Source organism: Zosterops lateralis, assembly GCF_965231275.1.
Source record: "Zosterops lateralis genome assembly, chromosome: 1".
Taxonomy (NCBI): Eukaryota; Metazoa; Chordata; class Aves; order Passeriformes; family Zosteropidae; genus Zosterops; species Zosterops lateralis.
This window is the reverse complement of record NC_139762.1, coordinates 112,372,433-112,516,611: the sequence shown is the minus strand read 5'-3', so window position 1 is coordinate 112,516,611 and position 144,179 is coordinate 112,372,433. Positions and strand designations below refer to the sequence as shown.

Below are 144,179 nucleotides of genomic sequence, written 5' to 3'. Positions count from 1 at the left end.
AAGATCTACTGTGAAACCTGTGAAACCCCCACATGGCATACATTCTGTGAAAGCATTCTAAGAGAATACTGAGCTATAAAAATTCATAGAGATTCAATGACATTATTTGCTGTGAAAGTTAATATAATGACTTGGACTTAATAGTTTCTTATCCTTCAGGGCCTTGTTAGGTACTTTTTTAGGGTTCTGAAAGATTTTCCTTGGTGATATAATTTAATTTCCAGAAAAAAAAAATATATATAAAACATTGAGTCCTTTTAGGTGTAGTGGTTATAAGTCATAGATAAAGAAGGACATCATGTATCAGTGGATCATTACTCTTATATAGTCAGTCCCACATATCTCGTGTTATTTTCAACTTCCAAGAGCAAATGATTCTGCAAACAATTGCATAAACCCTGCAAAATAATTTCTTGTAAAATACCTTAGAATGCAAATTCTCTAGAGATTTCTAACATATATTTTATTATGGCTTCATTTCTAGTACAATTTTGGCGTTTAATGCAAATAGATTTTAATGGTTAGAATTTTTATGTCTTTTAAAATTAATGCCAACTCAAAAAAACCCTTCAAAAATCACGTTTAAAGTAGTTACTGACTTATTAAAAATCGATGTACCACATTTTACAACATACATTTAAAAAGTCATCTAACAGCAGGCAACAGGTTATCTTACACTTTTGGTGTATAAAAGATGGTTCACTGTGTAGGTTGAGCTTCTCTAAAGAAGAAGCTACCTACAGGCAGGATGAACAAGACATGTATGTGTAATCATGTTTCCTTCTTCTAAACCAGCAGAATGATTAATTTCCCCTTAAAAAAAAAAGACAAGGGATTAAAGGCAGTATTTGTTCAAAATAATTCAAAAGCTTTCTAACCACTTAAGTGATTTCATCAATCTTTCAGGGTTGGGTTTGGTTTGTTTGTATGTTTTTCAAAGAAGCCTGTCTTTAATAAATATGTATTTTGCCTTCTGATGAGCAAAACTGAAATTTTTACTTTTAAAGAAATCAAAGTAGCTCTAATCAAAGTGACTGCTTTTATTATTTTTTACTTACTCACAAATTAAAAATCTAGGAAAATCACGAATTAAAATGTAAAACCCCCACAAGCTGTGTGTCTAAGTGATTAAAAATGTGGATGTGAATTCTTCAAGGATTTTCCTTCAAACCCTTCCAGTCTTATTATGCTACATTTTGGCCAGCCACCTAATGAAACTAGGATTGTGAAGTCCAAGGCTCTTCTAACTTCCTGATTCATGTGGCAGATGTTAGATTGTGTCTTTAGAACAGGGGAAGAGCAAATAGTGTACTCTGCACCATATGTTTTCCCACTAGCCTACACCTTGTTCCGCCTAGAGGTGTTTACCTCTAAGTACATAGGTCTGTGATTGCATTCTCTTCTGTATGGCAGAATTGACCAAAATTGTACAGCAACAGGCCTTACAAATTGCAAGCTGTTTTTTCCCCCATAGATGCATAGCTGGAAAGGGAATTGACTCCTTTGAGTTAAACCTGCTTTCTGGTACAGTTTCTCACATCCAAACTTGCCTTAAGTGATCTCACATTCGAAGATTCATAGAAGAAATGTTCTTAAAGACACCTATTAATGCAGGAAAGCAAGTGGCATCTACTATTTTTATTTTATTCTGGCAAACCCTCTCACTCAAATGAAATTCACATTTGAATTGAGATTCCAGGTATCTGCTTTGAGAACAAAGAAAATTGCTAAGATCAACTTGAAGCATAGTGAAAAGAAAAACTTGTATGAAAATCCTGAACTACTTTAATCTACTATGACACATATAACATTGGAATAATTGTGTGTGTGAACAAACTGAATGCAACAGTACTGTTGATTTGCTTTCACTAACAGAGATGGCATTAAATACCTCAGCAGCTTTACACATTTCATCTCTGTTACTAATACTAATGATACCTAGATGGCAACCCAGAAGCATAATTACTTTGCCATCACCACTCCCATTATACTATATATGAAAGAAAAATGAGACCCTAGCTTTTCTACATTCCAAGCATCACAATACCATGAACATGAAGCATAACTGTGGAACTGAGAAAACATATTGAACAGAATACAAATCAAGAGCTCAATGACATAAGCACAGCTCCTTCATGTGCTGATGAGGTTGTCCTCTGTGATGACTTGCACATGAGCTGAACAAAAGGCACTTTTATTTCCAAATGCACTTTGCCCAGAGACACAGATGTGAATGAAACTGACTGTGATAATTTTCAGGTATTTGGTATTTAGTGATACTGCCCATCTAGCTCAGAAAAAAAATTAACATTTTTAAAACATCTACATGTTATTATATTAACTGTGTGTCTTATTACTCTGAAAGTATGTTATTATGTATTACTAAAGCCCTGACACACCTAGTAACAAACATCCCAAGTCACACAGCAAGGCTCCCTAGATGTTATAATGCCAGGGCACGCACTTTGTTGTTTACAATCAAATGTGCAATTTCTCTTGACCTCACTGGGCGTTCTGTATGCATGACACTTGATGTATCTTTTCCTGCCAAAAGATCATAGTTGCTGTTCAGTAATAATATTTTGCACTTTGTTTTTGTGTCTGTGAGCATGACACACAATCTGCCTCAAGAGTTCAATTGAGAGTTTTCATTTCTGCCCAGTAGATAATGTATGTTCAATACAACATAGTACAGCATATAGCATAGCATGCTATTCATAGCAGAATTTACTATCAGCCATGTTAGAGAAGTCATTTTATTCCTCCATACTTCTTTTATTTTTTTAAGGAAAGAATAAATGATATTTCTGGTCCAACTAACACAGTGGCAAGGACTGTCGAGCTACATTTCTTCAGTTATCACAAGGCCAGGTGTTAAACATGGCACATGACACCAGTACTCACCATGCAGTGAGGCAGGGGCACTGTATGCTGACAGAGAGTCAATAATGAAGTGGAAAAGACAGTGACACTCTGTGGCATTGTCTCTCTTCCTGACAGATCTGTTCAGCCCCAAAAGTATTAATTCAATTGCTTCAGCAGCATCAGACTCTGATTTCATTCAGAAATCAGCACTCATGAGGAGACTGAGAGCGGCATCGATCATGCACAAATATATTTCATGGTCCTTTCTTTTTAAATACTTAGTTATATAAATTACTGTTACTACTGATGAAGCTATAGTATGTTGCAATCTTTTCTACTGGATGATAACCTTTTCTGTAGCAGAAATCGAATTTTAAGTTGGAGCTACCCTTGACTTGACTCCATATTTGAGTATTTTAGGGAGAATCTAGTGACAAATTCAGTTAAAAGTTAATTAATTCAGTTTAAATAACAGAGCTATGTTACTAGTAGCTATGTAGCAACAAAGTAACTTGCATTTGTTCATTTTTCTCTCTACTCTCTATTCACTCTAATGACTACTGGGAATGTACAATGCTTTCTACTTTTGTTCACAATACAGACACACTCAATTAGTTTATGTCCCTGTTTCCCCCAAAATGATGGCATCTATATATTGAGAAGTCTTAATCATCAAATCCAAAACTGGGGAGGTCTGAGTAATATGTTTGTAAAACACATCTGAAACATATAGCCTGGAAAAGCTTAGGCAGTTTCTAAACAATATTTATCTATTTTTCTAAAACAATATCTATCTGCTGTACAGATAAATAGACAAATTGATTATATTCTGTTTTAGCTCGCACAGTTTTCACAAATCATTGTTACTTAAATTTGAGATCAAAGTACCGAAATTACATTTGATTTTCATTCATTAAATTTTTGTAAGTTTTAATGAACATTGCATGCTTTCAGATTTTTTTTCTTTTTTCAAATTAAGCTTTTCACACAGGTTACTTAATCTTTATTTTGTTGTCTGGCATTTAAGGTTCATTCTAAGTTTCTAATAGATACTTAGGCCTCTATTTTTATGGGGGTTTGGACAGAGAAATCAGAATGGTGAATTTAGACTACTTTCGTATCATCAGATCTGGTAGTACTTGTGTAATCACAGTGTGGGCTTCTGCTCTACCATTTGTCCTCATGGTTCAGTTTCTATAGGAGGCCATACCAGAGTCAGATAGTGTCATTCCTACACTAGAGATAAAAAAAATATCAGTACTGGAATTGCGTCTTTGGATCTGTACTCACACAAACACTTCAAGAAATAATCTGGAATGCAAATGCAATTTGTCGTAGTGAATCACATGGGACATTCATATTCTTTACCTGAGGTTTTGTTTTACATTTATCTAAATTTAAATTTATCCAAAGTTGATGAAAAGGTGTACAAAATCAGCATACAGCTATCAGTACAAAATAAATCAGAAAAATGTTCTTGAATCAAGATCTGCTGAAAAATCCAGCAAGGGAATGTGAGTTTTAAAAAGTCATAGAAACTTTAAACAAAGCTAGCATACTGGGATTCTGAAGCCGAGTTAAGATCCTGTCTAATTACTATTTTAATTTTAGTTGAGTATACTTATTTTCTGTACTGAAAATATATTTTAATATGAAAAGTAAATGTCCACTGAGTGACGTGTTTGGAAATAGTATTTCTATTAAACTGGTTATTAGATTTTTTTTCTCCGAGTGAACTGCCTTAATGAAGCCTTATTCTGTAGGAATTCAGAGCCTTTAAAACCTGTAATTCTTCGTCACACTAAACCAGGAACCCTGCAAGATGTGCCAAAGTAAAATACCATTTTGAAACAGGATTATGAGAAGTGGATGTTTTCATGATTGTGTGAACATGACTCTATTTAATGGAGGAAAACCAGATAATTTTTCACATCAGTAACTCCTTTTTAAAAAATTATTTTGCCTTTATTTACTTTAAAAAAAGCAGCATGGTCCACTGGTAGGAAGAATTAAGATCACACTGGACATAGGAAAAGAGAGAGAAGAAATGTGAGCTGCTATCATTTTCCTCTTGAATAGGTAGTTCTTTTTGCAATCTGTATTTATATCTGTAATGTGTAAACGACTGAAAATGTGAAGCCACCTTAGGAGCATTCACATGCAATCTTGATGTTTGTATTAGAGAAATAAATATTGCTTACAGCATCCAAAGGCTGGTTGTGCTGTGTAGAGCCTCATGTTACTCTGACAAGGGTTCCATGTCAAACTGGGGAAATTACATTGTCCCAAATTTTCTCCAACAAGACATCACAGTAGATTATCTGGCTGCCACCACTCATCAGGCTGCAGCTGTTACCCTGCTCTGTTTGCCTGAACCAGCTCCCTGCATCTCTGCTGAAGTCAGATGGGATGCAGACCGTGCTTGAAAACAGGTTGGATTAGCCATAATAAGGAGGCAGACTGTGCAGCCAGTAAAGAGTCAAACATGACTGGTGGTGTGAATCCAGGCTCACCCAGTTTGTTTGGTGCTTTGGTACAAGGGTTAGTGGGGTTTATCCATCACAGCGTTAAAAATAAAAGAGTACATTGATGGTCTTGACCTTAACGTTATCCCTTTGATTTAACATTGACCTCATAATTTTGCACCAAAAGGATGAGGTACTGCTGAAATACATCAAGAATTGAGAATATAGGGAGTACTAACAGGAATTTTGTGGCCATGTGTAGAAGCAGTGCACTGCTGAAGACTCTCTCTCTCTCTACTTCAAAAGGTTTCATATTCCTGCAGCTGTATACAAATGATCCATTTTGTTAATCTGAATTCCTAGGGTCATTAAAATTTTTTTCTCTCCTCTCCGAAGTAGTTTATTACTTTGAGAGAAAAAAATCAGTTTAAAGCCAGGTAAGGGAGGAAAGCTGACAAAAACATAAATTAGAAGAAGAACTTAATTTAAAAAGTGTCAAAAAGGATAGATAGTCTCAGTTCAATAATAAAGCCTGGTTCAAGAGCCTTCTATCTTAAAATAAAGCGTTCGAGCACTCTATTACCTGTATACAACCAATCTTTGATTTTCAATCTAAGCCTATTTTTGCTTCTTATGTGATTAGCATACAAATGTAAAAAAAAAATGTGGCCACTCTGATGACACCTAGGATGGGTTTTTGACTTTCATGTCTGTTAGTGAGAAATTCTGTATGATTTTGAAGGTAAGTCTTTAATTAAAACTTCTTGTTTTTCTTGAATAAATATCATCACAATTGAGTCAAGCTATGTCTACACTTCCTGGAATATTTCATGCTGTGCCTTGTGATGCTTTATGGAGATGCTAAAGAATTTTTAGGGATTTGACCTTTTCTGGGCTACTATACTGTGTTTCTGAATGTGAATACCTATTGAAGTCACATGTATGCAAGAAAAGGAACTGTAGCTGGAGGATAGAAACACTATCCAGAGATAAGCAACTCTAGTCTTCCCTCAGATTTAATGCTTGCTGGAGTTCTCCCTGATAGGATATCCCTCAGGGTAGCCCCTGTGAGCTACAGTCATTATGGTACTCTTATTTCAAGATATCATATTCAAGTATAATCAAAGCAACATGCCAAACTTGAGGAGGGAGCTGAATTTTGCATTATTTTCTTACAAATATTTTGCTACTTCTGATATTATAGACTAAGCTTAAATTTACCTCCCAAGCCAAAGATCAGCAGCCACTTCTACAGTCACTTATCATAACTTTTATGTCAATACGAATCTTGGGTAACGGTTGGAGCCAGTTGATTTTCTTTGAATATATATTGATTTCCAATGGTGTTATGCAGTGAAGTCATGATATTCAAAATAAGAAATGTAATCTTATTTATAATTCCACAACTTGCTGTAGAGGAACCACTAACAAATAAACAAAACCAGTCAATGCAAATAGTCAGAACTGTAAATTCCTTCTTACCGATCCATGCCATCCACTTGCTTTTTCAGTAGCATCAATTTTAAGAGGAAATGTGCATAATTATACCTCTGTAGTTTCCTTTGGCTTCTTGCTGAGATTGGAAACAAAGATGCTTGTTATGATGTTGAGATCTGTGAGGTCTGTCATACTTTGTTTGCACTGGCCTAAGACAATAAATATATTTCACACAGTTCATGCATTGAGATTATTTCTTTCTCAGTGCTGAGAGCAGTAGGGTCTGAGGAGTTTGCAAATAACTCTAATCTTCAAATCTCTCTCAAAAAAACACCCCAAAAACCAAACCTAAAATTAAAGTTGTTGTCTATTTGGTTATTTAATTATCTTTATAGCAACAGCTGCATCATTTGCAAACACTCAAATCTGATTAAAATTAAAGATACTGAATTTACTAGCCAAATATTTCAGTATAATGATCACTGACATGGCAGTTAGCCAAAATATTTAACAATTTAATTTCTGGTAGTGCATAATGTTTGAGTTCCTTAACACCCACTGTGCCATTAATATTTCATTTGTGATGAATTTCAGAAGTTCTTTGTAGCTAAGTTGGTTACACCAACTTGAAGCTAGTTACGCTTTTTTTCTCATAAAGGAAATTGTCTCCTGGGGAATGATAATTGGCTGCTTGGGTTGGTCTCCGAGGATGTTAAAAGTATTCTAGGTTCTTCCTAAGTGCCATTTGTGTCTGTAATTTTTAGTCTTCTAAGACAAGCTGAGTGTCCAAATGGACCTGTGCTCTCATGATGCTCAGCTGCACTGAGGTGACAGGTCTCCTGAGGGAATGCTGAAACCCACTCTTCTGAAACACAACTTTTGGTAGGGAGGGTACTTTCTCTCTTTGTCTCTAGACCTTCTCATTAGGAAATATAACTGAGAATGTGGTTGCCTTCTACAAATACCAGGTCAAAATTGCTTGCAAAAGTTCCGCCTAAATTTTATTTAGGTGGCTGGGTTGCTACTGTCTGCCTTTGGCATTCATCATCATTTTCTTTGCCATAGTTTTTGTTCTTTCTCTTGCTTTGACTCTCTCTTATTTACTCAGACCAAGAAATTTGATATTTTTCTCTGTGTTATACACAGATTCACTGACATTATAGATGTTCTCAGAAAGAGGCAAATAGGTGTTAGGAATAGAGAAGTCTAAATAATGAATAATGACCTACCTGATTTCTCTCTTCAATCCTGTTTTTTGTTATGTCATACAATATTTAATTTCTCACATAGTTGCATTGATATTGTGACTTTTAACACCGTTACTTTCATTTGAACCATAGTGCATCGTGGTAATTGTTCGGAGGAGCTGATGCTGACAGGTACACAAACATAAGAAAAGGTTCTGTACTTGCAATGACAGTATAGCAAATATATATGTGGTTTCCAATATGTGGCTGAGATGTGCTTGTACCTTGGAAGCACTTCATTGTATGTACTGAAAGTGAGATCCTGCAGGAGTATCAGATTCTGGCATGATATTTATTGTCTGGCTGCAGGATACTTACCTGGATTTTCCCTTATGTATGTCCAATGCTCTTTAATTAATTCTTGTATTTTAAAACTCTGTGTAACTTGTTTATTTGAGGAGGAAGAAAGAGAACTGGAAAGAAGAAAAGTAAAGGGCACAAGGGCACATATAAAGCCAGGAGGAGAAAGAAATTTTTCAGTGTGGAGGTTTTTTCTGCTTTATTTCTTAATTGCCTTTTTTTTTTTTTTTTTTTTTTTTTTTTTTTTTTTTTTTTTTACCAAGATTTTGATTATGGTGATAAATTTACCACTTACCAAGCAAATTGTTTGAAATGCATGGAAAATAGTTGATTTACATTGTATTTGGGTCATAACAATACTTTTGCTCTACTCTAATCTTAGCCAGTTTACAGTGAGATTTATGCTTAATCTTTGCAATTGCACTAATTGTTGTTTGGGGCTGGGAAGAAATGTTTCCCTGACTGATGAACCCGTAGATGAGTCTCCACTTGTCTGTAAGGCTTAGCTGGGTAAATGTGAAAGTTAGGTTCCGAATATTGAGTGACAATGACTAACAGAGATGCTTGATCCTCTTTCTATTGCTCTATTAAAACAAACAAACAAACAAACAAACAAACAAACAAACAAACAAACAAAAAAACCAAAAACCAAAAAAAAAACCCCACCAAAGTAATGAAAAAAACACACAAAAAGCCATAGCAAACCTTCCCTGTAGCACCAGCTCACTGGGCATTATGTGGTAACTATGTAGCTGTGCACTTCATGCCTTCATGCACCCGGTCTTATCAACCTGCACCTAACTCAGAAATTCCTCTCTCTCCATTATTTTATAAGCCAAGTCCTTAAGCCAAATGTACTCTGAGAAAAATGGTTAAAGAAATAAAGTCTTGGAGGGTACAGATGACATCTAGGTGGCTTTCACAGGCACTTCACTAAATTTATGGCTTCAGTAAGCCACATTCCTGGCATCTAAAGGTGCTGCAAGTTGCTCCTACTTTGTTCCTGTGTTGTTTATGGAAACACCACCACTTTTAACTGCACAGTAGCTTCAAATTTATACTAATTCAAAATCAAAAATAAACATGTCCAGGTTCTTGGCAATGAAATATTTTAAGGAGAATAAGATCCTACTTTAAGTCTGAATAGTTAAATTTTGTACTGAATGCATAGTTAATTATAGCAATTTCTACAATTGCAGTAAATAAGGAAGTTTGTAAATGTAATAACCCACTGGATGCATGCAATACTGGATGCATGCAATGAATGGAAGGTAGAACAGAAAAGAGGGTTAATAAGGCAGACATTATAATAAGTATATTTTTATGTGTAAATCAAAATATCTAAAATGTAAAATATTACCATGCACGAGAATTGGCAGTAGAAACAACAGGGCTTTAATCTAAAGTGCACTAATGCAACTTAAGTATAATCAGGGTTGAATAAATATTCATCACCTGTATTATACTGAACTCTGAAGAGGAAGATACAGAAAAAAGTACAGGTCCGTATTAAAATTCAGTTTTTGGCTTTGCAAGCTTGTTCGAGTCATTAATTTATATGCAGCTTTATATCTAAGGGCTGACCAGTGTTGCTGCTCAGAGAATGTATAGTTCTGTCAAAGTCAAAATGTGTCACTGAAGTGGCCAGTTTTGCATGAATTCTGGTTGAAAAGGGAAGGTGTGGGGATATCCAATTCCATCAGAACAAAAAAGGTTAAAACATTAACTTCAAGCTGATTTTTCTTGTTGACATTTGGTATTATGCCTTAATACAAAATAACACAGTTGCTACTGAATTCGGAATGATGAAAAAAATAATTTGAGGGTTTTTTTGTTGTATTAGCCTTTGCTTTGGTTTGGAAAAGAGCTATGCTTAGAGTCTTAAGTTTGTTTACATATTTTGCAGTCCTTTTCAGATTAAAATAAACAGACATCTGACCCTCCAAGGATGAAACTATACTCTTTCTCGAGTTCTGAGAAACAATTTCTTTTAATTTAATATTTTACAACAACTTTGCCTTTTTCTTTATTCTGGTTTCCTGCTGTGGTTCTAGTATCTTGTTTCTGCTAAGAGGAGATATCTCAACCTTTTGAGTTTGCTTTCTGCTCAGGAACAGAGAGCACAGACAATAAGTTGAAATGGATGAAGAGAATCAGGCAAAGACCCTTTGTAAAATTATCCAGTACTGTGCCCTGGAAAGTCTTTCTTGTTCACAGTCTGGCTAATGATAATTAGAAACAAAGCTCAGAGAGAAGATCTGAATTCTGCTCATCCAGGGTGAAGTTACTCACAACTTTCCAAGCCCCTGCCAACGCTGTACAGAGAGCACACTGCATCTTCCAAGGACTGGTGTTTTCTCATAGATAAAGACATTGGGAACTTGACACCTTCCATACACTGAGATTCCTGATGAAAAGGATTTATTCTCACCCTGCACTGGTTAAGTGAACTTGAAGATTGCGTTAATCACCAGTTGCAGATGGTTTCCACAGTTTTACATTTGTACTTCCAACCACTCTTGTTTCATGCCTTTCAGGCAGATTATTTTTTAAGGTGTCAAGTAACATCAACAACTGCTGAAGTTATTCACACTTAATCATTGATTTCCCTCACTGGTGAAAGATCCCCTCACAGGAACCCTTGAGGCAGCTGAAGTGAAATACCTTGTAAGAATATTGTTTCTTTCAAGTATTCCATTCTTCTGAGCCTCAGTTAATTATACCTGTGTTACTGCAGTTGCCCTAACTCAAAGGTAGTTAAGGGTACTTCGTTATTCACTCGACTGTGAATAAAGTCATAGCTTCACCTTAAGTAATTAGCTCAGAAACAAGTAATTTCCAGTTAGGGAAGCAAAAATCCTGTGAAAATAATTGATGATAGGACTAGGAGAAGAAAACAGGTCATCTAGTTCTTGGTCCTGCACCTAAAATATGAGATTATTCTTCTTCTGTGCTTTGAAATGTCATTCCATTCATCAAGTTAAATATACAGTGGATTAATGATACCAGTGTGTTCTAGCCAACAATAACAAAAATTTTGGACAATATTACAGATATTCATCAGATCCTTTTAATGTAGGTCTGATTTGCAAATTGTTTGCTTCCTTTCTTCTGTACTAGATGAATATGTTACTGGTGAATAAATGTTTCCATTATTCAATTAGTTGTATAGATAGTGAAATAATGTTTAATTTTGTGACCTATTCACATTTTTCCCATCAATTGATACTAAAATACTCACAAGTAATTATTTTCATTATTCAACCAGCTTTTTAAATGATCAAATAATATTATTCAGTTAAATTCAATTATTATCACCAAATGAAGAACTGAGTATTAGAGTATTGTTTTCTATTATTTGTTTGAATGCACTTGCATTTGCCATGAACCTGCTTTGAGATGTTTCCTGTAAAACTAGAATCTTTTGTACACTCTCATGATCCACCAATATAAGCTCAGACTGAGGAATAAACCTAATGGACTGAAGGAGAAGTACTGCAGATCTCACTTCTCCACTGTTGGTACAGAGGTTGACCACTTCCTTTCAACCATGCTTCTGTTAGTAGTTTAGCACGTGCTTTTTTTTTTCCTCCCATGAGGAACTATAGGCTACTATTTCGATAAATGCAACATTTGTATTTTAGTGATGTTAATTGGAATTCAGTGTTCATCCTGAAGGTGGATTTGTTTTCAAGTTATAGACTTCTTTCTTTCCAAGCCAGTTTTGGATTTTTACACCACTTATTTTTATTTGGTATATTTTGAAATCAGTCCAATAAGGTACTCGAAAACCACTGGTATAAGTATGAAAGAATATTACTGTAGGCTCAAGAACACTGCAGTGAACTTGACAGATGGAAAAAGTATACGGTGACTGTATCATTGCCCTATGGTGGAGAACAACACTGTTCATGGATTAATGTTCATTTCATTATAGTCATATCTTACCGTCAATCTGTGTGTAGAACTCTGTGAAACCATTGTGATCTGTGTGCATCAATAAAGGGTAGTACATGACACTTAGGACTGTATTTTCAAATGTCAGCTCTTGGCATCTGGAAACCCTCTATAAGTCCAAAATATTTATTTATATGTGCAAGTTTTGATGGTTACGTAATGCTTTTGTGAGTGAGATAGTGAACCTGAAGTGTTTGAAAAATTTAGTGATTTTGATTTACCTGTTTGAGTTAAATTGATCCATAGGCTTGAGTGGGTGGACTCATTTAAACCAGTTCCACAATGTTCATTCGCAATGGTATTAATGTAATTTCCACCTGCCTGTATGCCAGTTTAATCCCCTTGCTATGTAGTTCAGGATAATATCTATTAATTTACTTATTAAATCTAGTAAACGTCTATAAATCTGTATAAACCCAGATAGTAATACCACTGTTCTGAACAAAGACTTTGGTCCTTGTGAAAGCCTATGTTAACAATTATTTCAAAAGAGTTTTGCATGATTTGAGAACCTGACAATTTGCATTGCTTAGATGTAAGCAACTTCTGTGTATCACCATTTCTGATATCTCAGACCTCAGATAACAGAAGGAAAAAAGTGGTCCTTGAAACAAGTCTGGGATAATCTCTATTTTTTTAGCATACAGTCAAATGAAGAAACAGTTTTGTCCACACTTGCTCAGTATGACCTCTACACTTTGTGCAACCAGCAATGACACAGGATTGTATTCTTCTAAATTGATATTATTAGAAAAGTCCTCTAACTGTTGAGATTTGAGAGGAATAATTTACCGTCAATATAATTTCCTGTGTCTCCCTTTGTGATGCTCTAATGAAGTTATTATAGTTTGGCCCTTCAGCCTATGACAGATTGAATTTTCCATGACTTGATGATGTGACAAAGTCATTGCTCAAAGGCAAATATACTTTGTAACTGATAAACTAATGCAAATTAATTTACACTTCAAGTAAAGTTTTTTAAAAAGGCATCCTGCTTTATTTTTAAACTAAAATTAAAACCCAACCACTATCATAATTTAGTGGTCTCAAGAAAGCAATAAGTACAATCTGTGATGTGAAAAGAAGTATTACTACAGGATTAGTGAAGTCTCAGAACTATAATCTTTTATTTTCCATACTGTTCAACTATGATGATGGCCAATGTCCTTTTAAAAATATTTAGCTGTATCATAGGCTGATATAGGACAGAAGGAATGGATGTAAAACTGGATGTAAAAGTAATTTTCACTTGTCATGGTCATGCAAAGAATATGTGAATTATTACTCTCAACAACAAAAGCTTTACCCAGATTGTCAATTCACTTATTTCATTGCCTTTAGGCCAGAACTCTGGACAAGGGTTTGGTGCTGTCACATATCCTTTTCCATCTCATTTAAGTGATCTGGCCTCTGTTTTGGGAATGCATTTTTATTGTGCTGTTAAGCCCTGTGTCCCACACATGAATATTTCATATCTCTACTAAGTGCTTTCACTGAATATATTAGACCCTGGTTTTATTTTTTTTTCATGCCTGTTGCCACAAATAAGGTGGTAAGCACGGCCTAAATATACACGGATAATCCTTTATGGGATGGGAATTTTCAGATGCCAATAATAGCTACTTTGTCAGGTTTTGGCTAGGCTATTGAAAACGTTTAAGCATAATCTGTCCATCATATGACGTAAGCATTTGCCTATTTATATCTGCTTTACCAGTCCACAACAAACATAATGAGCAATAAATGAAGCAGTGGCCAAAAGACACGTTTATGACTCATGCAGATGCCAAGGGACCATCCTAATATGGACACTGCTTGGCATTTCTGCTAGCAACAGATCAGAGTGTAACTCTTATTTGACAGTAGTTTTTAAGTTTACAGTCAAAGCCCCCAGACCTTACTCGTGTTCATGTAAATAAATGTTAAAGTTACAGTTGACTTATTCTCCTTAATATGAGAGACATCAAGTGCAGGAAACACTAGCAGTTAAAACCAATATTTTACATCCAAAGCACAGTACAAACAAGAACAAAATTGGTCCTGTACTGTCGTAAAATTACAACATGCAAGTGTGCCCATTTCATACACTTCAGAGAGATCTAAGAGAAATTAACACTGGAATTTAGCTTCACCCATTTTCTAAGAAATCAGCTTGGCTGTGGCAGTGGCAAAGATTCATAACTTTATTTCAGCTATTCTCGTGACGACTAGAATATTTCCCAACAATGAATCTCCTGATAGTTTATGCAGATTGCATCTATAGAGCTGAAAAATATACGTGCACTTCCCATGAATGATTTCAAGACGAAGATGGAAATGGTGCAAAGAATGAGTCAATAAAAGGGCAAGGAGGATACCTTACATCATGTTAGAGAGCTATGATCTATGTTTTGGGCCAATATAGAAACCTCCTTCCATGGTATTCTAACTAAGGTTTAAAAAGATTGTGCTAGGAGACTTTCAACTCCTGTTTCTCCCATTCACACACTGGAGTTACGACCTAAAAGTACCCATCCTCCTGGAGATGTTTTTGGGACTATCTGGCTGTGGAGCACATGACAGATGATTTTTTTTTCTATACATAAACCTTCTGTCCAGTTAAACATTTCTTATTTACTAAGCATAGCTATGTGTCCTTTTGCTGTGGAAACAGGGCCCCTCTTCATCTTTAGAAGGTGCTGCAGGAACCACTTCACTGTAGTTTATAGTCATGGTAGCTTTTTCCTGCAAAATGCAAGTTGTACATATAAGGCTTAGAAGTGCTACAATGATCTTACCAATGTGCAGCTCTTAAAGAGCCTCTTTCTTGACTATGCAGAAGAAACCTGTGCTACCCTTCTGAGTCCTTCTCTATTGGTGCAGAACAACTTCAGAAGTCAGCTATATTTCAATACTTCTGTCTGACAGATAAAGTGCTTTTCATAAAGTCCACTTCTGCTAATACAAACTGCTCAGTTGATTCTCTGTACTTCCAGTGAGACCAATCTCTTTTATTCCACGTGAAAAACCCCATTATCAAGAAGTTTATGTGAAGTTGTACAGTAGTATTCAACATTTGTTAGAGAGGGAGTCAAAGAAGCAGTGTTATTACCCAAAAAAGAGGAGCCCACACATTTTACCACCATGCAGGTTTGGAATTATTGACATCTCTGCTTCAGACTGGAGTCTTGCCACCAGTTTGCACTAAAAGCTTGAAGCATGCTGAGTTCAATGGAAGCTTTTTGCATTAAAACCTGAGTGCTGCATCTCAAGCTCTAGGTGCCTAATTTGTTGACTTTTCAGAAACAAACATGTTAAAAAACCTTCTTAAGGATTATAAGAGGCTCCATATCACCAAATGAAGTTTTTATCTATATGTTTTATTTCGTATTTATTTTTCAATCATCTACATATTAACATCTGATTAGCAACCGCTTGTTTAAGAGAGCAAATCAGGTTATCTGGCTGAAGATAACAAAGCATGTTTTCCATAGAGGCTTCCAGACTAGAGGCTACACAGATGTGCCTGAGTTAAAAGGATCTCACTGTGTACTTTGAGAAGTGTAGATGGCTTCTCTATTTAGAGAAAACTCATCTGAAGCACCATAAAATAAAATGTACGGAAAATATAATATTCCATAATTAAGATTTCTAATGAATTGCCTTGTTAATCCATACAGTGTATGCATGTTGCAAAATTTTCCTGGCTTAATTAGTGCACTTGCTGATTATGTTTATTTCCTGATGTACACACTGATTAAGCATTGTCCATACACTGAGGCTTGAAGCGGGATCAGTCTACAAAATAGTACCTAGTCATTTAACTGGAGACTCAGAATGCAAATAGATCAACTTATGTAAAATTAAATTAGTTCTAATAGAACCCATTTTGACTGAGCAGCTGGTGACACATTATAAACAGAATTCTCTTGTTATGTGAAATAAAGAGCTTCTGCTAACAGATGCTTATATACTTTTAAGCCACACAAAAATATTTTATTATGTTTAAGGTCTAAAGTTAATGAAAGAAGATAAATTCTGAGCTTGTTAGGTCACATCTCTGCCCTGGATCTCAGCATTCCTATCTGAATACTGTATAAGGTCAGGTAGCCCTTTGCAATGCTCCATGTAGGAATCTAAAGGTGACTAATCACTAAAGCATAAGTCTCACAGTTAACACATCAAACCTGCTCTCTTTAACAAGCAGTGCCTCTCAGCTTATTTTTGAAATACGATATTAAGATTTGGTACTGTCCCTTAAATCTTAATTATTTTAATAGAAATGACTATTTTTTGTTTGTTATGCTTTTGGAACATAATTTCAGGCTTGTTATAACACTCAATCTAGCCATTATAAAGCAGTTGTGTGCCATTTCTAATCAACATTTCACAATGAACTGCAATTTTTTCCTAGGAATGTTGTCAGACATCCTGAAATGTGTAAAGTCCCTGTGACAGGCATTTTTCTTGGTGACAGAACATTTAGTGTTCTGTATGAATGAGTCTGGTGTGTTTAAACTCCTCCATGTACTGTTTATTTGTGGCAAATTTCAGGCTTCAAGAAACAGAATAAAATAACTTCAAAAGAAATAAGTAATTAAGCAAGTGAGTAACACATTAAAGGTCTAAATTTTATGTATTTTATGACTGTAATGGATTTAACTCTGATCATGGATTTATTTAAGATAGCTTTTTGTGAGGAAGACGTTATACTTACAGACTCCTTCATTATTGTTCTGTGTTTGACAGTGCTTACCCTAGAAAAATTTCTCTCCTTAAGTAACTTTGTATACATATGGAAGCATGCAAATTAAGGCATTTGGATTCTTTAAAATATGATAAAATTAGTCATATATTTGGTAACAATCAAATGCTTCTTTTTTAATTCCATTCCTGGTGAATTTGTGCTTGTATTTTGTTTTTTAATCAATGGCACCTACTAAGCTGAATTAAAAATATTGGTTGATCCATTCACAGTCTAGTAGCTTTTCTGGCTTTACTCAGTTTTAATTCAATATCAATGTATTCTATGGAGTTAGAGGTTACAGAGTTTGTACCACAGTATTTTAATCAGCTCTTGCAGAACCTAGATGAGTTAACACAGATGAAAGTCACAGCAATTTAAATATCTAGTTCTTACAATCATTTGAATAAATGAGCGATAAAGCTTAACTCAAAGAATTATATTTGTACTTATTTTCTTAATGCAAGGGTGAACTATGAAGAAATGAATTTTCAATTGGCAAGAAACTTGTACTACATTTGCTACTTCTTTTTGACACCCTGGAAGATACACTAGCTTCACATTTGAATAAAATCATCAGAATGTACATTTCTTCAATTACTTATTTTGTATATTTTGTTTGAAAAGCTAAAATTACTTTTTTTTATTTATCATGTGGCTCACTGTTTCTGTGGGGAAATGGGAATCCAGTGTGGTACATACACAATCAAACATTGATATTATAATTAATACAGAAAGTCATGGTTTAGATACATTTTAAAAAGTACTTAAAACTTCTACACTTAGAACTGATTTGTAAAACAAAAAATGTTATAATGTTTTCCACGTATGGTTTGATGTTTTATGACTAGTCTTTCCCATGCTTATTCACATGCTTATTCATACATAGACCTGAAGAGGAAAAAAATGTTACTGATTCTTCAAGACCTGATAAATAATTTATTTTTTTTTTTTGCACTTTGAGTACCTAAACCAGAAAGGAAGTATTTTTCCTGGACAGCCAAAAAGGCATAGTTCCAGTTTTCTCTGGTAGTGATTGAGTAACACTCTTTTCAAGTGTGAAATGCCACACTCCTGTTTTCTAAGTAAGACTTTTGAAAAACAATACTACTGTTTTCATTAATATTTGGAAAGGATAATTTTAACATGAAAGTCTACTCTTTAGAGTATTCTAGAGAAAGAATACACAAAAAAATACACATTATATACTTAGGCAGTAATTTTAGGAGACATTTTGTAAATGTGAAATGTAAATTTTGTCTTTAAATACAGACATTTATTCCATCATTTCAATTAATAAATGTGTGTGAGAATTAAATTTTTAAACTAATTTCCTCTATAGTCACTTAAGATTTTAATACTGCAGAAAGAATTAAAATGCATGAATCTTTCAGCATTCCTCACTGGTACATTAGAGTTCTGCTCCAGTTTCCAGTTTATGAGGAAAAAAAATTGTCTTTTGTGCAAGTAAAGTTTTTTCCCTGCTGTCTCCAAAAAGGCAAGAGCCTTTATACCCAGAAGTTATGCTTTTGAGTGTGGTAGGCTCTTAATTTGCATGCCTCAATGCAAAGATTTTTAAGTTGGAAGGATATTCTTGCCTTGTCATTGTTAGGAAAACATTTAAATTTTAGGTTCACTAATCATCGACATAACACAAGATCTAGCTCAATGGCTTTTTGCAGAGATTAGAAGCAATGGAGCAATAGATATGAATGGATTTAAATCTACACCAAAGTTTTAGAGGCCAGACTTTATCAGAATATCAGAATTTATATGCAATTAAATCATTCCTCCAAGGATGTCCATTTTACCACATCTCATCTCCTCTGTATTCCCTTGAAGACAATGAAAAAACCTCACATTAATATGACTTATAATTATTTGAAAACAATCTCAATTTAAATTTGCATAATCACATTCTTTTACTTCTTTGTTGTTTGTCAGCAGCCTTTAATGGTGGTAAAACATCCAGACGACTGAAAAACATTTACTGCTAGTCAAACCTTTGTGCAATAGAAGCTGAGCCTAATAATATCATACCTGGGCACTGGTTATTGTGGTCACAGTTTACATTCCTGACATTTTCTCTGGTCTCACCCATTTTATGCCCAGAAAAAGGAAAAACAGCCAACACACATTCCAGACTGAAATTTAAACAGCCAAAAAATCATTCTACCATTAAGCATGAAGACAATACAGAGCAAGTAAACTAAATCCAAACATGTTTAAATTGCTGCTTTAGCCTGCATGCCCTTTTCATAAGATTCATGAAAAAAAATTTTAAAAAAACCCAAAAAAACCCCAAAACAAAAGAAACAAAAAAATCCTCCCCCAAAACCACTAACCCCAAACTAAATTGGGATCACAGCTCTGAAAAAGTGCAAATCTTCATAATTTTCCCTATTTCTAAAACGTATCAGCTGCAAAATCCCAGTGTGCTAGGATCAGAATTAAAACCACATGAAGTGAAATATCAAACTTTATGCTCAAAAGAACTAAGAAAGTTCCCGAGACACAACCTTAATTTAAAGAAGCAAAATTACAAGAAGTCATGCAGAGCAGTATTCTCCTTCCCCTCCTTGGAAATGTGCAGCTCTTTATTATGGAATGGCAGTAGCCCCTCTATAGTTAGGGTTGCAATCAACTTCCATTATGAAGCCCTATTTTAGCCCCCTGTAACTTTGGCTTGAAAAAATTGGAATACAAATTGCCATATTTTCTCCAAAAGCAAAGAAGAATAGCTGAGGATTTTTTTTTGTTTATTTAGTGGGGTGTGATGATTAGCACTTTTTTTTTTTTTTTAAGACAAGTTGTTTAACTGTTACAAAGTTTAAATGAGTAAGGAAAATATAACACGTTGGAATTTTTAGGTTTTTGGAGTTTTTTACACTTCCTGCCATATCTGCTTTTATTAGTTGAAATAATTTTCCAATAATTTAATAAAAAAAAAAAAATTGCCTTTTCTCTAGTAGGAGGGATGGGCCTAATTTTTCTGCTGCTGTTAACAGTAAGAATGTTTTGCTGGTGACTTGTATGGACATAGGATTAGGCAATCTGATCAATACTTTCAAAACAAGTCATGTTTGGGAGTGTGGTGTATATCTCAAAGCAGAGCACAATTCATGTGTTGATCTACCTGGAGTTTTTGAGCGAGTGATTAGTTTTTGGGGCTGTCTGCATATTCTTGGTTGACATTTCTAACACAGAGGGAATGACTGAGGTTTAAATTAAAAGACTGCTTTTAGACATGCCAGAAGAAAACATATACTTAGTTACTGAGGGCTAGTGACTAATGACACAGTGGTTTACACTGGCCACTCCCAGCATTCAGCCTTATTTATCACGCTTGGCTCATTTCCTAGGATTAGGTCCAGAATAGCCTCTGGCTATGTAGGCTGTTCAACAAAGTGTGGAAGAAAAGAAAGCAAGTCTAGTCCATAGAAACATAGTTCTCCCTTTTTTCAGATGGTTGTTATCCCTTTCTGGATTTAAGCTTTTAAAATACCTTATGATTAAAGAACCAGGCAGTCTTGTAGATCTCATTGATTCGCCGAGGGAAAAAAAACAAACCCCAAAACCCAAAAACCCCTCTTACAGCTCTCCTTTACTTCTGCGCAAACCGTTTAGAAAAAGTTTATAGTACTATGTCTGTTCTATCAAAATTATCTCTTCAGTGTTAGAAAGAAGCTTTTTCTGCCTTGAAGGCTTGATTAAATTATGCCTAAAATTTGCATATATATATATATATATATACACACACACATTTATATGAAATACATATTTGTATACAGATACTTGAAAACAGAGATTAATTTGCATATGCCTATTTATAGCGGTTTGGACAGTAAAAGTTTACATGCACTGTGTTAGAACATTAAGTATTTTAATTGTTTATATGTTATATGTACATATTATATATATATAGTAATTGTATTATATATTGTAATATATTATATATATATAGTAATATGTTTATGTATGGTATTTTAAAATCCTAACAAGATGCATAAAATGTAAGTTTAAATCCAATTGTGGTTATATACTCAAGATATTGCATACACAGACTTTGGATCCTTTTCATGCAATGTTTAAGATCTCCTTGTGAGATTAGTGTGTCTTATGGCATAACGCTCTGAACACATTCCAGTAAAGTTATTCAAAGTTCAGAAACATTAATTTGATGTTGTTTAAAAAAAACCCAACAATATAAATTTAGAATTTTTAACAGGGAAATCTGACAAGGTTTTAAAATAGAATAGAAATCTCTAGAAAGATGTTTCTACTGAACAAGTCAGACTGGTTATAGTAGGATATATCTATATAATAGATCCTAAAAATTTCAAAGCAGAAAGAAAATCCTGTGCCAAAATCCTGGCCAGTTAAAGAAGGCAGAAGATGCCAATAATTTCTGGTTTTATATCCACAAAAGAAATGTGGATATTTTAAAATACTTCTTTCAACTGGCTCTTTCATCATGATAATTAGTCTTGAGACCCCTTTGAATTTTGGTTCATCATGTAGATTTTTTAAAGAAACATTAAGATCACTGTTTCTACAGTGTCATTAGGGTTTTCTTTGGAGAATAAGTATGTTCTTTGCACAAGCAGAAAGCAGAAAGGAAAATTATGTGGAGGATTTCCCTGGAAGAAACAGCTGTCAGGGATCAGGTAAAACATTTCTGGCAATAGATGTTGGAGTTTTGTGTATGTAGCTGAGAGAGCAGCAGAAAAGGTTACCTTGGCACTTTCTCAAGGCATAGCTATCAACTACAAAACTCTGAAGAACCACAGCTGGAAGCCTAGGGAGATACAAGGACAGGAACTTGGCCTCCAAGACAGATGGGTGTTTACCTGTTGAATTCTCTAATCTGGAAAACTGTGGAATGTGAGCAACAGAAACAGAGCAAGCAGACACACTTGCCTGCAGACAAGTCCAAATCAGAGAAAAAATGTTTCCCAAACAGAAACTGGAATGCTTCTAGTTGCCATAGGTAGGCTTTAATAAAAAATACTTAGTGAAAAATATGAACGGAATTGAGGGAAAAATGCAGTAGTCAGAGATCAGGATATTTACACAACTATGCTGAGCTTTGTACTTCTCAGGACTGTTTAGATTAGGTGAGCTTTGTATTAACATTTTCAGGGCTCATTTCCTCTGTTAGAAATAATTATATTACCAGAGTCTGATACTGCAGATACCCATGAGGAAGTCTTTCAAGGTTAACAGTAGAAGTTAAAGGTGTCACCCCCACTTCTTAAAAATTTTATGATGGTGTGAGAAAGGTACGAATGGCACATACAGTCACAAACCCTTAAAACAGGCAGCAAATGGATCAATAATTTAGAAGTCAAAAGTTCTCTAAAATAAAGTTTACATAAACAGAATAATTTTGCTTTCTGTGTCAAGAGTTAAAAATTACTAATTTATGACAAGATCCAACACTGACTCAAAAGAATTTTCCAGCTGATCAGCTGTCTAAAATGCAAATGAAAATCTGGTAGTAACTAGGATAGAAAGTTACCACAATAGCAAAATGATTATTGGTTTTTTATTTATGCATTTAATAATACAATGATTAGGGGAAAGATGTGTTTGAGACCTTTTTTTAATTAGCAGAAAGAGCTGAGAAAAATTGTTATTATTTAGCTGTATTACGGGAGTTTTTGAAAGGCTTAATCCATATTTGACATCACCTACACCTAATTTTCAGGGAATATTAAATAACTGCTTTCAGTTACTTATTAAGGCTATATATTAAAGTAAATAAGACTGCAAAAAGACAAATTTCCCCCCTCGGTTTTAGATCTACCTGAATTTCATAAAGCTGCAACTCTAATCATCAGTATTCTAATCTTGTTTCAGTGAGGGACAATCCCAGGAATAAGCCCCATTAAGATTACTTTTTTACATACTTTGCTTGGAGAATTTTCCATAGTCCTTTGAGCATTTTTATAGAAAGCCTAAGAGAATTGGGTGCATGCCTGCATTAAGAGACTTCGAGAAAACTCACCTGAAATGTCTGTTTTCAGATTTCTGTGGTATAATTTATTGGCAGGAAAGGAGTTCTTCAAAATTTGCTGGCTTTCTCTAGGGTAATGTTGAGCAAACATTTAAGAAAGAAATTGGCTCGAGAGAAGATGAAATCTTTCTGTTATTTCAGTGAATAGAGTATTTCATAGAGAATATGCTGAAAACTTTTACATTCCCATGAGCCAAAATATAATTTTAATTGGATATTTTTTCCCCTTGTTAATATTAGTTCAGGTATCTTTTCTTCTTCCTCCTTTCTATTCTTCTAAACTGACACTTCTGAAGTAATATGTTGTACAAACATGGTTAGTACATTTTCTAAATGTCATTTCAAAGTTGAATGCTTAATGATTTGTAGTTTTTATGCTATGTATATATCTGCCAGCTTTCCTCAGCATAAGCCTGCTAAAATAACTCACTCCAAGCTGATTTATTATTTTTATTCAACCAGGTGCTTCATGAGTTTGGCAACTTTGGCAATGTTATTGTCTATAATGACTCTGCACTTGGTGCTTGATGATGTCAACACATGCCATGAATTTACTGGCACCAGCAGAGAATATTTCATTCCCTTATCTCTTTGTGAACAAGCAAGCTTCATCTCCCATATTGCTTGCTTTTCAATACGTTTCATGTAATCTCTCTGATTTCTTTGATACGTCTCCCTTTCAAGAAGGTTTAGTTATGATTCTGCTGAGCCAATAGCTGCTCACAGAAGTAGAAATATATTTGCTATGTTCAAGTTTCTTTATAATTATTGTCACTCTCAATTTTTTGTCTCATGATGTCTCTGTTTTGTTTGGGAGGTAGTATCATAAACAAGATTTTCTCTTTTAAGTTTATCTGGAATATAATTTCGTAAGATGTGGGGATACAGAGATGCATCTATTTCTGCAGAGGAAATAAAACTACCTTTTTTCACTGTATTAGTCTCTCCTTCAAAACTGGAAGGTAAACTAAATTCGGGTGAAAACATTGAAATTTTTAGTACTATTTAATGCAATATTCACGGTACTTATTTAAAGTTCTGCACAGTTTGCAGTCAGGTAACTGCTCTACACTCTACAAAGAAATTTTCTTTGTCACTCTGGTTTATCTGACATATTACCACCATTAATTTACAATTTTATCTATGGTCTTTGAGGAATATTTTATTTATCTGCTGAAGGTTATGAGGTCTTGTACCTAACCATGAATGTACAATTTCTTATCACAAGTCTGAATAGTAACTACTGTATATTGCAATGTACATTTGTTTCATTTGTGTTTCTGCAACAAGCCATCACTCTCTCCTATTATATTTCACTTCACCTAAATAGCAGTTTGAGGGACAATTTAGCTTTTTTTAATCTTTTCCTCATTAGTCTTGCAAGTTTAGAACCTCCTATTGCTTAGAGAATTAAAACAGGATGACTGTTTTAGCAAAATCTAAAGTTTTGCTACGTTTTAAGCACTTACATCCTAAGTAATAAGATATGGAACACAGTCCAATCTGCCAATTTTCCATTACTTATGGGACTGCAAACCATGCAAAAGTTGTGTTAAATCTGATTTTTAACTAGTATTCATTTAATGACAAATACTTTTTCTTTCTTACTTGTCTCAGTGGAATGTAACAAATATCTTTCAAATCCTGTTTTAGGCAGTAGTCCTAAAAAGTATATTTTTCAATATGCATGATGCTACCACTGCAACTGTATAGATAGCTATCATGTAGGGGAAAGTAATCTGTATGTACAAATTTTCCTCATCCTCCCAGTCCCATGCTCCTCTCATGTTCAAGAGGATCTGAATATCTCTGCTAAGTGAGCTGTATCTTTAAAGTAAATGAGGTGCTTATACTTGACCCTGGAAAAAATAAAGACAGTGACCTAAATGCCAATCTCTATGATCAATTAAGGCCATGCACAGCAGATCACAAAAAAAAAAAAAAAAAAAAAAAAAAAAAAAAAAAAGACTAGGAAAAAAGCTCCATCTGGTTCAGAAGAGAGTGGCCAGTTCCATAAATAACACAAGCTGTCAGGAAAACATCATTCCTGAAGTACTCTCTGTATTGGCTTTCTGTCCAACTACTCTTCCACTACAAGGAGCTTCAGAGCTTTGCATAGGCTTGGACCAAACCTATCTTTTCATCTCACTATAAGTGCCTCCTTCATGAGTTGTTTCAAATTAGCAAGAGGGAGAATGAAATGTGCAGAAGTAAAAAACACAGACATATACAATTCTAGAATCCTATTGCACATGCAAACATACACGGACACACACGCAAACACAAAAAGCCCATGTACACTTGAAAAAAAGTCTAGGTTTTCATTTCAGCTGAGATTTTCTGAAACAGGGAAACAAAACCCAAATATTATGTTTGGAAAATGCAATTGCAAACTCCATACCAAAATGTGAGATAAAGATTAACGATAAGATTTACATTAAATCTATTTTTTTTTTTTTTGAATCATTGTCTCCGGACCTGATACCATTTGTACTGCAGTAGTAACTATTTCTAGGTCTGAAGGTGAGAGTGCTGGGTGATGTATAATCGTAAAGTAAATAAGTAAATAAATGTTCTGGAAGTTTATGACATTGGTGCACAATAGAAGTATGCCCATCTTGGTTGTTTTCTAGTTGGAAGGCAGGTTTCATAAAAAAGGGAAATGCTAACAGATAACATGAGCACTGCTGAGATGGTGTTGAGCCCTGACACAATAGAAGAATCCACAGGCCCAGTACTGCCTCTCTAGTTTTCTACCACTCACTTCAAGAAAGCATCTGGCATCTCAATTTTCCTCCAGATACCACTCTGTGTCTCCTCTCTGTTGTTAAATTTAGAGCTTAAGGTATATGGGTCACTAGGAAAGCATTGAAAATTGCTTTCAACAATCTTACCAATTTTGAGGAATTATCAAGGTAGCAAGCTTCCTTGATTCAATTTGGCACATGATACAGCCATCCCTTTCACAGAATGTTTCATCAGTTTTACTTTAACATCCTTCCCCCTACTCCAGAAAGAGATGAAGGATTCCCCATTTTTCTAAGGTCCTCCCGGGGGAAAAGAACAAAAGACAAATAGTTTCTTTAAGTATATTTTCTTAGGAAATCAAATTTCCTGAGGAAATTTCCTGAGGAGTCAAATGATTAGTCCCACCAATATCCTAAGTATTAAAGGATGGGAAAGTTGTGGCATGAACAGGGTGAAGAGACACTGTGGAGATTTTGCTTGCTCAGGGGTAAAATGGAGATGGGTACTCTGACCTGTTAATCTGTTGAAGATAAATAGCAAACTACTCTGAATTTACTTCTTCTTTCTGGCTTACATTCAGAAGACAATATGCAAAAAATTCACTTTGAAACATTTCCTCAAAGGTGCATGATCAATCCCTAGGGAGAAATTTGCTGCCCTGGAGAGAGCCTTGTGCAGGGGTTTGATAGTGACTGATAGCAATGGAATACAGTACTCAGTGCTCCGAACTGAGAGACCATTATGTGTGCAACTCACAGGGAGACCATGGCAGAATAAAGCTTCCCCCAGCCCCACCCAGAAGTGTGGCTGCCTTTGTAATTTTAATTGGTCTGTGTTTGTGGAGTGGGGCCTCTATTTACTTATGGCTTGGGGCTTGTGTTTACCAAGCCTGGTGGAGGCCAAGTGTCATATCACTGAAGCTTAGTTCCTGCAAGCTCTCCTGCTATATCTTGAGGCACTTTTCTTTTCAGTATCTGTGCCTGTCTAATTCACGAGCTTCTGTGAAACAAGCACAGGAGGGTACAAGGCCTACAGGGAGGAATTACACCTAATTACTCAAATAATTGCTAGGCTGTTGCCTTCTTAGTCACTGAAAATAATTTCCAGGTCCCTGGCTTTTATAGATAGTCTTCTAGAGGCAGGAGGACACAGCCCCCTTTTTAACTCAGCCCATTCACTCACAAAATCAGAACACTCGAGCCTGCAAAATTAATAAGCACCACTTCCATTACATATATTTTAGGTTGTTGTTGCCGTGGCGATAAAGTCAGGGACATTGAATCTCCTCTGTTGAGCCATTGTTATCATCCCTGGCCATCTGCTGCAGAGGAGTGATATTCCATCTCATTTGCATGATGACTGATATATGGGAGGTTTGGAAGGACATATGCCACAGCAATCATGTGATGAAAATTAAAGTGAAAGTTTTGGGCCCAGAGCCGAAAAAAATCTGTGTATGCGCATGAGGCTGTTGATGTGCAAATGTGAATCATATTGAGAAGGTTTGAATAGGGAGGTGTGACGTAAAGAGGGGACACAAACGCAGGTGCTTATCTCTAGGCAGTCAAAGGCGCTGGATGTCATATCATGGGAACTACCTTTCAAAGACACAGCTTTAGTGCACAGTTCAGCACACAAGGGAGGAGAAACATTTAAGTTTTGGAAACAAAAATAAAGTAAGTTTAACAACTTTTTCACACTATGAACCCATTGATGTTTAAGCAACTTGTACTGTTAGTCACTTTCTGTCTTTTTTTGTTGTTGTTCTTTGTGCTCTAAGCTTGAAAAAAGCAAAAAATCCTGTCCATATATTAATATTAAAATCTTGAGAGATTGCTGCTAGGAAGTTTGAGGGGGTTTAATCCATGTTTAAAATGCTCTCTGCAAACTTTTCTTTTTTCTTCTTCTTCTTTTTTTTTTTTTTTTTTTTTTTTTTTTTTTTTTTTTTCTTTTTTTTTTTTTTTTTTTTTTTCTTTTTTTTAAATGACACTAATGCTGTTTCTTCCACAATATATGCTTGGTCATTGTCTTAAATGCTATTTTGGGCCTCAATTAAAAAACAGCTACTTGTAACTGCTTTGAGACAGCTTTTGAATAAAATGTCATGGTGTAATTGCATTTATACTGCCTCAGTAAAGCCTTTGTTCATATACATTTTACAATTGTGCAAATTTGCAGTTCTGGCTATTTGATTTGAGGAAATGGTCACAAGGACACTTTTTCTCTCATCTTTAAAAGTTATTGAACTTAAATACTGGCTTTTTAAAAAAGAGAGAGAAAAAAATGAGGTGGGAGAGGTAGAGTGGGACCAGTGTATTTGTAGGAACTGTTCGATAGATGCAGGTTCATTTGCAGTTCTGTATTACAGACCAGAGAGCTTTCTCAGAATGTTTTAGAAGGCTTTAAAATTATGTGTAATGCTTTTGAAATGAAAATTGTTGATCAATATGCTTATTAACTTTACTCTGAGGGAAAAAGGGTGTTTCAAAGCATGGCATTCCTGTCCTTTAAATTATTTGGGATTGAGAGAGTGAATCGAGAGCTTCTGATTAAAAAAGAGAATACTGTACTTCAGAATGAATGTATGTGTCAGGAAAATCTTTAGAAAGTTAAATGACAGTAATATCAGGCAAGGTTGAAGAATGAAATGGACCTTCTGGGACAACATTTTGCAGGAGGATAATTTTTATGAAATAGCATTTGATGCTAGAGAAAGTCTGTTTAACACTCTGATCAGCAATAGCTCTCTCTCTCTCTCTCTCTGACTTTCTTTTGTCTTTAACAAAGCACTTAGTTCAGATGTTTGTCTTCCTTCATATGTAAATAACAAGACAATCTTGTGCAAGGTGCTGTGAATTTTTCATTTAAGAGATTATAAAAACACAAATCCCAGATTTTATCCTTAAACTGTAAAACTGTATGGGGTGAACTTTGTTAGTTAGGGATCTTTGTGGGATTCAAAACGACCATTTGCTACCTCTTTTGTCAATTAAATTAATGAAGTTAATTGCATAGATGTGTCTTTTTTGGTTTGGCTGTGCAGTGGTTTTGTAATTCTTGAGGAAAATTACAGCACTTGTGATGAAAGCTTTCTCTAAGACAATAATATATTTCTGCTCTAAGGTGGCTAACAAATAACACAAATTTGGAGTGATGAATTTCTAAATATAGGCTTTGACTCTTAACTTCCCAGTTTGGAGCATTTTATTTTTACTTGTAAATATAATCTTTGTGTTATAGAACTTTCATGCCTGCAGGCTAAGATTACCAGTCTTCCTTTTTTTTTTTTCCTTCTCCTTCTAAATATTCAATTACTCAATGGTAATTATTATTATGTGGCCTTCTTGGCTTACTGCATTATTAGATTAATATAGATTTCTTGTGCCAAATTAGCGGAAATCACTGTTATACACAACAGCGAATCACTTTTTTTTCCTTTTTTTTCTTCTGTATAGTTTTATTTACTTTGTTGAATAACAGGAAGACTTTGACATCACAATGTTTTACTCTTAAGACTTTTAATGTAATATGTCTTTGAAAGCTGAGCGGGAGAGGGTGTCTTTTTGTTTTGCTTTTTCTCTTGTATGTTTCCAATAAAAACTTTGGTTAAATTATAACTGAATTTTTTCAGAAATCTATGAGTAGGGATTCTTGTGAACGAAATTACTGTTCAAGCCCCCTGATCTCTGATTCTCGCGACAGAGGTGTGTGGCAAAGGTGAGAAAACCGAAAACGAAAGAAGAGGAGCTGTCCAGGGTACTGCAGGGTACTGACTAATATTTCCTGGTACTGCACCGAAAAACACCTTTACTGAAGTATTCACAAAACTGCCACCATTTGTTACTTTTTGTTTTCACCATCAGAAATAGAAAAAAACACCCCCCTTACAACAAAGTCAACTATAAAAATGATGTGCATGAAAAACTTAATTCAGGAGCATGTCATCTTTCTGTGAATAACAAATACACCCTCAGTTGACAGTAACTTTCAAAAATTGCTTAGTAAGATTAAATTTTTACACAAAGGTTTTTGCCAAAGTTACAGACAATAAACTTTACTAAATTAATCTATGCATACAACACAAATGGTTTCTATGGTAGTGCTGTAATGTAAACAAAACAAAGAAAAAAAAAAAAAAACAAACGCAGATCCCAATCTTGCATTACTTGATTGCTTTTGAAATGAATTCTTGTCCTTATGTGACCTGAAATGTGTGGTTATAAAGCTATAGAAATCCAAACGATCATATTTGTTTGATATGAAATGAAAAAAAAATAGTTAAATTGAAAGTTTAACATCATGAAATTCAAAATCCCAAGCGGTATATAAACATTAAAAGAAACTTTGGACTGCTAATCCTAGGAAATGAGTTTTATGGATTGAATTCAACAAGGCTTCAGAAATGGTTCCATCTGCTGCCTAGCAGCTGGTGAAAGGATAAATTTAATTCATTAATTCATTTGGAAAAAAGGATCCAAATAGTAAAGACTTCATTGCTCATAATGCACATAGGTGAAAATCAAAACTGAAATTAGGTCCAGTTGATCATCTTTGATAGTGAGAAACATTTTCTTTGTAATTGTTATAATTATCTTGAACAGTCAATTGACAGTATATTGACTATATGCAGTTAACTGGAATTTTTATATCTTAAAATGTTGAGAAGAGTTCTGAAAGCATAATTCTTCTTCCAGAAGGAATATCCCTACTTTGGGAGTTACAGATTTTGTAGGTTTTAAAATTAAGGTTGTTTCAGTGAAACAATATTGGTGCCTTTCCATAAATATTTACAACTTGTCTCTTATTAAGTCAGTTTAAGAATACAAAATAAGGGACAACTGAAATTAAAAAATAAACTTATGCATAGTTAAGTCATCATAATAATCCAAACCCAGAACATCAAATGCAGAGTTTATTACTTTACTTTTCTGTTAGAGTCACAAGTTTTTATTAGAGTCACAGGATTAATCTTTCCTTTCTTGTCTTCACCCATTTAATTTCATTTAAGTGCTACAAACTTAGAGTATGAATGAAAAATATAAGTTAACAACTGAGAAAGGGTGATATTTAAAAATACAGAGTATTAAAGGCAAAATTAATTGGATGAATGCTTCAATAATAAATTGACATTCAAGTTCTAGCTATAAAGTTTTCCAAATTACCACAATCTCCAGATAAAAATTTTTTTTTAAAGTAGTTGTCTCTAATTTATTCTCAATCACAAGCAGTGAGTGCAAAGTTAGCTAAGGCTTTTGAACAGTAAGATGGTTAAGTGGAAAAATCTCTTGTTCATCTTATACCAGGCACACAGGTGAACCTGTGCCTCATTACTTGCTGAGGAATACACAGGACTGATGAACCTGTTATCCTGGAACCAGATAAATATCTTCCAATGTCTATTTTCCATGTTTCGGCTTGAGATGGTGATTTCATGAATGATATTTGGCTTTTCCCATTTCCTCTGTAGCCCATAGCTCACTGTGGTGGGTTTGTTGGATTTACTATAAAGGTTCTGTTCGCACCCTGTGGGTTGGGTTAAGAATTAGGATTTATGCATTTACTTCTACTGTTGCTTTGTTTATACAGCTTTGGTTTAGTTTTGATCCCTTTTTTTTTGCCTTTGAGGCTCTTCCACAGTGTCAGCTGCTGACTGATAGTAGGAGAACGGCCTCGTGGTGTGAATGAAAGGGACCTAGCGGTTGGTAAACAGAGATAAGGAATAAATAGAGCACAGGCAAAAGGAGATAGTTCTGTGGGAGCCCAGATTGCCGCCAGTCTGTTCAAGTGAGATGCAGTGCCTGTCCTTTTCCCAGATTAAATTAGTGTGCGAAATCTCCAGTGACCTCCTCCCCTTCTCCCCATACTCTTTAGCCAAGCTGAACAGCCTCTGCTGTAAAGTATTCATTTTATCCAGGGACAAGTTGGACAATAGAACTCTCCCTGTTACTTATGGACAGCTGTCGTGATTCATGGGGCTTTTCAGCATTTCATTTTTCATAAGAGTTAAAAGGGTTTTACCTTGTAACTGACGAGAGGTTAGAAATGCAAAGATGCCAGCCCTGAGGTTGCCTGTGGTAAGGAAGTTAATAAATAAATATCACACACACACACACACACACAAACACATCCCCTCCCCAATGTGTGAAAGGCTGTGTTTTTTGTTAGGGCTGCTCTTCTTATTTAAAGGGGTTTAATTGTGATAACATGATTACACTGAAGCATGAACTGCATAGAGAAATTAACAAGCAGAGACACAGTGATATGCAGGGCCCCCAAGGTTCCCTAAATTAAAGGTGACCAATGCAAACCCAGTGAGTGCCCTTTTCCCTTCTTTGCCCTTGCTTTTGCCTACAACTCCTATCAGTTTATTACCTGCAAATAACTCCCAGGAAAGAGTAAACACTCATGAGATACCTCTGTAGTCCTTTTTTTTTTTTTTTTTTTTTTTTTTTTTTTTTTTTTTTTTTTGTGATTTACTGCAAATATATTCAGCATTTTGACTGATTAAATAGACCTTCGGCAACCTTGAGGGTCACTGTGTAGAGTATGTACATAGAAAATGCATCAGCCCATTGTACCCTGGCAGCTAATGAGATTGGTCGTTAAGTAAATGACACAAAGCCTACAAAAAAAGCTTAGCAGCTCACTAGAGTATCACAGAGTGTCCCTGCACACCACACAACGACACAAACAGTGGACTAACCTAGCCCACCCCTGCTTTATTCTACATCACTGCTTCCCTGATGTCAGCGTGAGAGGCAGAACAAAGGCTAAAAGGCACACGGTAAGTCAGTCTGACAATTATGCCCTAGGGAGAAAGTAGAGCAAATCTTAGCCTAACCATGGGGTTGAAAGTCCGTTTCTAGACAAGTAGGTCATAATGAAGGGATTTTTTTGCCCCCCCTGTCACTTCATGAAGGGGAGAAAAAATATCTCTGGAATCAAGGTTGGGTTTGTTTCTTGTTTGTTTGTTTCCTTTTCTTTCTGTCTGATTTGCCAGCTTACAAAAGTTTCTGGAATTCCAAAAGTAACGTGAAACAGTATGTTTTGTGAACTGGATATTTCAATTATAGTCTAATGAATTAAATATTCTTTGTAGGAACTGTCACACAGTAATCATTGCCTCAGATGTACATTGCATCTGACGAACTTTACAGACAGAAAGTTTCTTTTTGCTTCTCTGTAAAAATCTGCTGAAAATGTGTTATATATATGAATGCAAATTTCAATCCACTAGACAGCTACTTACACCCCTGAATCCCTGGTATAGTTTTTACAAGGATGCAGATATAAATGAACTTGGTACTATAATTTTGAGATTTTTAAAAAAGACTTTTACATGATGTCTTTCTCTGTGTTGTCTTTTACATGAGCTGAAATTAAAGAGTTGAAGATTACTGTTTAACAGTTGCACAGTCATTACTTATTTTCTTTGCACAGCAGCAAAATATTCAGCTGATATCTTATGATAGCAGGTGCCTGCCTGTGTAACCAGTGATAAAATCTTTTCTAGTAGTGTTTCAGTGTAGTACCTCAGGACCCTTTATTTTGCTGAAAAATGGCAACAGGAAGTTGCTGGAAAGTCTTGTTTGCATTACTAAAATGTTTCTGTCTGCTTTGCACTTTGGGGGCTCAGGGGATCTTAGCTTCAAAACAACATGATATTATTGCAAGATGCCTGTGTGCCTTAAGTAATGCTTCTTCTCTCTTCCCTGCAAAACCACTGCAAACGATTTGTTTTAAGAATGCTTTATCGAATACAGACAGTTAGAGAAGTGGGGTTTAGATATCAGTCTGCATTGAAATTGATCTGTTGTTGGGTTTTTGGGGTTTAGTTTTTTGTTTTGTTTGGGTTTTGCTTTGCTTTGTGACTTATTTAATTTAGGAAAAAAAACCCTGTCAATATATGTGTATTTAGACATATCAGGATAACTTGTTCACTTAATTAAAACTGTTCACAGGTCACAGAAGTTAGTTCGTTACATGTCCCTTACCCAGGAACATGGGCAATATAATCATCACCACAGGTTACAGACACTAAGATAAAATGTGACATTCTAACACATACATTTGATGATTCCTTGCAAAGGGGTATGAGTATATGCATATATACAAATTCGTGTGCGCATATTCATAGAAAAAGTTCACACATGCAAAACACTATATTCACCTATATAGCGTCCCAGTTACCTGACACTCAGTATATATTAGGTATATCTGCAGTTACATCTGAATTTGTGTTTCCTAGTAATTCCAGTGAAGGAAATATAATGAGAAAGTAACCAAACTTAAATGAAATAGTGAATTTTTTTTTTTAAATTTTTCATATTTTTAAGTCATGTATATTTTAGCAATGTTTTCCCTGTGTACCTCAGCAAGTATGAGATATTCAAGCATCAGAAAACAAGCTTTCTTTCTAAGTCCTATAATTCAAATCTAGATTTACAGAGATTTATGAAGCTTCAGTCTTGCAACATGGTTTACTTTAAAATATGCTAACTGATACTAAGTTTTCAGTTTAACTGAAAATATTCCAAGATATTTGATGTTCAAGTGCTTTTAAAAATTTGCATATCCCTGTGACACAGTCATGTATCCTTTTTATGTACCTGCACCAACAAGAGTAAAGGGTATCAATATTTTAGCATTCACCTCAATAATTAGTTCAGCTATTTATACTGTTAAAAGCAAAGAATGGTTTCACAGGGGTAATGCACATGCAGCACTGTTACAGAAATCATACTGCTGTAATCTGACAGTTACATTCTGTAATCCAACAGGTTGAGCCTCAGTAAGTTTTTTTTTCAGTTTTTCTCAGCTTCGCTTTTTTTCCTCTTGTCATTTCTTTACTGCACCTAAGAGAAAAGACAAAGAAAACTTGATTTCTGATTATTAATGTCATTCATCTGATCTCCCTGATAAACTATGAAACACTCCGGATTTTTAGAAACCACTCTTCACTCGATTTTTTGGACTTTATAATCCAATATGAGGCCTCTACGTTTATCTTAGTGCACAGTTCTAGGGCACAACAGTTTGAGCTGTGCATGTGGATGTGAAAAACTTTATGGTATTATACAGTTGTATCGAATAATTCTAATTCGGGTTTTTTTCATGTTTATAGTTTTTCAAGCCAGTAATTCCAAAATATCTGATATTCCTGACAAGCAAGTATCTCACTGATGATCCTCATAAAGGCCTAATGCTGTCACTCCAAAATAAAATATAGCAGATGACATGCAGAATAAATTTTATTTTCTACTATATCCACAAATATATAGAGGATCTAGACCAAAGTCTTTTACAGAACTTGGTTGATTTTGGTTAATTTTGGAAGTGTACATAGCTGGGATCGGGGCACTTTGTAGTCTTTATGCGCATGGTTGCGGATTATCAAAAACTACACAAGCAAAATCAGTGTTTCTGGATTTTTATTATCTTGAAGTACTTAAGATTACAGATACTGTTTAATTAATAAGAAATAGATTTTCTCCCTCTAAACTTTTTGTAGTATTTACATCAAATTTCTTTGGATGAGAATTGCTCTCTTTTATGTTCATGGAAGATTTGAATAGCACCTCTTGCCTTTCTAAGTAACAGATTTCTGATTCAAGAAAAGGTGATAACCTGACAGAAAAAGTTACTTTAGGATGAATAAGCTTTTACCTTCTTGGGTAGGTGAACACTGACAAAAAAAATTTTAAACATGAGTGATTCCAGTGAGGTGAGGTCGATGGCTCACTTTAATAGAGTAAAGCAGGAGTGTAAATGTTTTGAAGACTAAGGTTTTATTGATTTGCTTAAGAGATTCAAATAACATTTGCTAGCACATATTTCAGGTTTGGTTTCATATGTGAACTTTTCCCTTCATTAAGGAACTTTGGTGAAAAAGATCTAGATTTTCATTTAAAGGCGTGTATTTGAACTCTGCTCCATTGGGCATTAGATTTAAGAAAAAATGCTTTAGAACTTTTCCAAAACATTGGTTCAAATGAGGAGCGGAGATCCCTATTTCTTCTAAACAGTGCTTTTCTTTTTCCAGCAGTAGCATCACTAGGTCAGCTCCCTAAATCTCAAGAGAAATTTTGACACTTTCGCTGCCCCTCTTGCCCCAAGTTGAAGCACATGTGCAGCATCTGGATTGGCACAGCAAAGTAGTAATGGCTCCAAAGGCACCGTTATGGACTATCAGGTCAATAATCCTTACGTTAAGAAGGATTTACATGATACAGAGTAATGGCTTTGTCATTTCTGAAGTAAAAATCCACTTTTTAATCAGCATAAAAATATTGTTTTGCACTCTTCACATCAGAGATACAAGGGGAGCTAAAAAGACAAAAAAACATAACTTTCTGAAATAGAAGTTTTCATTTAAATGTTTGAATAAAATAAATGTCAAATTACTGTAGGTAGAAATCTACAGTGTGCCAAATAGGGACTTTTTTGAAAATGTACTTATCGTTCTTAAATTTTTTTTCCTTACTGCATTGGAAGAATTATAGGATGTGTATATCATGTCTTCAAATGGCATTTTTATGTGGTAGTCCAGAAATAAATTTGGCTTAGGGTTTTGGGGTGGTTTTTTTGTTTTGTTATGTTAATTTTTCTACTGTGTGATTTTCTCCTACTTCAAGCAGAGGTTTGACACAATTTAACATGCATGGTCTTGTTACAAAAGTAAATTTGAAAGTAAGATCAGTGGTCATTGAAAACCACAGTTATGATTTTTTTCTATTAATATGTTCTCTTTTCTCTAATTGAAAAAAATATTTTCTCTGATTGAAAAAAATAAAAAAAAAAATAAACCACACACAGACAAAAAACACATTTGGGGAAAAAGTATTTTCTTCACTAATAATGTGGTTAACTCAGACTCCATAAGAGGCACGGAAAGTCACCAAATCCTAAAGAGAAAGAACGAGCACTGCAACGAAAATAAAGAGAATGAGAACACATGATATTTTCATTGTATTTCTAACATTTTATAAAATTAAAGACCATTTTGAAGTATGTGTCTGATGGGAATCATCCTATATATAAGCATTCAACATTCAGTGAACAGAGTGCAACTGAACACATAAATCACACTAAGTAGCATTGACACTTGGTCAAAAGAAACATATATTTATGGCTGAAGTGTATGTCCAAGATAATCTATGGAGAACCTTGCCATTATTTTTGTGATAAACAGTACTGTCCACAAAAAGGGTTAAAGAAAATGCATTCTGTTGCATCTGCTTACTAAATCCCTTACTTTAGTAGAAATTCAAATTTTGTAAAGATTATTCGTTTTATTGATGCATATAATTATAATCACAAGCCATCTGCTGATTTGGCAGGCATGGTTAAAATTCTCTAACTCTCATAACCTTTCAAGTACAGTGCCCTTGGGACTCTATTTCACTTTTATATTTTGGAAAACATGTAGGGACAAACAAGAGAGGTCATCTGCCGAAAGTCAGACCTGTAAAACATTAAAAGAATAAAGATCATATTGACTGCTCTTGTTTTAATAGGGAAAAAAATATTTTCTATTTTTTTTTCTCACTTCAGGAAGGATTATATTGGTTTTCATCACACACTTTGGGAATTTGAATTTTTTTGCTAGGGATTAAAGCTCTCTCCTAGCACCTCTGGGATCTGGGTTCCAAGTTTAAACTAAAAGAACAAATATTGTTCAGTGTGGTTGCCACAGGTGAATTAAATGTATTTAACCTTGGCCTTAATTTTTCTTTTTACACAATTCTCACTGCATTTCCATGTGAAATGTTTTAACAAACACCATTCCATTTTTTTTTTTTAATTTGTTTACTGAGTTTCACAGGGAGGCACCTATCATGTATTTAGCTTTTTGCTGTGAAGCTCAAAAGAGCATTTTGATTTAGAGGGCTACATCCAATAAGGCATAAAATGAATGACTAACATTCTTTGCCATAGCACTTTAGGAACAAATTACTTCATTTATATTAGCATACCATTGACTGGTGGTTAGCCACAGTTACAAATGTTTGGGCTTTTGGTCTGTGAGAAGGCTTTTGTGTCCATCACCATGTGCAGCCAAACTATTTTATGCTTGACAATTCTCTCTTTTTTAAAACATCTTTGTAGTTGTCATTGTGTTAAATGTTGTGTAACTCTGCTCCTTGTAGCAAAAAACAACCACAAGGGGAAAAAATCCCAACCTCTAAGATACTCTGTCAAAAATAATAAAAAAAAATCCCATTTCAACTGGTTGTAGTATATTGTCAATGCTGTGATTTAGGAGAAAGAGTGTTTTTGAGAGAAAATAGAGGAAGGTGGAAAAAGCTATGTGCAGAATGGGATAGTCCAGAGATTTCCTGATATTAGCAGAAGTCAAAGGCAGTAACCCTTCAACAGAGTTGTCTTGGCTCGTTCTGTATTGATGTGTAGCTCACAGGGACAAAAGATGCAACTCTCATTTCTGTTTAATTAATGTATCTGAAGGCCTGTATGCAACATGCATGCTGCTTTACTCCTTTTGGAGGTTTGATTCTCACCCCACACCCTCATTATGAGAAGCAGGAGGGAAATGCACATGTTTAAAAGTGTCTTCACAGCTGAAACTAGGGAAACAGGCCGAGAGTAGCTCTGGTTTATTTCACAACCAATTAAGTATGACATCTGTTGAAACTCAGGAAATAAGTCTCCCTTCCCCCTGTTCATATACTTAAGCTGCCAGTCTTTTGTTTAGACATGATGAATTTCACCAACAAGAGTTTTTTCTTTGGAGTAAATACAAGAAATAATAATAGTAATAATAATATTAATATTAATAATAATAATGTAAAACCTTTCTTCACTTTTTTTTTTTTTACACTGCATTTCACCAAGTGCATATGATTCAGATCTCTTTGACACTCACAAATCAAGCAATGAATTGTGCTAATAATTCTTTGCCTAAACACTCACCTTATATCCTAAAAAAGGGCATGTTTGTGGCGAGCAATGCAGGCATGATGACATTTTAATTTTTGAAAATCTAGCTCTTATTAGCTCCCAAAGGCCAGAAAAAGTCACAAGAAGGAATTTGGGGTTTAATTTATTCACTTACATGGTTGAAAACTTGGCTCAGAACAGAAGACACCAAATAAAACAGGTATGGTTAAAACAGAGCAGTACAAAAGAATTAAATGCTGCTCCACTGTCACTGGTAACATCAGGTTTCTCCAGTGTGCAAAAGCTCATAGTAAACCAAGTAAGAAAGTCAGACAAGCTCTAATAGCAACTTCTATTCATATCAGACCCTTTCCACTTATTAGACATTAATCCATGTGATGAATTTACTTACTTTTATTCCTTCCTAAAATATTGCCCCATGAAAATACTAAAAGGATGGTATTTCATCACATACCAACTCTCAGAGTTCATTTTCCCTCTGTTCTGCTTGGAGCTTGATTGTCTTCTTTCTGCTATATCTAGATAAGAAATTTAAGAAATATTTACCATATCATGCTGACCTTTTCCTTTGCCTCTTGGCACTGGGTTCTCCTGTGTCTCCGAACCCACACTGCTCATGTCAAAGCTATGGCTAACTCTCCTTTTCTGTGAGTTACACCATCTACTAGTGCTCCCTTTTATTTGTTCATCAGCTTCACTTTGGTTGCCAGTTCTTTCCACAAGGACTGGCACTGCCTTCGTTCCTGGAGGATGCTTTCCTACTCTTTTTCCTTTGCCTTTCCAGCCCTATCTTACAACACAGCTCACATGGCATGTGTGTTATTTAAGCTTTAAGATGCTGTTCAGTGATTGCCATAGGCTCCTTGGTTAGGAGTCATCATTTGGTGAAATGTCAGTGTGCACAGCAGAAGTGGCTAGACCTGAGCCAGTCATCCAGATTCCCTTTAGAGTCAGTGGAAAGAGACATTACTTGTGGGCAATTCATCTCACCCTGAAGCAGGGTATGAAATGAGTAAGATGTATCACACATCCACACAGCCTCAGAGATGCCTGCAGGTTGCCTACAGGCTACTCAGAGACCATGGCTAGCCTGTAGTCGCTGCCAGAAGTCGCTGCCTCAGAAATACATTTGTACTTCAGGCATGTAAAACTATGAAGATGAATCCTGTCTTTCCTATCCAGCCTACAAACTACACTTGATTTTTTCTTAAATTGTCTCTACACCCAAACATTTCTCACATATTCATACAAGACAGTGGTATGGATAATACAATATACCTTAGATCGAAAATCTCCTCTTGCTCTTCTCCTCACATGACATTGATGAAAATCTTTGTCTGCTTAGCTATTAATGGAGAGCAGAATAACAGAAGTGAATACTGCTGTGCAGCTCAGAGGACTAAAGTTTGGTCCTGAAATGCAATTTTTACAAAAGGGAAGGTGTCCCTTCCTTATTTTCTTCTTAAAACCTATTATATTTCCTTTAAAACAAAGGTTTTTTTCTCAAAACTACTTCTTAAAAAAAATAAAGAGAAGCAAACCATAAAGGTTTAACAATATCTATTTATTCAAATATACCTTGAATCTGTTGGATTTTTTAAACATTGCTGATAGAAGGATTTCCAGACATTTTCTTTTTCCTGTTGGTCACCACTTAGCGTCCAGAGACACACTTTCAGGGGTGGTTTCTCTGTCTCCTCAGGCTTTTAAGACTGTTTCTCAAGCTTCAAAGTAATAGAAAGATTGATTTGATTATGGTTTTGCACTGTTTCAGTGGGTGATTATAGTGATTCAATATTCCCCATGCTTTCATAAAAACTATAAACAAGCTTTCAGATTAAAATTTCAGATGCTGTGCATACTTTGCATAGATTTCAACTATTTTCTTTCATCTTTCAAGAGATTTGATGACACTAATTTAGATTTTTAAAGATTTATTTATCATCCCATGATTTTAGCACGTGGGCGTGTGATTTTTGAACAAATAATCTTTTGAACTTCTAGGGACAGCTTCTCACAGTTCCTTCAGATCAAGATGAAGTTCTTAAATTCTCCAAGTGGGCAGTTCAGGGTTCAAAGTTGCATGCAACTCCACAGATCTGCACTAACCCTTATGTAGTGGGTGGTCCCTGTGGGACAGTATTTGGCTGTGCACTTCCCTAATCCATGCCACAGAAGGCACAGGTGGGCCTTGGAAGCAGGGAGCGATAGCTGTGTCTCTGATGCTGTTTTGGCTTTTCAGACTCTTTCCCTGAGGGTAAGATAGACTCAGAAGTGATTTCTGCTGTAAGATAGTGCTCAGCTTGATCTTATTTTGAAATGACGAGTTTTACAAAGGGTGAGTGACTCTGCATCTCCAGTAGCATCTCCACAGACTCAAAGTCATTGAAAATCATTCACAAGATTGTGGGCATGCAAAGTTTATTATGGTATTAATTGGCACCAGTTCAATAAACATAAACCTTTATAATGTTATAACACTTCTCCTAAAAAGCTTAAACATAATATTCTCATATGTTCCTTGCCCAAAATCAACTCTTTAGTGTCTATCATTGAAAAGTGTCTTCTTATGTATTCCTAAGTCATTCTGAATAGCATCAGAGAATAAACAGCTTTAGCCCTCAGTGCTTTGGGCCCAGTGTTATTTATAGCAACAACATTAGCAATACCAGTTGTTTTTATTGTTATTAATGTGACTTACATGCCTCTATACTGTGATCATGGGGAATACTGCTGTTAATATTGAAGTCGTGCAAGCTGCTTTCAATCAATGATTGCCAGCCTACAAACAGCAAGTTCAGCATTGCAGACATGCTCCAGGTCACAAGGCTTACCTCTCTGTTTATTTGGGGCTTGGTATCCATTTGTTAGTTGTATGATGATCCCTGTGTTTTAAATTTACATGAAACTTTAGGAGTAAAGAAGTCAAGTTTATAAGAGAAAACAGTATGGAAGACATCATGTTTTTTGGCACCAATTTTTTTTTCTCTCTTCCTGAATCTCCGATAGAGATCCCCACAATAGGAATATCATCAGCTCAATAGACTCTTCAGAGAAGGTGCCTTCTAGCGTCCCAAATCTTTCAGTGTACAGCATGAAGTCTACTTCTAGTAGAGAGATATTTAGCCTGGGTACTGACAGAATTCAAATTAAATAGACCAGATTTCAGGAAAGATGATACTCGTGCCACAGGTGAAGTTTTGCTATTCACCAAGTGGAGAGGACTTTTTCCCCATTTCCTGCCTATAGATGAAGGAGTAATTATGTTCTTGAGAACTCAGGAAACCTAAGAGAAGCTAATAACATGAGAAAACTTTGACTATGTGGAGAATAGTCATGCTATCTCCAGGATTTTTTTTTTTTTTTTTTTTTTTTTTTTTTTTTTTTTTTTTTTTTTTTTTTTTTCATGAACAGTGAGTGAGATACAGTGTGTTGGAAAAAGGAATAATCTGGTCAGGGGAAGAATCTGAGACAAAATGAGCATTACATAATTTCCCCTGGCCTGACCTGAGTGATCAGGGGTTTCTGTGAATCATTAAGCCCAATTAATGCACCTTCAGGAAATTCGCTTTCACTTAATCCAAAATCAAGCAGGAGAATTGCTTCTAATGGTGCAATAAATAAATATCTGCCTTTTAAAAGAGCATAACCACATAGCTCACATTTTCTCTCCGCTCAGAGTTCAAGCTGTCAATACAACTTGCACAACCTAGGGTTCATGTCAGAAAGAGGTGGTTTGTTACAGTAATGCTCTAAGGAAAGCGCACTACTCATTTCCTACATGACTGTTGTAGTGATCTCTTAGAATTCTAAGGTGCTTTTACTTTGCCGTTCTCAAAAGGAAATTTTTCATATTTTGAGCTGTCAGTCCTGCAAGGTTTACCTAGAGCTGAAGCTTGTTTCTTCCTCCATCATCATATTAAGATGTCTATGTTCCTACCATAAATTTGTCAGTTTTCATTATCTCGTGTGACAGCTAGTAAGGAATTCAGCTTCAAATAATAACTTGATGAACATGCCTGTTGCAGATAGAACTGCAGGTAGCTGAGCTCATTCTCACACGACGTGTACTCACATGACATGTATGTGTATGTTGTCCCTTTAGCATCTGGTGAAAATTTGCTTTCTCTGCCAAAATTTGCAGATCTTACCTGGAGGAAATCTCCTCATATCAGGGAGATATAACCTCTATACAGATATTTTCAGCATAAAATCCTGTTATAAAGACAGCACCAGTTTAGAGTCCTGCCCTCAGTTATATGAAAAACATTTTCAGCTTGAATTTTTGGAAGAGCTATCATTATGCCTGACTTTAGCCAGTCTTTGTAGTCTCCCACAAGAAAGCTGAAATAACCAGTAGTGAGTACTACTCTTGATCTTATATGGCTATTAAAAATACATCCTGTTCAACCTAGCAATAAAATGATATGTTCTATTTACTTGCTATTGAATTACCTGTTGGAATTACGTAAACACATGAACAGTTTACTGAAAGTCTTAAATCATTGTCTCGTTAAAGTCTGCCATATAAAATAATACAAACTCTTTCCCTAACTGCATTAATTCTTGTTCTATTATTGCTTATACTACTTAAACCAATATTTTATAAAGAAGTTTTCTAGTTCCTAGATCATCAAGCTATAAATAAATATCCTCACTCAACAATCAGGTAAGACAAGCTAGATGGCTGCAGGGATCTAATCTTCCTTATAAAAATTATTATGCGATATTACAAAAAAAAACCCCTTCCATTAGTTTTTATGTTTTCATATTCCTACTCCTGTTGATGCATTTAGTAACCTGGAGAACACGTTGTTTGCCCAAAAAATAATGTTTTTTTCATGAAAAAAAAAAATGGGAATAGAAGGAGTTTTAAGTTTCTTTTTTTTCTTAAACTGCTTTGCAAATTCTTTGCACAACAAACCTTGCCAATATGTAAACAGGGCTCTAGCTACTGTGTTTGTCCACAGCTAGAGCTACAGATGAACACAGTGTAGTTGTGTGATGACAGGAACAGCTGACTCATTAGTAGAGAGCAGTGAAAGGTAATTAACCCTGGGAAAAGTACAGCTGCCATGCGAGCTGTTCCTTTCTGTAGGATCTGATTAGAAATTAGTGTTAAACCACTGATTCTTTAAAAAAATGTCATTGATAATTCACTTTCTCTCTCAGGTGTAGCCCCTGAAAGGGGCCTAGGATAGAACTAGTGTATAAAGGGTCTTCTATCTAAAAAGGCCTTTTCTGAAAGAAGTGCCCACCTGTTTGGCTGCTTCTGGACTTTTCTTAACCATGAATATTGTCCCAGCTTTCAATGTTTTGAGGACAGCCTCCAAGTACACCATGGGCAGTGCAGAGAATGCACTGTCAAAATGATTTAAGGTTGTTGGTTGCCATAATGGACTCTTTAGTGAGGCTGATTATTTAAAAGTCACAGCTACTACTCCTTGTATCAGGAGAGAGTTTTGATGCAAAATGATCAGACCTCTTCAAAAGAAAGCAAAAATCTGTCTTCTGAATAGGTAAGCACAGCATATGAAAATAAAAAGAGAAAAAAAAGGATTATGCCCTGAGCACAAAAACCACCCCTTAGCCCATCCTTTCTCCTGCACACACTTTGGTGTTTGAGGTACCGACATAAGACACAGAGCCGGTGATTTAATCAGGGCCCAAACAACAAGCCAGACTATTACACAGATATGCAGATAAGGGCCTACTTGTCAAGAATGAAATAACTATTACCTAAAATAACAAAATTTCATTTAGTGTGCTTTTGGAATTTCTAAACTGCTGTTTGTTATTTACAATTGTCACATGCAAAATAGTTTTGAGCACCTCACTTTCTCAGACTTTCTGATGAGGGCTGTGTATTTGTACACTTGTGTGATTAACATCGAGTCTATGTGAGTGCTTTCACATGCACATAGCTTGGATTATTGAGGTCCACCAGAGTGTCCTGCTTGTTTTTAATGTAGCCAAGCTTACACTAGGCAATCTGAAGGGCAACTGAGCTTCAAGTGACAAAGTTTGCAAGACATCTCTCCATAGGATGATTTTTTTCATCTTTCTGTAGTCCAGTTTGCTACAACAGAATTATTACTAATATTTTTCCACTATGAATTAGTTCTGCAAAGGTATGTTCCTGTGGCATTATTTTTAACTCAATATTGTTTAGTGGTACCACAGGTCACTTTCTTACCACATATCAAAGAGGTTCACATTGAAAGAACCTTTACTCTTTCAATTTCTTTTAAATTAAACACAGTGTTTGTTGTGTGACATTTGAACTTAATATTATCACAAACATGTAAATAAATTTATGTACACAGAAATATATGTATTTATACACACACATATATATTAATATATACTCATAAGTATATATGTGTATATATATGTATATAGACACACCTTATTGACTTTTTCAGCAGTGAGAGTAAAAATATTCAAAGGAAAACAGTTCAAGACATTTTCTCAGAGAATGTTTCTATGTATAGGAAAATAAACAGATTTTTAAGATAAGGGTCTGAAGTGTAAAGATTACAGCTATATCCAGATGGCCTAAGATATTAGGAGAGAAGAGAATGGAAATGTGTTTTGAATAATTTTGTTGTCCATCATATGTTTTTTAGTACCCATCCTTCTCAGTATTGTCCTTTCTTATTTCTTCAATTTTTTTTAAAACCCTGCAGTGAAAGAGGAAATATTTAAAGTTGAATTTCAGAGAAAATGAAATGAGCAGGCTACTAAGCTGATGACTGCATGATGATAAAAATAATAGTTGCTACGTTAAAGTATGTTTAGAAATGCACAAAAGCACTTTACAGCACTCTACGTTGTTATCCTCATTTAGCTGAAAGGTGAAAAGACTTGCTGAGGGGCATAGAACAGATCAGTGGCAGAGGCAGGAAGAGAATTCCAGAATCCCTTTTTTCCAGTTATTTGCTCAATCGTGCTGCCTTCTATTTATGTCTACAACAGAAGACAGGTGTCATTTTAGGAAATAATTTTTGTCTCACTTTAAAATCACAAAAGGCTCTGAAAAGAGAATTTGAACCACCATTCCTGGTGACGCTGACCTTTTATCATAAGTTTGAATAAACTGAACATGCTTTTCCTTGCTCCATTTACTTGATGCAAACATATGATGAGCAAAACCTTTTGCATGACAAGTCTGTCCCAAGGAGCATTTGACATGTGCATTTTTGCATCTGACAAGTATTAGTCGATTTTTTGGGTATCCTTTACTGCTTTGATTTACAAGGTGGTATTTTTATTCTTGGAGATTTTTTTTTCCTGTGCTCTTCAATATGTTCCTAAGATCTTCAGGGCAGTGCAGCAGTGTAAGAAAGCGCCCATTATCTTTAGCAGTTAGGGTCATTACAAGTCTTTGAAATGGTGGCAGACTGTACTTCACATGGCACTCTTGAAGTTAATGAACATATGTGATTTGCATGTTGAGGGAAGGCACACTTCTTCCCTTTGTGTGACTTTCCCTTTCCTGGGACATGCCTGTCATGCTTAATGAAGAGAACTTGTTCAGAAAGAGCAAGATGAATGCATAGGATAGCAGAATAGTAGTTTTATTTATTTTAGTGAAAGTAGTTTTTATTTTTAGGTTTACTGTTCCTTTTGGCTCCACATTAGAAAATGTCCAGTCAGCTATTTAGCCATGCATTTTGTCCAGCATAAGAATTAAGATGTCCTAATTCTGACTATTAAAATATTCTTAAAAAATATGGCTGGAACAGTCAGAAATCACAGGCGAGGAATAGAGGAACCTAGATGAAGCCTGTAAGTGTTTGAGGAGTGACCACTTTAACTGAAACTAACCAGCTTCAGAACTTCTACAGAAATTCAATGCAACCATAGCAACACCCTACAGAATTGCCCTTGAAACCCACCAATTCCTAACCAATGTGCTGGAAATCAAGTCCAGTAGAAAGACTGTAACAGTGGTGGCTAAACAGCAGGTGTGTAGCAAACATCAGAAGCAGACCAGGATCTTCCTGCTCCCAAAGAAGGCAGTAACAGAGTCACTAAACCCACACAATTTCTCTGTTCTTGGCTGTGCTCATCTCTGTGCTCAGGCATCTCCTGCTGGCCTCAATCCTGCCACTACTGGGCAGCCCTTCCATGATCATCTCTTGCCGAAGGCAGCAGTGGTCCCCCCACACGGCGCCTCACAACAGGGATGACTCCGTGCAGGGAAAGTCATCCTGGCTGGAAAAGAGTAAACACGCTTTAAAACAAAACAAACCCTGTGTTCCAGAGTCAATGACGCATGCTCTTTGAACTTTCTTGTAAAATTGCTCTGAAATCATAAGGTTGTTACGGTGTGGTTTTACTCAAAATAATGCATATCATTGTAACACAAGCCTTGAAGTTAAGTGGCTACTATAATGAAACATAGTTGCCATAGTTACCGCCGGCGAGCAGAGAATAACTTTTAGTTCTTTTGAAGCTATAAATTAGTTTAAAAAGAGGAAAAGGAATAAACAAGCATGCAAAAGTTTATTATTCAGTGTTTCATGCCTGATCAACTCTTAAAAAGGAAAACTCTCCCTAGACTAGGGCATTAACTTTTTCTAGCTGAAATCTATAATTGCCCATCAACAAACAAAAAATTACTTTTCAACTCTCCACTATGTCTGTTTTCATGTTTTCCCCTATTTTGTTCCACCTGAAGAAACAGTTTTTCAAAGTTCTTCTTGCAGAATTTTGTTAATAATTGTCATTTTACAGCATCTAAATTTCTATAAAAATAATGTTCAAAAGGCAATACTGTATTGCTTAACACAACTCGTGAAATCTATGGTCTAGTTCTATTATTCATTTTAAACACTGTCTTAAAGCTGATGAGAGGGAAATGAGAATTTATCATAGTGAAGATGTCTTCTAGACCAGCTTCATTGTTTTTCAGTTTAGCATCGAGATGTGCTCTCTCCCTGAAGTGTTAATGGAGGTCACTGCTGTTGCTCTCCTTTACTGTGTCAAAGCAAAAGAGTTCCTACATAGTTGACTATTGAGAAACAAAATGATGTTCTTTCCAGTGTATCACCTTCAGCTTATGAGCCTCTAGAGCAGTCGTGATTAACAGGACTTTTACAAAGTTTCTGTGTAGTTACAAGGACAGCTTCAATCTTCTGTCATTTTTTTGCATTAGCTATGATTATGCTTTTACCACCAAAATGCATTTATTCTAAAGGTAACAATACTGACTCAGAGAATAGCTTATGTTTCATCTATATTTATCAGCACTCACTGTACATTTGTGTCTTCATTACCAGGAAATATTAAGGGACATTGTGCCATCTATTCCTGTTTACAGTTTATTATGCAGAGATAGGAAACACTTAGCATGTAAAATGAATGTAGAAATTATTCCTGGATAGAAACACGGACATTTCCCACTCGTTGGCTCTTTCTCCTCCATCACCGGATCAGAGTGTAATTGTCAGTAATCAGGCCTGCTTGCTGCTGATAAAACCACTCTGAATGCTAGCAGCCTTCTTTGTGTGATGACTCAATTATTCCAGAAGTGCCTCATCAAATCTGCCCCATCAGCTGGGCTAATAAATAAGGAGAAGAAACTGGCCCCCCAAAGCAAATTATAAATCCATTTGCATTAACCATTTCACTGGTCCATGATCTAGGCAGAAATAAGCATGGCAGATTGCGTTAAGCTTATTTGAATATGTTTATAATGTTTACAGCTTGCAACCTTTTTTTTTTTTTTTTTTTTTTTTTTTCTTTTTCACAAGGTGTTGGAATTATCGGTCATGAATAGCATCTAAATGCAGTTATGTTAATTACAGCAAAGCCTCCGGCATCTTTGAGGGGTAGTTTGTTGCTTAAATCAGGTGAAAGTTAAACTCCTCTGCTAGGTGAAATATGATCTTGGCTTTGGAGTTACTGCTCTGTTTGAAAGGGAGGGTGAGTGAAAGTGAAGTTTTTTACAGATACTAGAAGGGCAACTGCCTGTGTTACCAGCCTGTCTTACACTGCTAATGTGACCTTCTGTTCTTCTCATGGTAGAACAAAATGAGATAAAGTTTAGCATTGGAGTTGAGAAAGAAAATGGCATAACTGAAGCAGCAATAATTCTGTACTGAATGAAACAAGTACAAAGACAAGAACTCTGCCCGATGAAAACTCCTTTCTGAAGCTCAAATTATACACATAAAAAAAGATATTTCCAAGTAGAGTCCTGCAGATTTCTTGCAGAAAGTGTGTAGGGCAATTGAATTCAGTCACTCATGAGCTGAACATTTTACATGTACTTAGGATCTCCCTGAGGCTTATGCAGAACTTAATGTGTAAAGTCACAGTCTTCAGACTGTGTGGGATAAAGATCTGACTGAAGTACAGAGTTATCTTTATTTATTTGTAATGGCATCTTTCATTCACATATTGTTTCTCAAATACTAAATATGTTGCATTATTTTGTCTTGAGAAAGAGAAGTCTCTGTCACTGTAGAAACACAAGAAGTGTTTAAGGATCATAATGGTGCACTTTGGATTTTGTTTCCTTAGATACTACTTTTATTCTGAGTTAACAAGTCACAAACTTAAGACATTATTCATTCCCACATTTGCAATATATCAACCAGTGATCTGGTAAATGAGAGAAAATCAAATTAATCTGTTGGAAATGGAATGTATTATGCTTAAAAAAACTTTTGGGATCTTTCACAAATATAGTACAGCTTTGGATATTGAAATTCTGATAGAGAAAATAAACTTCAGACTTCTACTGAGATAATTTTGTGGTTGTACAATATGTCTTTTCTCATTTTAAAATCATCAGGAGCTCTGGTCATCTGACCTGAATGAGTGGACTTTTACCCACAGATGATGGGTCAACAAAAATAGTTGTTTGAAGGGATTTATCAGACACATCTGATGTAGAGGATCAGGACCGAAACTGTCATTCACCTCAGTATCCCGGTATGACTCATGATCTCAGTAGGATGGCACTTCAGAGTCAGTACAAAATCACATTGCACTGGAAATGGCCATAAACCAAGAAATGAATTGCAAAGGCTCCAGGTGACTTCACTGAGCAATTGCACTGACAAATCAAGCAACTCATATATTCCATCTTTGTGAGTTTATAAAGTTTATTATTCTAGTTGGATTGAGATGATGGTTGAAAAGGGTGAAGGATTTCTTTATAGGCAGGCAGGCTTCACCTTCTAGAATAAAAAATACTGTTCAGACACACAGGCAGTTGAAGTGCAAGCATAATTTACTGTCTGTAAATTGTTTTGAATTCTTGATTGAAAAAGAGAAATAAGTTAATGCAAGCTATGAATAGATTGGGCCAAATGAAGATACATATGGACCCGAGGGGAGTGACCCCACCAAAGAACCTTGATTGACAAATAAGTAAGTTAGGTCTGCCTCATTTCCATCAACAATGATCTTATCATCCAAGCCACCAACAACCTAGTTAGACGTTCTTTGTGGGCTCTTGAGGCTGAGATCTTATTTTCTCCAGTTGGTATTGCAGATTTCTGCACTTTTTGCAATACCTCAAAATTTGACCCATGATCAATTTTATAACTCTCAAAACTTACTAAATAAATTCATTATAAAGCCTTGATATTTCTGTGAAATTAGCACCAAGGCTTTTTTGATACCTGAACCATCAGATCATTTATATTTGAAATCTAACTTACTTCTTCGAGTGAGGACAGAGGTGACACATAGTTTATGTTACATTAAGGGTATGTCACATCCCATGACACAGCATAATCCTGCAGACCCTGTTTATAGCATGACAGATGCATGACATTGTATTTGACCTTTCAAGAAACACCTTATCTTCAAATGTGGGTACTCACCCACAAATTAGCTGAATGGCAGCCAGCACCCTGTTGTGTGAAAGAAATCAAACCCAGCACATTTAAACTTTTCTAACCAGCAACTTCTGTTGTGCCTAAACACAGCAGAAGGGTACAGGGTTTTTGTGTTTTGACACTGCTGAATGTAGTTTTTTCAACAAAATTTTAAAACCTGGCCCCCAGACCCATCCCAGTCCAAACTCCTTTTCTTATAAGGAGGATTTTCAATACACTAGCTTATTATGTGAAGCTAAATATGGAAAGTTTTGTATATTTTTCCTTGTCCTTTGTGCACTTTTCCAAGTGGATCTCAGCTGCGCTGTCTTAACTCTCGGTCCCTTAGGATGAGAGAGACAGCAGATGGGGTTAGGGCAGAGGGCTGATGCTTCTGACAGCAAACGGCCTGGTTGTTGAGTGGAAGCTGTGAGCGTCAGGAAGCTCCTTTTCCCCAGAGAACCAACTAACCACTGAAGAAAGTTGAAAATGAGCCCTTTGAGAAGCGCTATTAAAAGTAGTAAAAAATTACAATTGTGCAGATGATGTGCTGCTGTGTGGTTATTCGGATGCTAATGAGTTTGACATTAGGGAACTCAAAGGGTTTGCAGCTACTCCCTCATGTGATTCAGTTCTTTATTGGCAGTCTTTGAGAAAATAAAGGAAAAATATATTGTTAATAAATACTTAAGTTGCTAGAATTTTAGATAAAAATCTACTAAGTTTAGATCTTTAGAAAGAGCTTTGCTCACCATTGAAGTTATTCTCAGAAGTCTTTTGTTTTAGTTTGGTGTGTTTTGAACAAAGAGGAAGGTACAAGGCTTTGAGACTCCTTTTGTGGTTTCGTTTTTATATATACATTTTTTTAATGAATGTTGAAATAGAATAACAGGAAATTAGGGCAAACAACATCTCTTTCTAATAACATGTTGGTTAAAAAAAAGCTCAAAAATCATTTTGGTATTGGGACGGTTTGCTCTGGATTTTCTCCCTTCTTTATCATCTTGCATCTGTTGCTTGTTTCGTTATTCGATAAAAGTGTACTGATTATAATTAAAAGTTCTTGATGGGACGAAACTAGCATCTTGTCTATTGCAACACAAGCAGAAATTAGTCACTCAAGATGCTCTAGCTTCCCTGAGAATCTATTTAGAATGAGCCTTTGAAATTTCAGATATGTAACATTCAAAATTTTGTTGGGAAAAAACCCCATCAGATATCATTCAAGGAATAATTAAAGTTCTGAAAGTTTATTTGCAAACTTTGTCATAACTGGAATATCTTTAATGAATGTATCTATTTTACTAAATACACTGGGTGATACGTGAAACAGACCTCTGAATTTACAACTGGTAGCAAAATTTTAGCGTTTTGGTCACTAGTGTTAGGAGCAATGCCTAAATAAAACTTGCCCTTAATAACTGCTCTTTGTCAGATCCTTCCAGGTTGCAAATGCCTAGAACTTCAAGTGTTAGAAGGGTTTGGGTATTTAATATTTCTGAAAACAGGGATCTCAGTGTTGTACATACAGATGGAAACTTATGTAGCTCTACTTCCCTCACTGTCACTGTTGATCTAGCAAAAAGCCCCTCACAGAAAGGAATAAAAATTGAGCATGGAGAAATGTCAAAGATTTCCTTAATTTGGCTTATGCTGAGAATACTCTCAGCCTGCCAAACTTTAAATTTTAATATTTGAAGTCAGAAAAAATAAAACAGAGGGGTTTTCTTCTGTTCTTAAAATATTTCAGAATTCTTCTCATTTATTTTACATCATGAACTGAACCATCCCACTCAGTCAAAGGGGTTCTGATGCAATTAAAACATTTGTCTAAGGATTTATACATATAGAAATTGTAGATTTTTTTGTCCATATGATATGAAAATCTTTTCTTAGAGCAGGTCTATTTCATAAGCTAGCAAAAGGTAATTAATGATGCAAAGAAACTACTATGAGAAAAGAAAAAACTATTCTTCATGCCTTTTAGAAGCATTGTTGATGCCTCTACACCTTATCTTTGTAAAACCACTGAATAAAATATTGCACCTGGATTATTTACCCATTTGATTTAAATAAGTGTCTTGTTTCATCTATATTTTATTTAGTATAGCTGCTTTTTTTGTTTTCTTTTGTAGTTTTTGCTTTTGTTTGTCTGTTTTTTCCAGAGAATGAATTTGAGGATTATCTGTTAAATCAGGCAAGGCATCTTGGGCTGTGTGACAAATTTGGTCCTTTGGAATCTGCACGTATTTTCACCTGGAAACACGTAAAGGTGGGATAATTTATTTACAAAAAATAATTTGAGTCAAAATATGACTATATTATTAGTAGAATACTTTGTGGTTTCATGTGTCATGCCTCATGTGCTAGGACTGCTTTTCTTTCATAGTATCTACTGTTTTAAGAAAAGTCTTCAACAGTCAGGTGTAGCAGTATTAAACAGTTAAAGAGATGAAAATTTTTGTAAATGTGTAGAAATTCTAGTTCTTAAGTTTGTGAATTACACTCTTTTAGCCATACATACTGTCAGTACCACAAGTGTCTTTGAATATATATGTCTCCAGGAATGAGAATATATTTCACAATGCACTGCTAAAATTTCATATTTGAATAATAACTTATTATTGATCTTTTTAATATGTAGGCATATGTATAAGGTTTGTTGCTTTGGGATTTTTTTAACTGTATAGCTGTTGGGTAGGCTAAAACTTTAGTGTACTTAAAAAGATCTCAAAGCACCAAAGCTTTTTTTTTTTAAATATTGAATCTTTCTTCTAAACAGTTATGTTTAATATATACTAACACAGGAACTAGTGACAAAACCTTGAACTACATAAAAAATAAAAATCTAAGAAGAAAAAACCTACAGAAAGTATCCTGGGTTGAGCGGCATTTCAGCATAGTCTACTATATTATTTTTTTCTGAATTAAAAAAATTTGCAGTTGCCCCTTTATTTTATGAAGCTGTGACTCTACCCTCTAAAGCCTTGATAAAGAAGACTAATAGAAATACTTGGCACATGTTGGTTACCTAAGGGAATAATAGAACTATTTGCTGTAGTCGTTTGGCAAAAGGACATAAACATATGGCTTTGGTTTATATTCAGCACTGCCAGTTGTGCAAAGTTGCATGGATGAAGTATACAACAGCAGTGACAACTCAGGAGTCAGAAGTGAGAATCAAAATAAATCATCCTCATTACAAAGCTATTCAAGCTTGCCTCTGATTCTAAGGCTTATTTTGTCTCTGCATATTTCAAGTAGTGAATTCAATACAAAAAAAATCTACTTCTCAAAATCAGGTACACCATTCAATCACACTACAAAATGTCAAATTGTTGATGATTTATATGTGTCATAAACACGCTTTAAAGTTTGCATTTAGTAAATGTACTTATTTTAATTCCCAAGAAATTCATAGAGCTGAACCAATTATTTCCATGTCATTCAACTTTTTCCTAGAGAAATCAAGCAAAGTGTTGAGCAAACTAAAGAAAAATTTTCAAAAATAAAGATGCAACAGCTCCTTGATTAAGAATAACCAAAATCTCTAAACGAGGCATATTTTTAGTGATAATCTTAAGGACCATATTTCTAAATATTTTTGCTTTCTGCTCATCAACATATTATTTAAAAAAGAAAAAAAAAAAAGAAAAAAAAAGAGAAGAACAATAAACTTCAACCACATTACAAGCAATGTTCCTAATAAAATTGTATTTGGATTCTGGATAACTTTTGCCGCCAGCAATGAAGATACATAACTATATCTAGAAGCTGTTGTATGTGGTCTCGGCATTTCTTTCTCTCACTATACTTCTCTCCATCAGTGCGAAATCACTATTTCATATTAAAAATGTTATCACAGACTAAGAGAAATATTCAGTCAGCACACATATACATATACAGACAAATAATGCTCTACTCTTCTGGACGGGCTATAGGAAATCTTGCTTTCAGATTTATTAAATATTTTTGTTTCTCTATGACTTTATTCTCTTTTTATGTGGTAGAATCCTACATGACTTAGTGAAAAGAAATATCAAAATATGAGTATCAAAACCAATGAAAATCTTGCTCTGGGGATGTTATTTACCATAGGGAAAAGTACTCAGAGTGTCGTGTCACCTTGGGACACAGTATAGCACAGTCCTGTGCATTGTCCTTAATAGAATCTGATATCGGCTTTGAAATTTGTGGCTTATGTTGGAGACTTAAAATTTGTGTGCTTTAAAAATCAGTGAGGCTTTTTCTTCTTAGTTCACTAAGCTTGTGACAGATGTAGCTGCTGTCTCAATACTAACTTAACTAATTCACAAAATAAAAAGTAGAGAAAAGTTATTCTTTTTCCAGACCTCTCAAAATCAGGTAAAGTTTGTCCTAGTGAAATGATTCTCCAAATTTAATTTTGAAAATCAAGTATAACTTTAAGTCAGAAACTCGTAGTGGAGTGATAAACTTATATCTCTAGATAAACTGGGAGTTTCTATTCCTCTAGCTATACAAAAGAAAACAGACTGACACTCCAGCAGTGTGAAACTCACTCCTGGAAAGTCATGCTCGTATAAAGACTAGAGTGGAAATTACTAAGTGCATAGCTCTTACTTACATGAGCTCTTTCCAGGAGGTGCATTTCACGTTTACTATGTCAGCAGCATTGGCTTCCCTAAGTCATAGTTTATTTCACAGTAATGTGCTGTGAAACTATCCTACCCAGATAGTAGTTTGAGTTTAGTTTCTGAAATTCAAATTTTGAAATGTGCAAGTAAACTGAAATAGTTGCTATTATTATTATTGTTATTATTATAATTTATTGCACATGCCCTATTTTCAGCTGTTACTCATATTCTTGGATCCTATTATAACATCAGTACATGCACATGTGCACAGACAGATTCCAGGCACACAAAAAACCAAACTCAGAGCCAAATCCTGATTCTCTCACTCAGGGAAGTATTTCCAGGTGCTGCTCTCGAGTCTGTTAACTGCAGTGGGATGGTACAAACAAAAGAAGTACCATTTGGTTCCTGCAGCCAGGAACTCTGAAATAGTTTGTTCAGAAAGTATGATTGATGCTATTGCAGCAGTAAATTTATCTGGAGAAACATGAATACCCTGTAGCAGTTAAATAGCAAATTATTACATTTTCAGCCAAGCAGAATTTGGGGTATTGTCAGTGACTCCAGTCAGTTTTCTATGATGCAGTTGTTGACTTACACTTAAATCTCAATCAACATTGAAGGAAAAGTAGAGGAAGGACCAGAACAAAATTCACAAAGTCAGACAGAGGGCATTCATAAACCTCAGGGGATTTATGGGAACATGTTTTCAGAAAAGAATTCGACATCAATATCTTCAGTAAATTTTGAGATCACAGAAATGGAGTATAACTGAAGCAGAAAGCATTTATTTCTTAGCCCACTTGCTTAATGATTTGGGACTGCAGAGCTGCTGTGCCTCTGTCCTTGTGTTTCTGACTGTGTATTTCCCACTAATTCCTTTAGAGTCCATTAGCTAGCTTCAACTAATTTTGAAAAGAAAATGTTTAGGTGAGTTTAAAATCCATCAAATCAGAGAACCTAGCTATAAAACACAAAGATTAAGCGGACTTAGTTCCACTGTTCACATGCCATTATTTTTGTAAAGCTTGCCCTTAAAATTATGGGACTATAACCCCCAATAAAATTTTCCTGGCAAACATTTTATTATCCCCGTGGTCCTGATGGCTAAAAAAAATTAGCAGTGAGGTATTGTGTGAGGATTTTGTTCAGACATGACCATTCTATTTACCCCTTATGGATTCTTGACTCGAGACAACATATGTAGTGGGAGGGAGGATGACCACCCCCCAGCTTTGACAGCATGAAGCACCTTCCAGAATCCACCCAACCCTTACAGTCACAACAGTAATAATATATGTCTCAAATTAACACCTTCAGAACAATTACTTCTAAAATGTTGGCTAGAATTTCTCAGAATTTAATCCTTTTGATGTTCCATGGGTGATTTGAAAGTCTGAATGCTTCTTGCTGATCACCCTTTGATGTAATTTCATGTAAAAATATCACTATGTAGACTAAAATCAGAAGTGAGACACTTAGTTCACTTTGTATCAGTATCAGGCAGTCTCTAAAAGAGACCAAATTCCAAAGATACCACATTTAAATTTTGAGCAAGAGAGGGTTTTTTTGCTGACACAGTTAAGAAATCTCAGTTTTATTCTTACTTTTGTATTTCAAGTTAATGCGTAGGACTATTTTGTAAGTTAAAGTTTCTTTTATGCAACACAGACATGATGATTATTCTGATACGTATATGCACCAGGCTAAACTGTCCTATAAATTTTAGTTTTGAGTTGATAAAAAGATATCTCAAAGTTTGAAACTTTTACAAGGAAAGAAAATCAATTGAAAAATCACCTACATTGATTTTATCATTGGTTTTCACTCTTTGTTCAGTTTTTAAATATTCATCACAATGCAACCTGCTGTTTAGACCAAAGTAACTGCTGTTCAGTAGAAGCAGTGGGCACTTTTTGTTTCATAATTAAAAGAGCAGCACTGTGATTGGTGTGGTATTTATTATGAAATGATGACAAAGGAGTACCAGTGGTTTTAATAGTTTTAGCTTACAGGAGCTGTTGTTAATTTTGTCTGTAGAGTTGCAGGTGAAATAATGCACAGTGGATAAATAGTCTATATTGGTTTAACTGAACATAATATATAGTGTGTTCTGGAGTTGTTTGTCTCAATAGACTATAGTAATCAAAAGTAATGAACCTATTATGTGCAGGACCTTGGAGAGCATAGAATGGCAGTAAAAGTGTGGCACATAAAAGGTTTATTAAAGGAAATTAAAGTCCATCATTGCCACACCTGCTCCCCTATTATAAGTCTATGGCAGGTCAGTGCCTTCAATCACAACTCAGCATCAGAGAACAGAGCCATGTTTCCCATTACCATTGCAGTCACATTGCAAAAACTCATTCTCCAGCTTTTAAGGATAGTAACAAGTAAAGGCTGCCATCAACCCCACTACATAAACAGAAGCCCCTTATGTTTTTCCGTGCTAATAATCAATATCAGATGTAAATTTAAACAGAAAGGTATCATTGTCTGCCTTTGATGTGCATTTCCATCAATTTATATTTTCATTTCAGACATCACTAACCTGTGTTTTAGAATAACACTTCTTTCAAGTCTGTGGAAGTCTATACCCATTTCAAATGTTTGTGTTCTCTCCTTCAAACAGGTATTTTGATTCCAATAGCTGCTTATAATGTTCAAACATATATAAAAACAAATAAACCCCAGGAAATTAGAGAAAGGCTTTTTATCCCCTAGAAAGGCCGACTTTACTCTTTTTATTTCTCAGGTCAATTTTGTCATATTCTGCAATGTTCTTTCAGATAAGACCTTCAAAACATCTCAGTAATCTGAGTCATATAGAGCTAAAAATAAAGCATACTCTGATCTTCAAACTCTATAAATGGAAAAAGGCACAAACAGGACTTCTTGAATCTTTCCTCAGTTCAGTGCAGTTCAGCTAATACTCAGAAAAATACAGTGAAATAATAGACAGGATCTTCTGTTGACAACCATGTTTATCTTGTGACATTTTGCAGGGAGAGATGCCTGGCAAGTTCTGGTCTCCATATTTACCTATCACCCAGCAGAGTTTTATAAATCAGACACTGGTGTCTGCAAACTGATCTGCAGAAGCCCATGGGAGTTGTTTTGTCTACAGTATATTTGATCATCACCATTTCACAAACAGAGAAACTGAGATTCAAAACACAGATAGCAAGGTTCTCTCAGAGACTGAAGAAAAGTTCCATAGTTCCCAACATTTTTCTTAGTTCCCAAAATTCCTGCTGATAGAGTCTTCCTTATGTAAAAAGGAAGTGTTACTTTTAGAAAGGAGTTTGCCTCCCTGGACATGATGAAAATTGCACCATTGTACAATCTGCTATATGTCACTGCAGTTCTCCACACCACAACATGAATTCTTAATCCCTTTGAATTTTCAGGGGTTTGCAATAAAATCCATGGATTGAAAGCCTGCCCCTATAATTATGTGTCTGGGCCACATCCAAGACCAGAAGGTGCATCTTTCTAGTTTGGGTTTAGATGTAGCCAAAAGGGTAGTGAGAACAGCTGATCTTGAAAGGACTCTCCTACTTCAGTTAGAAAACTTAGGACAGTATATGACTTCTGGGGGGAAACTGGGATTTTTAATTGTTTGGTTTTGTTTGTTTGTTTGTTTGTTTTTAAATGTAAAACACAAATCTGGACACCACTATCTCCCCCCCCCCCCCAAAAGTCCTATTAATCCGAAATTCATGGTCTCTTTAAGCAAAACTTCTTAAAGAAATAGTTGATAAAGCGTAGAAGAATTTCAAAACTATGTGTATGTAGTTATGCATTGTCAAGCAAGGTTTCATGTTTTGAGGATAAAGTTGTCAGAAACACAGGTTCCAATACAGATATAGAGCTATGCCTCAGTTACTATAAAAATGAAGAGTTCCTGTAGCCACAGCAGCATTCTGGGATCTTTTATTTCAGGAGGTGGATGCTGAAAGCAGCACTCATGCAGCATTACTCTTTCTAACCTTATGCCTTCAGATAACACCTGTAGACCTCGTCATTAAACCTTACAGAGTCACTCATAACCATCACTTTATTAAACAAATCTGCATCATTAAAGGTATCTCCTAGGTATTTACTAGATATTCACAGATGGCTTTTTATCTCTTTGACAAGATTAATAAGGCATGATTATTCTTTTTTTTTCTATTACTGTCTAGCCTTTGGAAATGTGAAAAAAAATCAAACCATTGGAGTATTTTTTTTTTTTTCCTCAATGGCAAAAGGTATGAATTAAAGACCTTGTGTTAATGTTACAGATGGATGCAGATGGGGAAAATAAAAAGCTGCGCACACGCTCCAAAGGAACCAAGGGTGAGTTATCAAGTACACTCCATGACCCTGTGCCCAGACCACCATGAAATACCATAGTTCCCTGTCCTTAATGGGCAGGGAGAGACTCTGGAGCTTCCTTAAGGCTGCTTTCTTTAATCAAAGCAGGACACATACTGCTGGCATTAAGAGGCATGATGTTATTAGCTATGGTATAAAGAAAAGCCAAAAAAAAATCTACTGATGCTATTGTCTTTGAGTTATTTTTCAAAGAAAATAAAGGCTAAGCTTTTTATTATTTAAAATACCAACCAACCAACCAAAAATAAAACAACTAAAAAGCAAAAAAAAAAAAAAAAAAAAAAAAACCAAACAAAGAAACAAAAAAAACCCCACCCCAAATTATTTTCCACAGCTGACAACGTTGAATGGATGCTTTAAGAATAGTATATCAAAACTTTCTCAGCCACCTGAATGTTTTTATGTCTACTACCATTAATTATCTACAAAAAATTGTGTGAGTGGTCCAGAAGTAAATTTTCTTTAATCAAAAGCTGCAGGTGTATGTGACAGAAGAGAACCTTGTGGGGTTTTTTTTGAGTATTGGTGCTCATGTTTCACTGGCAAAGTTATGACATACTTGTATTTCCCAGATATTACTCTCTTTTTGTAAGGAACAGATGGAAATGCAGTACTGAGAGATAAACAGGCCCTTAATGATCTCAACATCTGGAAAACATGATTGACTAGCAGTACAGCCCTTCCAGGAAAATAACTTTTTATTTTAATTCATAACACTTTTTGTGACTCTTGATAACAAGTGAAAAATGATATACTTAAAAATAAATGTCAAAGTTTTGCCTACCCTGTGAATATTTTTGCTCATGACTATTTTCAGAGGCACAAAGCACCCATCCTTCACTCTGATTGTAATGAGAATTGTGCATTTTCAGGATTGGACAAAACAGACTACTTCTATTCTTTGTCACAACTCACTAATTTGAATTGTTAATATTGCACCATCAGGTTCAGGTCATGGTCAGAATGAAAAATTAGAATGGCTTGGCATTACTTCTATAATTTCAAATGATCAAAGGGGTAAAAAGTGATAGACTTCACTCAGAGAAAGACAGAGGAAGAGCACTGAAGTACAACAGACTGACTGCAGATAAGGGGATAAATAGGGACAAACCTTGCCAAAAATCATAATCATTGCCATATCAAAACTTTGGTGCAACTTTTAGTGGTAATCACTGAAAATAACATAAATTCATATATATTTCAAAAGTACTAAACAGAGAACATGGAAAGTCTCTGAATGGGGAAATTGTTCACACCTCAGCATTAGGGCATGTCTCCTCAGTTGGTCAGGACTGAGTTAAAATAATTTGGCCAGCATAGCAAACTTTAGTTGCAGTTAATAGGGGTTTCATACCGTTTCACTCAAAAGGCTAATAACACAATTTTAAAACTTAAGGATTTTTTTTTCTCCATGTTTTTATGCATGTGCATACACTCTATAGCAATTAATATATCAAGAACATTTTCCTCAGAAGTGGAAACAATGAAATTTGTCTCTGCAACATAAGTAATCCTTACAGACACCTGTTGGCCTATGCTGTATACTCTTGTATGGGTAGGAATTTGTAAACACCAGTCTTTGAAATTCCCAAACTGATTTTAAATTCTGAAAAATATAAAATTTCCAGCATCTCTATTTTCAGCAAAAACAAGGTACTTTGCTTTTAATTCATTTTTAAAAAAATTCCTTATTGTTCCACTGAACCTCATACTCCAGGTTTCATGCATCCTAAAATAACTGTGAGAATTATATGTTCATTTAGCATTTGTCACTAGTAGCTACAATCCTGTGGTTAGCATGAAATAACCACCTGTGTTTTGATAGCCACTCCTCTGTCATTACAGATAGGCAGGTGCAAGGCTGCAGAAAGCACAAGTCTGGAAGTGTAAACTAATTAATTCTTTCCTGCTTTTATTAACAGTTCAAGTGGACTCTATAGCTCAAGAGCTCAGGTAAGAACTTACATTGTTTATTTTTTTCAGTTTTATTTTCTTATTATATTGACAAATTTATATCACTGCTACTGTTATAAAATAAAGAATCAAGCAAATGTATTTTGTAAAGCTTTAGCACAGATCTGAAAAAGGATAATTTATGCAGATTCACCTTTTAGATATACAAAAAAATTAAAGCAAAATGTTAGCAATAATTATGCTAGCATAATCAAAAGTAACGTGAAGTGGGAAGGATTCTGGTATGTTGCCTTTATCTTCATCCTGAGTCAGGGCACACAACAAAATAGTATCTGGTGAATCTTCAGATCTTCAATCTTCTTTTTCCTGTAATATGTATTATGGTATTTCAATATCTGAAGATTATAAAAGATATTATATTTTACTAGATGACTTTTATAAAACTGATCTGCATACTCCTGTAAATTCTAACTGCACTAATGGCTCATTCTTTCTTAAATATTTGTTGAGATTTCATAGTTTATGGAAGGACCAGGGAGTATTTCTCAAACTTGCACAAAGAACATCAATCCACTCAAAACGACAAACTACACAAGGATATTTCAGTTTCAAAATATTTTAGTAAAATTTCAACATAAATACCTATGCGTGCACCAAACCATAATAGCTGATCCAAAAGCTTAGATTAAACTCTGGAAAGACTGGAACATCATTCTGTACCAAATTTTTAAGAAAAAAAATATTTAGAGGTACCTGCAAATTCCTAGAGTTTTTAATCAGAATTACAATTCGCTACAGCTTCAGTGTAAATACTGAAAAAATTTTTGCAGAAAGATCTTTAGAGTTTTTTATAAATTAACTTATTTTCCCTATAATCATTTTTCATCACGTGTTAGTGAGCTGCTTGCTTAATCACAGCAGGCATCCAAAATATGTGCTTGTGTGTTCATCCATCTAGGGAACAGAAGCATCCTCATGTGATTTATTTGATCAACCAAAAATGCCCAATATATTTAAAATAGGACATGAAATATTTACAGGAAGTTATTTGCAGTGAAGACATACAATATTTTAAGATTTTATTTTATAATAAAACTGAGGAAATTATAAGCTTCTTATAGCTACTCCATGAACAGAAGTGTAGGCTAACTTTTTGGATAAATTATTCATGGTGAGTCACTCATTCAGCTCTACTGTGAATCTCATTTTTTTTTGTATGGTATCAGTTTCCTGAGATTTAGTGCTTCTCCTTTTTTCCTCTGTGCATCAGTAATTTGTGCACCAGAAGGATGCATTAATCCGAAGAGGCAGCCATCCAAAAAAAGGATGTCCATGTGTTCCTAAGAGAAAAATGTTTGAAAAATAGAGGATGTGCAAGTTTCTGCAACATCAGGGAAGCTGTGATTTATGTATTATCTACCAATTGCTATAGTTTTTCCCAAGCAACTTTATTTTTCCCTGTGAAATACGTGCTGTCTTAGGAACTACTGCGTAGCAGACCACTCTGCCAGAGGTGTGGACTACCTCCATAAGGAAATATACATTGGTTTAAAACAGTGAGCTAAACATTATCCAGTTCTTAACTTGGTATTTCTAATTTCTGCTGTACCAAATTCCATATTGGGTATCTCCACAGTCGAGTGACTGGCATACAAGTCAGGTGATCAAGTTTTAGGAATCTACTTGTCCATGAAAAAGTAGAGGGAGAGAGGCAGGGATTGCTTTTTGGAAATGCTGGTCTGCATTCCTGTTAGCCATACACATATTATTGTGGGAAAACTATTGAAGATTCCTCAAGAATTAAAGACTGAAATAGTCTATTGTGTTCCCTGGATACAGATATTGGAACCACTGTCTTTTCTGACCAAGGTTCTAAATGCTGTGTTGGCTGAGAAATTTAAATCCATGCTTAATTAATTTCCCCTTTTCCCCTGGCTTATCCTATCTGACAAAGCACTTTTGCACTCCTGATTGAGTTTCTGTTACGAAGTGCCTTGGGATACTTCTACATGAAAGACACTACATAAGCTTACATGCTCATTTTGTATTATTATTAATTTCATAACATTGATTGGTTCTAGAGCATTTGTTAGCCTTCTTATTCTGTAACTCATGTTTCACAAAAGTAGAGAATAAAATAAATGAAAAGCAAAACAAAGAGTTTAAATCACCAATTAGATTCAATAAAGCATGAAAAATTCTCTCTTCTAAATTTCAGGCATTAAAATATTGCTTAATAGAATTCAATGCCAAAAAAACTCTTGATTTCAAGAAAGCCAAGATTTCACAAAGAAAACTGGCTAATGTTTTTATCATCCATCTTCTCCTGCAAAATAGGACCACCTTTCTGCATAAAAAGTATATTTTTAGGAAAATATTATCCTAATAGACAAGCTAGGTTTTAGACTTTTTTTTCTTAGTGAAATAACTATAAGTTCTCTTACACTGCCCTAACTTTTCAGAGAAGACTTTTCTTCCAGGTATACATGATTTATTTGTAAAACCTGTACTTGTTTCATATAACTATATGCCATAAGGAATCTGAAATTTCAGTAAAATATAAATAATATTCTTTATACGTGAACACTATTAACATTTCTGTGTTATTAATTCAAATTTATTAGGCTTATTTTAACAATATCTACTATATGTGCTGTAGTGCTGGAGCATAGTATGCTAAACTTAATGAGACTTTCAAAACAGAACTGTTTCTCCTTGAAGTCTTGATCATCTATTTATTAACAACATGATTTAATCTTTTATTTAGGAATGTGCTGCTGACTGCTGTGGTGTTTTCACTGGTAGCTAAGCTACCTTAAGAAAAGATGAATCTTTTTATCACAAATTAAACATAGCAAACGAGTGGTAGAAATGAGTGCTGAAGCCGGGAGATCTCTGTTCCATATATTCAAGTTTGAATTTGACACTTTTTGGGCATGGAAGTTCTGTTGTATCCATCTTCTGCAAGAAGCAGAATGAAGAGGTCTTCTCTTAGACGATTTTGTCATGGACCACTGAAAGGACCAGGACCTTCAGCTGTGCTCAGGATTAGAATGGAAACCAAAGTAAAGTGAGGAATATTGGAGTGATGTATTCTCATTACTGTGTTTTATTTAACAGATGGGATACAGTACAATGAACCATCTGTAGGTTATGGAGTGGCATCTGGGTCAGACCAAGGAAGAGCAAATTGGATTGATCCAAGTACAGGATTGCAAAAGAATAGATCAGTTTGGTTAAATCCATGTGTGAATAGAAGGGGTACCTTTTTTGAGTTATATACAGGTGAAACCAAGTGTTTTGGGCTTCTGTCACTGATGATTGATGTAGAGCCCACAAGGTGTTTCAAATCATGGAGAACAGCATTGCCGTTTGGTGGGGACAGTTACATTTCCCCTTACTTCCTGCACTGTTGCATCACTTCTCCAAAACTAAAGAAAATAACGTTTTGTATCTGGAACTCTTGTTCCAGATGTTGCTAGACATTTTAGATATTCAGAGAAGTTGAACTGTTTATTGTGAATGTACAGAGTTATGAGTATCTTGAAGATTTTAGTAGAGAGAGGACTGACAAGGCAGAGCTATCTGGATGTCTCCTTGTTAGAAGTAGCAACAGGGCAATTCACCCTTTTGCTGCTGTCTATTGATTAGGAGAGTGATAAACCAGCAAAGCAACCCTACAAGCAATGGAACTGAAGTATTTCAGAGAAGTCTGTGCTACTAAAATGTATTCCTTAACTTTACCTGTAATGTTTTAAGAGGTACATTCATATGCTGTTGTGTACAAGTATGTGACAACATGTTAAAAGGCACTTAACTAACTGAAGTAGTTATTCCTTATTCTACATTACTGAATATTTTCCTGGTTTCCTTTAAGAACTATTAAATTATATGTATGGAATTATAACTGAGCTCTGTTCCATGTAATAGAATGAAGGTGGAGAGTTTGGTAGATAGAAGGGAATTTGGCCAGCCGGGAAAAGCTCATGGCATGAAAGAAAATGCCTGTTTGTGCCTAGCTGCATTTAGAAAGGAATGATTGGCAACCCTTTTTCTGAACTTCATAAAGTAAGCAGATCTTTAAGAAGTATTTGTGTGAAAAGAAAGCAGTGGTATGGCAGATGAATGGGGAAGGAGGCGAAAGTGAGATGATGGAAGCAGTGAGCACATGAAGAAAAATCACACAAAAAGGCTCCAAGGTGTTCCTCAGTAAGAATTCAGATTATGGTTGATTTGTGTAGCTATCACCTTCACAGTGGTGTTATCCCATAGCACTGCTTAAAAATGAGACTGAGACTGAGAAATCTGTTTGTTCCTAGCTGGCATCTGAAAAAAACTGTCAGGTTTGTCCTTTGGGCTTGGCTTCTGTTTCCACAGGAGTTGGTCAGAGACTGATTTTCTGGAAACTGCTGTGGAAAAGCACATTTGACATAATCCTGAATAAGCACATTTGGAACAGAAACTGAGGTGGACTCTTGCATTTCCTGGTGTCTCATCTGTCTCCCACTGGCAGAGAGTGTGAGACCCTCACAGTCCTTAATGAGCTTTCCTGAAACAAATTGTATCTCTGAATTCAAACAGACTTAGTAGTAAATGTTAAATGAAGATGGTCAATAGTTATAGCTACTGCCAGACATGTCTGAGCTTCACAGAAAATCTCTTTTTTTTCAATTCAAGATGGGATGTTGACAGCATACACTTCCAGCTCTCCTTCTCAGTGCTCCCCATGATGGTAACTGGCTGGGGCAGAGCTTTGCCACCTTGAAATTTAAACATTTCTCCATGACATATTGGATTAAGCATTTCACCTGAGTCAAAGATGTGTATCATGCTGTTTCTATTGATAACTGATCTTCAATTAAACAATGGACATTAATCTTAAGAGTAGCTATTCCCAAGATGTGTTAACAGAATGAGTTAGAGTATCTGCTGCTTGCTCTTTAGCTTGGAAAAGGAACTTCTCCCTGCCCTAGCCATTGTAGAAATTGAAATGGTTATGGGGTGCTGAAAATATTAACCTCTGTCTCTTACTCCATGATTACTGGTACAAGCAAGTCTGTCATGTTATTATGAATCATGCTTTCTTAAATCCCCATAAAATCTTGTTCATTTACTATTCTTTTCTGACAACATTGTTAGGTTCCTAAAGAACCTTATCCGGCGTGCTAGACCTTACTCTCCTCAAAGAATCTGTTGAAATCTATGTTTTACACTAAGGAAAAATGGTTTTGTAGTTGATATTTGATAGAAAGCATTGAACAGTCAAACATAAACACTGAACAATCACTATGAGGTACCATTTGCTGCAAAGCAAAGGTAAGTATATAGTCACAGTATATTGTCACAGTCAGAGTAGTGACAAAGAATAGTGTTAGAACTCACCTATCCTTTTTATTATATCCTGTATGTCAATATAGTCATCATCTCTAAAAAACCAAGCATTAATGAAAAATGTAATGGCTATCAAGTTTATAGTCGGTCATGTCTAAGTTCCTCCCTTGTTTCCTCCTTCATCTCCCAGTTGCCCTCTAATTAGCAAATTGTGAAATCTACAGAGCTGTCATCCCTCCTCTCCCGTCACTCTGCCTCTCCATCTCCTTCCTTTTCCTCCTTTCCTTCTCCTAGAGTTTGAATGAGTTGATGTTCCTCAGGCTTTTTTGACTTTTTTGTAGTATCAGGTGCTTCCATAGTTCAGAACCAAGTTATTCTCTCAGTACTATTAAACCAATAATCAAGACAATTGTTAACAAAAAACAAACATAGAAAGAAAATCAAAATTCAAACATTTCCACTTTAAGTTTTCTTTTTTCAACATTCATGAGAGAGGGTTAAGGCTTACATAAAATGTTTGCAGCTTGTGTATAGAGAGGATCAGATAATTATTTTCGCTCTTATAAAAATGTCTTTGAATGTAAAGTAATAAGGTAATAAGGTAATAAGAACCACCATTCTGTTTCAGTAAATGATAACAGGGTTCTCGGTGAACACAAGTAATGACTTTAAACTATGGAGTTTACTGTTCTTTGACTTAAATATTTAGTGAACTGTTCTGAATAACCAATAAGATGGTTGAAATAAGAACTGTTGGAGCCGTTAATTATGATTATTAATTTGCTTAATTCCTGTACATGTTCAGACCTTTTGATCTATGTACTGTGACCTCTACCTTTCCTTCCTGGATTATTTTAGAACTTTTAGAGACAGTGTTTCATGTTCAGATTTCTATTTTAGCTTGCTTTAGTTGATACTTAATGTGCATTTGCTCCATAGGTGGCTTTTATAACTCCGTTTAACAACAACTGCATTAGATATATTTCTAGCATATTATAGGTATCTTTTGATGTCCACTATGTTGATTTCTGGCCAAAATCCACAGTCTCAATGTCTCTTTTAACTTCGTTATTATATTTGGTTGTAGTTGTACAATTTTTTTACTCAAAGCCTCCATTTAATATTAAAAACGGTAATTAAAATTTAGTTTATGTTTTTCTGTAAGAGGTTTTTTATAATATATGTCAAATCCACATCAATGTATTGTGGCTGCTAGATTGAGATAGTTATTTACAGTTTTTTCTACCTGAGAGTTAGTTGTATCTTAGAATATTCCCTGCCTTGGACCAAAATTTTTATGCTATTTAATGTATTACATGAGTCGCTGTCTCCCCCATCATAACTTCTGTGCTTATCAGCACATAGTAAATGTTATCCTCACAAACCTACACAGAAATTTAGGGTTGCATATGCCTTCATGCCTTCTGCTGCATGACAGAATGCATCAGAACATTACAGCCCCAAATGTTCTCTTCCTCTTATGGGAGATCTTTTCCCTGTAGTTGACCACAAGCCATAGAGAGACAGGAATGCCAACCCGTGACTTCTGCCTCATATATATCAATAATGAGTTAAATATTATGGTTAGCTGAATTTCTGCCTCTGACTGATGTCAAGGGTAGATTCAGCCAAGCAAAAGTGAGGAGAAACAGACTGTGTACAGCCTGGAGATAGCAAGGAAAGGGAAAGAATGCAGCCATGGGACCTCCTGCTACATTAAAGGGAGGTACTGGCTGCTGACAATGAGTTGCTTAGAGTCCCATTCTCTGTTGGCAAAAAAAAAAAAAACCAAAAACAAAACCACAAAGCTGATCTTCATTACTTCTTCTTTAACCAGGCTGTAGCTACCAATATGCTTTTTATTTAAGCATTTACTGGCTCTTGCAGGCTGACCACTCATGTGCAAGGCTTTCTGAATGCAAAGGTTGTGTGGATGATCTGTAGATTTGCCTAGAAACTTAATCCATTCTAAGCCAAATTCTTGGCCTGGGTCCCACTGGAATTTATTGACCTACTGAACTTGGACAGATTGAGTGAGTAAATGAAAAAGAGGCTAGGGAGGCTGGATTTGGCCCAGATCTTGGACATTCATTCATATTACTGAATATAATAACTTCTTGAGGTCCACAGAATAAAAACTAAATTTTTTCTAAACCGACTCTTACTAAAAATACCTTACCTGTTATAAAAGGGTCCAACCATACGACTTTAACCATGTTGAGTTCTTGATTTATGGAATGACTCTGAAGGAGTCATCCATTTCATTGGCATTGTATTTGAAAATGAGGGTTTATATGTAATATTTTTCATATGATCCGAATATCCTTGTGATCATACAAGCTTGTTAACTGAAAATAAGAAAATCAGAGAAGTTAAATTTCTGTTGTTTTCCTCTGAGTTACCTTTCCCTTGTGGAGAATCCTGTCAAATTAATAAAATAGAGTTCAATAAAAAATAAAAAAAAATATTTAAAAAGAAAAATAAAAAGTCATTCCATGAATCTTTTGCGGCCTGAAATTTTTTGTCCACAGAGGCATGAGCTTAAGGTATGAGTAAATTTCACCATAACTACATGTCTTTCCTATGTTATTTCTGACTTTCCATCACTCCACTCTTTTTACATGCTTCTTTGCATTTTCTCAATCATTTCACAGCCCAGTTGTTCTTTTTGATCAGGTGGCCTGTAACATTCAGTTTACTGCCTGAAACATCTCCAAGCTCAGTACATAATGACTCAACACCATTACCCATTTCTCCCCAGCCTCTTCTTATGGGGTCTAATAAATCCTCTTTTACCAACAAGGCTATGACAGTTCCTTTGCTTTTCTTATACGTCTTTTTAAAATAAAATACATCTTTTAATATCTTGCTCCAGCCAGCTTTCAGTTATGATACCATATTTTCTCCACATTATTATCTGTCCAGTTCTGCTTCTTTTTATTCTAGCTAAACTTTCCATTGGTGTATATAGAAGACATTTAATATCCCCAAGTTACTGATCTTGTTTTTCTCTATATTAGTGTTCATAAATATAAATTTCCCTTTTATCTTTTTCCCATCTATATCTCATGGCCTTTCCTTTCATCTTGGTCCAGCCCTTGACTAAACTTCCCACAACTCTGGTATTTTAGGAAAATAAAGCACTGCAATAAACTTTCATAGTTGTAGAAGGTCCTTTAATCCTGGAATTGTTGTTACAGGGCACAGGAACAGACTCTGTCCCTTTCACAGATACAACTCGTAAGCCAAGTGTGTGAGTTACAAAGGGATGACGTGAATTTTTTTTTGCGTTGTGTGTGCCATTTAAAACTGAGAATCAGTCAGCTTTTCTTTAATTACCATTGGAGTAATTCCTCCAAGTTCTAAGCTTCATTGCAGCCAATTCTCTCTGTCCAAATGAAGATCAATTTTTTTCAACAAATTTTATTTTCATATTCTTACTATTTTAATGCTTTAAAATGTTGATGGAATAGAATGGTTTTTACCTGATGAATTCTTTCGCAAATGTATTTTTGAGGAATTTCCAGCTGGAATGCTCTTGCAGATTTTTCTTGTCTCGTAGTCTGAATCAGTAAAATACAATACACTCAGTCATGGAGTCAAAATGTTATAAATTATCTGAAATAATCCTGTGGCTCAGTTAATTCTATAAAATAGAAGAAACCATTAATGCCAATAACTCTGCTCCAGAGCAACTGGGGCAAATAAATGTTTAACTTCTTGTCAGAGATGAGAACTCAGTGGTCCTTTCCAGGACTAGCCTTCAAAATTTCATGTGTAAAATTTCATATCAGAGTTAACTGAAACGCTGTGGAAAGAACTCCACAACTAATAGTAGTTGTTAGAGCGGTATGTATTTATCGACTGGGAGATGCGTGGGGAATAATTTCACCAAAGACACTCATACCCCCCAAGGAACTTGCCCCCCTTATCATTCCCTGAGGTCTTAGATATTCATGACATTCCGTGGTCCCCCTTCATACATATTCATTCCCTGACCCCGCCCATCCTCACTTGGTATGGTAATTACTCCACACCCTCCTGGGCATGCTCAGTCCTTAGTGGTGGTGGTCTCCAGGCAGTGTTAGTGGTTCTCTGACATTCTCCTCTTCACCTTTATCTCTCCCATGTGTGCTTTGGCCCTCTTGGCACGTTTTCAAGGGAACATATCATCTTAGAGTCTGTGTTCTTTTCTTTATCTGCACCCTTAGCCCTGTTCTTCTGCTGTTTAGGCTAGTTCTTCTAGTTCTTCTGAGTGTGCCAAAGGTTTCCCATACTTGTGGTGCTTAGATATATGCAAAAGGGTAACAGACACAGTGTTCAGTGTTCACTAAATGCCATCTCATATATTCTAAAATACTACTTGGAATACATTCTAAGATACATTGTATGTTCTTTAATCTACTGTAAAGGGTCAGCTGGGATTTCTCAAATCTATGTCTCATTAACAAATTTTCTTCTTTAATACCTTCACATAAAGCCATAAGTTTTTATTTGCATAATATTTGGATATTTTTAACAATTGTAAAAGTTATTTAAAATAGCTAGAAAGAAAACTCTTGTTTTCTGATTTAACTTGGTCTTAGAATGAATTTTAGCTCAAACCTTGATGGCAATTTTCTCAGCTGGCAGTCCCAATCTTACTCCTTGAAGCTCTTCAGGTAGTTTGCGTGTGGCTACCTATAACTTGCAAATCAAACAGTTGTTTCTGGACATTTGCAATTTTTCATCACCTGACAGTTCACAAATTTTACTTCTACGTATTTTAAGTAGGTAGAATGGTGATTTCTTTTATCCCTTTCTCCAGCATATTCTACTATTCAGGGATAATTTCATGGACATACAAAAACCTCTGTAAGCACAGTTTCATGTCCCATTGAGTAGAAAGATATTTGGAATTGGAAAATTCATTACAGGATGGAACATCACGATACAGTGCAGTAGAAATCCTAACAGAGTGAATTAACATCTTTATTAATCCATACAGCAGACAAAAGAGGAGGTATTGAAATACAAATCCTTCTGAGATTGAGAGTTGAAGGATATACAAATGGGTTGAAGTCCTTATAGCCTTTTCTCTACTGGCATTCTCACTAACAAAAAGCATCTCCTCAAGTATCTTAAAAACTATAAAAAGGATGGGTCAAGAAATCCTTCTTTATTACACAAGAAATATTTTAATATGCTTTGAGAGAATTTTCTTCATTTTGAATCCAGCAAACATATGGATTTTAGAGTAGGATAGAGGAAGCAGAATTACTGTTTATCTGTCATTTTTCCAAGTGTCTATAAGCCTTGTAAATTTTATATTTTGGTATCCATGATCCAAAGTGATGCATTCTTCTTTCTTTTAGATAACATTTAAATATATATAGTTTTAAACATATATATTTATATTCATATGTTTATATTTATAAGCTGTGACTAATCTATATGTCTTAAAGTCACTTTTATATAGTTTTCTGAAGCTAGGATATAATATCGTATACATTTAGATTTTGTGAATTCTTCATATTCAGTAATTTCATGGTATTGAAAACACCACCCTAGGCTGCGGAAAAATTCTTGCAGACCTGACTGGTGCTGTGGATTTTCAGAATTTCTGTGGAGATTCTGACTTTTCGAAACATCTTTCTGTCTGTTATGCTGTTTAGAGCAACCAGAGCTGGCAACACTTTCACTCTCACTGAGCTACAAGATTTGCATACACTCTTCACAAACAGTGAGAGTTAATTAAGAAAGTGGAGCATAAATATTTTTTAACTTGATGACAAACCAGAGTCACGGTAACACTCCACCTTTCTTCCCAACCTCTGTTGTTCATCTGAAGTTACTGTAATTGGCAACACCCATTTGGGTTTTCTATTGCAGTGATGAGACTACCAGCACTCTTTTTTGAACTTTGACATTACAGCCCCTTTCGTGAACCTCTGTTATTGATGGTCGATGTAAATTATATCAGCAATGTAATTTCAACTGACATATGATCCATCCTAGGAGCAGATCATCCTCTTTCTGTATCCAATGCTAATAAATTCTCCTAATCATCATCAGTTTATGAGGAACTCAAGATTTTTCTGTGATTTTAGGTGATCAGATATTTTCACTACTCTAGCCTAAACCCTAGGAAGCCCTTGTGCTAAAAAATTCGACAGAATCCAGTTCATCTGTGTTTTAGAGAACAAACTGAGTTTGTTCTCTAAAGAGAGACTACAATGGGATGTTTGAAATTTACCATTCTCTTAGATACTTCTGATTCTTAAAATTTAGAAGAAGCCCAACCATGACAGACACTTGTAAGTTACTACTTCATCTTCAAGGGGCAATCATCGCTGAATTTTCAAATACCACCTCTTCCCTCCTGTAAGGAAACTGTAGTATTAGACTACATTGTCTTAGGGCATCTGAAAGTTTAGGAAAAAATAAATCAAATCAAGGTTTAAAGCGTCTGGCAATATCTTTGACCACAATATGATTAAGGAGTAGTTAGACTAACCTTCTCTGTGTAAATACTTGTGTGAAGTTAAATGCTTCTGCACATCAGAAGATGCTGTCTCCTTTAATTGTAATTCAATAGTCAGGCAAACAGTCAAAATCCAATTAATGTTATGAATTTAAAATAATTTTCTCCACAACTAAAAAGTTCCACTAAGTTTTGTTGCACAAACTCACATAAAGTATGTGATCCTCACATAGCAGTAGAAAATAAATGTAAGTGCCTTGATATTTAAAGGCAGTTTTTTATTCTCCTGAATCTAAGAAGTGTATGTGATGTGTTCTGGTCTCATTATTTGACATGGCATCCATTACAAGCATTATTAAACACCAGTCTTCAGGCCGAATGTACCTCTAGTTTTACCCACTAAGGCAATTCTTTGCTCTGTTTTCATGCTTTGCCAATCTGCAGGCTACTGTGAATAAGAAAAAATCCTCAGAGATCTGGAAGTCTTGCCAGCAGATTAACTACAACAAATCCTTGCTGGATACAATGTGGTTAAAGGTTGGATTGAAGGCTTGACTAACATATAACTTAGATGAACCAATTACAAAAAAAAATCCCAAAAAACCAAAAAACAAAACACAAAACAAAACAAACCCACAAAATACCAAAACCAACCAACCAAAAAACCCAAAACCAAAACCCAACCAACCAACCAAAACAACAACAACAACAACAACAACCAAGCATGACCAGCTTTTAAGAGAAGCTTTATGTATTTGGGACTACTTAAAACCTCTATCTTTCTTCTGAGACGTTGTTTTGTAGTGGGGATCCAATCGACAGTACTGCCTGCATACTAACAGTGACTGCAAGATGTGATCTTAAAAGAAATTGAAGAAAGACCCAATAATTTCCCCCCAAATATATTTTGGTATGAAATCTCTATGAAAGATTTATCTTGGTTTTTTTTTTCAATATATGCAACCAGGTCCTAAGTGTTTTAGATTTTAACCTCTTGACTTACACTACAACAATTAACACAAGACTGGTCTCGGAACTGAATCATTCACTAAAAAAAGATATAATAAAAACTTTGTTCATTCTAGATAATACAAACATGATTTGTTATCCATAAAATTTAAGCACAATTAAACTGGGAAAAACTCCCAACTATATATTGGCTTTGGGCTCATAACAAAAAGAGCTTCTCCTGTTTTATGAGCCTCAGATTACCAAATAACCTTGACAGCTGAACCAGTGTTCCATGACAACAAGCAGGCCATTGAAAAATAGCAACAAAACTATTAGATGTTGAATTTAGGAGAGGAGTAATAGAGAAGCTAAATTATAGGTTTACCACTTGACAAAGTACAGCTTGACAAATCAGTGATAACCTACGTGCGTGTCTATGTATGGATGTGCACAAGAAAAAGAGAGAAATAAAAACTTTTAAAGACGAAGGTAAAATCAGCATGACAAGGATGTTACAAAGGCATAAATATATTCTTTTCATAGTACTAAAATTCCTGTCTTCCGTTATCAAATTCTTAGCAAATCACGTGTACTTGAAAAAGCTGCCGTTTGTGATTTTTTTTCTGGTTTTATTTAAATTTTTCATTTTATGCACTGTAAGGTAGAAAAGGGGAGGGATTTCTGATATGTAATAGAACTTTAAACTTCTTCCTGCAAACTAAGAGATTCCAAGTAAAGCTCAAAACCAGCAATTTAAAGGATCGTCAGCAAAAGCAAGAGCTGAAAAATCTCTTCCTGCAGAATGGAGAGAAATTTGAACTTCCTAAGAAATAAGTGACAATTATGTTTGTTAACTTCCTGTAATAGAGTGGTTTCAGGAATGACTTTACTAAAACTTGAATCTTATGCATTTTTTAAAAATGATGGGACCTATAAGAGGAAATCTGGATGGGTGGCTGCTCATGAACAGAAAAAGATACAGTAAGGACACGCTAATGTGTCAGTCTTTCATAGAGGAGACATTTTCTAGCACAACCAATGTGCTCCCAAGAAGATCTGTGGGCTGCCTGTCCCAACTTTCATGCAGCAGAATTTGATTTACTGCTGTAAATTGAGGTGGTTCTGTTAGGTGGGATCCTTGTGCTCTCACTTCCCAGAGTAGATCTGCAGGTGGCAGGTGGCAGCAGTACTCCCACACTGACATGGTTTGCTGACATCTGAGCTTGATTCTCTTTTTTCCAGTTGTGGTGAAAAATCAATGTGTTGAATAAGTGTTATGCCAGTCCACAATGTGGGACTTGTAACATTATGTTACTAGAAAAAGGTTATACTCAGTCAGCAAGAAAACAGCAATGAATTTACCATATTATCACATTTTCCCTTAACTTGAGGTTAGTCAAATCTTGACAATATTCAGACAAATTACAGGATTAATATTGAAGAAATAGATGAAGTTCTGTGACCTGTGTTGCGCAGGAGGGCATATTACATGATCCAATTGGATCTTCTGTTCCAAAAACCTAATAATTATTCTGGTGTAAAAAACAGCAGTAGTTTTGATTAAACACTGGAAATTCATCATATCCTAAACACTTTACAGTATCTACTGAAGGGTAGCTTGAAAAATAATGACAAACATCAAAAGCAAACCTACTGAAGGTTTTGGTTTTTTTAAAAAAAAATGTGTATGAAGGGATTTCAAACTTCCGTCATTTATTCAATTTCCTGGAACAAAAGACTGGTATGAACTGCCATTCACAAATATTAACTAAGTAACTGTATTTCCTTAGAAAAAATTTTGCATATTTCTTGACACTGCATCCATCTCTGATATCTGTTATAAAGGCATTATTTCCAGTGGTACATTGATACTACTGTGATTCTGACCTTTATTATGATATTTATGTTATCCTCTTTTCATACACAGAGAAATAACACAGAAGCCATACTTTATTCAACTACAGAATATGCTTACCATCCCATATTCCCGGATTCCAGATGCCCATAGCATTTTGCCTTTCAGAAGATCAAGAATATGCAGTGTTTTAGATGCATAGGCCGGAATTTTAACATTCCCTCTAAAATGCAGATCTTTGTATTTGCATGTCCTTTGTATTTGCAATGAGGGATTGCCAAAAAGGTGATTAGCCAAAAGCATTTTTGGGGTTTTTTTTGGGTTTTTTTTTTAAAGCTCAAGTTAGTCATATGCTTTCATCCAAAACAATCAGAACCTGAGCCAATTTAGTTCACATAAGATACCTTGGAAGGATTAATTTATGCTGTTGAGCTTGTAAGATGTGTAACCAATAGGACTTCTCTTCATACTTTTTTTATTTTTTTTTTCTCCTGCAAATCCTGCAGCTAAGTCAGTGAGCCAAATGCAAAATCCAACACCTGAGGGCATCGTGTAGATTTGTAATGAACCCTGGGGGTACCTAAGGTTGAGAAACCATTGAGTGGATTACACAGATCCATATATGTAGTTTTTTCATCTCTGACAGATATAATATGAGGACTATTATTTGTGCAACAAAAATTTCTTAGTCTACTCTGTGTGAGAGAAAAACAAGATCATGTCAAATCATTTACATGAGAAATTATTAAGAAAAGAGTGATGAAAATTCCAACCTCTATAGGGATGTGTCTTATATTGTAACACCTACATGCCATAGAGATTTGTACCGTGACAAACTGTAGAACCAAATGAATATTCAGATCAATATATGGGTCTATTAGGAACTGAAAGAAGTATATTAAACCTGCTAAAACTTCCTCTCTAAAATCCTGCCATTCCTTCTCCTGTCAGTCATCTGAAAATTAGGCATCTGAATGGGGTAACACCTTTCCCAGGGAATAGGTCCTCACTTAAAACTACATCTGTGTGAAAAAAGGCTCCCCCTTTTTTCACATGGATATAGTTTTAAGTGAGATTAATATCCCTTTGCAGGAGCCTTTTTTCATAATCTATAAAGAGACCTGAGAAGAGGTTAAACCAGGTCTTTATGGCTGGAGTAAATTAAATGAAACCAATGCTCAGGACTAATATTGAAAGAGGGACCTGTGTTGCAAAATGTTGTCAATCTATAGTGTGTTTCTCACAGGTTTTATGCTGTTGAACTCAACGTGTGTAATTGGATATTCATACTGATGTAAAGGTAATGGACCAAAGGCTCAGGATTTTGTAATACAACTGGTGGTATTATTTTCCCTTTAGCAGTTTTCCTGATTTATCAACACTACCATTTTGTTTATCTTTTCCATAAGGATGTTGGGTTATGGATTTTTTGGTTTTGTTTTATTCCTCATTCCATTTCCCCAAAAAATATCTTGGCAGCAGTGAAAAGAAATAGGATTTGCCTATGGCCTGGACTTTCAATACCTGAGCTAAATTTAAATATCCAGTAGACACAATTTGCTGAAACTGAAAGTGATTTAGCATTTTGTCAGTTCTCATTTTTTTTACTTAGAATTAAACTATAGGGTGGTGCTATTTTTAAAAAATTTGCTCCTTACTTCTCCCATTTTTTTTTTTCTGTTTCTGGCAATTGATCATTGCAGTGCCTACAAATGCTCCATGGCTAAGAAGAGAAAAGCTGAAGATCAGGTGTCAGGCATTCCCGTTAACAAAAGGAAGTCCCTGTTAATGAAACCCCGCCACTACAGCCCCAGCTTGGAATGCAAAGAAGAAAATGAAGACAGGACAGAGCTACAAGAAGATATCAGTGTCCTCGAAAGCAGCTCAGCTCCAGGTAGTTGCTTGAACTCCACTTGAACTTGAATTCCACAGGAAGGGAGATAAAAAACCAGTATTTTGAAACAGGATGCAAGACATGTTGGACTTCTAAGGCAGTTGAAATGGTGTCTTTCTGTCCAGGTTTAAGCATCATACTTTCATTTATTTTGTACAATAACTTCTCCTGGGGTCTAGTAAATGCTTTGTAGGTCACACAGAGACAACTACTGCAGCAGGTCAGATATGGAGCAGCATCTGCTTCTCCACTCGCTCTGTCAAAGGACAAGCTTAAGCCCACCACCATCCCACACATTTCTGAAGAGCAGATTTTCACTGGAATATATTGAGCTCTTAGGAGGGAAAAATAATGCTTAGCAAAACATTGTTGACTTTAACATTTAGCAAAGCAATTTCATGCGTGTGACTGCTGTGTGTGTTCTGTTTAACACGATTATTAGACTCAGCACTTTTATACTTGCTATTCCAACACATTGCCAAACATATCCAGCAATTTATAGCAGCTTCTACACTATGTATGCTGGAAAATATGGACAAGGATGAGGGGACAGAAAGATATATCTATAGTATGTTTTGATTACTCTTCCTTTCTAATATATTTTTAATATATATTCAAGTTGAACAAAAAGTCTCCAGCCAAATTGTTTTTCACATATTTGTTTAAAAAGTCCTGCCAAAATAGTTAATCAGACAAGTGAGAAGATATCAATGGAAGATATTAGAAAGACATTGGCAGTCACCTGCACACAGCAAATGTTAAAATAAAAGGAATTTGATCTGGCACTGGGAAATTAGTAATCATAGATAATGTGTAAACTGAATGAACTTAAATCTCACTACGTTGCTGGTTGCTATTGGAATTAAACGATAATTTATTTTCCACTTAGTTTCTTCTTATCAAATGTTTTTGAAGGACAGGGTGCTAGATTATATCATCTAGGGTCCCTCTAACACAAAAGACTGGACCTACATGGTCTTTCAAGGTCCTTTCCAGCCTGGGTTGTCCTATTATTTTACGATAAATTGATATTAGTTATTTGTGTATTTATCCACTCTAAAATGAACTCCCTTAAAACAAAACAAACTCCACAAATTTTATACATAGTATTATTATAAAACACACAGAAAAGGAAGAAGAATATCATCCAGATGAAAGAGTCAAATCCTGATTCTACCAAAATAGTGGAGGTCTCTGTCACATTTCTATAACAGCAAAGTTTTCAGTCAGTTGTCACTTGCAAATCATATAGGAGGAGATTTTTCCAAAGGTCTGCATCCCATTGCTGTAAAAGCCTAGAAGGTAGCTCCATCTTCAAACAGAACATTGATTGGCAATGTCTCTGTCTACTGGGTGACATTTTTAAGAAAAAATCATCAAGGAAAAATCCTATACCTCTCAGTGCCTGTTCAGGCTGCAGGGAATATTCCTAGCTCCTAACAGCAGAAGGGAATCTGTTGGAATAAGGGTTTCTGTATGGTTCGTCTTGGGGTTTCATTGTTGTTTGTTCTGACTTTTTAGATATCTGGATTTTAGCTAATATTTTGTGTTGATTCAGCCTGGTTCCTGACCATCCAGAGTTGCACTCAGTAATGTCCTTTCCTTCCCCTTTTTCTGTCCTCTGCACATCTTGAAGAACTCTATGAAGAGAAATTACTATGATGAGTGTAAAGGTAGACTCTGTGTCATATACTAACAAACCTAAGTTATTGAACTTAGGGGAAAGAGAAAAATGTTGAGCCACAACTGTTGATAAAAAAAATAGGGAAACCATGCTTTTCAGTTAAAACAAAAAATCCCACTTGACTTTGAAAAGATTTATTGGATACCAGTATGATGCATTCCGACCTGCTTGTGTCAATGATAATACCACTTACATTATTTGCATAAATTTTTCCAGCTGCAAAACAAGTTTCAGTGCAAGCATACATTTGGTTTGGGTATGTAGGTTTACTTGGGATTTCTTAGTGTAATATTGCTCACTTTATTATGAACTCATGATTCTTTTCAGTTGATAAGTTAATGATTCATGGATTGATGCAACTGTAAACTAAGCTGAGTTTTGATTATTTTAAAAGTAAATTTACAGCCTGTAGATGTAAGAAGCAAAGCTGGGACAGCTGAACCATTAAGACTGATTCAACAATAAATTTTTAAACATTGCTTTAAAAATTTCTGATTATTTAAGGAACAAAATTTTTTTTATCATGAATTTATCTTTCATTTTTCACACATAAAAATAACTGAAAAAAGCCTCTTCCAGTTGAACATCTTGTTTGATTTGTTTTATTCTGATGGGTGGGAGATGTCTTTTAAGATAGATCTTGTTACTTTTTGAAATTACCCACTGATTGGATTCTCTTATTTTCCAAATGGCAGAAGAGCAAATAATGGAAATCCATTTGACTAAAGTTAGTTATAGAGCCAAATCATCATTCTTACTTGCTGAGATGTGAAAAGATGGCAGACTTTATTCAGAATACTGCAATGTGTGTGGTACTAGACCAGCTGCTAAAAAGTTACATGAAGGTTTACAGCCACTTCTTTAAATACAACTTTATGCACACAGTGCACAAGGCCACCTCTGCCTGCATGAGTCCAATTTTCTGAAGAAGAATAAGAATTAATCAATATTTTCTTTTAACATATAACAAACAGTTGAACCAAACAATTATGTAAACTGGAAATGACCCAAAATGCTAACAGTTTGGCAGCAGTAAAGTGAAATGCATTGTGGTGCACATGTGCATTTTTGTCCCCCTTTTCCCCTCCACAATAATCTGCACTTAATAGGAATATTTTAAACTATGTAGCTAAGCAACAGAGGTAATTGTTGCTTTCTAGAGCTTTTGTTAGGCACTCTAACACAGCCCAAATATGCATAATTAGGTATAATGTCTATAAATCATTATTGTACACATGTGGGTAGTTAAGTGGATTGAGAGAATAGTTCAATGAATTGGACATATTCACTGAAAATGCTTTTTATTTGTTTTCTGTAGTTCATAATACTTTAAAATTATCATAACCCTTTACACTTTCTCTTAATAGCTCACTGTGTTATTGAGAGAAACTTCATTTGCATTTTAGGCTATGCTTAATTTATTATTTAAACCTGGAGTTCTTCTGTTTCAGGAAAGGACAGACACATCTTATGAAATAGTCTATGCTTGTTTATTCATCCTCTTTTCTAGGAAGTAAAATGTTAAATTTTTCAGTTTATGTTGAATAGATCCCAACAAAAGAATGTACCCTATAATCAGCATTATTGAAGGGGCTAGTGTTGTGACTAAATTCTTCCCTTCATCCAAAAATGCTTTTAGTTACTATGGCAATATTTACTTGATCCTGGCAAAACCAGTGTTGATTTTAGAGAGATAATTACCAGAAAGGAAGATGATGGAGATGTATTTTTGAGTGTCCTTGTCAGAGGAAATGTTTATAAAAAATTAAATGAGATACAAAAGGCATATTGTCTTCCACACTGACAACCTCTCCTACATGCAGCCTTTATTACCTGCTGGCTGCTGCTTTTCTTCTGAAGAAAGATGTTTATAAAGACAGGATGCACTTCAGTGGTGTCTTTAACAAGTCCTTTATGAGTCTGTACATAACAATCATTTCTGTTTGCCTGTGCATGACCTGATCTATCACTTAGTGTGGCAATTTCAATGGTGACCAGGAGCTTGCCCTTTGTGAAGTATTGAGGATTTTTACATCAAGATCTTCCATGGGATCCGGGGTGACTGGCAAAGTAATTAGGGTTTATTTTGAGAAAATATTTGGGAATTTTAGATGAAATTAAAGTGAAAATAGATCAGAGGAATTTTAAAATGTGTTTGTGTGCTTGTATATATATATATATATATATATATAAGCACACATATATATGCACAGATTAAATAGATTATATGTATATATGTAATATCAATGTATGGCGCATTATATTTATATACATGTTTATGACTGTGTATGTGCTTGTGTTCTAAGTAAATATATGTTTTCACTATCAGTGAGAAATGGGGGTATAATTATTTTCTCATTTAGTGCTGGAACTATATTATAAAGTATATATAACCTTAGAAGGATTTTTCATCATGCTGCAAGCAGTCATTACAAATGGATCCTTGGTGTGAATTCAGTCATTTCAGAGTACCTTTCTGAGTAATGAAACAGTAATTGGTAAGTCAATATCTTCATGTCACTTTGACAAGATACAAAAAATAGTTATTCTTACATATTTCTCTTGCCTTTTTTCTCATACAGAGGAGAGTACTCCATCAGAGGAAACCCCTCATTTGGGTGGGCAAGAAAGTTCCAGTCAAAGGAAAGACAACTACTCCAGCTATCAAGATGCCGTGGCCAAATCTTTGATGAACATGGGAAAAGTAGCAAAAGATGCACCCAGTCAAACAGTGGCAGAAAATCTGAATGATAGTGGCATTCAATCCTTAAAAACAGAAAGTGATGACACTGATGAATGTTACCTGATTAGCTCAGCTGAAGGAAAGGAAAAGACTGCTATTTCTGACCCAAAATACTGTTCATCTGAGGAAAACGAAAGTAACTCTGAAATTATGGACAACGAGTGGGATAGCTCTTCAAATTTCTCAGAAGAAACTAGTGTGAAGCCCCATGTAACTCAGAAATATATTGTAGAGTGTAGCCAACCTAGCATCTTGGAAGTCCCAGAAATTAAGAAGGAAGAGGTCGAATATGGTCCTTGTGAAACACTCTGTGACTCAGAAGCAGAGCTAAGAGCAACCCAAGAGCCTCACTCGGATCCTTTTGAGAAGAGAATTCAGAATCTCTTCCCTGAAAGTGAGGAAGATGACAACGAGTGCCTGTCAGAAACCACAGACGTGTCAGTTGAGCTGGACAAAACGAAAGGGAACTTGAGTTTGCTAGAGCAAGCAATTGCTCTGCAGGCAGAGCAAGGGCATGTGTTCCACAGCACCTACAAGGAACTGGATAGGTTTCTTCTGGAGCATCTAGCAGGGGAAAGGAGACAAACCAAAGTTATTGACATTGGTGGGAGACAGATATTTAGCAGCAAACGTAAGGAAGTATTTTTGGCTCTTCTTGCTGGCTTAAGCATTTATCCTGTGACTGATAGAGGATTCTGAGCTGGGTTTTATAGCAACAGTAAAGAATCTGGAATTTAGCTGGTAATTTTGTTAATTATGTACCTTCACACTAGTGCCTCACGTCTAACCAGGTTAAATGCTAGGTACTTGGCTTCCTGCCGAACTGCTATGTGAAATGATCAGTAATGGGTACTAAAAGGCCTGTGTAGCTGGCACTGACATTCCTTCTCCTCCTTTTCCTCCTCCTCTGCTTCCTCCTCTGTTGGGTGCTAATACAAACCTCCAAAGTGTCAGCAGCCAAAAGACAAGGCATTAAAACTGTGCTCAAGGGCGAGCTTAGGGTGAATAACTAGCCTCTCCCAAAGATACTACCTAATTCCTAAGCCATGTGTTTTCTGAGTTCAGTCTATTTCATGTATCAATCATTATTACATCAACATTACATTTTGCTACATCCAGCACTTCTGAGCCAGGGAAGTACAAGCCATACTCTTTTGCCTCATTTGCCATAAGCAGAAATACCAGTAAATTCCAAAATCTTTATTGTTTCTGAGGGTTTGTGGTATCCTACAAACCTGTAGGAACACCACCAATTTTAAGCACTTAATCAGGCTTCCAGAAGTGGAGATTTAAAAGATTTGGGTTTGATTTAAAAACTGTGCTGTCTTGTATGAAACTCCTCAATTGAGTATAATTACAGAACATCAAGAGATGTCATTTTATAAGCACACTCCTTTCTGTAGTAAGTAACAATACATTCATCTGTCCTTTGACTTTTCCTTTTGGCCTTCCAAACATCCCGAGGTCACCCTAGCATTGATGCAATTTCTGCTTTTGATAAATGATTTACTTTGGTATTTCTAATGTAACTTTAGAGTAGTTCCTGTGGACATCACAAATATTATAGTAATTTACTAATCTAAAGCATTTAATGTGAAAGAGAAGTGACAGGCATTTTTAGGAGCTGAAACTATAAAATATTTTCTGCAGTATTTGGGAAGAAAATGCAGACATCTCATTTTTCCATCTGAAGCAGTGTTTTTATTAGCATGTGTTAAGCTGTGCATGCATGATATTAATCTACCTTTTTATTAAACTACTTGAACATTTATCTGCTCAGATGACTTTGGCATATGCAGGAACTTTATAGTTATCCTTTCCTACCCTGAGAGTTGCTGTGCTTACATTGATGTTAATGTGACTTTCCCACAGCACATATAGGAAAGAGCAGTGATGTAAGAATGACACAATCTATCCTTTCCTGATTAACCACATATTATAATTAGCTGTGGTTTCCAGATGAATTCAGAGGTAACACCCATGGAGAAACTCACCAGGGTTTTTTTGGGTGGTATAAGCACCATATGATTGTAGCCAATGTTGTATCGGGCACATAATTTCTCCACTTTATATAATTAACTGGGTTTTATTTCTAAAAAATCTATCATCAAATATATCAGCTCTTAATTTTCATTCTTGGATGCTACATCAGAAAAAGATCTATTTCATGATAAACCTTTCCAGTTACCAGAGGAACACTAAATCATATTTCAGGGTCCCTCTTTATTTTCTGTTCACTATTGCAGCAGTTTCCATTTGCAGTGATTCTAAAAATCATGTGGTCTCCTGATGATGCTGAGTCTATTTTCTTTCATTCGTATTTATTTAATTTATTTTTCTTATTCTAAAAACTTGCCAGGAAGTTTAACCCTCAGCTGCTCTGGTGATTCTGTCCCTGAGCACATCCTACCTCATAGTCCAGAAAAATGAGCTTGAAGGAGGCAGCTCCCTGTTCTGGCTGCAGCTGTTTTCTCCCCCAGCACCAAATGCTGTTGGCAGCCAATCACAGATGGAGCTAAAACCATCCTCAGCAATTTATGCGGCCACTTCCTTCAGATTTCTCACAAGAGATTTTCTGGACCAGAAATCATTCCTTTCTCGCCCAGACTTTTGATCCTGCATTGGAAATCAAATAAAGGTTTTCTGACCAATGCTTCTTGCACAATTCTAGGTGCTTGAAACAGGAATTGGGCATGCACTGTGGCCGTTACAGAGTGGTAGCTGTGGGGCTGGGCTGAGACCTCGCCTTTGAAATGGTATCGGCTGCTCCATGTTTTCAGTGCCTTTGTGGGCTGCTCCACAAAGCAGCATTGCCATGTGTACCAGAGGGAGCTGCTTGCCTTGCCTCTCAAATGTAAAGTGGCATGTATTCAGTTTCCTAACAAAGAACCTACAGCCTAGAGATCTGTGATATTTAAGGAATGGCTTCTGGTTGAAATGCTTTTTGTTTGTTTGTTTATTTGTTTCACACCTCAGCTTTTATTTGGTTGTCCCAGCTTCCTGGAGTCTGACATTAACAGAGCAAAAGATTGTTTCTCCTTTTTTTATTTATTCCTTTATAGATCTTGCTGTTGGCTCATGCTGCCAGTTTTCTGGCTTATTGGATTGTGGCTTCTGTCCTGTTTGAGGCTCTGAATGGAATAAGCGACACTGCAATCCTAAAGCTATACAGTCTAGCACATAAATGGCATTTTGGGCGAGGGAAATCATTGTTTAAAGGACACAGTGTGAAAACATGTAGTGATGTTTCAGTTGCATACATCCCTGTTAAAACTTTGGACAGGAATTAAATCTGAAGTATAAAATAGAGAATATCACACTGCTAGGACCACTCTGCTGAGTGCAGACAGGGGCTAAATCCAAACAAAATTTTTATCTGATTTCTCTGCAGATTCACCCAGGCCTGAAAAGAGAGAAACCAAATGCCCCATCCCAGGATGTGATGGCACAGGGCATGTGACTGGGCTGTACCCTCACCACCGCAGCCTCTCAGGCTGTCCACACAAAGTTAGAGTGCCACTAGAAAGTGAGTATCATCACCCTGCAGGCCAGAATAACAACTGGATCTGTCTCAATATTGTGTGTAGTGTGTGCTTGTGCTGGAGGAGAATCCCTTTTTTTTTCTGCATGAGATTGCAGGATGAGACTGGGAAAGAGGCCATCACACCTTCTTTGCCCTCCAGCTCATAGTCACAGTCCTGCTTCCCACACTTGTGCAGCTCAAGTGCTCCTCAGCAGCATCATTACAAACTGCAGCAGGCTCCTTAGGTAGCTTGGGAAGAACAAGATCAGACAACCTATGCCTACGCTCCCGGCAGACCTGCATGGTGTAGTCTCATGAATTTTCAAGATGTTGCTCACTCACACCTTTGCTGAGGCACAACATCACCTGCTTGTTTCAGAGCTGTGGCCTCATTTGCTGCCATCACAGACTGAGGCTGCTGGTTTTCATTGCCAACAGATGAGAGGCCTGGGCATGCTTATGCAGAAATGTTTCCAGTGTCCCCCTTACTGCTGAGCTCAGAGAGGTTATTTCCACCAGAACATCCCAGCACTCATGGGATGTACTGATAGAAATAAGCAGGAAGCTGGAAAGAAGCATCCATAGCAGGTCCCTCTCTTGTGACAGTATCACACTAACCCTTTTATACCTAGTCTAGACTGAATTTCCCTGCTTATTTCTAACTGTGCTGCTCTTATTACATTGGCTTGTGTGAGAGAGTGTGTGTGTGTGTGTAATCCTGCAACACGATGCAATGAAATGCTGTGTAATAAGCCAAAGCTTAATGTGAAACTCTCCGCTTAAACAACTTAGTTAGTCAGATGGTTCTTTGTGGTGGTATGCATAACAACAAATTAAAAGGATATTTGCACTTTACCAAAATCTTCTTCCTAACTGTAGCTCTCCCTTTTTTAAAATGCGGTACTAAACTGGTATTTATGGAAACATCTGCTGAATTAAGCAGGCTGCATTAAGAAGCCTTAGCAACATTAACTTCCTAAAAAACTTAAAATTTACAAGTCCTTGTTAATTATCACACTTCCAATTAGATGTGCTCTGTCCTGATGAGATTAAAAAAAAAAAAAAAGTTAGGATTTGGTTCCTGGCAGAACAAACCCACGGACTGAACAGCCAACTTTTGTGAAACACCGTTCCCCAAAAATGTATAATATTTAACATATGTCAGTTTTAGCGGAGGTGACCCACATCCAAGGGCATAAGAAATGTACAGGCAAGAGGCTGTAATCACTACTGAGAGTGTAAGCTGCTGCTTGGAACTATTACTGATTGGTCCAAGGTAGTTTCAGCCTGGCTCAGATGACCAGAAGGTGCAATGTTCAAAGGGACATACACAAAATATCTGATGAAATGTATAAACATTCTTCCTGTACTTGGGAGCTTTCCTTCCCTGGGACAGAGGGGGACTGCAGCTCCATGAAACATGGACTGTGTGGCCCAGGGCTCCTCTATCACCTGCCTGTTCCAGTGTTAGTGGTGTATAAAGGGCTTCAAGATTTAACATCTTTGCTGACTTCCACTTAAGTTCTTTTAAAGTCTGTATAAACAATTTTGTGCCCATGGGAAGCCACACCACAGTAATAGAGAAATAAACTGGTTTATGTTGGAGGCACCGTGGTCACTGTGTTGTAAGTCCTTTGTTCCCCCTCTTCATTTGTGATAAAAATGTAAAAGAATTGAGAATCAGGGCTCAAAGAGGACATGTTCATTTTTTAAAAGATATGTGGTTTTAATTGATGCATTTTATTATCAATTTTTTAATTATTATTTCTGTTTAGTTCTTGCCATGCATGAAAATGTTTTAAAGTGCCCCACCCCAGGATGCACTGGAAGAGGACACGTCAACAGCAATCGCAACACGCACCGAAGGTAGATCAGAAAAATTCCTGTTCACTTAAAACTAACACGTACTCAGGAATAAATTGATAGGCACATCTTGGAATTAGATGGTATGTACTACACTGAAGAGTGTCTATGAACTGTAAGGGCAGCCTGTATTATTTATGACCAAATAATTGTGTTTAATTCCGTTATATAAAAAATGGCTGCAGCACAGAGGATGGCAAATTCTGCTAGTATTTTCATAGATGATATTTAAAGCTACAATTTCATCACAGCCCTCACACTGAAAAATCATGTACAAGGGGAAGGCATGAAAACCACATTATTATTGCTACAACTGGAAAACCCAATGGAAACTAAAACCCATTTGTTTTGCACCACTACCTGCTAGTCATTGACAGGGACTTCCAATCAAGGCACATTCCCTTTTAGCCAAACAGAACATTTTAAGTGAACTATTTTAAAATCTGTTTAAAAACTACATTTATTACCCTCAGGAATGCCATCTTCCTTCCTGGAACCCTCCTTTCTGTTTTACATGCTGCCTGCAGGGAGAAAGTAAAATTGGGAAAGACTTCCAGACAGGCAGCTGGGGGAATCACAGCTGTGCTGCAGGTGGGGCAGAGTCAACACACTCTGTCTCCAGCAAGCCATTGCTGTCAACACAGCTCTTGTCAGTACAGCTTTCTGCTGCAAGCAGTATATTCTATCATATTGCTTCTGGGAAAATATAATGTCAATTTTAAAATTGAACCTGAGAAATGAGAATTTCAAAACCAACTTTCTTTGTTGATATGAATTTTTGTGGGATTTCGGAGTTTCTTGTTCATTGATTGATTTGTTACTGCACAGTGCACCAAAGTTAAGGTTTATCATACTGTGTTTTAATACTAGAAATAGTAAGTCAGTCTTTATCAGACATATGACAAGCTTGTCTAAAAGAATATATAAGGCACAAGAAGATATTTTTTCTTTGTTTTTCCTGTTTTCAATCCCCAGTTATCTTTGAAACACATCAGTTGTATCATGAGCACCCATGAATAGGATAAGAAAACATGTTCTAATCTAATAAAACAAATGGGAAAATATAAGCTAGCGCAACTTGAAATGACAAAATGTGTTCTTTGGTAACACTCTCTCATATATCCCTGTGTTTTTTTTTCTAAAATTCACTTTCCTTTTAGTCAGCAGGAGGCTTATATGCATGGTTTAGCTGATAAAGTAAATGTCATTTGTCAGAAAATTTACTAGTGACTTGCCAGACACAAAACATCAAAGCTGAACTGTGGAAAACTCCTACATGATTCAGTTTCCAGATATACCACCTAAAATACACAGATTTCACAGTTTTGCATTAAGGATTGAAAAACAGATGAATCTGGGCTATAACACCAGCAGTTCCCTTAAATGCACAGACCATCAAAGTCACTGGTTTCCACAGAAAAACAGCACACATCTCCTTTGCCCAAGAATTAATTTCAATGTTTTTTTTCTTGTTGTTTCTATTCTTTACCTTTGCTTTTCAACAGCCTTTCTGGTTGTCCAATTGCTGCAGCTGAAAAGCTGGCAATGTCCCAGGAAAAGAACCAGCTCGAGTCTCAAAAAGCTGGGCAGTGCCATGACCAGACTCACAGGTAGGAGCCCCCACAAACCAGTTTCTCTAAACAAACAAATTCTTATTTATGCACAAACTCTGTTGGTTGGTCCTCAGATCTTTCACCCACTTCAGATTTCAGCTTCAGTGGTAACCCAGTTTTCCAAGATGAACCTCTGCAAAACTATCTGATTCCCAAAATAAATCACCATCTTTCTGTTGGTTCTTGTGCATGTGGCTGACATTAAAGACAAGAGACGTATCTTTGGATAAGCAATCAAACATATCCTATTAAATCTTACTTCCGCACAAATAACCTGATCGGAACAATTAATTGAATTTTTTTTATTTTTAGTTTATTGGTTTAATTACTTTAATTTACTTTTATACAATGACATCAAAAAGGAGAAACACTTTTTATTGCAATTGTATTTTGTCTGAGTTATATAGACCCTACAGACACACATAATTTGCACATCATTGGCACCACGACCATTACAACCTATTATATTCAGGTCTATTTGGGGACACTTTAATTTGTGGATTATTGACATGATCAGCTCTAATGGTTCCTTCAGAGCCATTACAGAATATTATGTCCATGTGTCTGCCAACTGCACGTGCCTTAACTCTATATATGAAAAGTCCTAAGGAAATTACTAAAGACAAGTAGTTACTGAACATTAACTAAATGGAATGACACACCATAAATCATTCATTCCTCCCAAATAGCACAAGCAATTATTTCAAATCATCTTATATTATATTTATACTATACTCATTCACAGTAAAGTGAGAACAATACTGATCAAAAAACCTGAACGCTAGAAAAAAATCCAGACAAATTTTTAGAACTAAAGGAAGGGATAATCTAGCAGTAAATCAGTAACTTCCTTGTAAGTAGCCCAAACTACTGTTAAAGAATACTGCATTTTTTTATGTTCTCATCTTTTAGTTTGTGAAGTAGTCAAAGTACTTTTTGACTACTAGTCAGCAACTATGTTTATGCTGTTTATTTCTTATATACGCTCACCATTATGTTTTGTATGTGGTAATAGCACACTTTTGGATTATGAGATGCAGTCATATCCTACTTTTCAAGACAAGGTTATTTAAATACATTCTTGTCTTTCTCCTTCATTCTTTTCTTCCTCTCTGCAGGACAAATTTAGCAAAGCAGCCTGAGGTATCTCAGTACGGTTACAGAACTTCACAGCCAGTCACTTCCTCCAGAGGCACTCTGGTGAAAGAACAGGAGAAGTTTGGGAAAGTCCCATTTGATTATGCCAGTTTCGATGCACAAGTCTTTGGCAAATGCACAACAGCACCTGTGTCACAAGGTCAAAAAACACCTCAGTTTCTTGAATGTAAGCTCAAAATTCAATTTTTTCTTGAAAAAGGGGCAAAATGTCAATGATTTTTTTTCCTTTTTGCTTGTTCTGCTTTCAAATTTCTAGAATTCTAAAAAGGTCTGTAGAAGCCATCTTTATTCACTTGTGTGTACAATGTTAAATAGAATCACTAATTTGTAGAATGTAGAATCTTAAAATACTAAATATCATCACTAGAAGGATTACTTTTTTGATGCTTCTTTTAAAAGCAGTTATGTGTGGAAAAGAGGAGTAAAAAGGAATGTTTTATGTTTCACCCATTACCTTCTTCCTTGACTAAATTGTGATATCTTTATGGGATAGATGAGAAGTCCTGTGGAATGTCTCTGCACAAGATGTAATGAATTATAGTATAAGTACATCCAAGTTAGGTTTCAAAGGTACTTCAGATGCCATTTAGGTGAATCCTACAGGTATTATTCCTCCTACATGAGCATTTGCCCCAGCTCCATTAATTCTAGGCCTGGGCTGAATTTGTTTTGGTACCTCATATTTCTGCAGTAAATCATATCTGTGGTGCAGTAATATCCAGTGTTTCAAATTGTTATCAAGATTCCTCTGCTGGCATCATTTACAGATTTGCTGAGGTACTGTTCTGCACAAATGAGATACCACACTGATGGTTTATTGCAGATGCTCTTCAGAATCTGCATAGGAAACACTGGCAAGGCTCTGCCATTGTATTGACCATTATAAAATATTCCTTAGTTTCAAAAAACAAATAATTCTGTTGCCATGAGGGAAATGGAAATGTTTCATTCTGCCAAAACTGGGGTCAGGAGAAAATAGATCCAGAACAATGTGAAAAATAAACTTTTTAGTTGGCTTTTGTTTTGTTAATGACAAAACGATTAGTAAAGTGAAATGAAATAGGAAAAAAAAATTTGTCCCACTTAGTCCAACAAAGAAAATTCATAGTAAGGTGAACAGAAAAGCAAAAAAATTGTTAATGATTAAATTAATATATAACATAATTATAATATAATACACATCTAATATGATAAAATTTATATATGTTTTATATATTTATAAAAACTTGTTTATTTTTATATTTATTTGTGCATGTGTCTAAGTACACAAAACCACACATATTTTTGTAGATATTTGGGTTTTGTGTGTATATATATAAATACTCTATTTAAAATTGCAAATGAAAAGCAGATATTTATCTGACCTGGAAAACAGGCTTGCTTAAATGAAAGCAAATATATGCATTGCCAGCTTCTTGGGTGGCAGATTTTCCAATTTTGTTTGTAAAATTGAATATTCCCTATTAGCTGTCTCTTTGTACAGATGTATGTCTATTTCACAGGTTCATTTCAAGGAAAAAATGATTGAAATGTTTTTATACAAATGCAAATACATATATATGCAATTTATGTATGAAGTATATCCGAGCTGAAGTTTACAGCCCGTTGTTCTTGCAAAGATTGCAATGTGCAGCTATTATTTTAATGGAAAGGTGAAAGTAAAAGAGCTGGTGAGTGATTTAACTATTCAGGTATACAAAAGTTGGCAATAAGAAGCTGATGATGTAGTGATGGGTTCAGAGTCCTATGTAAATATGTAGCCAGACAAAAGCCCATCATTAGTCCTCTGTGGATGCTGCACTTGTAAACTTGTTGAGGTTTTTTTGTTTGTTTTGTGGGTTTGTTTTTTTTTTTTTTTTTAACAAAATATACACCCTTTATAGCCTGAGGTATTTTTTTCTGTTGGTTGGTTAGTTGTTTGTTTGTTTGTTTTTCTTTTAGGATAGGTAATGAAAATTGCACAATTTAAATTTCATCGTGGTAACTGTTAAAAATGAAGACTGTCTTGTTTGTGCTGTGCTTACAGCAGGGTAGATAAATCCTTTTTAATTTTCACTAGAGAAAGGGAGGACTGAATCATGAGGCTTTCATGTATTGCTCTACTGAGATGCCTCTAGTGCTTAGAGAAATGGAATAGAGCATTCAGCTGCAGTCAAAGCAAATAAACAAGCATTTCTTTCAGAGCATCCCAAGTTTGAGGGAAGATGAGTCCTCCTATGCCTTGTGTAGCTCTTAGCATTAAAAAGCACTCAGCCAAAGCTCTACATCCAAAGGGATCCAGAGCCTTGGGGCTCAGATCTTTAGGGAACAAGCAGATGGCCATATGCAGAAATGTTCTTGATGTATCTGGGTGTAGGCTGAGAAATTGGATTTTGCTTAGTTTATCTTTGTAGGACACTGTGAGGGCTGCAGACAAAAGAAGTGATTATTGCTTCTTTAGAGCTGAAATCATGGTGCTGTGTTCTCCCTGCAACAATTTATGGCATCTCAAGCTCCAAAATCCAGAAGACACAGCAGAGTTCTCTCTGACTGTTTTCGGGTAAATGCTGCTGATGAAGAAGAAAATGAAGAACCACACACACCACTTTTGTCTGTGAAAGTGCTTTTCTGTTCACCTGTTAGTATTTAATTTTCAACCGACCTCCCTGTGCCTAATAAATCTGTGTATTATTCCAAATATAGCCAACAAAAGACTGCAAATCAGGATCATATGTATGTTCATTAGTTTTTTAGTTGATTAAAGGATAGAGATAAATTTCTAAATATTTCCATGAAATCAGTACTGAATATTCCTTACAGGTAATGTTTTTATCTGATTTCTCTGCTTCATTCAAGAGCCTGGATTTGTGCTCCTTAGTCACATAAGCAAAACTACTTATGTAGCAGACTTATTCATCTAAGTAGAGTAAGCAGTGTTGTTTTAGCTAAGACTGGACAAGTCACTGTGGGGGCTTTTTTTGCACAATAGAGCTCCAAGAGGAAGCCTTTATAAGAATATGTTTACAATTGCATTTGTCCACTGGAGTGGCCAAATCACGATGGATACCACACTAACACTTGCTCAGTCTTTCCTTGGACATCGTTGTTTTTAAAGCCTGAGTTAAGGATAAGTAAAATATGAGTAATAATCTCAGAAGGTTTGTTGACAGGTGTCTATTTCTCAAGGAAAATTTAAATTGTTATGTTTCCAAAATAATTTTTACTGTAAACCCATACTGGCAATAGCAAATGGATTGTTTTAAATGTAATCTTTGAATATTTTTTTACGCGTGAAATTGTAGTCTGAGAAGCAAAACTATTTAACGGGAAAAATTTCATACATGCGATTGCTAATCAAATCTCTCTTCAACAGCAAAGCATTTTTCAAATCCAGTGAAATTTTCTAATCGACTGCCTAGTGCTAGCGCCCACACACAGAGCCCTTGCCATGCCAACTCTTATAGCTACGGTCAATGTAGTGAAGACACCCACATAGCAGCAGCTGCTGCTATCCTGAACCTTTCCACCCGCTGCAGGGAAGCAGCAGAGATCCTCTCCAACAAACCACAGAGTCTGTCTGCCAAGGTAGGGTAGTCCAAGAACCTGGAGGGTGTGCTAGCTACTGAACTGTGCGAATAAACTGTCTTTCATGTTAGTGACTGCATTAAATCCCCCAAAAGGAGGCTTCTGTTTGCATGCTCTTTTGAAGAGAGACAGAGAAAAAAAAAAATCAGTAATGCAGTGACCAGTTCTGATAAAACTAAATAAATAGCAGGAATTATGTTGTTAATTCTTTTCATAATTGAGCCCTAATTACAAGGGGGGAGTTTTCTGGGAGGAAAAACGAAAAAGGTTATTTGAAATCCAACAACAATCTGTGGTGGATAATGAGTAAGATCTGTTTTAAGAAGGAATTTTTCTCCCTCTGAAGCCTGCCATTAGTGATCGTTTTGGAGACATATATATATATATATATATATATATATATATATATATATATATATATAAAATATGATTAATCAAAGAGACATTTTGCTAGCAATGGAACAGAACTACCTATGGAGAATGTTGTGTTTGGAGCCCCTAACAGTTTGGCAAGGTGGAGAAGGGGGAATAACAACTGACTATGGTAAAATTCCTCTTTCTGCTGGCAAGAGTGGAGAATCAGGCCCACTGCGTTTGGAGATAGATAATTTGGGCAAGTCTGTCATAATGGAAAGCTGCCTAATTTTGTAGATGTTTGTGTGGCTTTCATGTTTTGGTTTCTGCTCTGCATTTCCTCACAGATCTTTATGATTTACAAATGGTGCTGTGTGAGCTATGAGCCTTATTTTCTGTGCCATTACATAGTATTATAATGCTGATGAAAATAGACAAGATTTTCTTCTGATGACAGTGGTGTGGGAGCACTATTGTTTATTATTTGCATTAAAGTCACACATGTTCCACTGCAATGAAACTTTTGAAAGCTCTTTGTAGATGAGTGGGAGTCATTACAAGAACTTAAGGAGAAATCATTGGGGAGTGAAAAGAGGTACATTTGTCAAAACACAGCATAGCAGGTGTGTTTCTGCTGTGGGACACTGACCCATGATGTTTGCACCAAAAGACAGATAATCTGTTTTTCTGCAAGTCAGTGGCACTCTACCTTATCTCTCTGATATCTGAGCCTCACAGGCTCAGTCTGGCTAGATGTGTCTTCCACAGCTGTTGATCTACATTTTGGTTGAGGGTTTATTCACCATTGTTAGGAGGTTACCTATTATTTTTTGAGAGAAACCATTAATTTTGCCACCAGCATAATACCTTGTTAGGTATTCTGAGCCTTGTGCCTTTGCAGAGTGATGTCCCCTACTTTTGCTGCTTGTGATTTCTATTTGTGTGTGAAGTTTTGGACATTAAAATCAATGTTGGGATATGCCACAGGGCACAGGGTAAAAATTTTCGGGAAGGCCACATTATCTATGGAACACATAATATAACTCATTATCTGTTCCAAAGACTGCTCATAGAACCTTTCCTAATGACAGATCCATCCCTGATATCTGCTGCAAAAAAACCTCCTTCCATCAGTCTTTAATAGAAACTTCTTCTAGTAGGGAAATGGAAACTGATGCCAATGGTTGGATTAAATTGCTGCAGCAGCCTTTGGCTGACCTCAGCAATAGACCTTTGTTGCCAGAGAAGAGCAGTAAAGGGACCAGGCATAACCCAAAGACTTTCTCTTGTGTACCTGCTTCACAGTTGCCAAATCATGGGGAAGGATTGAATGGAAGTGAACATAATAGTAATGATACAGAGGGGCACTTGGGGCACATAGCTTACTCCTTTTTCACAGCCAGGAATCCAGCCTAAAAGAAAATCACCTGCCTACCTTGCTATCTGCATGCCTCCACTTTTGCCAGACTTTCTGGAGGGCATGCTGCTACAAAACATCTGACAGAAGAATCAGAATTAGCTTCTGGCCAAAACACAGACAAGTAAGCCCCAAACAGATTTGGTGTCCAAAAGTACACAAAACATATTTTTGTTTGGTTCTGTATATTTATTACTTTGATCATACAAGATTCAAACCAAAAAATCATGGAATTAGGTTGCCAGACTCTCTTCAATGAAGACACTTTCTAATTTTAAAATATGAAATAATAAAATACTATTTATCAGTTTTTCTGAATTGTCTCGTGGCTGGTAGTGGCCACAAATGTAAATGTTTAATTGCTAGAATACCTTACAAATGTTTAGATTATTAAAAAAACCCCCTCTCTTGAGATTATATCTGTATTTGAACCCAAATAATGCCATGCATTACTACAGAGTTAATTATTTACTTTTTCTACTCGACAGTACACACAGGTTTGAAATTCAACAGGTTTGAAATTCAACAGGTTTGAAAATAACTGTTTGGAGTGGCTGTGTTCAGAACCTCACAGTATCAAGCATCTCAGCCCTGCCCCTTGAAACACCCTTTTGTTCCTTTTTCTAGGAAAACCTGATTAGCATGGTTCATAGTTTAACAGATCAAAACTCCTGGCTTGTAAAGGTGTTTGGGCATCAGGCAGCCTCCCAGCAATCCAACCCTTGGTTCTTTACAGATGGGAGGCTGTGTGGTGGTAGAAAAAGGATATGTGAGACTGCAGAAGACTTCCCAAATTTGCTGAAAGTACTTTGCCAGTTGCACAATTGTCAGAGATGTAAAAATATTATGCTTCTGTTTTAAAAGCAGAACTTAAAGTTCAAACATTTTAAGTAAGTGGAATTTTCTTATATTTGCTCAAGGCATGCATATGTTGCCTTGTTTAAACAAGTGGGGAAAACAAAATGCTTTTTAGCACAAGTGTGTTCCCAAGTACTTTTTTCTACTTTTTGCCGTTTAAATTCTATTTCTCGATCCCCAAAGCATTGTCCCTCTCCTAAAAAGAGCTGGATAGTTTACCCTGAATATTCACCACTTTCCTGTATATACAGATAACACTTAAGTGAAAAAATAAATGTATTTTATAACATAGTTCTAAATTTCAATAATTTACTGGATTTTTAAATATATATCTTTCATTCTCTACATATCAGTTCAAAAGGGAAAATCCAAGACAACAAAAGAGAAAATGAAGCATAGCAAGGATAGAGAAGTCACATTACACATTAACAGTACCACTGGTGAGAAAAACTTCCAAAAAGACCTTATGTCCAAGGTGATCTGACAAATATCCCAAGTTTAAAAATAATAATTTAAAAATTAAGCCATTAAAATAATATATTTATTCTGAAATGACCAGTAAAATGAATCTTAAACCCTCTCTATGAATTATGTACCAGTTGCATACAAAATAGTAAGATCATCAGACACTTTAATGATATAGTTTTCAAAATAATTAATACCACATTAATGTTGCACTGTCTGAGCCATTCAGCCTGGGACTGCAGTTAACTTTTCCACTGAATAGAATCCCAACCAGGCAATTCTCATGCAGTCAGTACCCCAAGCCAGTCTCCTGGTTGTGTTTGATTTGCAGTTTATGTAGCTGCCTTCAGCTCCCACTGAAGTCACCAGAAGGGCTCCCCTAGGAGGCTTAGCCTGCAGTTTCTAGCTCTGTGTAAGAATCCACATCATCATAACTTCCAGGGATCTCCCCTGTTTACAGGCCTCACCACACACGTCTCAGTGAGGTAGCTGCAGGCAATAGTTTATCTGTATCCTCATCACTACTGCTTGCCAAACATTTTGTTGACTGTTTTGGTGTTTTTCCCACCTGTTTAGACAAAATGGCATATGCACACTATGCCTTGAAAGAAAACAACAACAACAAAAAAAATAAAAATAAAATCATGCTTGCTAAAAATGTTTAAAGTTTACATTCTGGTTTTGAACAAAATTGTGTCATCTCTCCATTCTTGGATATTGATGATGGTGAAAATTGCATCAATTATTTAAAAAATGTAGTTAGCACTCAGCATGTTTGTCAGGCAGTACTTTACTCCAAATACCTTAAATCCTAAATACAGAATGAAAAATCATCCAAGAGTATCACTAGGTACCATCCTGTAATACTGCTGTGCATATTACTCTCTAAGTACCTTCTTGGCTAGCTTTTTTTAATTTGTGAACTGCTCTGGGCTTAAACCGTGACTCCATTTTTGTCTTGGATGTCATTGGTCTGTTACAAGTTTTCTCATTTTGACCCAAATGAATATTTTCATTTTCTGCAGAAGTACTCAATTGCTTAAATTTAAGTGTGAAGAATTGAGGACCAGGTGCATGTGTTTTTATTGGCTGGGAATAGAAAAGATTGCACTCTTTTGAAGGAACTTGTACTAAGAACATTATTCATACACACAGCAAGACATGAGTTTCATTTACTCCCAGTACCAGAACTTAAGAGCTCTTCTGAGCTTTCCAAACCAGACAGAACTGCTAGGGGGAATGCAAAATCACTGATCATGTTGTTTCTTTGGGCTTCCTTAGCATTAAGTTCCATGGCTGATGCCAGCCAAAGAATACATGAATTCCCTTATATTTCATGACACAATCTCCCTTATGTCACAGGTTTGAAATAAGATCCATGCAGACACAATAATTTACTCTTTCTGATCCAGCTGAGATAGCTTAACTTGTAATCATTATCATAGACACACTGGAGAGTATTAAATGTTATGAGTGATCAGAAGAACCAAAAGCATACAAAAAAATGCAGGAGAAATTTGACACAAAAAACTAGCATCCTTTATTGCCCTCGCTGTTGTAATTCAATTCCAAGGACAGGACCTAATTAAGTATTAAAAAAATTCCCTAATATTTACGTCATAAGATAAATAAGGCTTAAAAAAATTTACTTTATTGTACATAGCAGTTGGAGAGTATAAAGACCTTTTTTTTTGGGTTTTGGTTTACATATTTATATTAGTCTTCACTTTTGGTAATAAAGTATTATTTGTACCTTATTTTTTCACTGAATAGCTACTAAAATAAAGAAAACGTGCTCCAATCATTCTTCTTTCATTTTTATTCTGGAATCCTTTTACCAGCTGCTTGTAAAACTAAAGTGGGGGGATTAGACTGTCACTGATTAGGTAGTAGGTAAGAAGTAACCTGAATTTAATTACTGTGTGTATCCTATCATGTTCATTGATTTCTCTTCATTGCTTCAGTGGATATTTTACTGGTTTACACTAGTGTAAATGTAAATGTGAGTAAGATCAAAATCAGGCTGCAAAGATGTAAATACCTTAAAACAAACATAAGTTAGAAAATAAAAAGATACATTTTAATCTTTGTTTTGTTTTAAGGAATAATCAGAACAGTTTACATTGTTTTAGTAGCTGTATTTTAAATATGTCATGATAAATGGATAAATATAGGGCTTTTCACACATGCACTAGAGTCAACAGTAATAAGATCTTGCCTTCAGTGAGGAGAACACAGCCTTTACAAGCCTGAGCTGAGCATAGTAAGTGCCATTTTCTGTCAGCATGTCAGAGCACTGCTTTAGCATTTTTTCATATTTGCCATTTTTGTCCTTTTAGTTCCATTTAAAAATTAATGTAAAAATAAATGTGGTTAAGCAAGCAAAGGAGACATATTGAGAGGAGGGTGGGATCAGAGTAGGAATGTAAACTGGAGCAATAACTCTGACTTCCCTTTTTTCGCTCTGCCATTTGGAGTTTGCTAGGAAGGCACCAAAGCAATAGCTCTTTTATACCATTATGAGTAAAAAGCCATGCTGTAAAAGTGTGACCAGTCCTGCAATGGGCAAAGGGGGATATTTTTCCCATGACTTTATTTAATTGTTGTGTGCATCTGTGAGCTCACTTAAACCCCATCTGCACACTACTTCACACACAACCCAGCCTTCCCTGATCAGAATTAAGTATGTGTTGGACAACCCAACTTCTACATGAATTTCAGGCAAGTGTTGAGAAAGCTTTAAATATCCATGTTTGTAAGTGTTCTGCTTATCAGTCAGAGCTCCTTGTGGAGGCTATTGGCATCTGTTTCTCAGAGAGAATGATTTTCTGATATTTTTCTATGTTGAGTTGCATTAAGAAGGGGACCTTGATCGTTTTTGGTCCTTTTTGTTGTTGCTGTTGCCTTCTGAGTAGTGGATATTTTGTCAGTGACAGAGAATCTGCACTATTTATGGGTTTTGCACTATAAAACTACCGCAGCCCAGTCACATGGCTTCCTTTTCTAAGCCATCTGTCACAGAGGTCTGGAATTTTATGTGATTGTTGGTTGTGCAGACTTAACCCAAGTTTTTTTATTATGAAAAATGTCAGCAACTACAATATTTAGCATTTTACTTTACATTGGTCATTAAACTTGATTACTGTAGCTCTGTTTCATTGCTATAGTTACATATCAACTATGAAGCCAAAAAACACTGGGGCGATCGTGGCAGAGCTATATTGTCAGATCCTGGAGTGTGTGCTTGGCACTGATATAGTTAATATCTTGGATTTTTGTAACTAAGGTTTATTAATGCTGGTATAAAAATGTATTTGATATTATACAGATGGCATAAGATGTTGTGGTTACTAAGTTATTATCCAGGATAAGCTGCACTGTCAAATTCAGGGCTTAAAACTATCACAGGAGATTAAACTATTTACTAAAAAGGGGCAGAAAGATATAACCAAAGCGTCTTAGTATGAACATATTAGAAGTGTATTTACTTCCCATAAATATAATAAAACATCTCTCTCTTTAAGCTGTATGATTGAAAATGTGAACTTGGCTATGTGGGAGAAGCAAACATAAGAGGTGCCTGAGTTTCTGAACCAGGGACAAGCAGATGGCTTGGTGGTGCTTCAGTCTAGGTGGGCATCTGTGTCAGGCTCATGGATGCAAAAAGGAGTCATGCTGGCTGAGTGAAGAGAGATTGTTGGGCCTTAATTTGTCATCTACCACCAATATTTTCCTTCTGATTCAGAAGATTTAATCAATCACATTTTACCTTCAAATGAGTCATCATTAGCAGTGGTAGAAGGCAAGGCTGCATGAAGGAAGCTTGCCTCCTCAGTCCAGCCAGCGTGGCCACAAGTTTCACTGCCCTTATCTTCAGCAATTGAATGGTTGACTAATCATCATGCCCCAGCAATATTTAATGGGCAGAAAAAGAAAGAGACTCCTTCTGCTAATGTCTTTCTGAGGAAGAGATATAAGAAAGACAGACAAACTTGCTCCCTGGACATCTTTTCTATTTACAACATAACACCTAGGTGATTCACTTACACTATGAGTTTCCTCAAAGTAGGAAATCTTGGATTATGCAACTGTCTCCCACAGTTACACAGCACCAAACACATCTACTCCAAATTTCCAAGTGTTAGCCAAGCTTTGTGGTGAGGCAAATTAAAAATAGCAGTGATAACAACAGGAAGACAATGAACAGTGTTGATTACAGTATTCAATGTGTAGATCTCTGACATCCCTATTTGTCTCCGTAGTCTTTGAATGTTTTCCACCTTATTCAGGAAAACACTGAACTAGACTACTGAGTAGTCCTCCAGAAGCCACATTGCATCTTTTCCCCTACTCACCTTCAGTAAATGTTGGCAATAGCAAGGACTGGTCTTATATGCATCCCTATATAGAAAATGTGTCAATATGCAGTATAGCATATTAAGCATGAGGGCAAATTTGCTGTTGCTTACATTAGTAAGATGCATTTTCAGCAGCTTTTGAACATTGCAGGAAAAGGAGTTTGTCCTCTTTTTCTGTGATAACCAGCATAAGACAGAACAGTGGCTTTCCTTCCTTTGTTCTTGTAGAGCCAAGCAGCATTTGCCCCTTTTTGTGAGCAGGACAGCTTCTCCCAGACTGGAAAGAGAGGTTGGGTCTCTCCCCAGACTGCACACACTTCTGCAATTAGAGGCTGATCTTTGCTGTACTCCCCACGAAGCAAAGGGTTTGTTAGCTTAGGCAGAATGTCTGCATTAGGGAGAATGTCCCCAAGATCCTCCTGTGGTCTCAGTGCAGACCTGTGCCTTAGTGGCCTAGTCAAAGTATGATAAAGGCAGTATATTATTTCAAGTGATGTAGGAAACCCTAGTGAAAATTTCTCCTACTGTGCTACTTTTAGATGTATTTCTTTCCCCCTCCTTCCCCCCTCCATGATGCAGATGTTGTAATGTTTCCAGGATGTGGGGGGAAGGGAGGATATGTAATAGTAATGCTGTTGATGACCTAAACAATGCATTAATGCTTTTAACTGTGAATTGGGGTCATAGTTCTCTGTAAGAGTGAAAAGATCAAGAAGATTTAAAGCTAAACTTTTTTTAAATAAAACTAGATTTAGGGTGTATAGGTTATGGTTTAGTGGCATCTTATTTAAATTCTACTTACTATGTTTAAGCTGAGATGCAGGGATACCATTACTGAAGCTACTCTTAAGTCTGCCTAAGAGTTGGACATTAACTGACATAAATCGAAAAGCTGGGTTTAGATTCAGATAAATTTAAATAAAAGCGTGCATTTATATTTATCCTTTAAAAGCACCACATGGTTATTTTACAGCCTTACCACATCCATATCTAAACATGTCTCTGTTTCCTGTTGCATGTCAGGGAGCTGAGATAGAAGTGGATGAAAATGGCACACTGGATTTGAGCATGAAAAAGAATCGAAGCCAAGACAAAGTTATGCCTCTCACTTCTTCCAGCCCAGCACTTCCCACTCCTTCCTCTTCTCCTTTCAAAGCAAGCAGCATCCTGGTAAATGCAGCCTTCTACCAGGCACTTTGTGAACAGGAAGGCTGGGATACACCAATCAACTACAGCAAGACCCATGGCAGGAAAGAAGAAGAAAAAGAGGTATTTTTTTTCAGTTTCTGAGTGACTTTTTCCCTTGCATGAGAGACCATATGATGGTCTTTAGGACCATCTAGTACAGTTTAAAGGGAATCACTTCCCATAGGTAGAGGCTTATGAACATTGATCTGGTTTTAATGGTCTCATGGATGGGATATAAAAAAACCCATACTCACTCTGAAAAATCTTGCTTTCAGAGCCTACTTGTTAATGTCTGTAAGTCTCTAAGGTAAAGAAAACAAAGGTATCCACTATTAGAGTCTGCTTTTTAAATTTTGTTCCTAATGGCTCAGTCCTGTAACACAGACACCCAAATGGACTAGCAATCACCAGAGGAAAAAAAAAAAAAAAGAAAAACAGAATAAAAATAACCCAAACAAATAAAATCAAACCAAGACAGTTCTTTCATGCTGAAGCAAAAAACAATTTTTCCAAATCAACTCTTCAGACTTCTAGATAACTTGCTATTAAGGCATTTAAACTCATGCTTAAACCTTGACTGTAATATTCTTTCACTGGAAAACTTTTTATTTTACATACTGCAAGAAATTTCTGCTGCTGAGTCTTAGATCTTCAAATTGCAACTTATGCCATCAATCTTCTAAAGTTTCACTTCCAAATCAATAATTACCCTGTCTTGAAAGCAAGGCATAGTCTATTATGGCCTTTCTTTCTTATTATTCTACTTTGCTGGCACATTAATTTTTTTTTCTCTTGAGCCTGACTTTAAGGATATCAACTGCTTTCATTTTTCTTAAATCAGGAAGGGACCACCAGCTCTTTAAAAGGGTGATTAGATAAAGGTCTATGTTACAGCTTTCAGAAACAAACTAGAAATGTCCTGGTTGGAAGGCTTTATACTACTCCTTGTTTGGTTTTATAAATCTAATAATAGAATTTGATCATTATATTAATACAAAATTATCTTTTGTTCAAATATCAAATCTGACACTTCAAGAAGACATAGATGGAGTAAAGCTATAGGGGATTCAGGCCTCCAGTTAAAAAACAACCTAGAATTAAAAGATAATTCAGTGATTATTCAGTAATTTTGCGAGGGGAAAAAATGTATCAGCACTGAGTAGTGGGTTGTAATGTGTCCACTGTAAAAACTTGCACTTCTTGAAGGCTGGATCGTCTTCTACCCTTTGCAGTCTCCTCTTTGGGGCTAATGATGGTCTTTATCTTACCAATGACAGAACAATCCCTGTACCAGGGTTTTGGAGTGGGTTTGACATGAAGCAGGAGGCTGAGGGCTCAGGCCCTTCCCCATTCGTGCTGCACGATGAGCAAGCACATCCAGCTTTGAGAGGACTGCCCTGCTGCTGATCAAGGGTGTCACAGACACGGCAGGGGACCTGTTGTGTCACTCCTCCTCCCTGCTGCCATCACAGCTCAGAGAAAGAGCCAAGACAGGAGCACCTCCACATCCCCCCAATCCCTGCCTGGCTTTCACAAGGCTATGATGGGTGTCTGGATATTTCCCTGTCCCTTTCCAGCACAGGGAATTGGAGGCAACTAAACTACCCAATAGGACATAATGGTCCAATGCACTCAGGCACTGCTGCCCCTTGCATTCAGTGCTTTGACACTGTGAATTTTGTCCCTAATTGAGGATCTGGCCCCAGATCTCTGCTGTGAGATTTTGCTGTCCCAGGGAGCCTTGATATGTCCAATGATGTCAGGCCCAGAGGCTCTGTTTTCAAAATCAAAGACTGGCAGTTATCCTTATGCAAAGAAAATGACTGATTATATCTATTTCTAATTCATTGTTATCTGGTTCATATGCACAACAGTTGCTTAATTTTGGTGGTAATTTCCAGAAAATATTGTCTCTCTCTCTCTCAGCAAAATAGCCTGTCCAGATGCCCCCTTAAAAAAAAAAAACTGAATCTGGAAAAAGCTCAAAATCTCTCCAAAAGGAAAGCACTGAGAAATAACTAGAGCTGTCAGTTAGTTCAACTGTCAGTTCTCCAAAGATTTCAGGGCTTAAAAATGTTAAAAGTGCCAGATGCTATTATCTGTTATTCATGTTACCATTATGTTCTGGTCTTTGCTGAAATCAATATAAACTTCCATCTGTACATTAATGGAGTATCATTGCTTGCTTTCTTTCAGTAGTGTGCATGCATGAATACACACATGCTCTTTGCAGGAAATAGCAGTGCTTGGACCAATTGGGCTGGTTCCGATTTTTCCTTTAGTCTGAAATTCTTTAGATTTTAATAGCATTTAACTATAAATCCATTCAAATGGAAAAGAAAAAATTATACATACTGTTGGGCTTGACTAGCTGTGACGATCATCACCCAACATACCAGAAAGAGAGAAGTGCTAAAGGTGTTTTCTCAAAGGATTATCTCTCCTTCTAAAGATAAACAGCTGGAGAAGCACACAAGCCAAGACATGATGCTCTACTTTTAGTCTTAAGTGCAGAGGGTCAAAAAGTATTTGTTCTTTATTTGTGACTTTCTGTGTTTCAGACAGAAGCAATCCCTTTTGGGCCACATGTAGTGATGTAAGGTTCTAGAAAGGCAGAGTTTCAGTATTCCTTTTCCTACATTTCCTTTGCACTGTCCTGATTTTGCAGCTTCTACATATATGAAGATTTTATGCTGCTTGAATAACACCAAGAGTCCCTCAAGGAACTAAGAAAATGCTGAAGAAGTCACCTGTTTTAATGTCTATTTATCTGACTTACTCCTAGGAAATATACCAGGAAAAAAACTGTATAAAATTGTTGATGTTTCCATATGTATGTGTGTTTAAAAAACCTTTAAATTTAAAAAATTACAAATCTTAATAGCTCAATGCAGGAAATTCACCATTAAGACTTGAAAAAAAATCTAATTATTTAAAGATAAAAAATGAAAATACTGCGATTCTAAACCCTCTAACATCAGTTATACTGGTGGCTGTAGGTGTACTCCTGTCAGTCTTCACCATAAAATCTTGTTTTTATTAAACGACTCAGTGAAATGAACTGTGACCTGCAATACTGTAGCATTTCATCAGGCTTTGGATATACATAATTCTCCATCAATCTGCTCTGTCCAGCAGGTATCAGACAGTTACATGATGAATAACTCTCAAACACTCACACACACACACTCACACACACACAAAAAAAGAACACAAGTTACACATATGAAAATATTAACATATCCTGCAGCATAAACAGTTATGGCTACTCTAGTGTCCTACAGGTGCATCCTGAAGTGCACTCAGATCACAGTGGAGTGCTAGAAGGTCCTTTTCACCACCCCCCTACTCCAGGCAGCTCTCAGAAGTGGAAGAGGCTGATGTATGCCTGGTTTCAATGCATAGGATCCAGGCAAGCCATGCTTTAAATGTTTAGGAACATCACATCAGTGATGCAGATGTAGCCTGGCAGAGTTAGTTGTTAGACAGGAAACTGATAAACCATTCTTCTTTAATATCTGTTAAATTAAGTGGAAACTATTTTACCTGTGTTTTTTGAAGTTGTTTTGACATCTGATCCCTTCCAGCTGGCAACAGGGGGTTAGAATTTTTTGTTGTTTCTTTGGGGAGCTTTTGATTTTACAGTAACTTGTAACAGTGATGATCCCTGCTTGCACTTATGTGTTTGTAAGAAAGGTAGGTCAGAACTTGCAGACAGAAGTAGTCAGGAATTCAAATACCCATGGCAAAATCATCTCTACATGCCACTGCCAAAGTCACCCCTATATGCCACTGGGAACAAGATTTAACCCAACTTTGGAAAAGTATCTTTGATATTTCTTGGATCTCAAACAAAGCTGACATCCGTTTTTTGACTTTTGCATTTTAGCATTTTAGTTTCCATGTTTGGAAGACTTTCAATCATTTATTATTTCTGTACTAACACTTTATCAAGACCTTCTGTAGTTGTTAATTTTCTCTGTTGCTCCTTATCTGAAGTTCTCCTTCAGAAATATAATTCCCCAAGCCTGAAATATATGAGGGTTTTTCTATTTATTTAAAATAATTACTCATTAATTACTGTGAAAGAATGTTTAGTAAAGCTGAATTCATGCATTTTTGCTTTCTATATTTGTAGCAGATTAGATTATTCCCAAACAAATTAACCCCACAAATGTGGTTGAAAAAATTGGTAGTAATTGATACAGCAATAATATGGCATCATTTCTGTATGTATGTGAAGTGTGAGTTACAGTAGGCAGTAGGTAGCCAGTAGCAGAAAGCAGAAGAAAGTAATATTGAGGATCCAGCCTCCAAACAGGCAAAGATGAGCTGCCAGAATTGAGGACCATATGGAAGCTTTATCAGAAGAAACACCCCTGCAGAGCTTACAAGACCCAGGAGGCAGAAACTTCATTTTCAGTCCAGATTTGAGTCAGCCCTGCACTCAGAGTTCACAACTCTGCAGACATCCCTGCTCCTCTGTCCTGGCATGTTTGTCAGCTGCACAAGCCCGGAGCATCTGTGCCACCAGCACTGTGAGTTTAGCAGAGGCTGGGACCTTCCCCTCTCAACCACAGGCAGCAGTTTTTGCTCCTACAGATGGTAATCTCTGGGAAACACCTGAGTATTGGAATGGAATCACAAAACCAATATGAAGTCCAAGAAGGGAGTATTAGAGGTCTGATAATTGATGCTATAAGCTTTGGAGAATTCTCAAATGATAAAATAGATACAGAGCATCTTTCCAAAAAGAGAATACTTATCTTTCATAAAGATAATAATAATTAAAGGCATTAAGTCTCCAAACAGTATGAACCAGGCTATTTTAAAGTGATCAAAGAAGATATTTCAGAAAACAAAAATGTAATTTCCTTCCAGGACTCTAAGTTTCCAAAATGTCTCCCCAAGGGAGTGAATGCTTGTGATTCATATCATCTGCCAAGCAGCATGGCAGCAGTGATGATTTTGATCTACAAATAATAGAAATCAAGAACTATCCTTAGCAGCCTGCTATTAAAAAAGCTTCAAAGTTTTTTTGTTCCTTATTATTTTTATTTTAACAAGAATTTGCTCTTTCAATAAGATAACAGGACATTCCATTCCACAGACCTAAAAAGCTTTGCTTTTACATTTGCATACGTAAATAACACTTTTTCAAATTTATGGTTGCAATTTATGGTGCAATGGTCACCACTTCAATTGTATTCAAAATTCAGCAATGCACTTACACAGCAAATAAAAGAACATAAATGCCAAAGCCTTGCAGGTTTGGCTCCACCAACAACCACTCTTCTCTTCTCTTCTCTTCTCTTCTCTTCTCTTCTCTTCTCTTCTCTTCTCTTCTCTTCTCTTCTCTTCTCTTCTCTTCTCTTCTCTTCTCTTCTCTTCTCTTCTCTTCTCTTCTCTCTACTTTTCTTTGGCCTTTATCACCACCTTATAAAACAAACACAAATTTCTCCTATATATGGCTTAAACTAGCATCTGCTTTTAGAAATATTTACATAGCATTTTTATGCTATTTTTTATGCTGCCTGTAAGGACCTGAAACTATGATATACTAAACTTTCTTAATTTCTCTCCATCATTTTTTTTTGTTTAAGTTTTACAAGAGGTTCTCTTCTTGCCATGGAAAATTGTTTCTTGAATCTGTGTGAGGACTTGAAAAGAGAAACCTTTTGTAACATTCTCATCTAATATTTCAGAAAGATCCAGTGGGCTCTCCAGAAAACATGGAGGAAAAGAAGTACCCAGGAGATGTGTCCATACCAAGTCCTAAACCCAAGCTCCATTCAAGAGATCTCAAAAAGGAACTTATCACGTGAGTCACAAAAAATGCTGCATTTTCCTTTGCCCTGGTAAAGACTGGCTATGCTGCTCTTCTGACTTCTGTTTTGAAGTAGATTTGCAGGAACTGAGCAGGGATACTTGCACAATTCACTGCCTGTGTTTAGTCCCACATTGTGGGTGTGCAGGCATGAGATTTGGAGCTGCAACAAGCCAGAGTGTGCCTGGGGGTCTGGATAGATTAATGACTAAATTAATACTGGGTGCCACCCCTTATTCCTCAGACAGATAGGTAACAAGTGGACAACAAAGTGGCTCCTTCTACAAAACACACAGTTTCATCACACGCTACAGATTGGGTCTGCTAATTCTTACATAATCAAATAAGCTTTAATTGAACAATCGTCATTACAGATCCATTGCTTAGAGCTTGTGTAGAAGCAGTCAGGATTTCTCCTGCAGACAGAAAACATGCAGAGTTCATAAAAAGACAAAATACAAGACAGAATGGCATTTTCCAACCTGTAGGAAATGTCCTTCATCTGCTTCCTTCCAAGCAGAATTAGTTATTCAGTCCCACTGAAAATCCAGTGGCAGCAGAAATTCATGCCCCGGGACTGTAGGCTAATACTCTCTTTTCACAATTACTGAGATGCACTTGCTCTGTGTTAAGTCCCAAAACTTTACTATCTAGAACTGCAAATAGACCCTATGAAATCTGTCTGCACACAACAGCTTGTTTCAGTTCAGAATTGTTCTCTAAAATTGTATCATGCAGCTCATAACACAAGTCACTTTTTAAAAATCTCATCTAAGCTCTTCACTAAATCCCTTTGGGTTCACATCAATACCATTTTGATATTAACCCAGTTTTCACTGTAATAGTCAACTAGGATTCAGCAATCATTTGTGGCACTTTTCTTTTTGTCCCAAGCCAAGGCAGGTCTCTCTGAACAAGTGTGGTCCGTGTCACTTAGTGGTGATAGTCCATAACGTATTACTGCAGCCTCACTCATAAATGAACGAGTCACGTCCCCCCAGCTTGTGTCCTGCTCTCCAGACTCGGTAGCACTGAAGCAGTTAGAGCTGTCTCTAGAATTTACATTTCCCTAGGGCAAACTGCTGTGAAGAGCAATTCTTTTCCCTCATGTCATGCAGTCTGCATGTTGTCTACTCACCACATTATATCTGCAGTCGTAGTTCATGACCTAAATTGCTACAGGTCAGGCTGTTTTGCCTCTTCTTCTAAAACAAATGCATACAAAAATCACTGAGAGTTTATTTGCTGAAGACTAATGGCTTTTCTTTTTAAATATTTATTCCTTTGTGATACTGACCTGTTTTGAGATACCTGTAATATACTTTTCTGCTCTCCTAAATAATAACACCAAAGTATTTACTAGGGCAATGATGAGCTTAGAGTGGTTGTACTCTACTATATTCAAACAGTATCTAAAAACAGGTCTCTAAAATGTAATTGTGCCAAAAATTAAATAAGGAATAGTTTTAATTCATCAGAAGAATCTATAGGCAATATAGAGATGAGATTATGATCCTATGATCCCACTGAGCTCAGATATTTTACCGAACAATTCAGTACAGTTGGCTCCATCATGAGGAAGCTTTTAAAATGACATAGGCACTTGCAGAGAAAAAAATTTTGAACGTGGTCAGCGCAGTTGGAGCAAACTACTGTATGAATACAACCATCTAGCATGTGCTTTCTATTTTTCCATGTTAATTCTGCTGGCCACAACAGCATTGATTAGGTTGAAATGAGCTGTGAAAATGAGGCTGATGTCTTCCTAAAGCTTTTTTACAGATTTGAAAGTTTCTAGCATTCTGCCAGCTCAGAGAAAATAGCCAGGTGAGCATCGCAGGCACCCCTTTTTCATTAGCATGGAGCACTAGCTAACAGTTTTTGTGAAGCATCTGCTTACCCTTTTAATCCATATTCCCAGCAAGAGAAAAACAGCTTTTTATAAGGCAACTCTGCAGGGTTGTTGTTAGAGTGTTTTAAAGTACTGTACAAAGGTATATTTAATTCATCTTGGCCTCCATGCACAAGTTGCATTTCTTGGTATCTTTGCCCTTTTGCAGAAGACTATATCCCAGTTTGATAAATAACTTCAGTGTTACAATTGAAGAAGGGCTGAGGGAAAAGAGAAGCTATAACATCTTCTCCAGGTCAAGCATACCTCCATCTCTTGGTTAAATGAGTATATCTGTTCTGCTAAATATATACCATTGTCTTGGTTCCAGCCAGGACAGGGTTAAATGTTGCAGTAGCCAGGAGGTGGGGTGCCTGGGGCCTGGGGGTCATTCTATAACCTCACCCAGGGAGAAGGCTTTCCTTCCAACATCAGTTCTGTTCTGAGAAATCATTTGCCTATCTTGCACACTTAGGGATATTTTTGCTGTTACCATTCATTTTGTTATCTCATTGCTATTTGCAGTAAATTGTTCTTAACTCAAGATGTGGCTTTCTTTCACCTTTTGTGCCTCCAATTCTACTCTTCAACCTGCCACAGGGGAAGGAGGAAGGGGGGGTGAGCAAGCAGCCTATGGTTTGGAGAGTCTTGGTGGGAACACTAACCTGCAGAGTACCATTCCCAAACCACAACCACCTTTGTATCACTTCTCAGTTCCCCTGAGAAACAGCTTAAGAAAGTTTTGTTCTTTTTTGAAACCAGATGTGTGATATTGACATGCTTTCTGTTCTGCAAGCAACACTAACACCTTTCTCACTTTTACCAGTAAATAAATATTGAATATGTTTCTAAAAAAGTGCCTTTATTTTTTCTGAAGTGAAAGGAATTATTTTAAATATCACTGTTCTCTGGCCTACAGTTTGTTATCAGAAACTTCAGCTCCAACATTTACGAATTGCTATGAAAATTTTGTGCCAATAATAAAACAGTCTTTTTAAGAACGCACTTTGTAAGGAAAATGCCTATGCAAAGGTGACCCTACACAGAAAAAAAAAAGGGTTTGAAATACTTGCATTTTGAAAACAGGAGAAATTCTTTCCCTCTGTGCTTCAAGTAATAATTAAAAAAAAAAAAAAAAAAAAAAAAGTGAAGTTTTTCTAGATTTCTGCAGTGTCGTGACAGTGTGTAATGATGAACGTGATTATCCCAAGGATCATTACATAATTAACTGCAGAGTATAGTGAGCTGTGTGGTGTATTATATATACTCTATATTTCTCATTCCTTTTTCTTTGCATAGCTGTCCAACCCCAGGATGTGATGGCAGCGGTCATGTAACAGGAAACTATGCCTCACACCGCAGGTAAGAAACAACAGGAAGCCTAAAACAGGAAATAGAGCTACTTCTAGCTTTTGTCATCTTTGAAACTTTTTGTACTAACCATGGATAAGTATTCAAAAGCAATTTGCAGAAAATAATCCACAGAGAAATGTGGCAGAAATTTTTTTTTTCGGTTTTTTTTATATTTGTGAAGGTCTGGACTTAATATACTGAGGCAGTTAAGCAGCATACACTTATTACTGTAGCTGCATTACTCAGCTGGGACCTGCAGATAAGTCATTTAGTGAAGTTTGCATTTTCCTGAGTGTACAAGCAGTCTCTATACAGATGCTGTTGCGTGTGATTATAAATGAGGCTTCTGCATACCACTCTAACGGCTTTGAAATTATAACCTGAGGATATTAAATATTTTCCTCAAAATTACCTACTGTCAACCTAGGTGTTGAAACAATAATTTTCTGCTTTTCCCTTGGGAGCAGAATTGAAGTTTTTTCTGCTTTCTAGCAACCACGTGGACCAGATCCTCTAGGTGTCCTGCATAGAGGAAACATAAAGAATGGATTCTGTGTACCACTGTTCCCTCATAGCAAATTTTACAGTGGCTAGAAAGCTTTTTTTTAGTGATTTAAGAACCACAGCCTTATGTTGTCTGGTTCTTCTTTACCAAGAATAATATTTGAGAGTATAATTTAAACTAATATAAATCATAGATTGTCTGGATGTTGCTGTTTTAGATAAAAATAAATGCTTTGGTTCAGTAAAATATTTCACATCAGGTTTTCTTTTCAGTGTTTCTGGGTGCCCATTAGCTGACAAGACATTAAAATCCCTTATGGCTGCTAACTCTCAGGAGCTCAAGTAAGTATTGACAATAGCACAAGTGTTATTGTTTTTTATCTTCAACAAACATGTTCCCTGTGTTATTGAAGTTGTAAATTTAAATTGCTCTGAGCAGTATCAAACCTTTGTCTGAAAAGTGAAGTGAATTGGTTTGAAAGCTTCGGAGTGGAATAAAGTTTACTTTTCTCCATTTTTCCCTCTTCATTCTTGTACCCCTTCATTTTCATTAATTAATCAGGACTTGGGGGGGGGGGGGGGGGGGACAAAATTGTGAACACTAGGAAAGATGCAGTTTTCTCAATATTTTTGAATCAGAGAGGAGTAGAAAATATCTAATACGTTAGACTGATCTGGCAACTGATCCAGATAGAATTAGTTGGAATTATTTAGATAGAAATAAATCTAGTTAGAATAAATCTAAAAATGAGACCAGAATACCTGCAAATACTTTTTTATTATTCACTACCCTATACTATGTGTTTAATGTCACTGAAGCAGACATCAAGTCATATGATTTTGTGCTGGCATAATTCTCACCATGAAATGTCACTTACAAAAGGACTGTGCAGGCTTTGCTATATAGACAGATGTATAGGGACATATGAATATCTCAAAAATCTGTAGTCAAGAGAGGCACTGGCAACCAGTCATCTAGTTATTGAATTGGCTTTGTCAATAAGGATGTGGGGAAAAGGGAAGGATAATTAGAGTTCTTTCATAGCTTTCCCTCTGCAACTTGTAAATTGGATCCCATAATAGATGGCTTGGAAAAACTCATGAATGCATGCAAAAAGGGGAGAACCCCGTGACTGTCCTTTCTGTCCTTTAAGTTCATCCCTAGTCCAGATAAAGAAAATAAAATCTGATCGTAGTACTCTTTTCCATTTCTAATGGTATTAATAACAGAAGTGGCTACATTTAGGCTTGGCACAGTGTTTGCCTTCCCCAGACCAAACGTTAGCGGTCTTATTCCCTAGCCTCACAACCTAAGTTATAATTGAAATGCTGAACTGATGGTAGCTATGAAGCTGAATGTACAGGACATGCAGCAAAATAGCAAAGTAAGACCATTTATATAGGCAGCTGTCCAAAGCAGTTCTCAAAGCCAGTAGGTAAACTGGCACATTGGCACAATGCTTCATTTTTTGACATCTCTGATTCTCAAAGGTATAAAATTTAGGTTTAGTTTGTTTTAAAAGAGCAGAATGGTTAGCAAGGAACTGACTTGCAAAATTGCTGACAAATTTGAAGTCATTTGCTGAGTCATATATATTTGTCCCTGCTTTTATTGGCTTTCTGCCATACAAAGACACTCACACAAATATTTTGAATAGTTGCTCCTCATGCATCACCCCCCCCCCCGCCCCATTCATGTGTGAATAAGTAAATTTGCATACCAATATGGTTATTTTTCCACTAAAGCTTCTAGAGTTTTGGTCATGCCATAAGGAAAGAGGAGCAACAGCATATGACTTAAATGACAAACTGCACACTGTACGCCATGTATAATAAGTGAGTTGTGAAAGACAAAGTCAAAGTTCATGGACATTTCACAGACAGAAATATGTTGCATAACGCAGTTAGCATTTAATTTCAATTAACTAGAAAAAGAGCAAAAATCAAAATCTGTTCACAGACAATTCGCAAAAGGAAAAAAGGCTAAATAAAATTATTTTTCACGAATGTAGCACCTTAATTTAGGTTCCTGCAAACGTAGTTCAGGTGATATTTTGAACAAAACTCTGCTTCTGTCTAAATTAAATCTTATTCCAAAATGCTGCATACATGCTTTTGCTGGTATAGTGATATCAATAGTTAATTTTAGCATTGCTATGTGAGCAGAGGGCATAAACGCTCATAGAATCAGGCCAGGAAAGTACCCTCATGTAGTTAGGCATGAATATGAAAAAGCTGTGTATTTTTTCCAAATGTTATTCATGTTTAATTTGCCAGAATCAAGATAAGATTTTGGCTTTAATTATGAAACTCTATGCCAGCAAAGATACAAGGCTTCCATGTGATCCACAGTTTGGAAATAAGGAAGATCTGCTCAGAAAATGGGCCTGCGATTCAGATTCAAGAAAATTTCTACATGAGGATTCTTGCTGCTCAGAACAATCTGAGGTGGTCAATTTAAGACATAGTATGTTTGATGATGAGTCAGATTTTAAAGCTAAAAGGCATAATTGTTGCTGATACCCTATTTAATCAAAGAGCTTGCTTTTCAAGACTTAAATAATTTTAAATTTGTACTTTAGAGAGGTATTTACTTAAAATTCAGAAATTTTTAGGAATACGTGGTCAGTCCTATCCTTAGACTAGTTTTTGCAGTAGATAAGTGTCAATTTTTTAGGAGAGATTTGAGCAGTTTTTCTACACTGGTTCCACATAAAACAATGATACTGGTTTATATTCCACAGGCAGTATAAAAAATTTCAGAAAATGGTTTTCTCAGCTGACCTCTATGGGCTTGCCTTAAGTACAGTTCATATCCAACACCTCTGGTGAGCTTTTGAGGGAGAAAATGTACCAGAGGTGCTCCTAAACATTCAGCTCAGTGCTAAATTTTATATGCAGTTGTGGTTCATCTTCCTAAAGACAAAGCTCTTAGAGAAAGGGAAGAAACAGGAGGTACTCAATGCCCATTTGCAAGAATTTATTTGTGAAATCACTGAGAGATTTATTTTTGAATAACAAATTTGGAAGAATTGGAAAAGAACTTGTAACCTACACTCACCTGAGGGTTGACATCTCTTAATTTGACATCCTGAGACCTCTGGCCCTTCAATTTAAATCTTATTTTCTTGACTCTGCACAGGAATCCATTAGAGAGGATGACTCCCGAAACTGGGATACCAGTCCAAACACCACTTAAAAGCTGATGAACTTCCACAACATTACTGATTGCGAGGCAATAGATTTTTGGTGTATTTTGTGTTGTGGAATTTCACAATCCATACAAATATATAACTAATATTTAGAAAACCCAACCCAGTGGTCAAGATTAAGTCTCACTAATGAAGCCATTTACTTATTTGTCAGTAGCCCACCTGAAATATCCTTTTACAGTTTCATTAGTACTGACAATATCTCAGCCTCAAATCTTCAGTGACCTCCAGAACAGCTTGGACTCCAATCCAGCTGGAAATCTGTCTGCTGCCAGAAATGGTAAATAAAGATGGAGTGATAAAAGATTTAGTTTAGTGTCCTTTTTAAGTATATTCACAACTTCCAGATTTTCAGAGTTGAATGTCTCACACAAAGAGCTTTTCTTGAATTAAAGTGCACCTCCAGTCTATGCAGGGACTCCTTCCATCTGTGATCATCTGATAAAACAAGTAGCCAAAATTAATTTCCTTAGTTTTTGGCAGGTGTTCTGGATTTACTTGTGAGCATTCACACTCTCCAGACATCTGCCCTTGCTGCCTGCTCTACATGACATTGTGCCCAGTCCTTGTCCCACACTTAAACAGGTCAGCATTTAGTTTTACACAGTCAAGCATATCCTGGCAGTCTGCAAACCCCCACGTTTACCTTTGCTGTCAGCATGAGGCAAGTCATTCTGCCAAAAATATTTTGTTCATTAAGGATCGTCATGAAATGTTTTGACATTATCTTTAAAAAAAAAGTCACCCCTTTCTTCATTTGAAATTATTTGCTGAATTCTACTTGAATCAATACATAAATTTGTTCATGTCCAAAAGAAGTCAGATTTTTTGACAAATTAATTGTTCGCAGAAAACTAGTTTTAAATATTCTGTGAAGAGATGCACCTGCACACTCAGATGTGCTATTAAAATTATATTTGTAGGTGTTTTCCATGGCAGCCTACCAAAGACTGGATGAAATCACGAATCTCTTTAACTCAGGAAAGATTCAGTAACAACTAAGACCCTTAAGAGCATATTGAACCCTGCAAGCTTTCTTAATGGTTCAGTACATTATTTGGCAAAACTCCTTATGTAACTCTGATACTCTGTAAAAATAATAGCATTTCAAGGTCCCTTAAGGTTGCTTAGGATAAGAACATTGTGTTGTAGAATACAGAAACATAGAAAAGGCTGGCATAACTTCTAAGGCAAATGTATTTTGCAGCTCCTTTGTTTGCTGAGGTATGCTTATATTCTGTGAAAAAAACCTCAAGCCAAACCACCCCACAAAAACAGCCTCAAATTAAAAAAAAAAAATTATATATATATATATATATATATATATATATATAAAATCCCTGTACTTCTGAGATGGAAGATATTACCAGTGAGGTCCTGCTCCAAACTCCACAGAAGTCAGTGGAAATACTACTGACCCATGTTAGCTTTTGGGTCACAGCAAGCAAGAACCACCCTCCACCACCAGACTGCTGATAAAAGCACAATAACAAGCAGGGTTTTTTCTTTTTATTGTATGGATGTTTCAGTATTAAACATTCATACTTGAAAAGGCTTGTTTGTCATATATACACAAAGAAACCCCTTAACTATGAAAAATAAGCATAATCCAATTGTTCAGCTGAACACCCAACTGAATCTCAAGCTAGAAAGAGATGGTCCTGTGGTATGCTTTACAGTGCTAGAATACACAAATTATTAAATTCAAATTCTGGCTATCGTCTACTGATGCCCAAAAGTAAAACTGCTTATCTGCTTTCATTTTCCCTTCTGTAAATACTGGCAAAGTGCTTATTTATATCTCTACCTGAAAACATCATACCAATAACAAACAAACATGTAATAGCAAATTTACGGATGGATCTATATCAAGCTGCTTTTTTTCTTCTCTTTGTAATGTTGATTCTGTACAAGGAAAAATGTTTGATGCAAACATTGATATAAACTAATTAAATCTACACACCATATACTATATATTTCACATTCCTTATTAAAACTCTATTAAAAAAAAAAAAATCTCTCTCCCAAAAAAGGGAGTCTGCTGATTTAAGAAAAAAACCAAACAAATAGAGAGAGGTAGGTTTAGTTATTCAGCAAAAGGTGTGATGTTCTTTCTTCCACTCTAGACAAAATATAGATTGTACACATTATTTACACTGCATCTTTGTGACTTTATTTTGTAATCTTCCTGTATTATTCCATAGGTGCCCAACACCTGGCTGTGACGGCTCTGGCCATGTGACAGGGAACTATGCATCACACAGAAGGTAACGACCACCCCATCACATGGGGCTGCAGTGCTCAGGGATCTCAGCAGAAAGAGGTGGCTCTTATTCTGTGTGCTTCTTTCAGCTTGTCTGGTTGTCCTCGTGCCAGGAAAGGAGGTATCAAAGTCACTCCTACCAAGGAAGAAAAAGAAGACCCTGAACTTAAGTGAGTACAGAAGCAGGGGACCACCGCCAGTGGAGGGAGGGAAAATGGCCTGTAAGAGTTCAGGACTTGAGGAATCACAGGGAGTTGATTCCTCAGCTTAGTTGATCTCAGTCATGTGAGAATAGTGCCCAGAGCTGGAACCAAACCAAGAGTTTCTGCTTCTGGTGGAGCTGGTGGAGTCCATCACCTAGGAGACTGAACAGTGAGGAAGGATTGCTGTATCTGCTTGCATTGCTCCAATTATTTTAAAGAGTGCTATGCAAGTGCCAGTTGGTTGAAAAATTTGGCAAAATGAAGGAAAATTATTACTGACTGAGGTGAAACATGTCAGCTAATTAAATCAGAGTGATACCTTCAAAACATGTTCCAGAGAACTTAAATATCTGTAAATCTCATCTCTTTTCTCTATCTATGAGTGAAAATTTCACTTAAAGTGAAAATTGGAAACTCAGTAGAGATTCACTACACTCGTGGCTTGAATGCACGTTCTGTTAAAATTTGTCATGCCAGAATATAAAAGTGAAGATTTAGTTGTATGGAATGTTGTCTTAATACTTCCTAATGATGTATGCAAAACTGAATAACACTGGCAGGGCAGCACAAAAAATTCCCTATCCTTTCTTTGCAAGTATTTGCATGGGCTCCCATGCAAGTTTTCCAGTTATAGGAACCCACCCTCTGCTTCATACCAGAAACTGAGATAGAAAGGAGACAATGTTGACTTTCCATACCCTCGAAGAAGTGCGATTTATTGCCCGTGATAGAATTTCAATTTTCTTTTCCAATAAAATGCTATCTAAATGAATGACTTCTTTTCTTAGTCTCTACAACTGTGTTTTTAATTGCCCTATTTTAAGATCAGCTGAACCCCCATAACCTAGTTTGACAAGAATTGGATGCTCTCATACAGGGTGCCACCAGGGACCAAGGTTTACTCCATTAAAGCAAAGTAGCAAAGGCAGCCAGATTGATTGTCTCAGAATTTTTTGAGACTGTCTTTGCCTGCTCTCTCCAGTGAAAATGAGGGTTCTTTTGCTGTGTTTCTGTAGATGTCCAGTGATAGGCTGTGATGGCCAAGGTCACATATCAGGTAAATACACTTCTCATCGCACTGCTTCTGGTTGTCCTTTGGCTGCCAAGAGACAGAAGGAGAGTCCTGTCAATGGGTCTTCACTATCCTGGAAACTGAACAAACAAGAGCTGCCACACTGTCCTTTGCCAGGCTGCAACGGGCTGGGTCATGTTAATAATGTTTTTGTCACCCACAGAAGGTATAACTTTGTGTTTTCTCTTTTCATTTTTCCTTAACATTCCACTTTGAATTGGCAACATGTGAGTTTAGAGTCAGAATAAATTTTGCTGAAGTCTTTTGAGTAATAACATTGCATCTAAAGTAATACAAAGCAGGATTACTTTGAGAGACTTAAACTTTTATGTCTTTTTCTATGTTCCCATTGAAGCATGACTTTCCAAGGTGTTCAGATTAGCACAGTGCCTATGAATTATAAAATTAAGTAGAGTTCTTTCCTAGGGAAATATGGAGTTGTATCTGCATATCTTAAAAAAAAAAAAAAAAAAAAAAAAAAAAAAAAAAAAAAAAATTGGATTTTCACTGAAAAAGTTTTAGCCAAGTGTCCTTCATTTGACCTTTCTAACAGTGGAAAAGTTATAAACTTTGCATTTAAACAGCTAAAGTTACACAAAGAAAAATCAATAAGCATGCAACACTCATATGGATTAAAGAAGTTCAAAATTATAGCAATCTTACAAAGAAAATTATCCTTACAGAGGAGTCACACATATAACTAACAACAATTAACACCATCAATCTCTGAAAACTAATAATCTGACCATATTGAATTTTCAAAAATCAAAGAGTCTGATTGTCAAGTTTGGTTTTCTGTCTTTAACAGTAATTAAGTCTACATTCTCTATCTCCTTTGCTTTCTTCCTAACACCTTAAGCCAACTTCTCCAAAACAAGAAATGTCCAAGGTAATTTGAAAAAAATCAGTCAGAGTCCAGTGTTATCCTAATTTTATTTCCTACCTCTTTTCATTTGGACACTACTGTAAATTGTTGCTAATTAAGCAAGTAGCAAAACTGTATGTTAGCTGGTAGCAATTCATAGTACAGATGATTCTTGTCCTACATAAGACTGGGTCACTTTCAAGATCATGTTAGTTAAAATGACATAGCAAATATAACTTTGTTTGATATCCTTTCCTAGGACATTTGAAACCTAACAAGTAACTTATGGCTATCAAACAATCTCCCAGTTAGCCATCTACTCTGGGCAGAGATAATAAGCAGAAATTTAGAACTGAAGAACTAGCTTCTTTCCCTATATAGCTTTTAGCCAAGCTAATGAAAGCTTAGGTTTTGCTGCTTTGTTATTTTTTTGAGTTTTTCTATGTGGAAATACCATGTCTTTTAGGATTCTCTTTTTAAAAAAAAATTTACATCCACACCCACCCATCCACCCTCACACACACATACACACACACCATTTTCCTGTGGAACAAAATTTTCTCTCACTCCTTACTCTTACACTACTTACCTAAAAACAAATCCTTCTGTCAGTTCTGTAGCATATGGATATTTCTTCTTTGTTATTTATAAAGATAGAATTAAGACAGTGCAATTCCTCTTGGCCCTTTAGTGGGCTATAAAAATTGCCTCAGATAATTACCAGCTGATGAAATTGTAAGCTTTGAAATAGCAAAACGTAATTTAATGTGAACAGTGGTTAAAAAGCAAACTGACTATGTAATAGAACCATTCAAAAAAGCTATTACAGCCTATAGGGTATATCCAGAGTTATTATTGTGTTGATCATTATTATGTATCAACAAAGTGATACAATAATTGTGCGCTGTGGACATCGTCCCATTAACTAATTTTTTTTTAGGATAGTAAACTTGCCATTTTAAAGGACCATACTCTCCTCTCCTTTGGAGCAAAATTCCTTGATAAAAACAGTTTATAAATGTTCAAATTTTAAGAATTCTGTAAATGCATCTTCACAGAGCTTAACAGTAGCTGCTACTGCAATTTTGATCATTTTGAAATATGCTTAAGAGTTGTTTACTCATAGATTGAGATTTCTGTGCCAGTTTTCAAGCTGGAATATACAGCTAAATGACTCTTTATGAGTTATGTCATTCCCCGAAGCCATGCTATAATGGAGATACTGATGTGACCTTAGGTACAGAGGTCTGTCCAAGTGCATGATAATATTGCCTGAAAGGATTGTTGCCATTTTCAAGTGGGTGCTAATGTTTTTTTTCCTATCCGTTTCAGCTTGTCTGGTTGTCCTCTGAATGCACAAACCATAAAAAAGGGCAAAATTTCGGAAGAATTAATGACTATCAAGCTTAAAGCAAGTGGCGGTAAGGAGATCTGTAAAAAACGATGACATTTATTTAGATAGAAGGGCCCTGACTCCCATTTATACTTGTGCCCCTTTATGCCATTCTGGCATTAATTCTCGCTACTTTCAGTTGTCTCTAGCAATAAGAAATCTTGACTAACAAAAATATTTTCATGAGAGATTATAAAATTATTCTCATTTACATCTTGATAACTCGACATTGAGGATATGCTCTTGTCACAGAGCATAATTTTTTTATTTGTGTATGCTTTAATTTTTTTTTTTATTAATAAACAATTAGTTACAGATCAGGAGGACTTAGCCATCTGATGAATAAGGTAAGAAGGGAGAAATATCGTGGGCAGAAATTGACTCATCTCTCTAACTTCATTCCTACATGGTTTAGTATCTATGCAGTGCTCGTGCAATTTAGCTAACCTAAGTGCAAAGCAATAATTACCAAAGAGTTGCAGGGGGAAATGTGTAGGAGTCTCCCTTCTTATACAATGTGCTTTAGCAAGTTGGGCATTGAGCCAGGATTCAGGAAATTTAGTCTTTAGCCTCCAACTGCTGAGGAAAACGGTTGCATTACTGCTTACAGATTTCCCAAGCTGGCTGCCCAGAAGACTCAGTTCTAGGTTTTAAAGCAGTAACAACAATGGCACAAATCTCCAGGCAGAGTTGAGCTCAGAGTGATACTAAGCAGAAACATGCACATGTATTGCCAACAGCTGCTACAGCTCAGTATTTTTCAGAACAAGGCTTTCATTAAAGAATGAAAGCTTTTTTTCTTTGCTATCTAACTTGCTGGGATGAAAAAGACTGTCTTTTTTTTTTTTTTTTTTTTTTTTTTTTTTTTTTTTCTGTAATACTTGAATACTTGCTAGCTTTCTGAAAATTTCACCCTTTTCTGTATTTAAATTTCACTATTTATGAGCTATAACTAAGGCTGTGCTTATTGAAGCTATTTTGCACAGGAGCTTGCCCCCACAGAGATTCTTGCAAGATCAGAAACAGGTACAGATGAGTGAATAATTCAACACTAATACTAGTGAAGATATTTCCCTGGTGTGTTTCCTGAAAAAGAAGGGTTGCTGTTGCATTCCTTTTAAATCAGACAAACAAACAAACAAACAAACACACCCAAGCACCATAAATATCTTCTTATGTTTTATTATGAACTTTCCTCTTTCTGGGCAATTTTTCCTTTCTGTACCCTCCAGCTTGTAGTTGCATGATACAATGAAAAAGAAATTGTGAAAAAATGAGGACTAAGATAGCCTCATCTATGTTTCAGTTTATGTAGATGTTTAACAGGTAGGAAAAATTTCAACAGTAAAATCAAATTGAAAGAAAATTTAAGGATCAATCATTTGTTGAAAAGCTTAATTTCCTATGGTTAACTAACAGGTAATGCATCAGGTAATGTTACTCATACATCCATTTACATGTGGACATTTTAAATCTGATATTGTTATTTTCAACTATTTACAGGTATTGAGAGTGATGAAGAAATAAGACACTTGGATGAGGAAATAAAAGAACTGAATGAATCCAATCTAAAAATTGAAGCTGACATGATGAAACTTCAAACTCAGGTATGCCATAAATGTGAAACCTTTTCTTGTGCTATGTTTAAGCATGATAAATAAATGCTATGTTTAAAAATAGCTATCTCCTCTGCACTTGTTTTCCAAGCTCTTGGTTTTTTTTGCTTTCTGTAAATAATCAGCAGGTATTGTCTTAAAGATCTGGTGAATGACAAATTCAGAGTAGTTTGTAGCTAATCCTAGCAAGCAGAAATAAAATATACTTACAAAACAAAGCATTCATTTTCCTTTGTTGACCAAACATTTGCTTACCAAACCATGGAGGTCCTACGACTTGAGATTTAGGGATGATAATTCCTCTTACAAATCCATTCCAAGTCTCAATGAGAGTTGAATTTAATGAGTTTTATGTGTACCTAAGAAAATTTTCCTAGTTTGGTTCACCCACTGTCAGTTATTCAAATAGTTTGAGTTTTGCCTCCAGGCAACAGCTGGTAAAGAACATATACCTTTTGCTAATTTGTGTAGCAGAGGATTTTGATGGGAGTTATGGAAAAGAGTCATTCTCTTTCATTATTTTGTATACTGGAGAGATTAACTTGGCTTTAATATTCTGATAATGGTTCTATGGAGTGAGCTGTATAGATTCATCCCTTCAGACTTCCATATGCACCTGGAAGTTAACCTGGGCAGAGTGAGTAAAAGCATGAGCAGAAGTTTTCAGAATAATAGCGAAATAAAATGAAATTTGTGAACTGAATATAAATCTAGACTGATCTAAACCAAACGGAGTGTAACCATACCCCCCTGTATTTGCACCACATTGGAATGAGCAGTGTTGACTCATGCTTTTTTTGCAATAACCACTGCGTGTATGGTCTAAACAAGGTAAAAGCCTGTGCCACCTGTGCTGGATCTAAACAAATCTGGCTTCACATCCCAGCAGTTGTGGAGATAGCCAACCCAAACTGCACTGCAGAGGGGCTGTACTCACTGTCTCAGGACACTTGGTTCTCTCTGGTGATCAATGTGCTATTTGCATGGAGATGGCCCAGTTTATACAGATTTCTTCTCCCTGGACTTTCTCCCTGGTGAAAGCAGTTTGACCAGCAAAGCCTGAAGTACAGCAGAAGCCATAAATCTCCTATCTTCTTTTACTCTACCTCAGCCAGGTGTTAGAGTGCTATGGACACCCTCCAGAGGAGGGGGTTTTAGTGGATGACAGGCATGCAAAAAGGGGTTTCTCACACGGGAGTTTTGCTGCATGACTGTGTGTGAGCAAAGAAAGTAAAGTGGCCACAAGCAGCAGGCAATTAAGTAGTGCAAAGAGTTGCATACTAATAAGGATAGGGCAGGCATGACAGTCATGGATATGACTGCACTGGTCAGTGCCTTGTGGAGCTGTGGCAGGGCACAGGGATGGCAGCCCTTGGTTCTATCCTGCCGAGCTCTCTGCTCCCGGGACAAGGAGCAGGGCAGGAGGGAACCAGACCCTTCCATTGCTGGTTTTGTTTTTTTCAGCACTGCTTTCGAGACCGAAGCTTTCAGATCTGAGTATATCCCAGAGATCTCACTTTCAACAGATATCATTTTTTTCTACCTTGGCTGCTTTTTCCTGTTGTTTCCAAAACACTCCTTTCCATTCTGTTGGTCAGAGATCATCCTTGTGATACACGCGCAGCCTCCCAGTTTTGTTTCCACTCTATTTTTTTCTTATTGTTCCCAGCACCAGGCCTGTTGCTAATCCCAGGCAGCCCAGAGCTCACCCAGGAGCAGGGAGGGAAAGTAGCACAACAGCTAATACCCGTGCCCTCACTATTGTGGTCGAGCAGCAGGGATGCTGTAAGAGCAGGACAGCAATGTAAACATCAGCCTCTTTCTCCTTCCCTCCGCCAGCCCTGAGGCCACACTCTCCATCTCAGCTCCACAGTGACCTTCCTTTCCAAGCTCAATTCCCTCCTCCCACTCTGGGGCACTCTCTAGTGCATCGCTGCCACAAGGTTTCTCCATGAACCAGCAGCAAAGTCCATAGTTTTGGAGCAAATACAACCTCCTCTTTGCTCTGGATGTTCTGTGGAGAAGTTATGTCTCCTAAAAAAAACATAGCTGAGTTTAAGATTCTTCATGGCCTCTCTTGTAATCACCCAGCTGATATTTTGGGCCTAAACTCCAGTAACAATGCTGCCAAGGATTTGTCTATGTTTGTGCCTGCCTGTCTCTTTTAGATCACATCTATGGAGAGCAATTTGAAAACAATAGAAGAAGAGAACAAACTCATAGAGCAGAACAACGAGAGCCTGTTGAAGGAGTTAGCTGGCTTAAGCCAAGCCCTTATCTCCAGTCTCGCTGACATTCAGCTTCCACAGATGGTAAGACCACAGCCAGCAGGTTAACTTCTTTTGAGACTGCCTTGGCAGCACTTGAAGCAGATGAGCAAGCTCAGGGACCGGCAGGAGCACTGGAGCTGCATTAGCAGAGAGCACTTTTAGGCTGATTTGCTTTGCAGAGATGCAGGATCATGATGTCTGTGTGGTAGTAGGTGCAGTTGCTTTCAGGAATGAGCTAGCCCTGGTATCTCTGCCCTGTACCACACTGTGCAAGGCAGGCTGATGCACAAAGAATGAAAACATCACTCTGATGGGAATCCTTATTTACTCAGCTCCCAGATGAAAACTATAACCTGTTTCATACAGATGATATTTCTGGAGACGACCAAGCTCTATCTCCTCAAAAATTTTACATCCTATTCTCAAAAGCAGGCCAAATCCACAGAGGCACTGGTGTTTCCAGTTCCCTTTCCGAATGTTAAGAGTACCACTGGAAGATTAAGAAAGGATAGTTAAGGAGAATGTCAGTCACAATCCCAGAGACAAATTGCCCAAAAAAAAAAAAAAAAAAAAAAAAAAGCTTACACTAGTCATAATATTTCCTTTTCTTGCTTGGAGAGACGGTGGATTCCCTAGGACATTCAACTCCTGTGATTTCTACAACCCCTCCATTAATTTGGATGGCTGCCCTGTTTATGACTTCTCCCCAGTTGCCATATCGCTCCTTTGACATGCTTTGGGGTTGGGTGTTTGAGATTTTTTGGCCTTAATTTTACCTCCTACAATTATAATCTGTTTTGTCTCCATTTAGGGGCCAATCAGTGAGCAGAATTTCGAAGCATATGTAAATACACTCACAGACATGTACAGCAATCTGGAACGGGACTATTCCCCCGAATGCAAAGCTCTGCTGGAAAGTATCAAACAGGCAGTGAAGGGCATCCATGTGTAGGATGTGAAAGCTGCTGGGCAACAGAAATTACTTAACAGCAGTAAACTCCAGATGGATCTGTTAGGAGTTCATGTACTGCTAAGGGGTGTAGGTTGCCATGCTGCATTTACAATTGCAACATTGCACTAATTTTTTTCCCAGCTGACATAAAAAAAAAGAATAAAACCACAACAGACTATTTGTATTAACAGCAATGCACTCTGTTAGTATATTGTATTTATTTCAGTAAAATTTCTTTTTTTTTCTTCTTTTGCACTCAGTTTTTGTAAAGTGAATGTAAAAAGTGTGTGCGACTATTTTTTATATTTTTTATTTATTTCTAATCAAAGAGTTGGTTTTTTTATCTTTTAACAGCATTTTTGCGGCCTGCCATATTTTTACAAATGTGTTTATTAATTTATTTTCCAATGGGATTTTAAATAGACTGAAAGCTATACTGTAAATTAAATAACTTGCTGGGTTTGTACAGGAAGAAAAAAAAATACCTATGAAAGTAACAAATGACTGAACCGTGGTTCTAGTTTTATTTTCCTCACATCCTGCTTTTTTATAATGGCTTTGTATCAGAAATGGGTTTGCAGTAACATGAGATGTGAAGATGCATGGAATGAGAAGATAAATGGTGCCCACTAGTGGGGAACTTGGGCTCTTAAAAGCACAGTATGCTGGAAAACAGTGTGTTAAAGAATATGTTAGCAATAATGAAATATAGCAATCAGCAAAGCACTTGACTTGGCTGTGTGATTTAGCCTATGAGAATGATTATTTAAAATGTTTCAAGAGAACTTCAGATTTATTTTACCACTGCAGTTTTTGTTCAGAGTTAGCTCATGGAGGGAAAGGACAAAGATCTCAAAACAAGAAGGGTAATTAGGTAGGTACTGGTACTTTTTTAGTATGAGACGTTGAGATTTTAAGCAAGTGACCAGTATTGCAATGGATTTGGATTTTAAAAAAACGTGAACACATCCCAAGCTAAAGGCTTTGTACATAATGAGTCGAACACATCTCCCCTGAAATGGCATTTAATACTGGCTTGAAGGTGATGGCAGCTGAGAAGGCAGCGGTCTGGAGGGCAACAACAACACCCCTCTGGCACCACGGTGGTCGCTCATCCCTTCGAACGGACGGTAGCAACACCGTGACTGGTTTCTCCCATCCTTCTTCACTAAGACTAGGCTGATACTGAATTTGTCACCAGTCTTCTGGTGGGGTCCCAAGTGCTACAGAGCAGACAGACAGGTGGAGGTGTGGACAGACGAGCACTTGCGCAGAGGTGCGGGCGTGCGCCTCGGTATCCGGTTAGCCTGGGTGTGGAACTTCTGAATCCGTCAGAAACTAGCGGTTGCTATAACAGAGGCAATGTCTATTTCAGGGATTGTAAGTAATTAAGCATTGTTTCAGAAGTTTTTTTTATATTTATTTTTTTTAAGAAAAAGGTATAAACAACCAGCTAAACTGCCTTTTTTGTATGCACACACACCTCATGTGCATATGTGCCTCAGTGTAAATGTATACATGGATCTAGCGTGTGTTTAATTTTTCCGTGCTATAATGAAAGTGTTTATTTTTATTAGCCGCATTTATATTTAGATTGAATATGATGGCATTCACAGGCTTGACATATACAATTATATTATTACTGTTCCTGCACAAAAGTACTATTCAGAAGTGATTCAACTCTCATGCACTGTGGTCACTGTTCTGCATTAAGTGGGGCTTGCTTTTTGTTGGAGGGTTGATTCAACTCTCCGATCTTAGTTTAGACAGGGGAAAATGTGTGTTCTTAGGAGCTGTGTTTATTTTTAAATTGATTTTTCAAAAGCTACCATATGTGCTGTCTAATATAAATAGGAGAACACCAAACAAAAATTTGCTATTAAAGTTATTGTTCTTGCTAAAGACACAAAAAAGCAAACATTTGTTACACTTGTTAAATGCATACAAAATGAGTTCACTCATTACAAAGACTAAAATTTAATTTACTAAATATTTTAACAAATTTGTTATATATTTTATTTAAGTAAAAAAAAAATCTCTTACTGACCTATGTATTTATTATTATGATTTACTATGGCTTCAGGTTAATTTATCTGTGTTTGGTTGTTTGCTCAGGATGTTCTGTGAAGTATGTTTGTATTTATTTGCCTCCCTTGTACTTGATGTGTTTTGTAATGTGCACTTTTTTTTTTCTTTCTGTTTTTCTTTTTCTTTTTTTTTTTTTTTTTTTTTTTTTTTTTTGGCGTTTAAATGCATTGATGAGCTACACTGTAAATTAGCCCTTTTGTAAAGAGCAATGATGTATGCATTTTTTAATTTGGAGTAGTTTGTATACTGTTTCTTCATACAATTAATATTTCTTACATCAAAACAACAAAATTGTGTTCTGTGCTGTACATTTGGTGTATGGTAGGAAATAAAATTGATAATGAAATATTGCAGCAAGTTTGTTGGGTTTTTTAGCCTCTAGATGCCGACTTATATTACACTTTCTTAACTGCACCTGGCACTATACGATGTGTCAGATGTTTCATTTGCTTTGTGTACAAAATGTGTCATCCTCGTAAGTAAATTTCTAATATAAATAATTTAATTAGTGTTTTACTTTGTCAGTTTGAAATAAGGAGGAGAAAAATAGAATCATTTAAGAGGTCCTTTTCACTTCTGAAGGGAAAAAAATTTCAAGATGATAATCACTGCATTATTTAATGCATTCTTTTCTTGGCAGTTGTAGACTTCATTTATACTGATAAAGTACTGGATTTGTGCTGACCTTTAACAGCTGCTAAACGATGTTTAAACATAAAAGCCATTGTAAAGTTTCCAGCAATTCGGAACCACCCACTGTTCCAGTGCAATTTTCTGCTGAGAATTGCAGCCCTTAGACATTGCAGAAATAAAAATCTGCTGGTTTTAGAAAGACAATATTTCTATCTAATGGACTTTCTTTTTCCACTGCTCGTTGTAGTGAAAACGGGCCAGTCTTATTTAGGATGCATGCTAATGGCTTCAGGAGCATTTCTTGTCTCAGATTCCAACTTTCCACAGGTAGAGAATAATTTTCATTTGGAAAGTAAGTCAAATTTAAATGCCATAAAGTAGTTGATAATTATTTATTTGAATAGACATATTTAGATAAACCAAAATGGGCTGACACATCGAAAAAAAATTACATGCCCTGCATTTAGCTAGAAGGGAATTTAGAAATTTGTATCACATGAACCTGGGATGCTCACAAATCTTGCCAGGTTTGAAGCTGTAGAGTCAGCAAAGGTCTGGAATGAAGACAGACCTGTGCTGGGAAGCTTGATCCAGTGGAGTTCAGAGTTTCCTTTGTTCTAGGACACTTATTCAAGGGCACCATGAACTGGTTCTTTTTAATAAGCCAGATATTAGCTATTTATGTAATATGACAATTAATATAAAATAATATTTTTAAGGGTTCTTAAAATTTACAATTAAACTTCTGCTGTAGATCTTCATATCATGAGACACTCGTGGGTCAGTCTCTTCTCACACATCACAGACAAAGCAGAAACAGGTCTGCCTTATCAATGTGCCTTAATTCTAAACAGATGAAGACTGAGGCAAACATTTTTATTTTGTCTGGCTGCCCAAATTCAAATCACAAATTTAGAAGGCCTTATTGTCCAACTGACAACTCTTCTCATGCCATTTTCAAAATTCAATACTAAATATGATTATCTGCTGTTTATAAGACTGGGGAAAGGCAGTGGTATGAGGATGTTGGGCTCTACATACACCTACAAAAACTATGTTCGAATCTCAAGGGTTTCCAGCCACCTGAGACAAGGATTTTGAGCACAAAAACACTTCCCAGTGCTTTTGGATAGGAATATGCTATCCACAGTTAAGCAATTAAATTATTATTATCTAAAGACTATCTACACTGATCCTTAAACAACTTGCTTTGATAATGTTTCAGGGTTGAAATTATGGCCTTTTTACATTAAAAAACAACAACAACAACAACAAACCAAACCAACAAATAAAATAACCCACTTAAGCTATATTCATTATTAAACTAATGTAAGCTGGGGAGTTTGGGATATCAAAAAAAAGAAAAAACCCAAAATCTATTGTGCTTGAACAAACTTTCAAACCATTTTCATCTTCTGAAGTTTCCATTTTTAACAAATGTTCTATAACTATGCCTATAGAAGGGGGAAAAGTACTTAATTCAGTAAAAATAAATAAATTCCAATTTTTGAATTAACTTGAAAGGAATTGAAGCTTTAACTATGAAAGAGAAGGAAGGGGAGCAAGAACAGTTAACATCTGCTGTCCTGACAGCTCAGGAAACCTTTCCTCTCTCTTAACTAACCGCGATGAAGAGTTTTGAGTCTATGATGTAGAAAAAAGATTCTGCAGAAAACAGATTCTGTCTTCCACTGCAATTTTATCTCTATTTACTAATCAAGCAGCTCTTCTCTCTTGCTGACTTAGTGTATCTATCTAACTGTATCATGGCTTTTCTACTCAAAAAACTAGAAAAGTAGCCCCTTTGTCCTACTTACACCATACTTTTAATAAGTCACAGGACTTTTTGATGGGAATTTGTCATCATGCAGTGACATAGAGTTATGACACAAGTCCTCTCCTTAGTTTCCTCTTGTGTTCATTCAGTGCAATATATTCTACCTGTCTTGGAAATTCTGCTATGCCTAAACTGTTTTTATGATTTATGCAGCTGCATAACTTGGATGCTGCCAGGAAATCTGCACCAGAAAAAGTCCTTTGTTCAACTTGCTCAGGATACTGTGGGATGATAGAGCTCCATTTAGCTTTTGTGTAATATAGGACAGTGACCTACTTTCAGTACCTTTCAATATCTCATTCTGGCTTGGTTTTCTTCTGTCTCTTTTGCTCTAGTAAGTCGTAGACAGCCAAGCTTACACATAATTGCATCAGGGATTAGTCTGATTTCCTGTCTGACTTCATGGTACAAATTGCTTCAACTGCACTTCATTCTTAACGAATGTTCCCAGGGACATTGTCTAAGTAAATCTCAGGACTTTTCAGTTATGTGATAGTAATTACTATTTAGGTTGCTGCTGTCTGCTCCTGAAACTGCTACTGCACAAGATTTTTTCCAACCAGCTTTTGGTGCCCAGCTTCACATCCATTGGAGGAACCTCATTTTTAGAAGCTAAATGCACAGCTGTTTTTGCCAAGCAGGGCCTTTTCCAAATTCCCTTCTCTAGCCAATTCAAACTACCAGCTACTAAGTTTTCATATTATTTCATAGCATTGTTATATAGATACAGATATAGATATAGATACAGATATAGATATAGATCTGTGGATCTCTTGTTAACACTTGTTTGCAGAAACAATACATCATAAAATTTCAGGTGGGTACTTGTACCCCTCCCAGGTATTGAAGAAAACATCACTTTTGTTTCCTTAAGCCTGGTTCTAAACCTTACCAAACTCCTCTTTTACTGTTTGTGCACACCTTTTTTATTTTATTTTTTTTAGCTTTGTTTTTTCTTCTGACAGAAAATAAAAATTTAAAAAAAAAAAAAAAAAAAAAAAAAAAAAAAAAAAAAAAGAAAGAAAAACCAAAGGAATTAATCTCATTCTTTCTATAACTGATGATGCTCTCTGTCCAAACATTTCTCTGAAGCTGGGGCTAGGGTTGAAGCTATCTGGTTAGAAATATTCCTTAATTACAGTAATATATAGCATCTTACATGCACCCTGTGCTTACTTCTAAAACAATAAACAAAACCTGAATTAGAATCCAGGTTCTATCCTGATTTCAAAATTATTGGGATGAAATTGATCTGATTCTTTAGATGCAGGATGAACCTAGTTCCTTTGGGAGGGAAGTGCCTAGAATTGGGAGTTGGTTTCTTTAATTCTGACGTATGGTCAAAAAGGTTTTAGGGGAAAGAATGAAGGTTTTAAAAAACTCATAAAAACTTACCAGGAGAATGGGTACAAATTGAATTCCTTCAGTGGAAGTGCAGTGCCACCTTCACAGACTGAAGAGCCGAGCTCTTTGCACAGATGGACCGCCCATGGAGCGCCAGTGCTGAAGACTGTGAGGGGACATCTCATGTTTTCCAGCTGGCAGGAGATAAAATGGCACATCAGAAACCCCAGACTGAGTCCCTACTCTGGCTTCTAGGTAACCCTGAGCAAGACACTTGATTCTAGCTCTGTTTCCACATCTGGGAAATGAAAATTACTCTGAAGTGCTTTGGGAATGAGCAATGCCAGTCTTACACAGGAGCATGAGGTACAGACGTGTGTACAGTGAGAGAGAAAGAGTCAGAGCAGATGTGTAAGGGCATATAACACCCCTCCCTCCTTTTTAAAATTCTTTCTAAAACATAACAGTCTTCATTTTATTGCCCTGCTTCTTACATGGTTTCCCTTGAAGATATCTTCAGTTAGTGCTGCTGGTCAGTCCCAAACTAAATTTTCAAAATGCAGAAGCCGAATTTCAAAACAACAGAAGCAAAGGCTATAAAAGCAGAAGTATTTTTATTGAGATAATGGATCTCCTACAGATTTTCTGAAAAATCAGCTGATTGCTATGAGAGCAAAATTATGATTCATGAGAAGAGGGAAGAGGAGGGAGGTTCAGCTGTTAGAGCTTCTGTTTGGCAAGGGCCAGCTCCAGATCAGCATGACGTACAACTCAGAGTAGCTGCAAGAGTTAGTGCAAGGCTGGCCAGAAAACTGTACTTGTGTGCTTGGTATAGCGTCAAAGGATGTAAATAGTACAAGTCTTTTATGTGAATGTAAATATTTGAGTAAGAATGAAGGTAGACAAGTGGTCACTATAGGCCTGTGTTTGTAGTGACACCTACAGGGTTGGGGCACAGGGCACAAAACCACAGGAGTCCCTTGCGTTTGATACTACATCAGCTCCACTCAGTGCAAAACAGGCCTGTTTTCCAAATGTGGGTCTCTACCCATTTTGTCACACAAAATACCCCCCTCCAGCTAGCTATGAGATCACCAGGAGTAGTGTTACTAACCCTCCTTCCTAGGGAAGCACATGCTACCTCTGAGCTCTGGTTCACATCTGGACGAATGAAGGTATTAACCCAGCACCAGCAGGGCAGGCTAAGCCTTGCTGGGGAAAGCCTTAGAGATGCAAAACCTCAATGGCCAGCACATCTGCTTTTGCAGGCTGAGGTTTTATGGGGGTGGCTGCTGGTTAGGAAGAACCAAGGTGCTGGCTGTGTGTGTTGTGTCCTCTGCCTGTTGGCACCTTGCCACGTACTGCCAGCCCCAACCAGGTAGCGGCCGTCCAGCTACATTTCCTCCCTTTCCCCCCCTCCATAGCCAGGCCAAGCTGGAGGCAATCCTTCCTGGGATTTTTTCTGCAAGAGGCTTAAATCTCCTTTCACCATCTTGGGAGCATAGCGTGACTGCAGCCTTCGCTGGCTGGCCCGGCTGCCACCGCTCATGATGCCCTTTTTATTGCCAGATTAGAGGACATTGTCGTGGTGCGCATGAAGCCTTCCAGATAAGGAGCTGTACAAGTTCCAGCAGGTTCCAAATACAACAGCGTGTCTTTCGCATCCAGCCCGCAGGATCAGAGTTTATTTCCCCAATGCAGACAGCTTTGCGCTGCCTTCCTGTTAATTAAAGTAGTGATTACAATACTGCACTGTTTACATGTAAGATTTTGCATGGTCTTGGCCATTCACGTGCAAATGAACTTGTAAGCCTTTCTGTGCCCTAAAATCTGCTGATGTCAGTCTTCCAATTCTAACTCCATGTTGTAGGACATGTGGCTTTCTATAGCTTAGCTTTGATGCCCCCAAGTCATATTATCTCTATTCTGAGCTTCATTATGATAAATCTTTCGCTGGTTTTAAATCAAAAACTTTAATTGTACCATACTCATTCAGCTTAGGTTTTGGCTCCTGAAGGCAGCAGTTTTAATTGCATCATTTGTATAGTGGCCCAATATGTTTTGGTGTGAAAAGTGCATTAGCACTTTTAATTTTGCATTATTTTCCCCATATGTTTTGGTTACACTGAAACTTCAGATGGGAAGTGATGAGGCTTTCCCACTGTTCCCTCATTCTCTCCTCAGTGTTTTTTAATGAGCTAAGACCACACTATTTTCTTTTGTTCTCATCAGTTGAGATTTTAGGGAGCTGTTTATTTGTAGGGTAATTCTTGTATTTATGTAGAGCAAGGCATTAGACATTTTTATCCTCTACTTATTAACAAGCCAGATGGTACCGGCTGCTACCCACACAATTCCAATTATCAGATGGCAAACTGAAATATACATGGGGCAAATGAGAAGATGTATATTAAAGAAGCCTCATGTAGAATTGGCTTCTCAGAGATGTTGATTCACAAAGGGGTACTAGCAATTAGGGTATGACAGCCTGCTGCTGAATGTACAGCATTGGCCTGAGGGCACAAATGTTCAGCTTCCAAAATTTTCATACTCTCTCTCTTTCCCCTAAGGTATGAATACACATCACTGAAATCTGATTCAGGTCTTCCATCCTTTAGACTTCTTGTCCACTTCAGAGTGACACGCAACGTCCAAGCCAGTCAGTAAGTTATCCCAGAAAGATGCAGAAGAGCTGAAAATCAGCACGAAGTCTGTTCAACACATCTCCTAATACACTCTTATGTGTATTAGGAGGTACATGTACTGAGGTACACTTGGCATGTAACACAGGAATAGCTCTAACACTGAAATCTAGGATCCAACCAAGTATTACTATTCCAGGTCTCAAATTTACCTAGCAGTTACAATATACACATGGATTTTTGCTTAAGAGAAACTCTTAACTTCAGGTTTAAATATAAGGAAGGCTGGTCATGCCAGTTAGGGTTGGCTTCATGGTCTTTAAAACAACTTTTGAAAATTCAGAACCTAGACCCAATCCTTACACAGGGATTCAGCCTACATCAGTGACACAGGCTGATCATAATGAGTGTTTTAATGGAGGTGTTTTAGTGGTTTTAATGGGAGGTTTTATATTGTTTCATTGTGTTGGATGTTTCCTTTGGTGGTTGTTTTTTGTTTGTTTGGCTGTTGTTGTTTGTTTGTTTTTTTCTGTCCAGAAGAGAGAATCTCTATAGGAAAAGTGTTTGAGTAAAAACTGTGCTCTTATGCCTCCTTTATTTTGGCATAAAAATAACAAATTGGCTTGGAAGTTGGTGAATTACATTGCGAAACTTTTTGTGTGACATTTTATTCCTTTTCTCTACTGGCTCAAGCTGAAAGTCCTAAGCCAAATCAAACTATGAAGAAATTGATTTCCTCAGGTCAGAACAGCTAAAGGAAAAATTATTTAAGATAAAGTAATGGCTTTCTAAAGTTCTTCAGTTTCATATGGGCTACTAGCTGATTATCTAGATGACTGGATTTTGCAAAAGTTATAATGTGAAGCATTTCGGATTGTTTCTAGTTTCTGTTTATAGTATCCAATCAGGAGAACACCTCTTTCAGGAGCTGCTCTCACAATGCAAGGGGAAAGGTGCTTTCCTTGCAGCTGTTCCTGGCTCTAACACTTATGACCCACAAGTCTTGGCCAAAATGTCTTAATGGAATGAATTTGAAAAGCAAATCTGCATGGTCTAACACCATTTACACTTCAAACAGCTGACCACATGCAAATGGCACATGTGCAAATTCTCACTCCTATTCATGGAGGAGTGAAAGATGTGCACAGGCATTTGTCTGCCATTTGGTTACACAAGTGTATGAATCTGCAACTCTGAAGAAGCTGCTGCTGCTTCTTTCTCACCTTCCAGTTGTGAAATGGAGGCTAATAACATTCCTTTCATCTAGCTGTTAGCAGTAGACTTGAGCAAGACCTGCAGCGGTCTCTAGAATGCTCTCAATGAGATCCTAAGTGTAAATCAGTGGTACAGCTATTCACACAGTCTTGGAGAGTTCAGACAGAGTTTTGTACCTGGCTTAATAGGTGCAAAAAATCCCAAACCAAACCCAAACCATTGTCTAGTACTTGTTCATTCCAGTGAAAGAAGCTTATTGCCCTCTATATGTTGCAAATATTCCTCAAAAGGGTTAGGCAAAGTAGAGAGGTTCAAAATAAATGTCTCCTTGTAGATCCAAAGTGCAATTGCCTGTTTCTCCCAGTCTACACAACTATCACTTTTTGCTTCAGTACCCTAAAATCTACCAGGTCAAAGTTTAATTTGATTTCCCAAAATAAGAAAGCCAACACTGGATCAGGTGCTTGGAGATCACTGACATCCTAATTGTTGTCAGGCCTGGATTGTAAAGAAGTGATTCAATAGCTGAACATCTGTGTACTTGCTCACATAGAGTTGCTGTTTCACCCACAAGCAGCTGTGGAGTAGACAGGCAAAATTCTCTGCATGGTGATAATTACAGTGTGCATTACAAAGGAGGCAGAGACATAAGAGCATGCAATCAGATTTGGTTTTTTAACTTTGGAACAGAGAAACACTGCTAGATACAAGGCTAATATACATAAAATAGGTTTCTCAGTCAAAAGAGGGGAACATTTAGTTAGATCTGAATGAGGAATGAGGAAATTCACTTACTAAAGAGGAAACTTTCTCCATTCTTAGTTTTGTTTCTATAGAAGCAATGGTTAAGAACTACCCAAGCACACAAACTCTTCCAGAGACTGAAATACAATTAATTGTCTATGGATTGGCAATTTTCTTTAATATGCTTTTATTGCTTGCTACATGCGCCTGCCTGCTCTGTCAGAAGCAGTGGTGTGAGCTATTATATTATCATTACCAACCACCATGGTAGTGGTGACAGCTGAGTATCCTTATCAGAGTTCATGATCTCTTCATCTCCTATCTTACGCTCTTTCAGCGCCTCAGTCATATCTTTAGATGAATGTTACTGCATATCAGAAAAAAAAAATCAGTGAAATCTTTTTCTCAGGGCAATCTTTCCAGGCAAGCAGCTATGTGCTGCTGAAAGACTATAGAGCTTAAATGAAACAAAATAGAACTTCATTAATGCATGATCCTTGTGTGCAGGACTGCCTTTTCCCTACATTCTGGATCTAGAAACTCAACTTTCTTTTTCATTTCTAGGAGCTGAAAGGCATTCAAGTATGAAAGAGTGCCTTTCTTGGGTCAATTCTGACACTTTGAATTCAGTGATCCAAGGTTCACATGGGAGTATGAGTGTGCTAGTGTGGTGTTTTTGGGATCACTACCCACACAGTCAGAGAGAACAGCCTCACCTCAGGTTAACAGAACATCCTGAATGGTGGCAGGAGCGAAGATATAATACATAAGGATTATGCCAAAGTGCAAGAAAATTAAATGGTGTCAAGGGTCCAACATTTACTGCAAAATGGCTGCATTTTATTATCAAAGGGGTTTCTGGTATGATAATGACTGCACAGCCAATTCCTTTTCTAAGCAGTAGTTTAGTCAGTGTGTTTATATTACATTTATGGAGAAGAGAAATATAAATCAAGTTTTTACTTTTTTAAAGTCTTGTTTTTGCACCAGAAATATTCAGGAACTGGATTTTGTTTGTCATCTGAATAGGTTCCAAAATGTCACAATTTCTCCTCTGAGGGAAGATATTAGGCACAGCAAGGTTTGTGACAGAACAAAAAAGATACATCACTGTATAAAAGCAAACCAGCTGTCAAGGTTTTGGTTGTTCCCTTAATAGGTAGCTGTGGAGAAGAATTGTTTGGATAGAATAACTGCAAATCTGGGATTGCGGCACTAAGCAGCGTGCACAGGAGGAAAATAAGGAAATGGATGATTTAATTTAAAGTAAAAAAAATTAAAGGAAAACCTATTGGAGAGGAAGAGAGATGAGGAGTGGTAACAGGAGCCCCCCTCCTGCCTGCAGTCAGGGCCAGGTAGAAGACAAAGGCTGGGCACTAAGTAGAATGCGTCTGTGCTGAGACTAAATATAATATTCTGACACATCTGGAACAAAACTGTGTGCGGTCAGTGGATGCCTATCAATGCCTCTGGGTGCTTAAAACACAGGGTATCCAGCACTGAGGGTGTTGTGGGCACACCACCTGGCAAAGCTGATGGGGTGGGTGCAGGCAGCCTCTGGCTACGGGGAGAGCCCCTTTGGGTTTGCTGGCACAGGAACAGACCTGCAGGGCCCAGGTTTGGCCCAGATTGCAACCCCCTCACTTAAAGCCTGCAGAGAAATGCTGGTCCATCATTGCCTGCACCCAAGTGATATTCAATACACTTGTGTCAGCAATCCCCAGGGAGCTTGTAACAATTTATACTAGCTGGCGTTCATCTCTTGTGCTTTTTATCCCACAGCAGAGAACAAAATTCAGCAAGAAGATGCTTAAATGTGTTTGTGTGAGTTACCACAGTTGTTCTGCTGACCTTAATGGTGCTATTCACATGCTTAGAGCAAGGCCTGCGCTCAAGTACACTGCTGAATCAGCTCTTGTGTGTGTACTGAAATATAACAGTGATTCTGCAATCAAGGCCAGTGCCAAGCTCTGGTACACCCCTGCCTAGAGTCAAGATATTAGACCAATGCTGCTGTGTGTAGTAGCTGGCATTGCAGCTCCTCTTCCCAGGGCTGCTGAAGATGAGCAGGAAGCATCCACACAAATTGGCTCATGCTGCTTCTTTAATAATTCATGTATTTTTGCTCTCTTCAATAGTTAATGAACCTCCCCCACTCTCACCCTCGTTCTCTCTCCCTCTTCCATTCAGTCAGTTTGTTGTGGTTTCATGTATCTAATCCATCTGTCACTCGATTATAGCTATCGAGCACCTGTTATGGATTTCTAGAGTTTCATTCAAGCTGTTGACAAGTTATTCACAAATTGGCCCTTGTCACACTGTCATCGTGTGGAGTGCACTTTAGTGAATTCTTTTAGGTACACAAAATAATGAGCAGAAGACAGCAAGGCTTCTGTGAATTAAGCAGTTTCCTATCCCCAATATTTAAAGAACTGTTAACTAATTGAAAGTTTCTTGTGGGTGATATATATTTTAAGCTCTTTTCTTAAAATATTTTGTCTTGCTAATGCAGACCTTTTTGCATGAATAAGCATAACACAACTTGATTGAGCTGTCAGGGCAAGCTTTGTTGACAATGATGCCTTATTCTATACAGTCTATGTTGCAGCTGTGACAAGTTGATCACTGATTCTTCTGTACAATACTTGCCTCCACTGCTTTGGTACCAGTAGGGAAAGCAGAGGTCTGGTTGATTGACCAGCCCTCAGTAGCTGCAAGTCTCTTCTCCTCTGGTTGTTATTGGTTTTATTTCGCCCTGAAGGATACCAGGCAGAAATCAGGCAGTTGAGATGACAAAGGTCACTGTCTAAAAGTGAAATATCTCCTGAACAAAGCATTAAGAAAAGTTAAGGTTAAAAGCAGGTTCAGCTATGTCTTTAAAAGTCCTCACTTTCATAGCAAAATTTCAAATACCTCTCAGTACCAGAAGGTCTAGACATACATTTTTTCACCCAGTTTTTACTTCTGCCTCCAAATAGGTGATACTTACTCCTTAGACTTTTGTCCTGCACTGTTCATGTAACTCTTAACTTCTGTCTGTGCTCTGTTTTCGCTACCCAGATACTCCTATTATTAGCAGCTTTTAGTATTGCAGTAAGGATCTTGAAAGTAATGTGCTACTAGGATAACATCAATATAAGATACAAAAGGATTCTAAAATATTCTCCCAGCGCAGTGTATTAGTGGTACAGAAGAAGGCATTTGCAAATATAGGCAAAGTGATTGATCTGTTTGCAGCTATGAGAGAAGTTATTTATCCACAATTTGGCTCAAAACAAGTAAATGTAGTGCATGCATATCTGTATATTTAAAAACTATTTTGCATCAATGAACATATGTACATTTTTTCTAGTGTAGTCTGCAAATCCTTTGAACAAGATTCCAGGGCTTCAGTGTTTTGATTGTTGAAGAGGATTTTTTTTTTTTTTTTTTAATTCAAAAGGAGAGAAACTAAGGTTTAGCAATTGCCTTGTCCATATGGGGTGCAAATATAGCACTACAAAATTATCTGGCATTTGCAAAGGGGCTAAATTACTTCTGCTCACTTGTTAGATTTCTTAGTGCTTAGGGGTTTTATGCTGTAAGATCCATTTTCCTTTGTGGTTTCACAGGGAGACATCCAGCTGCCCTGATCGTTGCTCTCATAAACCAATAGGTGGCAGGACTTCAAAACAAACTGTGAAATAATAAATCCATGTTCCATTATAAAGAAGTTTAAAATAGAAAGTGCAGCTGCCTCAGTAGTCAATAGCTTAACAGTTATCTCTAGAAGAAGCTATTTTTAGAGATTTTTGAATATGTTTCTAATAATTTAATGTTCAAATCTGTGAACTGCAATTCAGATGCTCAGAACAACTTCCAATTAAAAAAATCCAGAGTTTCAGGGAAGTTACAGGTTACGTTTGTATGGACATTTAGGAATTAGAGGATGCTGATAAGCATCCATGATTTTTAAAGCATGTAAGATTCAGATTCATACAAATACTTAGATACCTAAATATTTAGTCACTTATGCTGTGTGATGCTGTGGTACTGATTACCTTGAGGGATCTCAGCATTAATAGGTCATGATAATAAATTCCATTTCCAGAAAGAACTTCCTTTGAGCCAGGTCATACAATCAAACTATGCGCCTGAAGAGGCTTCACTGAGCATTTGAAAACCAGATCACATTGAATCTATCAGTGCAAATCAGTAAGGATTTCTCACTTGCTGCCATCCAGCACATTCAAATCAGCACAATCTCAACTTCAGCACCACAGTAATGAGCTGCTCTGAGCCCTGCCTCGAGCAAATCCTGCAAACCCTGACACCAGGCTTTTAGTCTGGATATCTGGATATATATCCTTCTATCTAAACAATATCTTTCTATTACTGGCTTATCCATCCAGCAGTGTTCTCAGCATGCCTGAGGCTGGTTGTCTCTCTGTACCACAGCAAAAAAATAAATGCAGAGACACCTTTAGATGGAAGAAAAGCCAACTCCAGACTACCTGACAATTGAGGGATAACGAGAATAATAGAATAAGTGAGCAGAGACAGCCTTCAAGACGAACAGAGGTTTTGACAACTAGGGCACAGGCTGCTTAAATAGTTGACTTGGCTGTGGTGCCCACGTCCAGCAGAGCTCCCAGCCAAGGATCCTGGGTGAGGGGAGCCACCTCTAAACTGGCATCACATCAGTTGCTCAGACACATAAGCCCCATTCTTCAGCCTTGCACTACTGGCTAATTCAGGCAGCTTCCTCGTTCAGCTGTTTGCCTTAAAAAGCTGAAAATCCCTTTCTTACAAGCTTAGCAATTCCCATGTAGGGATCCCAAGCTGCAAATAGATACTCAAGTTGGTGCTGAAATTCCAAGCTTGAGCAGTTGAGGAGTTGTGTTGTGCATCTCTGCCAAACAATGCTGAAAATCATCTAAATAAATCCCTTCAAATCCTAAATCTTTCTGGCTGTCAGGAAACTAGGCTAAGGGGGCTTAAATCACTTTTGAAAATTAGTGTAGGATCCTAAGTCACTTACGTGCCTTTGAAAAATTTATCCCTAAAAGTTGGATGCTCAAAAGTGATTTTCATTCACAAGTACCACTGCTAACTTCAGAAATCATCCCTGAAGTGAGCATGGAATAAAAAATTATTCGTAGAAATAAGGGTATCACCAGCTGTCTTTCTGAAAAAAAGGGAAGCATAAAACAGGCTCAACACCATATTGGTGTTTAGGCTTTTTTAATGAATCGCTTTGAAACAAATTGGTTTTCATTGGCTTTAAAAAAAAAACCCCAAACTGTAATGTGTTCCTTTTCATTTTTTTTAACACATAAATCCAAATATTTTCTGAGTATCACTCATGGGCACTGTGAGCCTTTGATTACAGGATATTTTGGCCCTTTATTTGAATTGTTTTTCGGGTGATTCCAAAAAGAAGTGTCAGGTTTTATGACTGCACAAGTATTGTACTGTAAGAACTGTTGCAACACCTCTAGTCTTATTTTTGCATAAAAATAAATAAAGGTTTATAAAAAATGATAGGTTTTACCTTCATTTCAGTTTTTGCTCATCTTTCCGTGTGGTTTAAGGTTGTTTCTGTCTACTCTGAAATGGTTCAAGAAGTGAATAGCTTTGAGGAAAAGAAATAAGTATCATTCCAAGAAACAATTGATGAAGATTTGGATAGAACTGTATAAATCTGGTTCAACTGTTGGTTACACCAATTAAAAATCAGCACAGATCTCATTATTATATATGCTTCTGATGTTGCTGCATTTCTATAATATGGTTCCTGTAGTGAGAGATGAGGCTGAGCAGAGCACCTTGTCTTAATTGCCTGTTCTCTTAAGCAAAAGTAGCCTTTGTATATCTACTCATTTCCTTCAAATGCTTTTCTTCTCAGCAGGTCTCAAGCATTTTAAATTTTTTTTTCTTTAATAATTTGGGCATTTCTTATGGTCATGTATGGGAGTGTTCTACATCTAGTGTCATCTCTAGCACACCCCAAACTTTACATCCCAACCTCCATGTCACTTCCCATTTTCACAGTGTCTTCTTCCCCTAAATTAACTTCTTCCCTTAAATTAACTTCTTCCATATTTTAGAAAAGCCACCACTGACAAAGTAAGTCCATGTGGTTTCAGCAACCCAGCCCAGAACTGCTTTGAAAAAGGCAATCTGTGAGAAGGTTGTCAGAACAGAACATGGGGGGAAAGTGAGTCAAGACAAAAACCAAAATGAAACAAATGAATAATAATAAAAAATAAACCCACAAAAAATCCCCAAAACCAAGGGGAAAAAAATCTTTAGATCTTCTCCTGCCCTGAAGAAAGGAGTCTTTCCTTTACATCATTATTTCAAGCACAGTTGGTCTGAGTTACCTCTTTGAGCTATACAGGCAGTTGTGGGGCTGAGGTGGCTTTGTGGCAGGCAGTTGTGCTATTTCTTCCACTTGACAAGTATAATCTCCTGCCATGTCTTTTTCCATTTGCTTCTTTTGTTACTGAAGAAATGCTAGGTTTCATAAAAGCTGACATGCCCTGAAAATTTCCATGTACTCTTTCTTTTACAGAGCCTGTGCATGTAGATCTCTGAAGAAAAACAGGAGATTTTTTGACTTTGCATAGAACAAAGGCTCCCAAATCCATTCCTAGGGAATACCTGTGGGGGAGAGAAAAACACAACAAAACCCATCCTACTTGCCTTTTGACATGTACTATAAAAAGACTGAGTTAGTGAGAAATAGCTTATGTGCACAAAATAAAAAATGTACTGTATCAGCCTTTTTCTTTGGGGATTAGCAGAATGAAAACTGATTTATTTTTGGTGGCGTTACCTCCCCTGGGCCTAGAGAAAGTCAAAACTCTAGATCATCCCAGGTAAGGGTTGTAAAAAGTGCATGTGTGTATTTTTATTTCCTTAGTTAATATTGTTGAATTTAAAGCTTGCTAAGACCTAAATGTGGACTACTTCTTCATAAATTTCTGTAAAAATATTAAAAATCTTATTGGCATTTAAATAAACATTGTGCCTATTGCTTAGTGCTTATTTTGCTTCCTTTAATTCAGCGATCAACCACAGTCTTAGATGGAGAGGTTCACAGTAATACAAAAATATAGCAGCTGAGGTCTAGAAGTATTTTTGTGCAGATGGCAGGGTGGATCACTGCTCACAAATACGTGTATATGTACACATATATGTATAAATATATAAATATAATTAACTTGAGCAACTATCAAACATATATATATATATATATATATATATATATATATGCTAGTTATGGTACTCTCATAGCTTTACATATAAACATAAATACATATATCCTGATTTTGATGAGAATTATTTTTATTATCACTCTATCTTAAGACAGTTTTCAATAGTTGCACAAATAGGACCATACCAGAATGATAAATTTTTGCCTTTTCTGCAGCAGGGTTTAGAAACAATATCAAAACCCACAGAGGAGTAATGAATCAGGCCTGTCACAGGAATTTTGACTCATTAGTGAGCCAGGTATACAGAAGGATGAGTGCATGTTTTTAGCAAAAATTCGGTTC

At 36.4% G+C, this 144,179-nt stretch overlaps 1 protein-coding gene across 2 annotated transcripts; it reads left to right on the top strand.

Annotated features, from left to right (window-relative positions):
• Positions 1–27,348: 27,348 nt before the first annotated feature.
• ST18 (ST18 C2H2C-type zinc finger transcription factor) lies at positions 27,349–127,163 on the top strand. 2 transcript variants are annotated; one of them, XM_083870112.1, is made up of 22 exons: positions 27,349–27,437; positions 52,685–52,791; positions 59,422–59,476; positions 61,438–61,468; positions 77,733–77,923; positions 82,190–82,981; positions 85,742–85,876; positions 87,649–87,739; positions 89,242–89,346; positions 90,468–90,673; positions 93,860–94,071; positions 102,547–102,792; positions 108,417–108,532; positions 111,729–111,791; positions 112,560–112,628; positions 117,703–117,765; positions 117,851–117,931; positions 118,981–119,202; positions 121,234–121,322; positions 122,798–122,901; positions 125,079–125,222; positions 125,992–127,163. In XM_083870112.1, the coding sequence occupies exons 3-22, from the start codon at positions 59,422–59,424 to the stop codon at positions 126,130–126,132; spliced, it is 3,156 nt and encodes a 1,051-aa protein (XP_083726238.1). In that variant the 5' UTR covers positions 27,349–27,437; positions 52,685–52,791; the 3' UTR covers positions 126,133–127,163. The 2 variants fall into 2 exon arrangements, with proteins under 2 accessions (XP_083726238.1, XP_083726239.1); XM_083870113.1 differs by lacking the exon at positions 27,349–27,437 and having other exon boundaries at positions 52,621–52,791.
• The last annotated feature ends 17,016 nt before the right edge of the window (positions 127,164–144,179 follow it).

Coding starts and splice junctions, on each gene's coding strand:
- ST18 (XM_083870112.1), top strand. CDS start 59,422: ATGGATGCAGATGGGGAAAATAAAAAGCTGCGCACACGCTCCAAAGGA. Junction 87,740..89,241: donor AATCGCAACACGCACCGAAG/GTAGATCAGAAA, acceptor GCTTTTCAACAG/CCTTTCTGGTTGTCCAATTG. Junction 122,902..125,078: donor TGATGAAACTTCAAACTCAG/GTATGCCATAAA, acceptor TGTCTCTTTTAG/ATCACATCTATGGAGAGCAA.